Source organism: Oncorhynchus clarkii, chromosome 16, assembly GCF_045791955.1.
Source record: "Oncorhynchus clarkii lewisi isolate Uvic-CL-2024 chromosome 16, UVic_Ocla_1.0, whole genome shotgun sequence".
Classification (NCBI taxonomy): Eukaryota; Metazoa; Chordata; class Actinopteri; order Salmoniformes; family Salmonidae; genus Oncorhynchus; species Oncorhynchus clarkii.
Window position 1 is genome coordinate 58,492,254 of NC_092162.1, and position 144,179 is coordinate 58,636,432.

At 43.6% G+C, this 144,179-nt stretch overlaps 1 protein-coding gene across 1 annotated transcript; it reads right to left on the reverse strand.

Moving 5' to 3' along the window:
- Window positions 1-4,628: 4,628 nt before the first annotated feature.
- On the reverse strand, window positions 4,629-65,818 carry LOC139367727 (prickle-like protein 2). The gene is made up of 9 exons (XM_071106039.1): window positions 65,622-65,818; window positions 12,327-12,510; window positions 9,832-9,945; window positions 9,582-9,719; window positions 8,878-9,081; window positions 8,283-8,469; window positions 6,666-6,820; window positions 5,800-6,574; window positions 4,629-5,670 (listed from the first exon to the last, which is right to left on the reverse strand). Exons 2-9 carry the CDS (start codon window positions 12,456-12,458, stop codon window positions 4,661-4,663), a joined length of 2,715 nt encoding a protein of 904 aa, XP_070962140.1. The 5' UTR covers window positions 12,459-12,510; window positions 65,622-65,818; the 3' UTR covers window positions 4,629-4,660.
- Window positions 65,819-144,179: the final 78,361 nt, after the last annotated feature.

The window sequence follows — 144,179 nt, forward strand, 5'->3', positions numbered from 1 at the left end:
ATCTCCACAAAGAAATTCTGAGCTCTGTCAAAGTGACCACTGGGTTCTTGGTCACCTCCCTGACCAAGGCCCTTCTCCACTAATTGTTCAGTTTGGCCGGGCGGTCAGCTCTAGATTCTTCGTGGTTCAAACTTCTTCCACTTAAGAATGATGGAGGCCACTGTGTTCTTGGGAACCATCAATGCTGCAGAAATGTTTTGGCACCCTTCCCCATATCTGTGCCTCGACACAATCCTGTCTCGGAGCTCTACGGACAATTCCTTCAACCTCATGGCTTGGTTTTTGTTCTGACATGCACTGCCAACTGTTGGGACCTTATACAGATGTGTGCCTTTCCAAATCATGTCCAATCAATTGCATTTTACCACAGGTGGATCAAGATGTAGAAACATCTCAAGGATGATTCATGGACACAGGATGCACCTGACCTCAAATTCGAGTCTCACAGCAAAGGGTCTGAATACTTATGTAAATAAAGAATTTCTGTTTTTTGGTTTTTACATAAATTTGCTAAAATAAAAACTAGAAAAATTATCTTCTTCGTTATGGGCTATTGTGTGTAGATTGCTGCGAAATAAACAATATTTAATCAATTTTAGAATAAGGCTGTAACGCAACAAAATGTGGAAAAAGTCAAGGGGTCTGAATACTTTCTGAAGGCACTGTTTAAACATCAAATTGCCCTGGTCTACAAATATTCCCTTTTACTACCCAGTATAGATGGTCAATGTGTGCAGAAGTCAGCTCAGGCTGATAGAGTTGAAAATGTAGTTCAGGGATCCTCAACTTGCTTAAATTCTTCCAGAGATTTGAGAATGGGATGGAGATTCATTCACCTTCCAGCAGGACAATGACCCTAAGCATACTGCTAAAGAAACACTCAAGTGGTTTAAGGGGAAACATTTAAATGTCTTGGAATGGCCTAGTCAAAGCCCAGACCTCAATCCAATTGATAATCCGTGGTATGACTTAAAGGTTGCTGTACACCAGCAGAACCCATCCAACTTGAAGGAGCTGGAGCAGTTTTACCTTGAGGAATGAGCAAAAATTCCAGTGGCTAGATTTGCCAAGCTTATAGAGACATTCCCCAAGAGACTTGCAGCTGTAATTGCTGCAAAATGTGGGATGAACAGTTATGCACGCTCAAGTTTTAATTTTTTTGGTATTATTTCTTGTTTGTTTCATTCTAAAAAATATTTTGCATCTTCAAAGTTGTAGGCATGTTGTGTAAATCAAATGATACAACCCCCCCCCCAACAAAATAGGAAAAATGCCAAGGGGGTGAATACTTTCACAAGCCACTGTATCTGTAAGGTCTCTCAACTAAGTAATGAATTTCAAGCACAGATTGAACTGCAAAGACCAGGGAGGTTGCAAAGAAGGGCACCGATTGGTAGATGTGGGAAAATTGTAAAAAATAAATAATAATAAAAGCAGTCCCTGAATATCCCTTTGAGCATGGTGAACTTATTAGACTTTAGATGGTGTATCAGTACACCCAGTCACTACAAAGATACTTGCGTCCTTCCTAACAGTTGCCGGAGAGGAAGGAAACCACTTGGGGATTTCACCATGAAGCCAATTGTGATTTTAAAACAGTTACAGCTTGGTTGTGATATGATAAAACTGAGGATGGATCAACAACATTGTCGTTACATCTCTAATCTAAATGACAGACTGAAAAGAAGGAAGCCTGTACAGAATACAAATATTCCAAAACATGCATCTTGTTTGAAACAAGACAAAAAACGGAGGCAAATAAATTACATTTTTGTCCTCAATACGAAGCGTCGTGTTTAGTGCAAATCCAACACAACACATCACTGAGTACCACTCTTCATATTTAAAGCATGTTGGTGGCTGCATCATGTTATGGGTATGCTTATTATTGGCAAAGAATAGGGAGTTTCTTAGGATAAAAATAAACAGAATACAGCTATAAGCACAGGCAAAATCCTAGAGTTTAACCTGGTTCAGTGTGCTTTCCAACAGACATGGGGAGACTAATTCACTTTTCAGCAGGACAATAACCTAAAACACAAGGCCAAATCTACACTGGAGTTGCTTCCCCAGACAACATTGAATGGCCTACTGAGTGGCCTACTTACACTTTTGACAGAAATAGGTTTGAAAATCTATAGCAAGACTTGAAAATGGCTGTCTAGCAATGATCAACAATCAACTTGACAGGGCTTGAATTATTTATTTTTTATAATAATGGGCACATATTGTACAATCCAGGTGTGCAAAGCTCTTAGAGACTTATTCAAAAAGACTCACACCTTTAATTACCACCAAAGGTGCTTTTACAAATGATTGACTCGGGTGTGAATATTTATGAGATATTTCCTTATTTCATTTTAAATAAATTTGCTAAAATCTCTAAAAACATGTTTTCACTTAGTGGACCAAATAAATTAAATTTGGCCAGCGGCCTCCAGTTTGGGAACCCTGATGTTGATGGATGTTTGTTGGATCACTAAGTAGCCAACCAGTTAGTCAGTCAAAGCCTATTTTATACTTGTCGATAACATGCGTCCTTTGTCCTGATCTTCCCCACATTCTGATTGTGCCCATATTTTCAGAAATATGTCTATCCATGGTATTAAAATGTTTCTCATATCGGTCCACTGTGTCCGCATTGTGACCAAATTATTTGACAGCTATTCTTTCAAAATAATATTTTATTTTAAGACACATATTGATGCCATAAATCAATGGTGCTACCTGTCAATGCTTTTAAAAGGCAGAATGATAATGATCACATTGCAGATTTTAATCTATACCTGTTTGAAGATGTGGGCACAATCAGAATGTGGACAAGATCAGGACAAAGGATGCAAGTTAGAACCAGGTATAGACTTATTATGGGCTTATTAGCAGCAGACTGGTAATGAACAGATGGAATTTCTACACCAAAGGTTGGAGCGACGTCAGGAGGGACAGGGACTGTCAGTCAACCAAACCAACATGGGATTCCATAATATACGTAATAATATATGCCCTTTAGCAGACGCTTCTATCCAAAGCGACTTAGTCATGCATGCACCATGTGCCATGCACCATGTGCCATGCTCTACCAACTGAGCTACAGAGGACCACAACTAGAACCAACCACATAAATCTGGAGAAAGCTGCTTCACGGCATGTATATTATTATAAAAATGTATAAGCAATTATAATGACCTATTAAACAGGGTTTTTATTACAGTGTTACCAAAAGAAGACGTGATATTTTCACTGTTCATTAAAATCCACTTTAATTCCAATATGACACAACATCAACAAATAAACATGCAAGACTTTTCTATCCCTACATCATGTTATACAAATAATGATTCTGTAGTTACAAAATATATATAAATATGTAGGGTCATTATGTACAGAACATTTACATTACTACATCCATAACTTAAATAACATGTATTTTACTGTTATATACATTTAACAGGTATTATTGTTATTATTGTTATTATTATTCTATTTCATTATTATTAATCTAGTAGTGGTATTCTAACTCTGAAAAACAAAGCTTGTTGCGGGAGAACACGGGACTATATGAGACGCTGCTGTGCCTGAATGGTCAAGGAGCAGAGGCTAGAGCTGTCCTTGGTAAGCATGGATGGAGGGAGGGCAGGAGGCTATGTAAAACACACAGCACAGGGTTAGGTTCAACAGGCTACTTATACAGGGTGATAACATGGCTGGCTAGCCAACGATACTGTACATTCAGCAGCTCTTGGTTTCCACTGAGGTAAAAGACAACACTGTACAGAATCTAGCACACATTTCCCACAATCACGCAGCCAGTTGACTTGGTTTGGAGGGCTGCCGTGTGTGCCAGGCAGTTTTTGGTGGACTGATTATAAGTCATTGGTGGATCACTGGTATGAGAGGTCCACTCAGGTGGTTTTCCAAGGTCCAGTAAGGTACATAAAATACGTGAGCACTTCGGCCCGTAGAGCTCTTGTTGGTGTGTACCATTACTTCTTTTAACTGAGTCATTTGGGAGCATTCATTAAACTTTACAGACATGGTGAATTTATCCCCTGTCTGTTTCAAGATGGAAAACAATGCTAAATAGTTGCTAAATTCCATCATGAATTGCAACTATTTGCAGTATTATTTTATGCCTTGTTGACATACTGAATATTATGCATGCATGAATCCAATTTCTATAAATGTTTTAACTGGTTTGAAAAAACAGCTAGTAGTTTTACTATGGCAGTACATTTTATGAATAAGTCCAGTATTTCTTGGATGTATCTGTAGATGTATCTCTCTCACATGCGCACGCGCACGCACAGTTTATAATTTGCCATAACCTTTCTTGTTGTATATAATAAACAGTTAACAATACAAATGTGATGCTCGTGCCAATCGTTAGTCACCATTGTAAACATTGCAGTTGTGTAAGAAGCCGGTCCATTGCAGGCTTCCTGTTCTGATTAGATCATACTGTGTAGGTGTACACAAACACCCCCCCCCCCCCCCCCCCCCCCCCGCACAGAGCCAGTTGTATAACTTACACACATCAAATATATATGTCTCTCTCTCTCTCTGACACATACACATACACTCTTTCACATACTCTCTCTCTCACTTAATTTTTCTCTGTCTCCCTCCCACTCCCTTTCTCTCTCTTTTTCCCTTCCACTCTCTATGAGATGGTGCAGTTCTTGCTCTTCCTCCTCTGGCGCATTTGTAGCTGTCCGTGCAGCTGCCCGTGGTTTCCTCCATGTAGGGGTCCATGTATGGGTCCATGGTGGCCCCCCATCCCTCCCACTCCTGTAGGGCTGTATCTGTGGCGCAGCTCCTCATTGTTGAGGTAGCGTAGCTGGATAGGTCTGGGGATGGGCTCACCCAGGAAGTACCCCTCATCTTCTTCAGACTCAGAGGACGAGGAGCAGCTGGAGCACCAGGGGTCTGCCCCCTCCCCGTACCCCTCTCCACCACAGTATGGCCCCCCCAGGCCCAGCGGCTGAATCCCCCCACCCCCCACTGCATTGTGCAGGGTGAGATCTGAGGTGGTGCGAGGGCAGGGTCTATAAGGCTGTTGTCTGTAACCACCCATGCCCCCAACCCCAAACAGGTCCCGGGCGGTGCGGCCGGCGGGGAAACGGTCGTAGTCCTCCTGAATGCGACGGTGTGGTGGTTCCATCATGTGATTTGCCCGGTCGGCCGCCAGGTGGAGGGCGTTGTCAGAGCGTGAGCGTCGAGAGCGCCGGTGGTGGCGACCGCTGTTGCGGTGGTTGCCGTTTCCATCATTACCGTTGCCGCGGTGTTTCCGTCGCCGTGGTTGCGTTGGTAGTTGTTGTTGCCGTATGGGCTCTGGCTCATTGGGCCGACGACGAGGTGTCCTCTCAATCATGGGGGGCATGCGGAGGTTGCCACTACTCCCCATCAGGGCCACACGACCTTTACCCTCAAAGGCCAGAGGCTGGGGGGCGTCCCAGTACCCCAGGGGGTACCCCACCTGCACGGGCGCATTCAGGTTCCTGTACGGCCGAGAGGAGGTCAGGGACTCAGAGCTGCGGAACTGGACAGGGGAACCCAGTGTCCCCATGTTGCTCTTCTCAGACACATTCATCCCAGAATCCTTACTAAGGTCTGGCATGGAGAACCTGGACAGGTGCTCCTGACGCTTATTGACTCCATCCAGAGAGTTACCTGGGAAAGATTCACAGACAGGTTATTGATACTTTATTACCTGATTGGGAGCATAAATCATTAGCCATATTATCATATTCGATCATATCTACGCTCTATCTTCTAAACTCAGGTGAGAGGGCACAGCACCTGTAGCGTTGGACAGGGCCAGAGACTCCATGGATCCTCGGGGGGTTTGTTCCAGAGGGGTGAGGGGCTCTGTGAAGCTAATGCCGTTGCTCATGGCGTTCCTGGTCAGGGGGGGCCTGCTGTCTCTCTGGAAGCCATGCATGCTGAGGCTCCTCTTGTCTGAGAAGCCCTGGCCTTGGCTGGACACCTCGTTAAAACTCATCTGGGTCCTCAGCTTGGGTGGCCGGAACTCGTCCTGGCTGTGGTGGATCCAGTTGTCCTGGAAGGATTGGCCCCTCAATGCCGCCATGGGCGTCCGCTTGGTGTTGCCCTGCTCTGTAACCCAGGACTCAGGCCTCTTCCCTGGGTTGCCAGAGCTCTGGGTTGGGGGGTGGAGTTTGGGGCTGGGGCTGTAGCCCTGCCTGGGGTTACACGGGCCCAGGAGCAGGGGCGTGGGGGTTGAAGAGGGGTCCCGCGGGGAGCCCTCATAGGCTGCCTCGTATGCTGGGGGGTAAGGTTCGTCCCGGCTCATCCACACCTGGTTGAGACTAGGGGTGCGGCTTGGGGTGCGACTGGGGGTTCGGCTGGGTGTCTGGATAGAGCCAAGGCTCAGACGGTCCATATGGATAGACAGGGGGTCCACCTCGACAGACAGACGGTCAGGCATGGGCGCTGGCTGGCGACGCTCCTTCTCGGTATTTCGGTGATCCTGTTTTATGATCTTGGTGCTGTGGCGGGACTCACGGGAGCGGGCACTCTGGAAGGCTGAGTCCGAGGAGTCAGATTCATCTGGGTCCTGATTGATGGAATTGATTACATAATTGAAATACATAGAAAACACACATACAGGTGTCACCAGAACATTCAGTTAAATGCTGGTTGTTCACCTGTCCGGCGCTGCAGGAGCGTGAGCAGTAGATCTGTCCCTGTTTGGGCAGAAAGGGGCGCCCCAGGAGGGAGCGCTTACAGCGGGCACAGCAGAAACACTCCTCTGTGGCATGCCAGTGCTGCCCGTCATATGTCATTTGGCCCTGGTCAATGCCTGGAGAGAGGATCACATCCTGGCATTAGAATTAGAAATGATGCTTACTACTAATAAGGTGTCAGTTTGGGGATATCACAAACTGATTCTTAATGATCACAGACAATTGGAGGCTTGATCTTGTCTTTGGATGAAAGAACACTGGCATAGGCATATGGTATATCAGCAGCATTACTGTCAGTCTAACTGACTGGCTGAAACCCATCATCTATAGTGAGAGACTGTAACTTTCCTCAGTAATGAGCTGAGCCAAGCACACATGCTCAGAGCCTCAGCTAATCTGTAAAACATGAGCCTACAAAATATTTGTATGATATTTCCTGGAATGAAGAAATGAAATACAGCACAAACGCTGCGTTTTATTTCCCAGAAGGTTGATATTGTGATTTTATCCAAAACTGGGATTATGCGGTCTGTATAATAACTAAATAAATATACATTTATCTCAGATTTTATGACTATTGGCACTTAACGATCACAGATTCTTTGAATGGCTCCATTAGGTTGTCGTCACAGGTAAAACATGTCAATAATGAAATGAGTTGAGACATGGAGAAATGGAAGTAGAGACACAGAGAGCGACAAAGGGAGACTGATGGCGTGTGGGAACGACACAGTCATAGAGACTTGAAACAGGGGGCAAGATGCGTGTAAAAAGAGACACTAACCACGTTTCCATCCCAAATTTTAAAGTCATGCAGTTTATTAGGCTACCGATGAAATAAGTTATAATGAACTTCACAGAGTGGTGAAAGTGCACAGTGATCTTAATGCTCCTTTCAATACATTTCGATGGTGTTATTCTGGCGTGATGATGATTGATGCTTGACAGCTATCTGACAAATAAAAATAGAGTTGGTAGAGTTGAAAATGTGATGGAAACACATTGAACTTTAGATTTCTTTTTGGCACACGAAAAAGTTAATTTTGTGTGCACAATGTCAGCACACCGATTTTTATCCACACTGGAAACAACACTGGTGGGAAAATGTGCATATTTTCTTTGAGGATTTTACAATATTCGCATGAAAATCTGTCGCCAATTGGATGGAAACCACGCTACAGAGAGCGAGAAAGGGATACAAATAGGTCAAGGGAATAAGAAATGGTAAAAAGAAAAGCAGGGATGGATATAATGTCAACAAGAGAGATGGAGGAAGATGGACAGCAATGAAGAGAGAAGCAGTTACACAGAGGTGAAGATGGACGTACAAGTAGAGGATGCAGGCGCGGTTTGAAGAATATACAATCATTGCATGATTTATTAATTGAACATATGAACTGACAATAACAACGAAAGAGAGTTGTAAATACACTGATTGAAGTGACAGCAATACGTGATCATAGCTGTCACCTGGATTCATCTGGTCAGTCTATGTCTTGGAAAGAGCAGGTGTTCCTAATGTTTTGTACACTCAGTGTATGTATACATCATGTTCAGGAAACGTCTAGAACCGTGTACCTATGTGTTCACCGCAGGCGTCACAGTACTCTGCGTAGAGGGACTCAAAGCAGTTGCAACAGTGTGGGTGTCCATCCTTCATGATGTAGCGCTGGCCGCCCAGCGGAGCCTCACACTCATAGCAGCAGAAGTGTTTCATGTGCCAATGCCTGCCCTCCGCCTCCGTACACTCATCAGCAAAGATAATCTAAAGCAAAGCAAAGAGAGAAGAGAGAGAGAGAGAGAGAGAGAGAGACCATTCATCACATCCATCAGCAAACCTGATAGCATCTTCTAAAGAAAATAGATCCAAAATCATCAGCAAAAATAATTAAAGATAATATGCAGGTAAGACAGAGAACAGACTGTCAAACCATAGACCACTAGAGAGGGTGAGAGATACACACCAAGCGGAGACAGATTCTTACCAAGTGAATATCACACATATCTTAGAATTAGCTGAAATAAGACTTAGTCAAACCCAGCAAGACTTCCTCAGATAACTGAGATGTGGAAGGTGACACCCCTCAACACTCCATACCCCTTAAACCCCATCTCCCGCTGAGCTCCAGCCGTCCCCCCACCACCCCAGCCCTCTGAGCCCAGGCGTGCTTACCTCATCACAGGCACAGCAGCGGGGTTTGAGCCTCTCGGCATGGTGCCGGCCGCAGTAGATCTTCCCTTCTTGGTGGAAGTAGATGAGGTCCACCAGGAGCTCCTCACACATGCAGCACACGAAGCAGTGAGGGTGCCACACCAGGCCGTTGCCTGCCCGCGATGCAAACACCACAATGTCCCGTCCATTTATCTGGCCCCCACACTGAGAGAGAGAGAGAGAGAGAACGAGAGAGAGAGGGGGAAGGAAGAAGGAGGGGTAGAGAGAAGGAAGGGGAGAGAAGGAGGAGGAAGAGAGAAGGCGGGGGGAGAGAAAAAGAGTGGGAAGGAAGGGGGAGGGGGGAGAAGGAGGGGGAGAGAGAATGAGGGGAGATTGAAGGAGGAGGGAGAGAAGGGAGAAAAATGCCAGTTACGATATGAATAATCCAATGTTTCTAAATGTGAAGTGCATGATCTTATCACTGAAGGGCTTTTATGGCTAATCCTGCTGATTAGACATCAAACCAAAAACAATGGCAAAGAAAGCATCTCATTTAGACATGAACAGATCTGAGTAGAAAACTGAATTTATTTTCAAATATAAATTAGATTTGCTGTAGCACATATTTTATCCCATTTGCACCATCCCCTAGTGGTGCCCTCTATGTTTCTGCTCTTTGTGCTGTAGGTTTTCTGTCATGTTTGTTTTGTGTCAGCAGTGAGTACCTGTTCACAGATGGCCCCACTGATGGACAAGGGGAAGGGGCGGACATTGCCTCTTCCCAGGTTGTCCCTCTTTCTCTGGTTACTGAAGAGCTTGAGCTCCCTCTTCTCCTCGTCGTCCAGTGTGTTGCAGTATCGGACCTGACGACCAAACCAAAACACTCTTTCGTCACCCATATCAAAAACATTAGACATCCCTTCATAAATGTGCCGAAGGTCACTAGACACAGGTAATCAGGTAAACTAGTGTCACCTCGTTGTCGTGCGGGGGCAGCTGGTGAATCAGCTGTTTGATGCGGTGCTTCTCTCCTGGGCTGTTCACATACGGCACTCTGTCCTCAGGTAGAGAACCGTAGTACTGATGCACCTGACAGGGACACAAACCACAACACTCTGGCTTTAGTCTCACAAAACGCTAAGGGTCTTAGTTCAGCATGGTGACAATGATAGCATCTTCTAAAGCCTTGGTACATGTTTGTTTTTGCATTCAACAATTGTTGTTTTTTTGTAATGACAGGATTGATAGAGTGGCTAGTCTGATCCTTCCTGAAGTATGCCATGTGCCTACCTATCATTACAAACGTTACTATCTCTGTAAATTGAATGGTAAAATGTCTGTCGATTAAAAACAAAAGTTAAAAAACCCTCCCAGATGAACCTGAAAGCAGCAGTTTTTAATGAATAGATGATGGGCTTTATATTCTGCTGTGTTGGTTATTGTTCTGTCCTCCATCATCCTTGGCCTTGAGAACAACGGCTGGAACTAGAAGTGTCTGGGACAAAGGCTCTTGTGGCTCTGCAGCAGACACAGCCTTGGAGAGCAATGTTCTCTTTCATTGCAGACAGTGTTTTGTAGATTCCCGATTGTAGGCTCTTATTCTACTTAGCTTTATTAGTCCATATATGATGGAAATGTGTCTTCTGCTTTTTATCCAACAAATACGTTCCTTGCTCTAGGGAACATGGAAGGAAGGGAGGGAGCGTGGCAGCATTGCATCACAGGTCCCACTTGTGCAGCACTTTACCGTGGAGACAAGCAGGAATTATTACTTCAACCTGAGACATCAATGCCAGCAAACCTCCAGCTGCCAGCTCACTCCCACTAGATTTTTGCCCTGGTCTACAGTAGGATTTGAACCGCCAACCTTCCAGTTGCTGGCACACCCTCAAAGCTAGTGATGGGAAAATAGAAAAGTATCTATGATTTCTGAATGCCTGTAGGCTACAATCAAAGTAATTATAGGCATTCAGGAAAACTTGCTGAGCTGAAGTCACATGATAGAAAGGAGGGAAAATGCTTCAGGTAATTATTCTTCAAGAACACAACAATCTTATGGTACAATTAAAGTTTTGTCACACCTCAATGATTTGCAACATAATCCTTGACACATACAGAGCAGATTTAAACTAAAATCATTGTGTGGCTCACACCTAACATTGCACAAAATAAATTAGGGCCTTCCAATCCACTAGAAAACAGCCATCTAGTCAACAGCAGACGCTAAACTTAGTTGTAGGTCACAATCATCCAGCAGGCTTGATTGCCTTCATCTCCTGTAGGTTCAGAGAAAGGCCACAGCCTCCCTCAGAATCCTGTCAAGATGGCTAACTGGAGAAAATAACTATCATCAGCCCTGCCTGTCATCTATTAACAGAGCTCCTGAAGGGAGGGAGGAAGGGAGGGTGGGGAAAGGAAAGAAGGAAGGGAGGGCAGGTGGGCTGGAGGGAGGGCGGGTCGGCGGAAGGGGAAGGGAGGATGGAAGGATGGGAGAGAGGGAGGGAGCGATGGAGGAAGGGGTGGTGGGAGGAAGGGAGCATGGCAGCATCGCATCACAGGTCCCACTGTGCAGCACTTTACAGTGGAGACAAGCAGGAATTATTACTTCAGCCTGAAAACAAACAAAGGACTAACTTCTCCCTCATCTGGACAGCTCCCGTCAACGGAAAGAACTAATCATTTTTATGTCTGTGCTGTTTTCTCTCTGTGGTGAAAGTTTATGTTTCAATTTGTTCCAATTTGAGGGGTTAGGAATGACAATCCTGATAGAATAAAACATAGCAATCCAACAAACAGCAAAAAAGTATAGAATATATAATACACACCATCATTACACCACTGAAACCAAAAGAGGCACCATCATTTCATTACTTTCATGTCGTTCAGACGATGCAGTCCACAGATTATCCTTCAGGTCATCTTCATGGTTTGGTCACGGTTGTCATTAGGTTGGGCTCTGACCTCACTGCTCATGTCGTGTCACCTCAACAGTGACAGTTGAGTAATTTCTTCATATTTGCACTTCCATGAAATGTTTGACAGCTAATTTGTTATGCTTGGTAGGTTTGACTCTCTCTCTCTCTCTCTCTCTCTCTCTCTCTCTCTCTCTCTCTCTCTCTCTCTCTCTCTCTCTCTCTCTCTCTCTCTCTCTCTCTCTCTCTCTCTCTCTCTCTCTCTCTCTCTCTCTCTCTCTCTCTCTCTCTCTCTCTCTCTCTCTCTCTCTCTCTCTCTCTCTCTCTCTCTCTCTCTCTCTCTCTCTCTCTCTCTCTCTCTCTCTCTCTCTCTCTCTCTCTCTCTCTCTCTCTCTCTCTCTCTCAATTCAGGACACCATAGAGGGAGTTTTAAAGCAATTAACCATCAGTTCTGCTGCTTGTTTATCAATCAATGAATCCACCCCTCTCAGATAACTAGGAAAATTAAGAAGGGGAAAAGAAGAAGGGGAAAAGAGGGGTACAAAGTGGATGGTGTACCTGCTCAGGGCTGAGACCAGGGGGCGCCCAGGCGTATTCCTCCAGTGCGCAGCCTGAGTCGTCGTCAGAGGTAGAGTTCCCCTGGAAGTCATACATCAACTTAGTGACACTCTTCTCCATCTCCAGAGACATGGCCCTCACCACATGCTCCTCACTGGGACACTTAGAGTAGACACAGGTCTTACTTTAGCAGAGCAGAGAGAGGAGAAAGGGGGAGAGAAAGACAGAGCGTGAGGGAGGGAAGGGAGGGACAGAGCGTGAGGGAGGGAGGGGAGGGAGGGAGGGAGGGAGGGAGGGAGGGAGGGAGGGAGGGAGGGAGGGAGGGAGGGAGGGAGGGAGGGAGGGAGGGAGGGAGGGAGGGAGGGAAAACAAAGAGAGATATAGAGGGGAGAGAGAGAGAAAGATAGAGAAAGAGAAAGTAATTAGTATTCTACACTACAGGCTGCGGTTTCAGATTTCCCAGGGCCATACATCAGGGCTATGGCAGATATATGAAAGCATTTTCACCAATTTGTTATAACCAATTATGCATAAATATTGTACAGAGTCATACACACAAACACACACACTGGCTCAGACTTTAATAAAACTGTCAAATGCACAAAATGTTTGTGCCATTATAGTTTTCAAAACTAATATACAGTCCAAACACAGAAATCTAACACAACAAACCTAAGTTATGTGACCATTTATCAGATATGGCTGAGCTCCTAAGACAGTGTTTATCATAATTCAGAATATGAATTAGGATGAGCAGAGATCAATGCAGAGGCAATAGAGATAGAGATAGAGAGAGGGAGATAGTGAGAGTGAGAGGATGGAGGGTCTCTGGCTGGATAGTGGAACAGCTGGACACATTACTAATACATGACTGATTAGGAGGAGACGGTATCTGCTGCAGATCGCTACCTGCCGTCACCAGAAACATGGCACGAAAGCAATTCATTTAGGGAGAAAATGGGACATTTTATAGCATGAATGGATGGCGGGTGATAGGGGTAAAGGCCAGGGCAAGGTGCCCCTACAGTAAATTGGTCTATATGAGAAACAAGATGGGTTTACTGTAGCTAATCCACTTCCAATAAAATCAGTCCCACCACATGACACGTCACGGATCAGGCTCAAACAGGATCTGTCCACCATTAATCCAAAACAACATTCCCTCACCACAACACAGACACCCTGTGGAACGTCCATTACTTGGAATCTAACAGATAGCTACAACAACTTTTCAGAGCTTCTTACACAACACACAAAGCCACATGAGATAACTAAAGCCATGAAAGCACAAGGACATAACTAATCTCCCTCGCTGTGCTTTGAGGAGTGAGCCAGTGAGTCAGACTGCATGAGGTAGTGTGGTGTGTTGTTTATCTCGCTCTAAGATGGACGCTGCTGATTCCTCTAGGGTTCTAGGTAAAGCTGGTGCTGATGTAGCTGCTAGCTCTTGGCCTGGCCCGAGCAGGCAGACAGTGCATCAGTTACATCACAACTGTATGGAGTAGAGAGAGTGAGGGAGAGAAGGCCTCATGGGAGACCTGGAGAGTGTGTGTGTGAGTTCGATGTAACACACTCTCACTATGCCGAGTGGTTTGTCATCACGCACTCCTCTAATCTGCCCCGGCAACAAATTAAGGGGGTGGAGGAATTTGGAGGGAGGGAAGGAGGGAGGCAGGCAGGCAAATTTGATCTTTCACTTTTTTTCTCACTGGTTTGTGTTCAGTTCTGTGTTCTAGAGAGAGAAAAAAACAAAGGCTTGTCTATCAGTCACAGCCAATCAGAGATAACATGCATTATGTGCCATTAGTTCACTGATAATGAATATGAGCACGTAGCCAATATGAGTGACACATCATCTGCATCGCATGAATGACAGCTTTGGCCAGGAGCATCATTATTACCACTCTTGTTACATACTGTAAAGTTCAAGGAGGTTCAGTCAATAATCACCATGACATTTAGTTTTGCCATGGCTTAAAGAAAAAGTTTATCAGACAAATATCAAGAGAGGATGAATGCTGCCACATCTCATTGTCTGTAGAAGAAGGTAATCACTCAATTTAAATGAAAGGGTGGTAGTATGCTTTCTACTGCGTCCAAAACTCCAAACGACTTCATCTTCAGAGAGAGAGAGAATTAGAAATAGATATGCTGTAAATAGAGAGAGATTGATAGGTATAGATTTTGGCTCTTTAATCTATAGCAAAGAACAAGCAGCAAAAACATATACATGATCAAATACAAATCTTAGAATCAACTATTAAAGACTACCAGAACCCACTGGATTCTCCAATTACATTGAATGAACTACATGACAAAATACAGACCTTCCAACCCAAGAAGGTCTGTGGGGTTGACGGTAACCTTAATGAAATGATAAAATATACAGACCCCAAATTCCAATTGGCTATACTTAAACTCTTTACCATCATCCTCAGCTCTGGCATCTTCCCCAATATTTGGAACCAAGGACCGATCACCCCAAATCACAAAAGTGGAGACACATTTGACAGCAATAAATACCGTGGGATATGTTCAACAGTAACCCTGGGAAAATCCTCTGCATTATCATTAACATCGTACATTTCCTAAGCGAAAACAATGTACTTAGCAAATGTCAAATTGGCTTTTTACCAAATTACCATACAATAGACCAGGTATTCACCCTGCACACTCTAATTGACAAACAAACAAACCAAAACAAAAGCATATCATGCTATGTTGATTTCAAAAAAGCTTTCGACTCAGTTAGGCATGAGGGTCTGCTATACAAATTGATGGAAAGTGGTGTTGGGGGAAAAACATACGACATTATAAAATCCATGTACACAAACAACAAGTGTGCGGTTAAAATTGGCAAAAAACACACACATTTCTTTCTACTGGGCCGGGGGGTGAGACAGGGATGCAGCTTAAGCCCCACCCTCTTCAACATAAATATCAACGAATTGGCGAGGGCACCAGAACAGTCTGCAGCACCCGGCCTCACCCTACTAGAATCTGAAGTCAAATGTCTACTGTTTGCTGATGATCTGGTGCTTCTGTCACCAACCTAGGAGGGCCTACAGCAGCACCTTTATCTTCTGCACAGATTCTGTCAGACTTGGGCCCTGACAGTAAATCTCAGTAAGACAAAAATATTATTCCAAAAAAGGTCCAGTTACCAGGACCACAAATAAAAATTCCATCTAGACACCATTGCCCTAGAGCCCATAAAAAACTATACATACCTCGGCCTAAACATCAGCGCCACTGGTAACTTCCACAAAGCTGTGAACGATCTGAGAGATATGGCAAGAAGGGCCTTCTATGCCATCAAAAGGAACATACATTTTGACATACCAATTAGGATCTGGCAAAAAATGCTTGAATTAGTTATAGACTCCATTACCCTTTATGGTTGTGAGGTCTTGGATCCGCTCACCATCCAATAATTTACAAAACGGGACGAACACCAAATTGAGTCTGCATGCAGAATTCTAAAAAAATATCCTCTGTGTACAACATAAAACACCAAATAATGCATGCAGACATATTGGAAATAATACCTGACATATTGGAAAGAATTTGCAAAAAAACTGCAAACTAGAACGCTATTTGACCCTGAACAGAGAGTACACATGGGCAAAATACCTGACCACTGTGACTGACTCAGAATGAAGGAAATATTTGACTATGTATAGACTCAGCCTTGCTACTGAGAAAGGCAGACGAAGGCAAACCTAGCTCTCAAGAGGACACACTGCACACTGTCCACAAAATGAGGTGGAAACTGAGCCGCACTTACTAACCTCCTGCCAAATTTATGACACATATTTCCCTCAGATTACACAGACCTACGAAGCATTAAAAAAATGTAATTTTGATGAAATCCCATATCTATTGGGTGAAATACCACAGTGTGCAATCACAGCAGCAATATGTGTGACCTGTTGCCACAAGAAAATGGCAACCAGTGAAGAACAAACATCATTGTAAATACAACCTATATTTATATTTATTTATTTTCCCTTTTGTACTTATTTGCACATTATTATAACACTGTATATATACGTAATAAGACGTTTGAAATGTTTCTTTTGTGAGTGTAATATTTACTGTAAATTTGTTATTGTTTATCTATTTCACTTGCTTTAGCAATGTAAAGGTGTTTCCCATGCCAATAAAGCCCCTTAAATTGAAATTGAATTGATTTGAGATTGATAGAGAGAGAGAGAGAGAGTTATAGTGATCTGTCAAATCATTGCTGAAATAAATGTAATTTTTTGCATGTGTCATGCTTCACCTCCCTCCGTCCTCATGTGGATCTGACAGTCTCTGTGTGAGTGTGCATGAGAGAAAGAAGGAGAGCGTGAGGGAGGGAGGAAGGAAGGAAGGAAGGAAGGAAGGAAGGAAGGAAGGAAGGAAGGAAGGAAGGAAGGAAGGAAGGAAGGAAGGAAGGAAGGAAGGAAGGAAGGAAGGAAGGAAGGAAGGAAGGAAGGAAGGAAGGAGAGAGTAAGAGAGAAAGAGCCTCTTCTTTATGTAAAAACGAACATGAGAAGAAGTGCTCGTCTGAAGCACTGAACACCTAACCAAGGGTCCATTACTTCTTCACTGACAGTTCTCCACCAATCATATGCCGCTGTTGTGCTTTTCCCATGTCACACTGCCGTTATAATAAAACACATGACATGTTTCTCTTAAATATCACATTTACATACGTATTCAGATCCTTTACTTAGTACTTTGATGAAGCACCTTTGGCAGCGATTATCGCATCGAGTCTTGATGGGTAAGACGCTACAAGCTTGGCACATCTGTATTTGGGGAGTTTCTCCCATTCTTCTCTGCAGATCCTCTCAAGCTCAGTCATGTTGGATGGGAAGCGTTGCTGTACAGCTATTTTCAGGTTTCTCCAGAGATGTTCGATTGAGTTCAAGTCCAGGCTCTGGCTGGGCCACTCAAAACATTCAGAGACTTGTTCCCAAAGCCACTCCTGTGCCTTATTTGCTGGGTGCTTAGGGTCGTTGTCTTGTTGGAAGGTGAACCTTTGCCCCAGTCTGAGGTCCTGAGATGTTTGGCATTTAGGCCAAAAAGTTCAATCTTGGTTTCATCAGACCGGAGAATCTTGTTTCTCATGGCCTGAGAGTCTTTACGTGCATTTTGGCAAACACCAAGCGGGCTGTCATGTGCCTTTTACTGAGGAGTAGACTCCAATCAAGTTGTAGAAACATCTCAAGGATGATCAATGAAAACATGGTGCACCTGTCACGTTCACTGTCTTCAAACTCCCTGTCATAAATGAGCCAAGGTGCAGCGTGAATTCCACATCTTTAATAAAAGTGAAACTTTCACACAAAAAACAGGTAAACAGAAACCGAACGTGACGCAACCGTGTCGCACACAAACACTCACAGAAAATAAACAATTACACACAAACACTCACAGAAAATAAATAATTACACACAAACACTCACAGAAAATAAACAATTACACACAAACACTCACAGAAAATAAACAATTACACACAAACACTCACAGAAAATAAATAATTATAACATTAGGTGGTAAAAAGGCTGCCGACCGGACTGGGGACCGTCGCTGCAGGCTGCGGACCGTACTGGGGACCGTCGCTGGAGGCTCCGGTCCGGACTGGGGACCGTCGCTGCAGGCTGCCGACCGGACTGGGGACCGTCGCTGCAGGCTGCCGACCGGACTGGGGACCGTCGCTGGAGGCTCCGGTCCGGACTGGGGACCGTCGCTGCAGGCTGCCGACCGGACTGGGGACCTTCGCTGCAGGCTGCGGACCGGACTGGGGATCGTCGCTGCAGGCTGCGGACCGGACTGGGGACCGTCGCTGCAGGCTCGGGACCGGACTGGGGACCGTCGCTGGAGGCTCCGGTCCGGACTGGGGACCGTCGCTGCAGGCTGCGGACCGGACTGGGGACCGTCGCTGCAGGCTCCGGACCGGACTGGGGACCGTCGCTGGAGGCTCCGGTCCGGACTGGGGACCGTCGCTGGAGGCTCCGGACCGGACTGGGGACCGTCGCTGCAGGCTGCGGACCGGACTGGGGGCCGTCGTTGGAGGCTCCGTACTGGAGACCGTCGCTGGAGGCTCCGGACTGGGGTCCGTCACTAGAGGCTCCGTAACCTGGATTTTTACTGCAGGCTCCGGCCATGGATCATCACTGGAGGCTTCGTGCCATGGATTATTACTGGAGGCTCCGGGCCATGGATTATCACTGGAGGCTTCGTGCCATGGATTATCACTGGAGGCTCCGGGCCATGGATTATGACTGGAGGCTTCGTGCCATGGATCATCACTACAGGCTCCGGGCCATGGATTATGACTGGAGGCTTCGTGCCATGGATCATCACTACAAGCTCCGGGCCATGGATCATCACTGGAGGCTTCGTGCCATGGATCATCACTACAAGCTCCGGGCCATGGATCATCACTGGAGGCTACGTGCCATGGATTATTACTGGAGGCTCCGGGCCATGGATTATCACTGGAGGCTCCGGGCCATGGATTATGACTGGAGGCTTTGTGCCATGGATCAATACTACAGGCTCCAGGCCATGGATCATCACTGGAGGCTTCGTGCCCTGGATATATCACTGGAGGCTTCGTACGTGGATCCGGAACAGGTCTCACCGGTGAGGATACGTACTGGAAGCCTGGTGCGTGGAGCTGCCACAGAGCTTACCAGGCTGGGGAGACATACTGGAGGCCTGGTACGTGGAACCGGAACAGGTCTCACCGGACTGGGGAGATGCACTGGAAGCCTGGTGCGTGGAGCAGGCACCGGATACACTGGGCCGTGGAGGCGCACTGGAGGTCTCGAGCGTAGAGCTGGCACAACCCGTCCTGGCTGGATGTCCACTTCCGCCCGGGAAATGCGGGGCACTGGCACAGAGCGCACCGGCATGTGAATGCTCACTGGAGACGCGCATCACCGCATAACACGCTCCTCACGGTAAGCACGAGGAGTTGGCTCAGGTCTAAACCCTGACTACGCCAATCTCCCTGTGTGCCCCCCAAAACATTTTTTTTGGAGCTGCCTCTCGGGCTTCTGTTGTTGACCTAACTTCGCTGCCTCCGCCTGCTTCCATGACAGGGTCTTGTCCCCTGCCATAATCTCCTCCCCGGTCCAGCTCGTCCTCCAAGTTGGTGCACGCTGCTGGGTCTTTTTGTGGTGGGTGATTCTGTCACGTTCACTGTCTTCAAACTCCCTGTCATAGATGAGCCAAGGTGCAGCGTGAATGTAATTCCACATCTTTAATAAAAGTGAAACTTTCACAAAAAAACAGGTAAACAGAAACCGAACGTGACTCAACCGTGTCGCACACAAACACTCACAGAAAATAAATAATAATAACATTAGGTGGTAAAAAGGCTGCCTAAGCATTATTCCCAATCAGAGACAACGATAGACAGTTGCCTCTGATTGGGAACCCCACTCGGCAAAAAAAACGAAGAAATAGAAAACATAGAATGTCCACCCAAATCACACCCTGACCTAACTAAATAGAGAAATAGAACGGCTCTCTAAGGTCAAGGCATGACAGCACCTGAGCTCAATTTCGAGTCTCACAGCAATGGGTCTGTTTTTGCTTCATCATTATAGGGTATAAATGAATTTAATCCACTTTAGAATAAGGCTGTAGCATAAGAAAAAGTCTGAATACTTTCCTAATGCACTGTATCTATACTATACACATCCTTCATCTGTGAAGGTTATGAGCAAAAACTCTGCAATGATCATCTCTAAACACTGATCAGTATCTCTTTTCTCATCTCATGTTCAACAATGAGAAACAAAATGGTGATTGATTCTATTGCATAACTTGCCCACATAGTCCATTATGTCCTAGAATGGGAGAAATGATGTTGTTGTTTTTTCTTGTTATTTTTATATATAAAAGCAACTCAAAATATATAATAGCAAAAACTATCAAAGAGTATACAAACATTACAAACAGTCTGGGGGACATCAGCTATTCGCTGTCCCAACATCGGGAAACAAAGGGAAACTCAGCCGCGAGCTTCCAAGTGACGCGAGCCTACCAGACGAGCTAAATGTCTTTTATGCTTGCTTCGAGGCAAGCAACACAGAAGCATGCATGAGAGCACCAGCTGTTCTGGACGACTGTGTGATCACGCTGTCAGTAGCAGATGTGAGCAAGACCTTTAAACAGGTCAAAATCCACAAGCCACGGGCCAGACGGATTACTAGGACGTGTACTCAGATCATGCGCAAAGCAACTGGCAAGTGTCTTTACAGGCATTTTCAACCTCTCCCTGAGAGTAATACCTACAAGTTTCAAGCAGACCACCATAGTCCCTGTGCCCAAGAAAGCGAAGGTAACCTGCCTAAATGACTACCGCCCTGTAGCACTCACGTCATTAGCCATGAAGTGATTTGAAAGGCTGGTCATGGCTCACATCAACACCATCATCCCGGAAAGCCTAGACCCACTCCAATTCGCATACCGCCCCAACAGATCCACAGATGACGCAATCTCAATCACACTCTCCACTCTGCCCTTTCCCGCATGGACAAAAGGAACACCTATGTGAGAATGGTGTTCATTGACACAGCTCAACGTTCAACACCATAGTGCCCAAATAGCTCAAACCTAAGCAAGGACACTGGGACTAAACACCCCCCTCTGCAACTGGATTCTGGACTTCCTGACGGGCCTCCCCCAGGTGGTAAGGGTAGGCAACATCACATCTGTCACGCTGATACTCAACACGGGGGCACCTCCGGGGCTGGTGCTCGGTCCCCTCCTCTAATCCCTGTTCACCCACGACTGCACAGCCAAGCATGACTCCAATACCATCATTAAGTTTGCTGACGCCACAACAGTTGTAGGCTTGATCACCGACAACGATGAGTCAGCCTATGGGGTCCCAGGACAAAAAGCTCTCCCTCAACGTGAGCAAGACAAAGAAGCTGAACGTGGACTACAGGAAAAGGAGGGCCAAACATGCCCCCAATCACATCTACAGGGCTGTAGTGGAGCATGTCGAGAGTTTCAAGTTCCTTGGTGTCCACATCACCAACAAACTATCATGGTCCAAACACACCAAGACAATCGTGAAAAGGGCACGACAACACCTTTTCCACCTCAGGAGACTAAAAAGATTTGGCATGGGTACCCAGATCCTCAAAAAGTTCTACAGCTTTACCATCGAGAGCATCCTGATCAGTTGCATCACCGCCTGGTATGGCAACTGCTTGGCATCCAATTGTAAGGAGCTACTGAGGGTAGTGTGTACGTCCCAGTACATCACATCACCATGCTTCCTGCCGTCTATTATTCAGACCCCTCCATTTTTTACACATTTTGTTTTATGAAAAAAAAACGAATCTACACACAATACCCCAAATGATAAAGCGAAAACAGGTTTAGAAATTTGGGCAAATTTATAAAAAAAACAAAAAACAGAAATACCTTATTTACATAAGTATTCAGACCCTTTGCTTTCAGACTCAAAATTGAGCTCAGGTGCATCCTGTTTCCAATGATCATCCTTGAGATGTTTCCACAACTTGATTGGAAACTTGACCTGTTCTTGATTGGAGTCCACCTGGTAAATTACATTTATTGGGCATGATTTGGAAATGCACACACACCTGTTTATATAAGGTCCCACAGTTGACAGTACATGTCAGAGCAAAAACCAAAGGGTGCCAAAACATTTCTGCAGCATTGATGGTCCCCGAGAAACACAGTGGCCTCCATCATTCTTAAATGGAAGAAGTTTGGAACCACCAAGACTCTTCCTAGAGTTCGCTGCCCGGATAAACTGAGCAATCGGGAGAGAAGTGCCTTGATCAGGGAGGTGACCAAGAACCTGATAGATCTTCAGAGTTCCACTGTGGAGATTAGAGAACTTTCCAGAAGGACAACCATCTCTTCAGCACTCCACCAATCAGGCCTTTATGGTTGAGTGGCCAGACGGAAGCCACTTCTCAATAAAAGGCACATGACAGTCCGCTTGGAGTTTGGTCTGATCTTGTCTGATGAAACCAAGATTGAACTCTTTTGCCTGAATGCCAAGAATCACCTCTGGAGAAAACCTGGCACCATCTTCTGTATACCACCCCTACAATGTCACAACACAACTGATTGGCTCAAACACATTAAGAAGGAAAGAAATTCCACAAATTAACTTTTAACAAGGCACACCTGTTAATTGAAATGCATTCCAGGTGACTATTTCATGATGCTGGTTGAGAGAATGCCAAGAGTATGCTGTCATCAAGGCAAAAGGTGGCTACTTTGAAGAATCTAAAATATAAAATATATTCTGATTTGTTTAACACTTGTTTGGTTACTACATGATTCCATATGTGTTATTTGTTATTTAATAGTTTTGATGTATTCACTACTATTCTACAATGTAGGAAATAGTAATATAAAGAAAAACTCTTGAATGAGTAGGTGTGTCCAAACTTTTGACTGGTACTGTATATACTGTATTTAATTTCCCTGACACCTTCACAGTTCACATTTCATTTATGGCAGAGAGGCTTGTGAGCGAGCAGGGACAGAGCTGGATGCGGGATATAGCATCCTAAAGCCAGTGTCACATGAATACTGACTATAACAGACTGAGAATGCTGGACCTAGCAGCCTAACTGTTGAGGCCAGGATGGACTGGGCTCTTCAGGGAGCTGTGTGACCTGTACAGTACTGTCTGGCTGGATTAAACACACAGCCTCTAGGTATGTCTGGGTGACAGATATAAAGACACTTCTCTCTCCCCAGCTCTACTGATAGCACTTCATCACTCACAGCTATAGAGGAACTTCAATGGTTCTGCTCATCCAATGAAATATTGAAGAAAGAATATATGTGAAGCCACTAAGCTATAAACTTTACTAGATGAGAGGGTACATGTGCGTGTGCGTGTGTGTGTGTGTGTGTGTGTGTGTGTGTGTGCTTGAATTGGTTCCTCATGTACGAGTGATTTAAATCCCCTCTAGGACTGGTGTGTCCTTCCTTTGCAATACTGTAAAACATCAAACACTTTTATAATATGCCCTTGGGCCATTGGGAAAGTTGTGGCAGACAAATGTATAAATTATCAAAGTGCTTAAAGGTCAATTATTGAAACATTTAAAATCCGGATTCATTGAGTAAGTCTGCTAGTGTATAATAGAGGAATAATCAGAGTTGGGGGAAATACTGTAAATGTAGAATTTATGTTGAAAAGTGCTCTTCTCTAATGACATAACTCAGCAGTGTATGGATTAAACCTTCATAAATATTAATTTGGCTGATAAGGCCCACTTTCAATGGTAACTGAGAAGGCCATTTTCTATTGTGTGTAGAGTGGATTGGTTTATTGGTTCTATCCCATTTAGACACTTTATTTGTCTAAACTACCCAAAAGAATATGTCAATCTTCTGTGGGACAACAGACAGATGCTACCTAACACCATCCCACTCACTTACTTCCTGTATCACCGCCTGGTATGGCAACTGCACCGCCCTCTAACACAAGGGTCTACAGAGGGTGGTGCAGAGGGCCTAATACGTCACTGGGGGAATGCTCTTTGCCTTCCAGAACATTTACCAACCAGCTTTCAGTCTCACGTCAGAATTAGACATTCATCCATGTTTCAAAATGTCAAGTTTCGAAGTTGTTCCAAATGGGACATTTCGAAGGGTTAATGGTTAAGTTTAGGTATTAACTCTGAATTTTGAAGGTTAGGGTTAAGTTCAGGCATTAACTCCAAATTCTTAGAGTTAGGGTTAAGTTTAGGCATGTACTCTGAATGGTTAACCTTTTCACACTTATCAACAAACTGGTGTGATCATTCTACAGTGGTCCCTGCAGCATATGCTCAAACTGGTGTGATTAGAACGTTTATTTAGAACGTCCAGTTTCGATTGATGCAAGTCAGCATTTGAGCTAACATTTTGCGCAAACACAGTCCTTACAAAGTTATGTCCTGAATGTGGCCAGTTTACTTGGGATGCAATATTCAGACATTTACAGAAGACAGCATTCACAATCATCCAAACTGGAAAATGTAGGCTACATTAGTCCTAGTGCTAACTGAGGAAAGACTGACATAACACAAGAAGTCATATTTAGAAAACAGAAACCACAATATGAATAAGCTAATAGCAATTACTATTTATAATTCATCACATTACAGGTGAGCTCAACATTGATCGAAATAATTAAATAACACACTTTCTAGAAATCGAAAGTAATCATAGGATGGGTAGTTTGTGCGCGTCGGCATATTTGTTTTTTTTCGCGTCAACCAAAGATAATAAGAGGAGACAAGAGGAGTAAGGTCTGTTTGCAGTATGCATGTTGAAGGGGGTGTGTCATCTATGATTGTTCACTTCCCTTCATTCACTTCCGGAAGTTTACTCGGAAGATGAGTGAACCATTCCTTCACCTTATTTAATTTTTTAATTCCTTTATCTCATTATAATATATTTGGTCTGAGACGTTTACGTGACACCCAGAATGCATTGTATAATGTCAACAAACATGGCGCCACACATAGCTGGCAAATATCTTAGCATTAGCTCATTATAATCAGTACAACCTTCAAAAAAGTATTTTACACAAATCATAGGTGTCTATTACAATCTATGCAATAATCGGAATGCATTATTTTTGACCAGTACTTGAAAACGTGAATAAAACGGTAAATACATTATGCTCCATACATACATACTTACATACCGTATGCTACAGTAGAAACGACAACACGGCATACAGAAAATAAAGCACTCACTTTTTAGGCTCCTGAGTGGCGCAGCGGTCTAAGGCACTGCATCTCAGTGCTAGAGGCGTCACTAGACCCTTGTTCGATTCCAGGCTGTATCACAAATGGTCAGGTTAGGATTTTGCCTGGGCAGGCTGTCATTGTAAATAAGAATTTGTTCTTAACTGACTTGCCTCGTTAAGTAAAATAAAATACTTACATAGGAGTGCAAACATGTCCAAAGTTATTATTTGTAAGAATAATATCAATGCAAAAATGCGAGCACCGGCCAGAAAATGCGAGCACCGGCCAGAGCACCGGCCAGCAAATGTGTTTATATGTCTGCATACTTAGGGAAGGGCTCTCCTCGAAGAGGGAAGGTTGTCCGGCTCAGTAAAGCCTCAAACATAAAAACATTTTGCAACACTGAAATGGGCTACTTATTTGTGAATTAATGAGGAGGTGGAACACACCTGTTGTAAGAAAAAACAACTTGTTAGAATTTTTGGGAAAATTGATGAAGATGAAACATAGCCGATAGATAATTAGCAGGCAGCGCACGTTAACTGTCCTGTTGCTCAACAATCACATTTTAGAACAGTGAGTGTATTTTGACATCATGTGCATAAAACAACTCACGCTGGGGCAAGCGTTATTCGGAACTCACATGTGAAAGGTTAAGGTAAGGGTTAAGGTTTGGGATAGGCTTAAAACAAACATTTCAAAAACAACTTTCCATCGCTGGATTAGAACATGCAAAGTTTGACACCAGAGGCAGATGCCCCTAGTGGACGGTTTCCACTTCATCTCCCGACGTCCTCAGACATGGATGGATGTCGAATACTGACTTTTATCCCAGGTGACCTGGCTGCATTTACACCAAGCCGTGTCTGAGGAAGGCCAGGAAGATCTTCAAGTATGCCAGTCACCCAAACCATGGACTGCTCATTATGTTATCATCTGGCAAATGGTATTGGAGCATTGGGTCTCGGACCAACAGGCTCCAAGAAAGCTTCTACCACCAGGCCATTAGACTGTTGAACAACTAACCCAAGCTGTCTACCTGCTCAAACCTGCACCTTAGAGACTACTTGCACATCAAAAAAAAAACTGCTCCTAACATGCTGACCAGACCACTCGTGCGCTTGCGTCCGCATTCTATTTAGTTCTATTTTAGAGCCTGGATACACAGACGCTCGTTGACGCGTGTGAGCAGTGTGGGTGCAATGAATAACATGTATGTGTACATTTATTTTGCACTCGAAGCGGGCGGTGGGCTCAGCATGTTAGCAGCATTCCCCACACATCCAACCCTTACACACACGCACACACACACACAGCTAACACTGCTGTTCTATTATATACTATGTATTTAACTGCATGACCAAGACACTACCCACTTTATGTTTTTAAATACTGTCAAACTTGACATAGCACATTCATTATCTATACTGTATATTCTATTGTGTCCATATCAGTTTACCACCTTCTTCTAATTACTTCTTATTTTTGATTGACTTCTGATTATTATCATATTGAAATTAGCACTGCAATGGTAAGGGAGCTAGCACTGCTTGTGGAAAAAGTACCCAATTCTCATACTTGAGTACAAGTAAAGATACCTTAGTAGAAAATGACTAGAGTAAAAGTGAAAGACATCCAGTAAAATACTACTTGAGTAAAAGTCTGAAAGTATTTGGTTTCAAATATACAGTTGAAGTCGGAAGTTTACATACACTTAGGTTGGAGTCACTAAAACTCACTTTTTTCAACCACTCCACAAACTTATTGTTAACAAACTAAGTCGGTTAGGAAATGTATTTCCATGTATTTCAAGGCCTACCTTCAAACTCAGTGCCTCTTTGCATTACTGGGAATGTACTGAGGGAAATAAAAGCTGAAATAAGCAATTCTCTATTAGTATTCTGACATTTCACATTCTTAAAATAAAGTGGTGATCCTAACTGACCTAAGACAGGGAATTTTAACTAGGATTAAATGTCAGGAATTGAGAAAAACTGAGTTAAAATGTATTTGGCTAAGGTGCATGTGAACTTCCGACTTCAACTGTACTTACTGTCAGAATAATAGTAGAGAGAATTACTTATTTCAGCTTTTATTTCTTTCATCACATTCCCAGTGGGTCAGAAGTTTACATACACTCAATTAGTATTTGCTACCATTGCCTTTATATTGGTTAACTTGAGTCAAACATTTCAGGTAGACTTCCACAAGCTTCCCACAATAAGTTGGGTGAATTTTGGCCCCTTCCTTCTGACAGAGCTGGTGTAATTGAGTCAGGTTTGTAGGCCTCCTTGCTCGCACACGCTTTTTCAGTTCCGCCTGCAAATTGTCTATAGGATTGAGGTCAGGGCTTTGTGATGTCGACACCAATACCTTGACTTTGTTGTCCTTAAGCCATTTTGCCACAACTTTGGAAGTATGCTTGGGGTCATTTTCCATTTGGAAGACCCATTTGCGACCAAATCTTTACTTCCTGACTGATGTCTTGAGATGTTGCTTCAATATATCCACGTAAATTTCCACCTCATGATGCCATCTATTTTGTGATGTGCACCAGTCCCTCTTGCAGCAAAGCACCCCCACAACATGATGCTGCCACCCCCGTGCTTCACGGCTGGGATGGTGTTCTTCGGCTTGCAAGCCTCCCCCTTTTTCCTCCAAACATAACAATGGTCGTTATGGCCAAACAGTTCTATTTTTGTTTCATCTGACCAGAGCACATTTTTCCAAAAAGTACGATCTTTGTCCCCATGTGCATTTGCAAACCGTAGTCTGGCTTTTTATGGCGGTTTTGGAGCGGTGGCTTCTTCCTTGCTGAGCAGCCTTTCAGGTTATGTCAATATAGGACTCGTTTTTACTGTGGATATAGATACTTTGTACCTGTTTCCTCCAGCATCTTCACCAGGTCCTTTGCTGTTGTTCTGAGATTGATTTGCACTTTTTGCACCAAAGTACATTCATCTCTAGGAGACAGAATGCGTCACCTTCCTGAGCGGTAAGATGGCTGAGTGGCCCCATGGTGTTTATACTTGCGTACTATTGTTTGTACAGATGAATGTGGTACCTTCAGGCGTTTGGAAATGAATCCCAATGACGAACCAGACTTGTGGAGGTCTACCATTTTGTTCTGAGGACTTGGCTGATCTCTTTTGATTTTCCCTTGATGTCAAGCAAATAGGCACTGAGTTGGAAGGTAGGCCTTAAAATGCATCCACAGGTGCACCTCAAATTGACTCAAATGATGTCAATTAGCCTATCAGAAGCTTCTAAAGCCATGACATCATTTTCTGGAATTTCCCATGCCGTTTAAAGGCACAGTCAACTTAGTGTATGTAAACTCACTCACTGGAATTGTGAAACAGTGAATTATAAGTGAAATAATCTGTCTGTAAACAATCGTTGGAAAAATGTACTTGTGTCATGCACAAAGTAGATGTCCTAACCGACTTGCCAAAACTATAGTTTGTTAACAAGAAATTTGTGGAGTGGTTGAAAACGAGTTTTAGTGACTCCAACCTAAGTGTATGTACATTTCCGACTTCAACTGTAAGTATCAAAAGTAAATGTAATTTCTAAAATATACTTGAGTATCAAATGTGAAAGTATAAATCATTTCACATTCCTTTTGTTTTTTCCCCATTTATAGATAGCCAGGGGCACACTCCAAATATCAGACATAATTTATAAACAACGCATTTGTGTTTAATGACTCCGCCAGATCAGAGACAGTAGGGATACCCAGGGATGTTCTCTTGATAAGTGTTATTTTTAAGGTATTTTAACTTAAGTACTTTACTCCACTGCACGCAAGCATTTCACTGCACCTTTCACCTGCTGTTAGCTGTGTACGTAACAAATAAAAATAGATTTGAGGTAGAAGACATTCCAAACTACACAAGGATTGGTTGAAATCCCACTACAGAGAATTGAGAACTGTTATTTGGTCATGGTTTAACAGCAAGTACAGGGCAGCGTTCTCTTGTGACACCTGTTATTTAATATGAATCACTTTCCACGTTCTGAATAATATGAAATGGCAATAAAAAATGTAAGCCTGACAAACAGGTGCAAATGTGACCTTAAAGCAGGCACAGTGCCTACAACTCTCACAAAGGCAGCATAGACAATGCACAATGACTGATCATTAGATAACAAACTGTTGTATTCCTGTTGGGCCTTGCTAGAATGTCACCTCATCTCTGTGACACTGTGCTACAATAAGAAGTAGAACGCTTAGAACATGTTCACAGAGTCACGGTGACTCTGGAGAAACACACACCAAAGCAGTGGTGACAGTGTGGATCAGAGTGTTAACCCACTGATTCACACATGGTGTTGCTGTAAGTCCCCCTCCCTGTGGACTTACAGCAACAGCCCAAATGTCATCAGCTGGCCCCTTTCTCTCTGAAGCTGAACTCACAGCCATCCCCGATTAATAATAAAGTGATGGAGGGAGGCAAGAGCATACACAAATCCACCCTTCCTAACACCCCTAAGGAACTGATTATTTCACTCTGGGGAAAAAAGAGCATTCCAGAACACAGTGGTCTCCCCCTCTTCCCTCCTTCCACCTGAACACACTTTTCACTTAGCAAGAAACCAGTGTTCCAGAAGACAGTTATCTCACCCCACTTCCCTCCCCCCTCTCTATATGCCAATGGGGCTGGTTTCCATGGAGTAAGGTCAGGCGAATCACCACAGTAACCCCAGTCCAGCTCTCCCTGGCACACTGAGTGAGTGATGAGAGAGAAAATGCAATTACACGATGGCAAAGATGGAGGAACCACAAAGGATGTCTGTCATTCTGTTTGTCTGAGTGTGGGTACAAGGAGATACAACCGGAGATAAAGTAATGAGAGGGATAAACTTTACATACTGATATGATGAAATGCAATAGCTTATGTGGTGACAGAAGTTCACACACTGATGGAGGTTGAAACGTTGAATATCCTAAGTGCAATAATTTGTGTTGTGGTCATGTCGAGTCCAATTTGAATGAGTTTCAATCAACCCAGCAACCACTCTCTCTGTTTTCCAGCCCACCACCCACCTCTTTCCCATTTTCCATGTGTTAACATGCAGGATACATTGCAGCAGGTCATTGGTAATATCTGTCTGTCTGTCTGTCTGTCTGTCTGTCTGTCTGTCTGTCTGTCTGTCTGTCTGTCTGTCTGTCTGTGGCAAGGAGATCACAGTCAAGGACACAGAGGACATCTGCACTCACTGCACTGTCCTTGCTAACTTCAGCACCAATCTATCAACACTGAGTAGCCTATAAGTGCCATTATATCACATTACGCCTAACAAAACTGTCCCTTATTTCTCAAATCTGCACCTTATGACTTGTAAAATATATTTAAACCAAAGAATAACTACTGCACAATGCCTAGAATCAAAGACTATATCAATAATCACCAGAACAACGAAATTCTTAAAATACCTCCAGAAACAATGGATTTAAGTTGAACAACTACATAAGAAACTGTCTGGGACCCTTAAAACTTCTTAAGGTATAGGGGGCAGCATTTTCACTTTTGGATAAATAGCGTGCCCAATTTCAACTTCCTGCTACTCATGCCAGGAATATAAGATATGCATATTATTAGTAGATTTGGTTAGAAAACACTCTGAAGTTTCTAAAACTGTTTGAATTATGTCTGTGAGTATAACAGAACTTATGTAGCAGGCAAAACCCAGAGGACTAACCGTTCAGATTTTTTTTGTTGTCTCTGTCTGTTCACTGAGTTCTCAACGGCAAATTATATTTCTTAGGAACCTGTTTTCCACTAGATGTCACCAGTCTTTGGAATTTGTTTGAGGTTATTCATTTGTGCAATGAAGAAGTAGGCCATCTAGGAACTGGGTAACACTGTTGAGAGTTGCGCAAGACGTGAAAAGTAGCATGGTTTGTTGTCTTCCTGTATTGAACACAGATAGACCCGTCTACAATTTGATCGATTATTAACGTTTAAAAATACCTAAAGTAGTATTACAAAAGTAGTTTGAAATATTTTGTGAAAGTTTATAGGCAACTTTTGAAATATTTTGTAGTGACGCTGCGTTTTTTGGAAGCTGTTTTTTTCTGGATCAAATGCGTCAAATAAATGGACATTTGGATATATATGGACGGAATTAATCGAACAAAAGGACCAATTGTGATGTTTATGGGACATATTGGAGTGCCAACAAAAGAAGCTCGTCAATGGTAATGCATGTTTTATATTTTATTTCTGCGTTTTGTGTAGCGCCTGCAGGGTTGAAATCAAATCAAATTTTATTTGTCACATACACATGGTTAGCAGATGTTAATGCGAGTGTAGCGAAATGTTTGTGCTTCTAGTTCCGACAATGCAGTAATAACCAACAAGTAATCTAACTAACAATTCCAAAACTACTACCTTATAAGTGTAAGGGGATAAAGAATATGTGCATAAAGATGTATGAATGAGTGATGGTACAGAGCGGCATAGGCAAGATACAGTAGATGGTATTGGGTACAGTATATACATATGAGATGAGTATGTAAACAAAGTAGCATAGTTAAAGTGGCTAGTGATACATGTATTACATAAAGATGCAGTAGATGATATAGAGTACAGTATATACGTATACATATGAGATGAATAATGTAGGGTATGTAAACATTATATTAGGTAGCATTGTTTAAAGTGGCTAGTGATATATTTTACATAATTTCCCATAAATTCCCATTATTAAAGTGGCTGGAGTTGAGTCAGTGTGTTGGCAGCAGCCACTCAATGTTAGTGGTGGCTGTTTAACAGTCTGATGGCCTTGAGATAGAAGCTGTTTTTCAGTCTCTTGGTCCCAGCTTTGATGCACCTGTACTGACCTCGCCTTCTGGATGATAGCGGGGTGAACAGGCAGTGGCTCGGGTGGTTGTTGTCCTTGATGATCTTTATGGCCTTCCTGTGACATCGGGTGGTGTAGGTGTCCAGGAGGGAAGGTAGTTTGCCCCCGGTGATGCGTTGTGCAGACCTCACTACCCTCTGGAGAGCCTTACGGTTGTGGGCGGAGCAGTTGCCGTACCAGGCGGTGATACAGCCCGACAGGATGCTCTCGATTGTGCATCTGTAGAAGTTTGTGAGTGCTTTTGGTGACAAGCCGAATTTCTTCAGCCTCCTGAGGTTGAAGAGGCGCTGCTGTGCCTTCTTCACGATGCTGTCTGTGTGGGTGGACCTGTTCAGTTTGTCTGTGATGTGTACGCCGAGGAACTTAAAACTTACTACCCTCTCCACTACTGTTCCAACAATGTGGATAGGGGGGTGTTCCCTCTGCTGTTTCCTGAAGTCCACAATCATCTCCTTAGTTTTGTTGACGTTGAGTGTGAGGTTATTTTCCTGACACCACACTCCGAGGGCCCTCACCTCCTCCCTGTAGGCCGTCTCGTCGTTGTTGGTAATCAAGCCTACCACTGTTGTGTCGCCCGCAACCTTGATGATTGAGTTGGAGGCGTGCGTGGCCACACAGTTGTGGGTGAACAGGGAGTACAGGAGTGGGCTCAGAACGCACCCTTGTGGGGCCCCAGTGTTGAGGATCAGCAGGGTGGAGATGTTGTTGCCTACCCTCACCACCTGGGGGCGGCCCGTCAGGAAGTCCAGTACCCAGTTGCACAGGGCGGGGTCGAGACCCAGGGTCTCGAGCTTGATGACGAACTTGGAGGGCACTATGGTGTTAAATGCTGAGCTGTAGTCGATGAACAGCATTCTCACATAGGTATTCCTCTTGTCCAGATGGGTTAGGGCAGTGTGCAGTGTGGTTGAGATTGCATCGTCTGTAGACCTATTTGGGCGGTAAGCAAATTGGAGTGGGTCTAGGGTGTCAGGTAGGGTGGAGGTGATATGGTCCTTGACTAGTCTCTCAAAGCACTTCATGATGACGGAAGTAAGTGGTAGTGAGGTAGTCGTTTAGCTCAGTTACCTTAGTTGCCTTAGCTTTCTTGGGAACAGGAACAATGGTGGCCCTCTTGAAGCATATGGGAACAACAGACTGGGATAGGGATTGATTGAATATGTCCGTAAACACACCAGCCAGCTGGTCTGCGCATGCTCTGAGGGCGCGGCTGGGGATGCCGTCTGGGCTTGCAGCCTTGCGAGGGTTAACACGTTTAAAATGTTTTCCTCACGTCAGCTGCAGTGAAGGAATGCTATCCTCTTTGTTTACTATTGGGCTATCATCAGATAATAGCTTCTTATGCTTTCGCCGAAAAGCCTTTTTAAAATCTGACATAGTTTTTCTCAGTCGCTTTGGTGCTTTTCTTAGATCAAAAGTGCAATTCTTGATACTACTTGTACAAATTCCAAATAATCTAGTCACCTGTACACACAATTAAAGCAATTTCTTATTCCTTTGAACAAATTGCAATTGATAATGTACAAGTGTCAGCTTTTTTCCACATTATCAATTGCTCATGTCATGTTGATCAAAATATAGTAGATGGTTCTCTGTTGAATAGTCTTACCCCTCAAAACATCTAGGCATTAGTTCCTTGCATAAGCCATTACATGCACAATTATTGAACTATTTGTCATAAACTATCAAGCATAGTTTTACACATTTCTTTTAGACCTTTTGTACAAAAACGTGAATTGATGAATCGTGCAGGTGAAATTGACCCTCACTCATGAAGGAATGTAAAGTGTTAGTTCAACCAACAATCAACCAGTTGTCTAAATTGCTCAAAGGTGCATCTCATGAAGAATCAATTGGCAAGCATATATAGACAGACCACAACACAGAGTTGCAATTTTCCAATAATGGACGGACCAGGAAACGAACAGGGTCAACAGCCAAGAGGAGGAAGAAGAGGAGCAAGGATGCGTGGTGGAAGGCAAAACAGAGGAAGAGACAGAAGAGGACATAACCGCATATCTGATGACATAAGGGCCACTATTGTAGACCGTGTTGTCAATCATGGCCTTACAATGGCTGAGGCGGGTCAAAGGGTGCAACCGAATATTGGGAGATCAACCGTGTCCTCAATAGTTAAAACGTTTCGAAGAGAGAACAGGTATGTCCACCAATGTACAGTGCACTGTTACTGTATATAAGCAGTATACTGTATACTTCCTACAATGCTTCATATTACAGTAGTCCACTTGTATTTCACAGCATACAGAAATATACTCTATACAGATACATACTGCACCTTACATGCACCCACCTGTATGTTTTACAGTAAAATGTGTGTTCGCATAGTTTTTGTCTATGTGAAAGTGTGCGATGCATCACTGCATTTTTCCCCACATAAGACTGCAAGATTACCTCAAACCGGTGGCAGAGGACACCTTTTCACACCTCAACAGGAGGAGGCTATTTGCACCATGGTCCTAGCAAACAATGCCATGAGACTCAGGGAAATACAAAGGACCATTATAGAAGACAACGATGTCTTTGAAAACATCCATACGGTTAGCATCTCAACCATCGACAGGTTGCTGCATAGAAACCAGATGAGTATGAAACAGCTGTACCATGTACCATTCCAAAGGAATGAGGACAGAGTTAAGGAGCTATGGTACCAGTATGTACAGGTAAAACATATATCTATGTAACTACTTTACAGCAACATTTTATAGTGATACATGGTACAATAAGCATAAACTGCACTCATTTCCATTGCTGTGGAAGGAACATGCAATATATGTATATTTTATGTCACTCTTCCTTACCAAAACAAATTCAACTGTGTGTTCTGGGATATAGTGTATAATGGAGTTGGAATCAAGTGAACCCTCTCACAACTTTGTATACGTGGATGAGGCTGGCTTCAACCTGACCAAATGCAGAAGGCGGGGTCGGACTATCATCGGTCACAGAGCTACTGTGGATTTGCCAGGCCAACGGGGAGGAAATATCACCATGTGTGCTGCTATTTCGGAGCATGGTGTCCTAACCCATATCCCCCTTATAGGGCCATACAACACCCAGCATCTACTCAACTTTTTAGAGACTCTCTACAGGGCTCTCATCCCTGATGATGAGAGGGGTCTGTTTAGAGAGGATTTGCCAAAGTATGTGGTCATTTGTGATGATGTGAGTTTCCATCGATCAAACATCATAAGGCAATGGTTTGTGACCCACCTGAGGATGCTCATAGAATTCCTCCCACCTTATTCACCATTCCTTAACCCAATTGAGGAGTTCTTTTCAGCATGGAGGTGGAAGGTGTACGATCGTCAGCCACACACACAGATGACCCTGCTGGCTGCAATAAATGCAGCATGTGAGGACATCACAGTAGACGCCTGCAGAGGATGGATAAGGCATTCCAAAAGATTCTTTCCACGTTGCATTGGAAGGGAAAATATCCGGTGTGATGTGGATGAGAATATGTGGGCCGACAGACAGGAACGTCTGGATGTGTAGAGACAGCACAACAGTGCTGCGGGCAAAGTTGTGCCTTTGGGGTGGTTTCCTGTGTTTCTTTCTAATTTAGTTTTTTTTCCTTTGTGCCCCTTGGGTTGTCCAGTCTCTTTCAATCCATACCCCACATACAGTAATATGTAAATAGTACTGTTGAAATTGATATATGCCATAGAAGTGCAGCCTTGTGCATTTTCAATACAGTAACTGTGATCCAAACTGTAGCCTAAGTTTACATCAGGTAATACTGTCAAAGTACACAGTTACATTGACAACATGCCTAAACATTTTGACGACCTTGTTCGTGAACAATGACTCAATGACTTATCATTCTGATGACACTGACATGATCATTGGCATGAATATTTACTTTTGAGAGATGTACTAAGGATTTTTAGTGACTGACTAGCTTTAGAAACATATCTATTGTATATTGCAGTTTGTACAAATTGTTCTGAGAAATGCACTTATTATTTTGCACATGTTAGGGATGATGTGAAAAATGCACCAAAGCGACTGAGAAAAACTGTAATTGAGTATCTTTAATGTGTGATTTAATGAAAGTTAGATTTTTATATAATTTTTTTGAATTTGCAGCACTGCATTTTCCCTGTTTTTGCCCAAGTGGGATGCAACCGTCCCCTAAACCATAAGAAGTTAAAGGTAGACCAGACATGAAGAGTTTCTGCTATGCGGATGACACACAGCTGTACATTTCAGTGAAACATGGTGAAGCCCCAAAATTGCCCTCGCTAGAAGCCTGTGTTTCAGACATAAGGAAGTGTATGGCTGCAAACCTTCTACTTTTAAACTCGGACAAAACAGAGATACTTGTTCTAGGTCCCGAGAAACAATGAGATCTTCTGTTGAATCTGACAATTAATCCTAATGGTTGTACAGTCGTTTCAAATAAAACTGAAGGACCTTGGTGTTACTCTGGACCCTGATCTCTCTTTTGACGAACATATCAAGACTGTTTCAAGGACAGCTTTTTTCCATCTACGTAACAATGCAAAAATCAGAAACTTTCGGTCAAATAATGATGCAGAAAAATTCATCCATGCTTTTGTTACTTCTAGGTTAGACTACTGCAATGCTCTACTTTCCGGCTACCCTAATAAAGCACTAAATTAACTTCAGTTAGTGCTAAATACGGCTGCTAGAATCCTGACTAGAACCAAAAATGTTGATCATATTACTCCAGTGCTAGCCTCCCTACACTGGCTTCCTGTCAAGGCAAGGGCTGATTTCAAGGTTTTACTGCTAACCTACAAAGCATTACATTGGCTTGCTCCTACCTATCACTCTGATTTGGTCTTGCCGTACATACCTACACGTACGCTACGGTCACAAGACGCAGGCCTCCTAATTGTCCCTAGAATTTCTAAGCAAACAGCTGGAGGCAGCGCTTTCTCCTATAGAGCTCCATTTTTATGGAATGGTCTGTCTACCCATGTGAGAGAGATGCAAACTCGGTCTCAACCTTTAAGTCTTTACTGAAGACTCATCTCTTCAGTGGGTCATATGATTGAGTGTAGTCTGGCCCAGGAGTGTGAAGGTGAACGGAAAGGCTCTGGAGCAACGAACTGCCCTCGCTGTCTCTGCCTGGTCGGTTCCCCTCTTTCCACTGTGATTCTCTGCTTCTAACCCTATTACAGGGGCTGAGTCACTGGCTTACTGGTGCTCTTTCATGCCGTCCCTAGGAGGGGTGCGTCACTTGAGTGGGTTGAGTCACTGATGTGATCTTCCTTTCTGGGTTGCCCCCCCCCCATGCTGGTCATTTATAAACATTTGAACATCTTGGCCATGTTCTGTTATTATCTCCACCCGGCACAGCCAGAAGAGGATTGGACACCCCTCATTAACTGGTTCCTCTCTAGGTTTCTTCCTAGGTTTTGGCCTTTCTAGGGAGTTTTTCCTAGCCACTGTGCTTCTACACCTGCATTGCTTGCTGTTTGGGGTTTTAGGCTGGGTTTCTGTACAGCACTTTGAGATATCAGCTGATGTACGAAGGGCTATATAAATACATTTGATTTGATTTGATTCCAAAATGCTACATCAAATTTTTCAAATTTGTGTTTTTTCATTAAAAATTATTGCTCATGGGTAACTTCATGTGTATGTAAAATATTACTGTTCTCAGATTTTTTTATTCATAGATTTTAGATGCGTTTTAAAATGGGTTTTGTTGTAAAAGGGCAACATATCCATTGTTCAGCTGGAGTGGAATGTTCGTGTTCTGTATATTTGACTGTGATATGTTGTCTCACCTAACTATTTTAGCATGAATGCACTAACCGTAAGTCACTCTGGATAAAAGCATCTGCTAAATGACTAAAATGTCAAATGTAAATATTTTACATGCACATCTCATATTACTGTATTGATCAATTGAAATATGTCTCCCTCCATTTAGTATGATAGGGTACGTATTATGTATGTACTTATTAGGATATGTATTCATTTGTAGATGTCTATCATCCTTTTCGTACAGTTGGAGTTGGAAGTTTACATACACTTAGGTTGGAGTCATTAAAACTACTCATTTTTCAACCACTCCACAAACTTCTTGTTAACAAACTATAGTTTTGGCAAGTCGGTTAGGACATCTACTTTGTGCATGACACAAGTAATTTTTCCAACAATTGTTTACAGACGGAATTTTTCACTTATAACTCACTGTATCACAATTCCAGTGGGTCAGAAGCTTACATACATTAAGTTGACTGTGCCTTTAAACAGCTTGGAAAATTCCAGAAAATGATGTCATGACTTTAGAAGCTTCGGATAGGCTAATTGACATCATTTGAGTCAATGGGAGGTGCACCTGTGGATGTATTTCAAGGCCTACATCCAAACTCAGTGGCTCTTTGCTTGACATCATCGGAAGAAAAAAAAAATCAGCCAAGACCTCAGAAAACAAATTGTAGACCCCCACAAGTCTGGTTCATCCTTGGGAGCAATTTCCAAATGCCTGAAGGTACCACGTTCATCTTTTCAAACAATAGTACATCATGGGACCACGCAGCCGTCATACTGCTCAGGAAGGAGACGCATTCTGTCTCCTAGAGATGAAGTACTTTGGTGCGTAAAGTGCAAATCAATCCCAGAACAACAGCAAACTACCTTGTGAAGATGCTGGAGGAAACAGGTACAAAAGTATCTATATCCACAGTAAAACAAGTCCTATATCGACATAAAAAAGGCCGCTCAGGCCGCTGAAAGGCCGCTCAGCAAGGAAGAAGCCACTGCTTCAAAACTGCTATAAAAAAAGCCAGACTACGGTTTGCAACTGCACATGGGGACAAAGATCGTACCTTTTGGAGAAATGTCCTCTGATCTGATGAAACATAAATAGAATCGGTTGACCATAATGACCATCGTTATGTTTGGAGGAAAAAAGGGGACGTTTGCAAGCTGAAGAACACCATCCCAACCTTGAAGCACAGGGGTGGCAGCATCATGTTGTGGGGGTGCTTTGCTGCAGGAGGGACTGGTGTACTTCACTAAATGGATGGCATCGTGAGGGAGGAAAATTATGTGGATATATTGAAGCAACATCTCAAGACATCAGTCAGGAAGTTAAAGCTTGGTCACAAATGGGTCTTCCATATGGACAATGACCACAAGCATACTTCCAAAGTTGTTGCAAAATGGCTTAAGGACAACAAATTCAAGGTGTTGGAGTGACCATCACAAAGCCCTGACCTCAATCCTATAGAAAATTTGTGGGCACAACTGAAAAAGCGTGTGCGAGCAAAGAGGCCTACAAACCTGACTCAGTTTCACCAGCTCTGTCAGGAGGGATGGGCCAAAATTCACCCAACTTCTTGTGGGAAGCTTGTGGAAGTCTACCCGAAACATTTGACCCAAGTTAACCAATTTAAAGGCAATGCTACCAAATACTAATTGAGTGTATGTAAACTTCTGACTCACTGGGAATGTGATGACAGAATAAAAGCTGAAATAAATCATTCTCTCTGCTATTATTCTGACATTTCACATTGTTAAAATAAAGTGGTGATTCTAACTGACCTAAAACAGTGAATTTTTACTAGGATTAAATGGTGGTAATTGTGAAAAACTGAGTTTAAATGTATTTGGCTAAGGTGTAGTTAAACTTCCGACTTCAACTGTGACTTCAACTGTATGTGTAACGGTCCCGTAATGACAGACGCTGGGAGACAATAAGCAGGTACAGTGTGTGGATTTAATAAAAGACATGAACAAAACAAGAACATTGTCTGGAAAGGAGAAACATAACATCAATGCTGACTTGGGAATGAAACTGAGGAAGTGACAGATATAGGGGAGGTAAATGAGGTGATGGAGTCCAGGTGAGTCCCATAATTAAGCGCAAGTGCACGTAACGATGGTGGCAGGTGTGTGTAATGCTGAGCGAACTGGTGACCTTGAGTACCAAAGAGGGGGAGCAGGAGCAGACATGACAGTACCCCCCCTCTAGGGGCGCCACCTGGCGTCTTACCTGGGTGAGCCTGACGGGCCGGCCCAAGGTGTGGGAGCCTGATGAGCCGGCCGAGGCGTGGGAACCTGATGAGCAGGCCGACGTGTGGGCGTCCGCCAAGTCAACCAAGGCTTGCGAACCTCCCAAGCCAACTGAGGCATGTGAGCATGACGAGCCAGCTGAGGCATCCCCGATTGCTTTCGGAAGAAACACCCGGACCTGACGTCACCCCCCCCCCCCCCCCCCCTCCCCCCCAAAATGTAACTCCCTGATTCTTCCAATTGTGGAGTCAGCATTCTGTAACAACAGATGCTGGGAGACGAGAAGCAAGGACAGGGTGTGGATTTAATAACAGATAGACATGAAACCAAACAAGAACAACGTCTGGACAGGAGAAACATAACATCAATGCTGACTCGAGAATGAAACTGAGGAAGTGACAGATATAGGGGAGGTAAATGACATGATGGAGCCCTGGTGAGTCCCATACTTAAGCGCAGGTGCGCGTAACGATGATGCAGGTGTGAGTAATGATGAATGAACTGGTGACCTCGAGCACCGGAGAAGGGGAGCGGCAGCAGACATGACAGTATGATATGTTACGAATTACAATTCATACAACATAAAAATTGCTAAACGTATGTTACTTTCCAATTTCCAATTTGTGTAGCTAATGTCAGCTAGGTGGCTAGGTGGATAACGCTAAAGTTAGCTAGGTGGCTAACTTTAGATAAGCTAGGGGTTAGGGGTTAAGAGTTAGTTTAAAGGATTAAGGTTAGGCTTAGGGGATGGGTTAGCTAACATGCTAATTAGTCACAAAGTAGCTAAAAGGTAGTAAGTAGTTGCTAAAGTTGTTCTCATCAAATCTCACAGCAAAGGGCCTAAATACTTATGTAACTAAGGTATTTCAGTTTTTTATTTTGCAAACATTTCTAAAAATGTGTTTTCACTTTGTCTTTATGGGGTAATGTGTGTAGATTGATGTTTGTTTTTATCCATTTTAGAATAAGGCTGTAACGTAACAAAATGTGGAAAAAGGAAAGGGGTCTGAATACTTTCCGAATGCACTGTATGTAATGTTTTACAACAAAACATGATTATTTGTGTCTCTGAAATGAAACCATCAAGTGATAGATAAAAAAAATATACACGCATGTCATTGAACAACCCCAATTCATGATTAGATGCTTAAAAAACACACCAATCTCTTTTAGAAGTTCTTTAAGCAAAAAAAGTGAATTTACCAAAATGTTAACGTGTATGCAACTGTTCATCAGAATGATGCACAGCTTACTATCAAATCATAATCCAAACATGAGCAATAAATCCTTTATACAGTTTATCTGGATACAACCAAACAAGAAATGCATTGCAAGCACATGACCCTATAGGAGTAAACCAAACCTCCATGGTTAGACAGACTGATATCAGCATGGCAAAAAGGGATAGAGTGGGAGGAGAAAACAACAGAAAGATAAATGGATACAGTATGTTGCTTTTTCAATAAATCTGTTGAACAAATATAGCGCTCACAGACGGCAGCAGCTATTCACTTCGAACCAAATCTTATGTGGTCAAATTGACCAAAATTAAGACAATTCTGAGAATCCTTATGAAAATTGCAGTTGCAAACCTCTCACAAATACATGCGCACACGCATGCACGCACACATGCATGCAGACTCCACACACACACACAACACAAATACACAAAACACACACACAGTACATCTCCTTGATGTGCTAATTGCCAGAGGCCTGTTGGTTCCTGAAATCTAAAGTCTACAGAGGCAAATGATTTCTCAGGAAGTAGAAAGCTGTAATTAACGGTGACAAATGTGGGTTCCTCTCCCCCAGTGTGTGTGATGACCCAAAATAGAATCCCTAGGTTCCACCAACCAGGCAGGCAAATCACACTCACATAGCTACTACGCCACAGCACAGTCAGGAGTCAATGTTGGAATAATAGGACTTGGCAAGAAATGAAGAGAAATGTATACCCTACTCCCTCTGCTGCTGCACATCTTTCCTTCCCCATCCCCCCTGTAGGCTTTGTGCCAAATTCACATGTATTACAGGGAGAGAGACATGATAAGGTAATATGACAAGAGGGGAGAGGCACCGTGGGATGGGGAGTGGGATGGGGAGTGGGATGGAACAACAGGAGAGTGACGGTGAGCATAATGCCAGTGCAAAGCAGACCATCACTAGTTCCACTGTTAAGAACAGGAGAATGGATCCAACAGGGAGAGGCAAATCTTCTCCTTTGGATGTTGCTGGTGATTCACTACCCATGACGTTGAGCTCTGCTTCAAAATTATACTTACACCATTTCGCTTGAGGGTGGAATCTTTCATCTGGGCCCATTATTATTTGAGTGTGTGTGTGTGCGTATGTGTGTGTGAACGAGAGAAGGGGAGAGAAGGAGAGAGTCTGTTGCTATGCATTTTTCCACATCCCTGCCTACCACCAGCCTCTTCACACCAACCATCAGTGAGCTGAGCTGAGTGATCATACTGTGATGCTTCACCACTAAGGGCTCTGAGAATTCCAAGCCTACAGTGCCTTCAGAAAGTATTCACACCCCTTGACTTATTCCACATTTCGTTGTGTTACAGCCTGAAATCAAAATGGATTAAATGTTTTTCTCAACCATCTACATACAATATCCCATTTTCAAGTCTTGCCATAGATTGTCATACTGATTTAAGTCAAAACTATCTAGGCAACTCAGGAAAGTTCAATGTCGTCTTGGTAAGCAACTCCAGTGTATATTTTGCCTTGTGTTTTAGGTTGTTGTCCTGCTGAAAGGGGAATTTGTCTCCCCATGTCTGTTGGAAAGCAGATCTCTATTCCGTTTCTTTCTATCCTAAAAAAAACTCCCTTGCCCTTGCCAATGACAAGCATACCCATAACAAGATGAAGCCACCACCATGCTTGAAAATATGAAGTGGTCGTCAGTGATGTGTTGTGTTGGATTTGCCCCAAACATAATACTTTGTATTCAGGACGTAACGTTCTTTGCAGTTTTACTTTAGTGCCTTACTGCAAACAAGATGCATGTTTTTTAATATTTTTTTCATTCTGTAGTCTTCCTTCTTTTTCATTTAGGTTAGTATTGTGGAGTAACTACAATGTTGTTGCTCCATCCTCAGTTTTCTCCTATCACAGCCATTCAACTGTAACTGTTTTAAAGTCACCATTGGCCTCATGATGAAATCCCCGAGCAGTTTCCTTCCTCCAGCAACTGAGTTAGTAAGGACGCCTGTATATTTGTATAGTGACTGGGTGTATCGATACACCATCCAAGGTGCAATGAATAACTACACCATGCTCAAAGGGGTATTCCAAGTATGTTTTATTTGAACACATCTACCAATAGATGCTTTTCTTTGCGAGGCATTGGAAAATATCTCTGGTCTTTGTGGTCGAATCTGTGTTTGAAATTCACTGCTCGACTGAGAGACCTTTCAGATAATTGAATGTGTGGGGTACAGAGATAATAATCATGTAAATCACGAGGCAGCCTATTATGTGACTTATTAAGATAATTTGAGTCCTGAATGTATTTATGCTTGCCTTAACAAAGGAGTTGAATACATATTGACTCAAGACTTTCAGCTTTTCAATTTTGATTAATTTGTAAAAATGTCTAAAAACATAATTCCACTTTGACATTATGGGGTATTGTATGTAGGCCAGTGACACAACATTTAAATGTATCAATTTGAAATGTAGCCTGTAACACAACAAAATGTGGAAAAAGTCAAGGGTGTGTGTACTTTCTGAAGCCACTGCATATATATACAGCTCCAGTGGTCATGGAAATCCTCAAAGCACTATCTCTCTATATTGTATAGAGAAAAGGGCTTAAACCCGCTTTAGAATGATGAACCTGGACTCAGAGATAAACCTAACATAGTAACTGTAAATCTATATCCTTCCATTTATTATGATGTTATTTTTGTGATGTTATCTTCCATTTATTATGAAGTTCATTTTGTATGGTATGCATTAGTTTGTGGATGTCCATCATCCATTTCGTATATGTTACAAATTACAATTCTTACATTATATTACAAATGAGTATGAAATGTTATGAATTCCACTTTGTTGTGGCTAATATTAGCTAGGTTGTTAACGTTAGCTAAAAGGGTTAGGATTAAGGGTTAAGGTTAGGATTAAGGTTAGGTAGTTGCAAAGTAGCTAAAAAGTATTAAGTATTTACAAAGTTGCTGATTAGCTAAAATGCAAAAGTCCATGATGTGATATGAACACACAACTTTTTGTTGCTAGACATTCACGTTACACACCTACCCATCCTCAAGGACCAATCTACCTCCTTTCTTTTTTGGATTAAATAACATTCTGTCTTATGTAACCATACCAAACATAAAATACATTTACGTTTACTATGAGTGTCACACATTTACTGTTAATATGGAAATGAGAAGGGCGTGAGAATGGCACCGGAGGAGATGGCGGCCATTTTGCGGACTCCTAACCAATTGTGCTATTGTGTGTGTTATTTTGCGTTATGTGTAACAAATTTTGTACATAATGTTCCTGCCACCTTCTCTTATGACTGAAAGAGCTTATGGATGTCAGGACAGCCATTATTCACCTCGTACTGGCCGTAGATTATTTCTTTAATGAGTCGGATGCAAAGGATTTTCTCCAGACACCCGACAAGGCCCAAATCCCTGTCATTCACATGAGAAAGAGACGGAGATATCGGGGACGTAGGTCGGGGTGCCTTGTAAGGATCCGACAGCGAATGCGTAATCTGCCTCTACCATCAATCATATTAGCCTAAGTATAATCATTCGATAATTAAATAGAAGAACTACGATCACGAATATCCTACCAACGGGACAATAAAAACTGTAATATCTCATGTTTCACAGAGTTGTGGCAGAACTACGACACTGATAATCAGATGAGCTAAATTACTTCTATGCTCGCTTCGAGGTAAACAACACTGAAGCATACATGAGAGTGTCAGCTGTTCCGGACGACTGTGTGATCACGCCTTCCGTAGCCGATGTGAGTAAGACCTTTAAACAGGTCAACATTCACAAGGCCAGGACGTGTACTCAGAGCATACGCTGACCAACTGACATTTTCAACCTGTCCCTGACTGAGTCTGTAATACCAACATGTTTCAAGCAGACCACCATAATCCCTGTGCCCAAGAACACTAAGGTAGTCTGCCTAAATGGAGCCGGAGGAGATGGACGCTGTTTTATGGTCTCCTAACCAATTGTGCTATTATGTGTTTTTTTTTGCGATATTTGTAAATTATTTTGTATATAATGTTTCTGCAACCGTATCTTACGGCAGAAAAGAGCTTCTAGATATCAGGACAGCGTTCACTCACCTCGGATTAGACAAAGAGCTTCTGGATATCAGGACAGCAATCAATCACCTCGGATTAGACAAATATTTTTTCAACAACAACAACAACAACAACAACAGCAGCAAGCAGGACTCACACGATATTCTCCAAACACCCCACAGGGCAATTATTCGCAAAAGGAAGTGACGCAGAGGAAGAAGAGCCAGATGACTCATCCGGACCAGCAGAAGGCAACTAGGAAAGCTGCCGTTACCGTCAATATTCCTCGCCAACGTGCAATCATTGGACAATAAACTAGACGAGGTACGATCACGAATATCCTACCAACGGGACATCAAAAACTGTAATATCCTATGTTTCACGGAATCGTGGCTGAATGACGACATGGATATTCAGCTAGCGCGATACACGCTGCACCGGCAGGATAGAATAGCACACTCCGGTAAGACCAGGGGGGGGGGGGGGGGGGGGGTCTGTTCATATTTGAAAAACAACAGCTGGTGCACGAAATCTAAGGAAGTCTCTAGATTTTGCTCGCCTGAAGTAGAGTATATTATGATAAATTGCAGGCCACACTACTTGCCTAGAGAGTTCTCAGCTATACTTTTCGTGGGTGTTTATTTACCAACACAGACAGATGCCGGCATTAAGACCACACTCAGCCAGCTGTATAAGGAAATAAGCAAACAGGAAACCACTCACCCAGAAGCGGCGCTCCTAGTGGCCGGATACTTTAATGCAGGGAAACTTAAATCAGTTCAACCAAATCTCTATCAACATGTTAAATGTGTAACCAGAGGGAAAAAAAATTCTATATCACTTGTACGCCACACACAGAGATGCTTACAGAGCTAAACCTCCCTCGTCCTCCATTTAGTAAATCCGACCACAACTCTATCCCCCCCATCAGTGACTCGGTCTATTAAAAAATGGTCAGATGAAGCAGATGCTAAACTACAGGACTGTTTTGCTCTCACAGACTGGAACATGTTCCGGGATTCTTCCGATGACATTGAGAAATACACCACATCAGTCACTGGCTTTATCAATACGTGCATTGAGGACGTCGTCCCCACAGTGACTGTACATACATACCCCAACCAGAGGCCATGGATTACAGGCAACATTCGCACTGAGCTAAAGGGTAGAGCTTTCAAGGTGCGGGACTCTAACCCAGAAGCTTACAAGAAATCCCGCTATGCCCTGCGATGAACCATCAAACAGGCAAAGCATCAATACAGGGCTAAGATTGAATCATACTACACCGGCTCGGACGCTCGTCGGATGTGGCAGGGCTTGCAAACTATTACAGACTACAAAGGGAAGGACAGCCGCGAGCTGCCCAGTGACACAAGCCTACCAGACAAGCTAAATCACTTCTATGCTCGCTTCGAGGCAAGCAACACTGAGGCATGCATGAGAGCATCAGCTGTTCCGGACGACTGTGTGATCACGCTCTCTGTAGCCGACATGTTTAAATGTCTTACTAGACATTTAAACAGATGGATTACCAGATGGATTACCAGGACGTGTGCACCGGGCATATGCTGACCAACTGGCAGGTGTCTTCACTGACATTTTCAACATGTCCCTGATTGAGTCTGTAATGCCAACATGCTTCAAGCAAACCACCATAGTCCCTGTGCCCAAGAACACAAAGGCAACCTGCCTAAATGACTACAGATCCGTGGCACTCACGTCCGTAGCCATGAAGTGCTTTGAAAGGTTGGTAATTGCTCACATCAACACCATTATCCCAGAAACACTAGACCCACTCCAATTTGCATACCGCCCAAACAGATCCACAGATGATGCAATCTCTATTGCACTCCACACTGCCCTTTCCCACCTAGACAAAAAGAACACCTATGTGAGAATGCTATTCATTGACTACAGCTCAGCGTTCAACACCATAGTACCCTCAAAGCTCATCACTAAGCTAAGGAACCTGGGACTAAACACCTCCCTCTGCAACTGGATCCTGGACTTCCTGACGGGCCTCCCCCAGGTGGTGAGGGTAGGTAGCAACACATCTGCCACGCTGATCCTCAACACTGGAGCTCCCCAGGGGTGCGTGCTCAGTCCCCTCCTGTACTCCCTGTTCATCCACTACTGCATGGCCAGGCACGACTCCAAACCCATCATTATGTTTGCCGATCACACAACAGTTGTAGGCCTGATCACCGACAATGATGAGACAGCCTATAGGGAGGAGGTCAGAGACCTGGCCATGTGGTGCCAGGATAACAACCTCTCCCTCAACGTGATCAAGACAAAGGAGATGATTGTGGACTACAGGAAAAGGAGGACCGAACACGCCCCCATTTTCATCGACGGGGCTGTAGTGGAGCAGGTTGAGAGCTTCAAGTTCCTTGGTGTCTACATCACCAACAAACTATTGTGATCCAAACATACCAAGACAGTCGTGAAGAGGGCACGACAAAGCCTATTCCACCTCAGGAGACTGAAAATAATTTGGCATGAGTACTCAGATCCTCAAAAAGTTCTACAGCTGCACCATCGAGAGCATCCTGATCAGTTACATCACTGCCTGGTATGGTAACTGCTCGGACTCCGACCGCAAATGCACTACAGAGGGTAGTGTGTACGGCCCAGTACATCACTGGGGCCAAGCTTCCTGCCATCCAGGACCTCTATACCAGGCAGTGTCAGAGGAAGGCCCTAAAAATTGTCAAAGACTCCAGCCATCCTAGTCATAGAGTGTTCTCTCTGCTACCGCACTGCAAGCAGTACTGGAGCTCCAAGTCTAGGTCCAATAGGCTTCTTAACAGCTTCTACCCCAAGCCATAAGACTCCTGAATAGCTAATCAAATGGCTACCCAGACTATTTGCATTGCCCCCCCACCCCCTCTTTTACGCTTCTGCTACTCTCTGTTTATTATCAATGCGTAGTCACTTTAACTCTACCTACATGTAAATATTATCTCAATTACCTCGACTAACCTGTGCCCCCGCACATTGACTCTGTTACGGCACCCCCTGTATATAGCCTCTCTATTGTTATTTACTGCTGCTCTCTTATTTGTTATGTTATTTTTATTTGATTGTTTTCCTTATTTTTTTTTTGACTGAACACTTATTTTTCTTAAAACGTCATTGGGCTTGTATGCACGGTAAACATTTCACTGCAAGGTCTACACCGGTTGTATTCGGCGCATGTGACAAATAATATTTGATTTGATTTGAATTGAATATGTTACATGTAGTCTTTAGGCCCTGCTGGAATGTTAGTAGTGTTGCAATTTTCCAAAAGCTCCAAATGTTCTAGTGTTCTAAATCATCTGGAAAACCTTGACAGTTCTGCAAGACTATGAAGCTGCTATTCTGCTAGTACATTGTTGAGAAAGTGCCTGGTCCGTCAGTTTCACACCTAAAGGAACCTCCTCACTAAGTTGTAAAAATAACATCCCATCTTTACCTTCGACTTTCAACAATCAGATTTTTTCCTCATTGATTAATGTCTTTGACTGTTCTCAGAAGCAGCGATAACTCATACATTTTTCTGATTTGTTGTTTGATTGATGACACTTTGGATTGAACAGTTGCAAGCACTCTCAGCATTCTCCTTCCGGAAATAAATAACGTCATAAATCCAAATATATATATATATATTTTTTTTACCAGCACAGAGGGGCCGGCCAATCCGTGAACTCAACTATATGGGAAGCATTTACTTGCATGTGCAGTGTTATTCAATTGAGTCTTTGGTTGTGTTCAATCTGGAGATGAGTGTTATGTGGACTAAGCATGTATGGAGGTGTGTGTGTGTGTGTGTGTGTGTGTGTGTGTGTTCCGTTTGAATAATTTTTGTACCACATACATACTGTAACTGCATTTACAGTGTCACAACTATCTTTATCAAGATGATATATTTCCATTAGCTCATGTTTGACACGAGAATGAAAGTCTATGTAGAGTATAAAATGCCTTTCACCTGGGAATAATTGCTTTGAGAAAGATATATTTCAGATAAGCATGACCATGTAAAAGGCAGGAGGTTAAAATACGCCATTTGTCTGGGAAAGTCTTTTGTAGGGAAAGTCTTATGGATAGGGACTCCATTGGAGCAGTTTGAGCTTGGCTACCAATCCCAACAATAGAAGGAACACTCATTCAAGGCATGATTCATTTAACACCCTGTCCCATTGTTGCAGCTTTTATTGAAAACTAGCTCCATTGTGTAGCCATGTCATGAACAATGGCTGTGTAATGACTCACGCCCATTTCTTTATAGTACTCACAAAGAGTTCCAATTTGACATTGACAGTCAACCATTTAAAAAGAAGGCAGACAATGAAACAAGATCAAGAGATCAAGTCTCCATAGATCAAGTCTAACTCACAAAGCCCCTTGAAGTAGAACAAGAAGGTGTTTATGTAACATACCGTATCAAAATACCATTCCTGGTGTTGCCATAGTTTTTTGTTCACTGAACAGCCTACTATGTGGTGCTTGATGTTATACATTTTATTTGATTGTGAGAATACATATTTAGTCTACCAGGGATGCATGGCAGGACCATAGAATAGAAGCAGAGGGGGATTACATATAGACATTGTTAGCATTTAATATAGCTTTTTTTCACTGATCCCCTGTAGTAATCATACTACTGTGGGATTTTCATATCAAGACCATAGTGATGCTCTTTGAATACGACAATAGCGTAACTATGAATGTCCAACAGAACAACATAACAGTGTGAATATTTTCAGAGGTTATCTGTTAGCATTAGTGTAAATGTCAGTGGGCTGTTAGTTACAGTATACAGATTAAGACCTTTACACAACACACAATTAACTAATGAGGTGGATCTGGTAGCTATTAGCAACGTGTTTCTGTTTTTGTGGGGCCTGGGAGGCATACAGCCATGTGGGGAGTAAACTCAGCCTGGATGACATCACCACTATGGTAGGGGGGACCATCACGTTAACAACCAGCAGAGAGAAGGACATAAAGGAGAACCAGGAGAACATTTTAGTTTTAACTAGTATATTAGTATGCAATGACAGGTTAAGGTTCAAGACATGGCTACACTGAGCTACAACTGAATTACTGTAACACAATTTCTTCCACAATGTGGACCACAATGTGTTACTCCAAATGGGCCTTCGGACAAATTGTCTCTTGTAGGCATGTGGTCATTCTAAGGACAACTTATTTGCTACTGTAAATACTGTTACAATTAGCATTTCAACAAACTAATGGAAGAAATAACAAGTCTTAATTTGTTTCTTTATTAGTCCAAATGGACCTCCTGTTTCTAACATAGTAGGGCCGTTCCATGAATAGAGTGCCTTTTGCGTCCCCTGATATTTAAAGTAGAAATTGTGCCCCAATATTGAATTGTAAAGCTTGTTAAAGTCAATTAAGTGCCCTTTAATATAGACCACATGGAGAATTCAATAAATCAGATTTTTATATTAATAAAGACTTGCTAAAGTGCAAAAATGCAGCATTTTGACATGTCCCTCCATGCACCCTCTTTCAAAGAAACATTGAACATCTAATAGTTAAATCATAGTGTAAAAGCAGGTGAGCTGGTTCTACTCTTTTTGGCCATTTGCTGGTGTTTTTGTGGGCAGGTCGAGCGTAACACGTCAACCCTATTACGCATAGATAGACAGGCTATAAATGTAGAAGAAAAATAATTATTGTGAATTTTACAAAAGGATTTACTTACAATGATGGCCTACCCCGGCCAAACCCTAACGACGCTGGGCCAATTGTGCGCCGCCCTATGGGACTACCAATCATGGCAGGATGTGATTCAGCCTGGAATTGAACCAGGGTCTATAGTGATGCCTCTAGCACTGAGATGCAGTACCTTAGACCCCTGCGCCACTCGGGAGCCACAAAATTAAGCGTGCATTAATTTTCCACTCCCTGTTGCACACAACAAGCTTCCATTCCCCCTGTCACAAGGGGATTAATGGCTGATTTAAGATGAAATCATCAACCCTGTTACGGTCAATCCTGTTACTTTTTTTTAACTTAACTTTATTTGGTACTTAAAATAGGCACTTACTGTAGACATTATTTTTAATTTAACCTCAAGTTTTTTTCTCATGAAGTTGAACATAAACTCTTTATGACAGAATTAATAAAATAATAACATTTGGTGAAATCCATAAGAAAAAAATATGTTTACCTCTCAGAAAACCGAATTGATGGAACGACCCAGACTCCTTGTTTAGGGCCAAACGCTACGCCACGCCCACGGACGTTAGTTTCTTCTCCGCAATGAGTCTGGATCTGAATACCTCCCCAACCCTTCACCAAATGCGATCACATTAGAGGCCATCTGATTGGTCCAGAAACCAATGAGTTGGTCCAGAGCCAGAACACACATGAGTAAAACAGAGGTTTGAAAATGTGTCATTGGTTTTGATACTCTGATTGGTTAGAGACGATCCAATCTTTGATGACCTTGTTTTGTACAACGCTCCTCGTGCCCCTTGTCACCACAAATTACTTCAATGATGTCAGTCTCAGACTAAAGTGTTTACAGTGGCTTGCGAAAGTATTCACCCCCTTTGGCATTTTTCCAAGTTGGATGGGTTTCGCTGGTGTACAGCAATCTTTAAGTCATACTACAGATTCTCAATTGGATTGAGGTCTGGGATTTGACTAGGCCATTCCAAGACATTTAAATGTTTCCCCTTAAACCACTCAAGTGTTGCTTTAGCAGTATGCTTAGGGTCATTGTCCTGCTGGAAGGTGAACCTCTGTCCAAGTCTTAAATCTCTGGAAGACGGAAACAGGCTTCCCTCCAAAATGTCCCTGTATTTAGCGTCATCCATCATTCCTTCAATTCTGACCAGTTTCCCAGTCCCTGCCGATGAAAAAACATACCCAAAGCATGATGCTGCCACCACCATGCTTCACTGTGGGATGTTGTTCTCGGGATGATGGGCGGTGTTTGGTTTGCGCCAGACATAGCGTTTTCCTTGATGGCCAATTTTAGTCTCAACTGACCAGAGTACCTTCTTCCATATGTTTGGGGAGTCTCTCACATGCCTTTTGGCAAACACCAAATGTGAATGCTTATTTTTTTCTTTAAGCAATGTCTTTTTTTTTGGTCACTCTTCCGTAAAGCCCAGCTCTGTGGAGTGTACGGCTTAAAGTGATTTAACAGTGCTCCGTGGGATGTTCAAAGTGTATGACCCAACCCTGATCTGTACTTCTCCACAACTTTGTCCCTGACCTGTTTGGAGAGCTTCTTGGTCTTCATGGTGCTGCTTGCTTGGTGGTGCCCCTTGCTTAGAGGTTGCAGATTCTGGGGCCTTTCAGAACAGGTGAATATTTACTGAGATCATGTGACACTTAGTTTGAACACAGGTGGACTTTATTTAACTAATTATGTGACTTCTGAAGGTAAGTGGTTGCACCAGATCTTATTTAGGGGCTTCATAACAAAGGGGGTGAATACATATGCACGCACCACTTTCATTTTTATTGTATTTTTAATTTTTTTAAATCAATTTTTTTTTTTCATTTCACTTTACCAATTTGGACTATTTTGTGTATGTCCATTACATGAAATCCGATAAAAATCCATTTAAATTACAGGTTGTAATGCAACAAAATAGGAAAAACGCCAAAGGGGATGAATACTTGAACCTTCTATTCCCTTGCAAGATAACCTAGGACAAATGTGGTACTAGCAGGATCTGGTAAGTCTAAGGACAGACCATTGGTGATTGTACATGCTTAATCCTGTTTCCTTAGCAATTAAAGGCATGACCAAGTCAACCAACTGTTTGAGGACATTGTTTAAAAGTGTCCAATAGTGCTTCAGTCACACTCTTTCGGGGATTAAGGTTCAATAACCTCTGATTGGCTTCTTAATAAGGAGTCTCTGGTCTTTTAACAATGAATGTAGTTTTACAACAACTAGGAAAAGCCTATATACCATATAAGCTCAGTATATGTCATATTAAGGAGTTTCATTATAGCAGAGCTTGTAAAAAGTCTACGAGGTGCTTAGTATTTCTACAGTGATTTCTTCAGAGTCTGGGTGCTTTCTGACTATGCATGAGTTAACACTGTGTGAACACACACACACACACACACACACACACACACACACACACACACACACACACACACACACACACACACACACACACACACACACACACACACACACACACACACACACACACACACACACACTGCATTTACAGGGCTGGGGGGGGAAATCATTAGCCACAGCCTCAAATGAATTTACCTGACAGTCGCAGTGAGGACTACAGGGGTAAAATAACTCCCAGCACTCCTCACATTACAATTCCCTCTATGACCGGGTTGACCACACCTCATCAACTAATCAAAACAGCAGCCCTATGCCAGTGGATCAAAACAACCAGGAAGACTTAGGAAAGGGAGGTTTGGGATGCTAGTGGGGAGGGAGAGAAAAATAAAATATATACGAATCAAGAACTAGTAGGGAAGAGAGAGCGATTTGATGCCTCTTTCAGTAGTTCCCCCTGTTTGATTAACGGTTAGAGAGCCTCCCATGAGGTAAGCAGGAGACACAGTCACACAGAAAGTGCTTTTTCTAATCAGATCCAGACACCCAGCCGGGTTCTGCTCACCACGTTCTGACCTCCACTTCCTCTGCACTCACATAAGATAGAGAGGGAGAGAGATGCAATAGGGAGAAAGAAAAATCAAGAAACATGGCAAAATAGCAAGAGATAAACAAATGTATGTGTAAGCCAGGAGTGCTTTACTTTTCATTTGACTTCCCCAATGCGGGGAAAGAGGGGAAAACCCAATCCAGCCCATTCCTGCTGTGGGAACACTGTATGAATGCTGTATGAATGCAGTGTGAAGGCTGCAGGAAGCCTGTAAGAAGCCTGTAGGAACACTGTAGGAATGCTGTAGGAATGCTGTAGGAAAGCTGTGGTAAGACTGTAGGAATGCTGTGTAAGGCTGTAGGAATGCTGTAGGAAGGTTGTGGGCTGAGACAATTGGATTAGCAGTAATATTATTATGCTTGATGAGGGGGTTAATAAGAGGCAGGTGGTACAGCACCATAGCAGCTCTGTTGTTTTGGAGTGTGAGTGTCTGTGTCTGTGTCTGTGTGTGTGTGTGTGTCTGTGTCTGTGTCTGTGTCTGTGTGTGTGTGTGTGTCTGTGTCTGTGTCTGTGTCTGTGTCTGTGTCTGTGTCTGTGTCTGTGTGTGTGTGTGTGTGTGTGTGTGTGTGTGTGTGTGTGTGTGTGTGTGTGTGTGTGTGTGTGTGTGTGTGTGTGATTGTGTGTGTGTGTGTGTGTGTGTGTGTGTGCATGCTTGCGGTTTTTACAGAGAAGTTGTAATAGCTAGCAGCTTCGCTGCACTGCGCTCCCTCATCTCATCAAACCCATTTAGGTGATAAGAGAAATCATTAGCAGAAACCCACATCTTTCTGGTCGACTGGATCTAGCCTCTAAAGGAATTCCAAACAGAGAACTCAAGAAAACGAAGGATTTAAAATGCAGATCTGCCATCTGGAGAAGAAGAATTTAGATTTGGGATTTGGGGAGTGTGTAAGAATTTTCTATGTAAATCAGCCTCTTAACAGTGTAGTCAGTTTCATACAGCCGTGGTGATTTACATGGATGTCACAGTCAATCATTGTAGAGCAGAAAAATCCCCTTCCATTTTGACAATCAGTACACCATCCACTTGACTCCATTCAGTATTCACAGTTGTAAATATTAATGTTAGACTATGACACCGAGGCCAGCCTTATGAGTTTGGCTAGTGTGTGTGTGTGTGTGTGTGTGTGTGTGTGTGTGTGTGTGTGTGTGTGTGTGTGTGTGTGTGTGTGTGTGTGTGTGTGTGTGTGCGTGCGTGCATCACAGGAGGTTGGTGGCACCTTAATTGGGGAGGACTTGCTCATGGTAATGGCTGGAGTGGAATAGGTGGAATGGTATTAAATACATCAAACACAGTGTTTGATTCCATTCCAATCGCTCTGTTCCAGCCATTATTATGAGCCGTTTTCCCTCAGCAGCCTCCACTGCCATGCATACATGCTTGTCTGTTTTATTGTCCATGTGTGTGCCTCTGTCTGTTTGAATCTATGGGTGTTGAATAGGGTTATGGTATTTCAGAGAGACAATAGTAATGCAGTAGTCTCAGTTCTGTCCCTCAGTGGAGAGACCCCCAGGCCTCGGCCATGGTAGCCACACAGATAGTTCTCATACAGGCTGCTCTCCTCACACTCATCTGCATAGAGCAGTCAGGCTGGGTATCTGTGTAAGCACTTTGTGACAACTGCTGATGTAAAAAGGGCTTTATAAAATACATGTGATTGATTGATTGACAGGAGAGGCCAAACCAACATCACAACCATCACCATCGTCACCACCAGTACAGCACCAGCAGCAGAATCACGATCTGCATTTCCTCTCAGTACCCCTGGTTAGGTAGGCCTACACACACACACATCACCAATCACCTGTATCACCATCCTCTCTGGCATACACCGACATGATATCCACCTTAGCTTGGTTTACCCCTTCTTCTGTCTCCCTTTCCAAACTGAGTTTGGCGGTAGGCAACTTTTGATTTGAGGAATCAGGCTTATGGAAAAACCACATGAATTTCACATGTGAAGTGTTCCAAAAACACATGTTTTCATGTAATCACATGTGATCTTAATTGAAGTTAATGTGATAATATGTGACACCATGCAAAGCAACATGTGATAACATGAAACTACAGGTGAAGTGTTCCAAAAAAATGAAATGAAATGTTGTGGTTTGTATGCATTCTCTGGATAAGAGTGTCTGCTAAAGGACTAAAATGTAAATGTCAAATGGTAACATGAAGTCTGTATCGTTCTCTAAGTAATCTCCCTCCTAAGATGGTCAGCACTTTATACTGTGACAGATTGGAAAATCATATTGTGTGTAGTAGCATAAAGTGAAAGGGACTTCATCAATTGAAAAGCCATAACTATATCTACCCTGTAAAGCTCTATGTTGCCCTTCATTCATCCTTCATCACACCTCCCTCTAGCCAGGAATGTTACACCGGAGCCATTTTGAAACCAGAACTCACGAGGTGATTGGCCATTTAGAGCGAAAAGAGGACCAGATGGCAGGAAGAGCAGGTCCAGATGGGACTAATTGGCCAGAGCTATGAGGTTAGCACCGAGACACCCTGAAACTAAGCTCAATGGCACCTCAGAAGGACCAAAATGACTCAGAACCTCTGTGTGAAGATTACGAATCTGCTAGACAGATAGACGAGGAGGATGTTGGAGCAGGCGTGGTAAAACGATGGTACGATGGCTCTTGAGCATTCAATCAGTACTAATGAGTGTGTTAATAATGGGCTTGCTGAAGCCAATTTAAGCGTTTTAATATCGAGTGTGTGTGGAGAGGGAATTAGTCATCAGCAGACAGCAGGGAGCTGAAGGCAGAGGCAGCCATCTCAGACACTCCACCAAAGCCTGCGGGATTTTCATGACAACTCGTTGAAGACACAGCATTCAACATTTCGCCCCAGACAAAAGAAATTCGTCTTCCCCCCCAAACGTCACTCTGCTTCAAAATTACAGTGCATTCGGAAAGTATTCAGACCCCTTCCCTTTTCCCACAAAAAACAGAAATACCTTATTTAAATAAGAATTCAGACCCTTTGCTATGAGACTCAAAATTTAGCTCAGGCAAATCCTGTTTCCATTGATCATCCTTGAGATATTTCTACAACTTGATTGGAGTCCACCTGTGGTCAATTCAATTGATTGGACATTATTTGGAAAGGCACACACCTGTCTATATAAGGTCACAGTTGACAGTGCATGTCAGAGCAAAAACCAAGCCACGAGGTCAAATGAATTGTCCATAGAGCACCGAGACAGGATTGTGTCGAGGCACAGGAAGGTTACCAAAAAATGTCTGCAGCAATGAAGGTCCCCAAGAACACAGTGGCCTCCAACATTCTTAAATGGAAGAAGTTTGGAACCACCAAGACTCTTCCTAGAGCTGGCCACCAAGCCAAACTGAGAAGGGCCTTGGTCAGGGAGGTGACCAAGAACCCAAGGGTCACTCTGACAGAGCTACAGAGTTCCTCTGTTGAGATGGGAGCACCTGCAGCACTCCATCAATCAGGCCTTTATGGTATGGAGTGGCCAGATGGAAACCACTCCTCAGTAAAAGGCACATGACAGCCCGCTTGGAGTTTGCTAAAAGGCACCTAAAGGACTCTCAGACCATGAGAAACAAGATGCTCTAGTCTGATGAAACCAAGATTGAACTCTTTGTCCTGAATGCCAAGCGTCTCATCTGGAGGAAACCTGGCACCATTCTTACGGTCAAGCATGGTGATGGTAGTGTCATGCTGTTGGGATGTTTTTCCACTGGCAGGGACTGGGAGACCAGTCAGGATTGAGGGAAAGATTAACAGAGCAAAATACAGAGAGATCCTTGAAGAAAACCTGCTCCAGAGCGCTCAGGACCTCAGACTGGGGCAAAGGTTCACATACCAACAAGACAACGACCCTAAGCACACAGACAAGACAACGCAGGAGTGGCTTCGGGACAAGTCTCTGAATGTCCTTGAGTGGCCCAACCAGAGCCCGGACTTGAACCTGATCGAACACCTCTGGAGAGACCTGAAAATAGCTGTGCAACAACACTCCCCATCCAACCTGACATAGTTTGAGAGGATCTGCAAAGAAAAACGGGAGAAACACCACAAATACCGCTGTGCCTAGCTTGTGGCGTCATACCCAAGAAGACTTGAGGCTGTAATCGCTGCCAAAGTTGCTTCAACAAAGTACTGAGTAAACGGTCTGAAAACTTATGTAAATGGATATTTTTAAATTTTTTATTATACAAAATCAAACCTGTTTTTGCTTTGTCATTATAGGGTATTGTGCTTAGATTGATAAGGGGAAAAATAAACTATTTAATCAATTTTAGAATAAGGCTGTAACGTAACAGAAAGTGAAAAAAGTCAAGGGGTCTGAATACTTTCCGAATGCACTGTTAGAGTCGGGCTCACATGGCTGCAGATGGGTTTAAAATGAGCTCAGATGATGTCTCTGTCTGGATCAGGTCTCCACTAGTAATCCATATATACTATAATACAACATTTTTTTTATCTCCTCAAGGTGCAATTTATAGGGCATCATCTACAGCAGGGGTTTTCAAACTACGGTCTGCGTACTGCAATTTATCAATCAATTGTTTTGAATGATTTATTTTAAGGAATTTTACATTACTTTTCACAATGCAAATGTTTAAACATAATAATAGGCATTTAATATGTTACAAATTTGACCGGCAAGATATTTTATAAAAAAATGTATAATCTACTGGTGGTTCTCAAAAGCTTTTGACAGTGATTCGGTGGTCCCCAGACTGGAAAAGGTTGGGAACCACTGATCTAGAGTACAAGGGCCATCTATAAAGAACTACCCAGGTCCAAACCTTAACTGAACCACTAAAGGTAAAGTGACCCCAGTCCATTCGGTAAAGTTACGATTTGCAGCAGTAGTTCTTTCCACAGATCACACAGTTTAAACCCCACGACAACTCAGCCATATTAATATTCTTCAGACCAAATATTTTAAAACTGCACAATTTATCATTAGAACAATTCAATTAAAATGAAAGGTCCAAACTTATTGAGCAAATCAATCTACATGCCAGCTGGGGATAGTTGAGAATGCAAAGTCAATAACCGAAGCCCACTCCATAATCATTAATCTGATCAGCTAAGTGAGGGATGCATCCCTCTACATGAGTGTAGAGTGTCGCAGCTAATGTCCTCCCCCTCTTCGTTTCACTTCAATCAATTACCCAGTCAGGATGGATCAGTCTTCCACACTGCATTACCCTGTTTGAGGAACGCCTCTGCCAGGCCTGGGCTGTTTTGGCAGAGAGAGGGAGGAGAAAACTAAGGGAGAAAGTAAAGGGAGAGGGATGGAAGGATGGGGGGGGTGAGGAACGAGAATAACCTCTATCACACCCTCATTAATCACCAGTGGGGTACCTTGGAAACACAGACTCCCTCCCACTCGTTCTCTCTTTATCAATCTCTCCCTCTCTCTCTTTCTCTCTTGCTCTCATTTCCTCTTCATAAACACTCTCTCTTCGTACTTGTTCTCATCCCTGAAAATCTTCAATTTTGCCTGCTACAGTTTGGGTTGGTCAGACTTGCTTCCCCCCACAATGACAGTGTCACCCTAACTCTAACCCTAGCCAACTGGGCAGACAGAGAGAGATGAGGTCCTATCGGGTCTTACCTGAACATCAAGACTGTTGGGATTGTTCAGGAAGGTGCTACTGTGACATCCTCCTACTGTCTCCCATCTCTCTCTCTCTCTCTTCTCCTCTCTTGGGGGATGTTGTGTATCCATGGGTACAGGACGTGCTAGTGCACAACAGGGAGCTGCCACTACAGTCAGCTGCCTACTCGGCAGGAACGTGTACCAGAAGTCACATGACACACTGAATGAGCTGAAGGGCACATACACACACATGCTTGCACACACTCACTTTCTATAACTGAACAAATGAGCTCCAAAGGGTTGTACTTTAAGGAAAGAGCAGCTGATTTCCACCTGAGGCCCACAATTCCACACATATCCCCTCAGCTACACAGGAGGGGCAAGTGTCCTCAAACCATGACTGGGTGACTGATCAGGACATAGCTCTGCACTCTAAGGCTTCCAATGGGGGTAACAGCATAGTCGTAAGAGATATCTGCTTCCACTGCTGTTCTAATGACATGAATAGAGAGAGAATTTAGAAAGTGAGAAACCTAAAGTAATAGGAATGTGAGGAAAACATTACGCAGGAGCAATATCCTCTTATTCTATCCTCATCTTCATCATGGGATATTCTTCTTATCGTAACACCTTAAAGGGATTATGAAGCAGTGGCACCTGTGTTTTCCTCCTCCACCTGTGTTGAGCGATTCTCTCAGATGACTCTGCTCAGTGCTGTGACTGTAACTTTTGATGTGTCTGCAGTATGCTGTGAGTCTGGAGTCTGGGGCGGGTTCTGCGTCACACAGCTGACGGTAATGACTGCACCACTGCAGCCCACATCCTCTCTATTCTTCGATTCCTATTGTTATCGAAATCACAGAAATAGAATTGAATAGCCCCAACTAAACTTTGGGTAGGCATTACACCATAGCAACTGGAAATGCCCATGCAAGAGTGTCAGCCTATATGTAAGAACATACACATGCATTGTACTAGTTTTCTTTAGCCATTAGACATGTTCTTACCCAAGTAATGTAAAGTAGGACTCGAAGCTTTGATCCTTTCATACTGAAGTCTTATTGAATAGAAAGACTCCAGTCCCCATAGTGTATACTAATAATATTTCTGGACGAATATAAAAGGAAATTACACATTGGGGGATCAATGACGTAATACATCACACAGCAGGCAGAGATCCAAAAGATCATTTCCAGGGAGAAAAACAACCTAGATGAACCTGGATCTCCCACAGTACTTCCTGCCTAAGCATAATTCCCGTCCTAATTGAATCAGGCATTCACTAAGGGCGGTCTCATGGGGTCCTGTGTGGGACTAACTGTGTTGTGGTTCTATGACAGTGACAGCTTTCAGTGAGCAGAGGTTTCCATGGGGCCCCAAACTTGTTCCAGAGACCTTTTTCGTGACGTTAGTTTAAAAAGGGTTTATACTGACCTATAGCCATAGGGATGAGTCACTGTCAGCACTAGCAGCAGTGTGACATGGACCATAGGCCTGATAACTGAGTGGATTTTAATGCCCTGTGATTCATCTTCATAAAAAGATGAATACCCACTCTCACATAGATATTAGTTCTGTATGAGACAGTGTGCTGGCATCCTTGTTATTCCATGGACCCTGCACCTGGAGTTTGATGGATGTTCATTTTTAAATTGTGATTAATCAATATCACAATATATTTCAAACGCTCTTAGAAAAAATGGTTCCAAAAGGGTTCTTCGGCTTCCCAATAGGAGAACCAGATAGAACTATTTTGGGTTCCATGTAGAACCCTATGGGGAAAGGGTTCTACATGGAACCCAATAAGGTTGTACCTGGAACCAAAAATGGTTCTTCAATTGGTTCTCTTATGGGGACAGCCAAATAACAATTTTAGGTTCTAGATAGCACCTTTTTTCTGAGTGTACTCAAACTGGACAGTTGGATGCTTTGCGTGATGTATTGTTGTCTCTACCTTCTTGCTCTTTGTGTTGTTGTCTGTGCCCAATAATGTTTTGTGCTACTACCATGTTTTTGTCATGTTGTGTTGCTACCATGATGAGTTGTTGTCTTAGGTAAGAATTTGTTCTTAACTGACTTGTGAAATAAAATGATTAAAAAAAACATCTGAAGGACCTACAGTTGAATTCAGAAGTTTACATATACTTTAGCCAAGTACATTTAAACTCAGTTTTTCACAATTCATGACATTTAATCCTAGTAAAAATGCCCTGTCTTAGATCAGTTAGGATCACCACTTTATTTTAAGAAAGTGAAATGTCAGAATATTAGTATAGAGAATGACTTATACCAGCTTTTATTTCTTTCATCACATTCCCAGTGGGTCAAAAGTTTACATACACTTAATTAGTATTTGGTAGAAATGCCTTTAAATTGTTTAACTTGAGTCAAATGTTTCGGGTAGACTTCCACAAGCTTCCCACAATAAGTTGGGTGAATTTTGGCCCATTCCTCCTGGCAGAGCTGGTGTAAATGAATCAGGTTTGTAAGCCTCTTTGCTCGCACGCGCTTTTTCAGTTCTGCCCACAAATGTTCTATGAGATTGAGGTCAGGGCGTTGTGATGGCCACTCCAATATCTTGACTTTGTTGTCCTTAATAAGCCATTTTGCCACAACTTTGGAAGTGTGCTTGGGATCAATGTCTATATGGAAGACCCATTTGCGACCAAGCTTTAACTTTCTGACTGATGTCTTGAGATGTTGCTTGAATATATCCACATAATTTTCCTCCTCATGATGCCATCTATTCTGTGCACCAGTCCCTCCTGCACCAAAGCACCCCCACAACATGATGCTGCCACCCCCGTGCTTCACGGTTGGGATGGTGTTCTTCGGCTTGCAAGCTTCCCCCTTTTTTCTCCAAACATAACGATGGTCATTATGGCCAAACAGTTCTATTTTTGTTTCATCAGACCAGAGGACATTTCTCCAGAAAGTACGATCTTTGTTCCCATGTGCAGTTGCAAACCGTAGTCTGGCTTTTTTATGGCGGTTTTGGAGCAGTGGCTTCTTCCTTGCTGAGCGGCCTTTCAGGTTATGTTGATATAGGACTAGTTTTACTGTGGATATAGATACTTTGTACCTGTTTCCTCCAGCATCTTGACAAGGTCCTTTGCTGTTGTTCTGGGATTGATTTGCACTTTTCGCACCAAAGTACGTTCATCTCTAGGAGACAGAATGCGCCTCCTTCTTGAGCAGTATAATGGCTGCGTGGTCCCATGGTGTTTATACTTGCGTACTGTTGTTTGTACAGATGAACGTGGTACATTCAGGCGTTTGGAAATTGCTCCCAAGGATGAACCAGGCTTGTGGAAGTACACCATTTTTTTTCTGAGGTCTTGGCTGATTTCTTTGATTTCATGACATAATTTTCTGGAGTTTTCCATGCTGTTTAAAGGCACAGTCAACTTAGTGTATGTAAACTTCTGATCCACTGGAATTGTAATACAGTGAATTACAAGTGAAATAATCTGTCTGTAAACAATTGTTGGAAAAATGACTTGTGTCATGCACAAGTAGATGTCCTAACCAACTGTGGAGTGGTTGAAAAACGAGTTTTAATGACTCCAACCTAAGTGTATGTTAACTTCCGACTTCAACTGTATATGGCAAAAACACACAGTGAAGGTTGCATAGAATTAATCATATTTTTGTATATTGTACTGTAGGAATGGAACACTTGACAAGAAGAAAACAAACACAGAAAAATGTGTGTGTGTAGGAGGGGACAAACATACATTATTCTGTTTGATTGACATGCCTGTGCTGCAGGTCCTACCAGAGACCTGCCTCTTACAGTGTTCATTGGCATGGTTTTCATGTGTGGTCCTTTACAATCTGAGGGGGCAAGCATGTTCCATTACATCACATCATGAACACATTAGCATGGCATGGCTTCTCAACATCTGGTTTGTGGTCTCTCCTGTAACTCGATCCATATCTCTCCATCATTCACTAGGCATACTATCGACTGCAGGAGTGCAAGGTCGAGCCACAGCCATTAATAACTGTCTTGTCATGCTACATTACATTATTAATCACACACACAAAGTATCCTCTGTCAGGTGTGTAACCCTCCAGTCCAGCGTTACATTAGCCACAACATGGTCATTGAGCAGCCCCTTTCATTCAAAGCACAGAACAGTGAGCACACAGATTCAATAACCAACAGTGACCCAAGCAGGAATTGAACCCACAACTGTGGTGTTGCCAGCACCATTCACTAACCCATCCGAGCCACGGCCAATAGGCACTACAGATGCAGATAACTACAGTACAATGCTGCAGGAGGCAGAGCATTCAGGATCTCTGTGTCTTTTTCCACCCACCACCCTTCCAGAATCAGCCGTTTCTGTGGCGACAGAGCTGGGGGGAGAAGCGGAGGGGGTCGGAAGAGGGGGGGGGTCGATTCTGTGAAAGTGGAGAGACGACACTTCAATTACAGTGGGAGAGAGATGGAGGGGTGGAAGGAGGGGGGATAAAGGGATGTGAAAGGGTCAGTAGGGAGCTTACGCATCTCTCTGCATCTCTCAACATCTCGCAGATAGACAGACAGGAGTGGCAGAGGCTTGGCAGAGGCTGTGGCAGAGGCTGTGGCATTCCCAGCGTATTATCCAGAAGCTGCCTTTTCTCTGAAATCTGCAGTTGTCCTTGTTCTACATGAATGAAGCAAACAACATTCTCCACCATTTCCTCTCAGTCTATTCTTCTATGCTTCTACAGTAACTGACGTAAGAAACAGAAATGGCCTCAATCGATGTCTTCACACACTAAAATGGAGGAATTTCACACTGAATTGATGGTCTATTAAAAACAAACTTCAAAACAGTCAGAGCCTACCAATAGCAATAGACTGTACCTAACAGAAAAATCTGCAGCAGAAACCCCCCAGAAGCATCTACAAGTGGTTAGTACTAACACATTAGACATCACCACTGAACCCTTTCCCCATGCTGGCTTAGAAAGCCATTTATATGGCTTAGAAAGCGGAAATAGGAGGCAGTTATCAACTGTGTCACGGGCAAGATTACTGCAGTACAGCTCTCCATGCTCCACCCCTGCCCACACAGCTCAGTCCATAGGGATGGATCAGCCTTCATACAGTACAGAGGAGATGATCTAGACCCACAATCACCCTGAGAACCAGAGGGACAGCTATACAGATAGAGTTATACAGTTGACAGGCTGGCTGGACAGCTGTAAGGTACAGTAGCCTAGCTATGTGGATATTTGCATTCTGTCAGCTGGTCGGTGGTTTAAATCAGAGCAGCTGAAAAGACACTTGTGTCTTCATGTTTCATTACTCCTGAGCTAAGTCAGATAACAGTAATGTTGCTGCTGCTGTGTTCATCCACCCACTCTCTCTCTCCCTCTCGCTCTTTCTCACTGCCTCTTTCTTTCTCTCTCTCACTGGAACGCACAAACATAGGCACAGGCACGAGCACACACAAGGGCACGTGCACACACACACACACACACACACACACACACACACACACACACACACACACACACACACACACACACACACACACACACACACACACACGTAGGTTGTAAGAGGGATATAGCTCGATACATAACTTGCCATTCAAAAAGTAAACAGGATACACAAACAGACAGACACACACACAAACATAAACATAAACATAGAATCCACACACACACCCATTGTCTGTGGCAGTTCATAATGGATACACCCTAAAAATGGTATCAGACTCAGAAAACTTTCCACACTTTCCTTTGGTAATATCATCAACATTAAACCTGTTCAGTCTTATTAAAAACACTTCAGTGTTACATCTTTCTGAGTCATCTAACACACCAAGAAACTAAGACGTCACGTTCTCTCACCCAAGACGAATGAAAACAATACCAAAGATCAATTCATGAAGTTTTACGAGCACATTAAGCTGTGAACCAAAACACACCATACAATTATTTCCCTCTTTCTTTCGTTCTCTCCCTCAATTCAGTGGATACATGTTTTATTGCCAAAACAGTTCACTACTGCAAATTGAAATCTCTCTCGCCCTCTCTCTCTGACTACAGACTTACAGAAAAGCAGCAGACAGACTCACCTCTGTAATTATCTGTCTGTGGCTGCAGGGTTCCGCAGCTGTAGCTTTAGAGAGGTGGTGGACAGGAGGAACTCTCTCTTTTCACTCACAGTGTTGTCATGGCAGTGGTGTGGCAGAGGTACAGTACTGTTCACAGCTTACAGCTCACTGCTCTGTCTGTCTGTAGATCACTGAGAAAAACACCAGCTCAGCTCAGCTCCTGGCTCTGACTCTGACTGCAACGCAGCAGCAGCAGCAGACAGATGAGAGGCACGACTGGAGCCTGCAAGCTCTGTCACCAGCTCAAGTCTCCCTCCCTCACTCTGTTATTCTCTCTCTTTCTCTCTTTATTTCTCCTCCAGGCGTGGTGTCTCTCCTCAAGGCTGCTCAGAGGTAAAGGGAGAAAAATACTACAACAAATCAGCACATTCAGGTTGTGTTGGCTTCCTTCACATGCACGGCTTGTGTGTTATGAACTTTCTGTGAGCGCTAATGAGAGTTAGGCAAGCAGGCTCTCACTGAGAGATAGACTGATAGAAAGCTACTCCCACCTCTACCCCCCCCCCTCTTTTCATCATCTCTCCAGCCTGTTAGAGAGTGAATCATTGTCTCTGAGCCAATCACAACGCGGCGAACTGCCTATGATTAAAATCACAAGGGTACTAACCAGGGCCGAGGCTCCACCACTGCTATCATGAGGAGAAGGGGATGAAACAAGGAGGGAAGGAGAGGAGGATAAAACAAGCAGAGACAAGGAAGAGGAAAGTCTGAGAGAACTTTTACATACTTGTCGATTTTATGGGTGGGGATTCAGTGGACTCTGGTCATATGAGAAGTAGTCAGTGAATGACAGCTGCATTCCTCTTTGAAACTGTGTCCCAGTAGTCTGTCAGGGAAAGGGTTTCTCCTCTGATGCATAATTACATCAGGCACAGAAAGTGAAGGGGAATGCAGAGTCCCCTGGTGGATTTGACATCTTCTTGATAATAAGCTATTTTGTCCTGTTGGGTTGCGCCTGATTGAATAGGGGGGATAAATAAACCTGCTGGGCAGAATCAGGGAATTCTAGGGCTGATTCTCCTACTTATTCTGAAGTGCTGCTGATTGCAAACCCTTTACAACTGACCACTGCTGTTGGATTACGATGACATTCATTCAACCAACCTGCCACCATCGACACCAGGGGTCCCCAATTACATTCAGCCGTGGGCCGATTTTCCTTGAGCGGATGGTCAGGATGGTAGGAGCATAGTTATAAATCATTTGAACACTGCAAATTGACTGCAAGAATCCCAAACACATATAGTATTTGACAAAAACAGAATTATTTCAAACCTTGATTACATTTGGATATGATCACATATGCCTCTCTATTTATTATTGGGAATACTTTGGAACAGATTCACTAACTTAAAATCACTTTGAGCTAATTTCCTGGTGATATTATAGTCTCTCACGTCCATTATTGAAAATTATAACATACATACTCTACCGGTCAAAAGTTTTAGAACACCTACTCATTCAAGGGTTTTTCTTTATTTTACTATTTTCTACATTATAGAGTAATAGTGAAGACATCAAAACTATTAAATAATAATAAATAATAAATAATTCATATGGAATCATGTAGTAACCAAAAAAGTGTTAAACAAATATATTTGAGATTCTTCAAAGTAGCCACCCTTCACCTTGACAGCTTTGCACACTCTTAGCATTATTTCAACCAGCTTCACCTGTAATGTTTTTCCAATAGTCTTGAAGGACTTCCCACATATGCTAAGCACTTGTTGGCTGCTTTCCTTCACTCTGCGGTCCGACTCATTCTAAACCATCTCAATTAGGTTGAGGTCGGGAGATTGTGGAGGCCAGGTCATCTGATGCAGCACTCCATCACTCTCCTTCTTGGTAAAATAGCCCTTACACAGCCTGGAGGTGTGTTGGGTCATTGTGCTGTTGAAAAACAAATAATAGTCCAACTAAGCCCAAACCAGATGGAATGGCGTATTGCTGCAGAATGCTGTGGTAGCAATGCTGGTTAAGTGTGCCTTGAATTCTAAACAGACATTGTCACCAGCAAAGAACCCCCACACCATAACACCTCCTCCTCCATGCTGTATGGTGGGAAATACACATCCAGAGATCACCCACATCGCGTCTCACAAAGACACGCCGGTTGGAGCCAAAAATCTCAAATTTGGACTCCAGACCAAAGGACACATTTCCACTGGTCTAAGTACCCACAAAACACCAGTCTCAACGTCCACAGTGAAGAGTCAACTCCGGGATGCTGGCATTCTGTCCAGTGTCAGTGTTCTTTTGCCCATCTTAATATTTTATTTTCATTGGCCCGTCTGAGATATGGCTTTTTCTTTGCAACTCTGCCTACAATGCCAGCATCCTGGAGTTGCCTCTTCATTATTGACGTTGAGACTGGTGTTTTTAGGTACTATTTAATGAAGCTTCCAGTTGAGGACTTGTGAAGCGTCTGTTTCTCAAACTAGACACTAATATACTTGTCCTCTTGATCAGTTGTGCAAAAGGGCCTCCCACTCCTCTTTCTATTCTGGTTAGAGCCAGCTTGCCCTGTTCTATGAAGGGAGTAGTACACAGCATTGTACAAGATCTTCAGTTTCTTGGCAATTTCTCGCATGGAATAGCCTTCATTTATCAGAACAAGAATAGTCTGACGAGTTTCAGATGAAAGGTCTTTGCTTCTGGCCATTTTGAGCCTGTATTCGAACCCACAAGTGCTGATGCTCCAGATACTCAACTAGTCTAAAGAAGGCCAGCTTTATTACTTCTCTAATAGGAACAACAGTTTTTAGCTGTGCTAACATAATTGCAAAAGGGTTTTCTAATGATCAATTAGCCTTTTAAAATGCTAAACTTGGATTAGCTAACACAATGTGACATTGGAACACAGGAGTGATGTTTGCTGATAATTAACCAAAACCAATTAACCCATTAACCAAGGTGGCGTAGCAGTGAAGACGTGTTTGTTTGTCCTCTCATGTATTTTTTGTATATATTTCAATTTTATTTTCAATCTCTTTTCGATTTTTAATTTGATTATACCTTCCGGTAACCTGCCTCACCCGATGTGATACGGAATCGCTATTATTTTACATTTTAGAACACATTCAATAACTTCCAGAAGCTAATTAGCTACATGCTATTTAGTCATTGTTAGCCACTGCTAGTGGCTTTTACCTTCTGCACAGATACCAGCCCTGTTTTTAGCCTGGAGAATACTCGCCAGTCTACCAGTATCGGACTGTCTCTCCACAACAACGCCGGATTCCTGCCATAATCCCTGGACCACTACTTCTGATCTTCACAGCTAACTTGCACCTTGCTAGCTCACAGCTAGCTTGCACTCACCATGGCACCCAGTACCGAAGCTATCCCTGAGGCCCACCTCCCGGCCTGCTCAGCTGTTCACCCGAACCCCACTCATACACGGCTAGAGCCCAATACACCACCGGATCCTTGCTGTAAACTCTGGACCTTGGCACCGGATCACCGCTGCTACCGATTGGCTATAGTGGCTAACTCCACTACCAAGGAAGCTAGCACCAGTTAGCCGTGAGCCAGGCGCATCTCCCGGCTAGCAAACTAAATTCTACAATACCTCTTTCGCCATCTGGCTTGGATTCTCTGTCGACACGGCGCCCCGCTGCACCACCATGACTGGTCTGCTGACGAATACTCCATCCGCTGTAACTTCAACCGGCCTCCGTCGGAGCAGACGCTTCTAATAGCCCCGGGCTAATAACTTTAAACGACGTGTTGCCCGCGTGCTAGCGTAGTGGCGGCTTCCCTGTTCCATCTACTGCTGCCCCCTGGACACTATGATCACTTGGCTACATAGCTGATGCCTGCTGGACTGTCCATTAATCACGGTACTCCATTCTGTTTATTTATTTTTTATCTGTCGGCCCCAGCCGTGAACTCAGGCTCTGTGTGTAGTTAATCCGACCCTCTCTGTCTAGTTATCGCCATTTTACCTGCTGTTGTTGTGTTAGCTGATTAGCTGTTGTTGTCTCACCTGTTGTTTTAGCTAGCTCACCCAATCAACACCTGCAATTACTTTATGCCTCGCTGTATGTCTCTCTCAAATGTCAATATAACTTGTAGACTGTTGTTCAGGTTTGTTATCATTGTTTTAGTTTACAATGGAGCCCCTAGTTCCACTCTTCATACCTCTGATACCTCCTTTGTCCCACCTCCCACACATGCAGTGACCTCACCCATTACAACCAGCATGTCCAGAGATACAACCTCTCTTATCATCAGCCAGTGCCTGGGCTTACCTCCGCTGTACCCGCACCCCACCATACCCCTGTCTGCGCATTATGCCCTGAATATATTCTACCACGCCCAGAAATCTTATCCTTTTATTCTTTGTCCCCAACACTCTAGGCAACCAGTTTTGATGGCCTTTAGCCGCACCCTCATCCTACTCCTCCTCTGTTCCGCGGGTGATGTGGAGCTAAACCCAGGCCCTGCATGTCCCCAGGCACCCTCATTTGTTGACTTCTGTGATTGAAATAGCCTTGGTTTCATGCATGTCAACATCAGAAGCCTCCTCCCTAAGTTTGTTTTACTCACTGCTTTAGCACACTCTGCCAACCCTGATGTCCTTGCCGTGTCTGAATCCTGGCTTAGGAAGGCCACCAAAAATTCTGAGATTTCCATACCCAACTATAACATATTCCGTCAAGATAGAACTGCCAAAGGGGGAGGAGTTGCAGTCTACTGCAGAGATAGCCTGCAAAGTAATGTCATACTTTCCAGGTCCATACCCAAACAGTTCGAACTACTAATTTTAAAAATTACTCTCTCCAGAAATAAGTCTCTCACTGTTGCCGCCTGCTACCGACCCCCCTCAGCTCCCAGCTGTGCCCTGGTCACCATTTGTGAATTGATCGCCCCCCATATAGCTTCAGAGTTTGTTCTGTTAGGTGACCTAAACTGGGATATGCTTAACACCCCGGCAGTCCTACAATCTAAGCTAGATGCCCTCAATCTCACACAAATCATCAAGGAACCCACCAGGTACAACCCTAAATCTGTAAACATGGGCACCCTCATAGACATTATCTTGACCAACTGGCCCTCCAAATACACCTCCACTGTCTTCAATCAGGATCTCAGCGATCACTGACTCATTGCCTGTATCCGCTACGGGTCCGCGGTCAAACGACCACCCCTCATCACTGTCAAACGCTCCCTAAAACACTTCTGCGAGCAGGCCTTTCTAATTGACCTGGCCCGGGTATCCTGGAAGGATATTGACCTCATCCCATCAGTTGAGGATGCCTGGTCATTCTTTAAAAGTAACTTCCTCACCATCTTAGATAAGCATGCTCCGTTCAAAAAATGCAGAACTAAGAACAGATATAGCCCTTGGTTCACTCCAGACCTGACTGCCCTCGACCAGCACAAAAACATCCTCTGGCGGACTGCAATAGCATTGAATAGTCCCCGCGATATGCAACTGTTCAGGGAAGTCAGGAACCAATATACTCAGTCAGTCAGGAAAGCAAAGGCCAGCTTTTTCAAGCAGAAATTTGCATCCTGTAGCTCTAACTCCAAAAAGTTCTGGGACACTGTAAAGTCCATGGAGAACAAGAGCACCTCCTCCCAGCTGCCCACTGCACTGAGGCTAGGTAACACGGTCACCACCGATAAATCCATGATAATCAAAAACCTCAACAAGCATTTCTCAACGGCTGGCCATGCCTTCCTCCTGGCTGCTCCAACCTCGGCCAGCAGCCCCCGCCCCCCCGCAGCTACTCGTCCAAGCCTCCCCAGCTTCTCCTTTACCCAAATCCAGATGGCAGATGTTCTGAAAGAGCTGCAAAACCTGGACCCATACAAATCAGCTGGGCTTGAGAATCTGGACCCTCTATTTCTGAAACTATCCGCCGCCATTGTCGCGGCCCCTATTGCCAACCTGTTCAACCTCTCTTTCGTATCGTCTGAGATCCCCAAGGATTGGAAAGCTGCCGCGGTCATACCCCTCTTCAAAGGGGGAGACACCCTGGACCCAAACTGTTATAGACCTAAATCCATCCTGCCCTGCCTATCTAAGGTCTTCGAAAGCCAAGTCAACAAACAGATCACTGACCATCTCGATTCCCACCGTACCTTCTCCGCTGTGCAATCTGGTTTCCGAGCCGGTCACGGGTGCACCTCAGCCACACTCAAGGTACTAAATGATATCATAACCGCCATCGATAAAAGACAGTACTGTGCAGCCATTTTCATCGACATGGCCAAAGCTTTCATATTCTTATCGGCAGACTCAGTAGCCTCGGTTTTTCTAATGACTGCCTTGCTTGGTTCACCAACTACTTTTCAGACAGAGTTCAGTGTGTCAAATCGGAGGACATGTTGTCCGGTCCTCTGGCAGTCTCTATGGGGGTGCCACAGGGTTCAATTCTCGGGCCGACTCTTTTCTCTGTATATATCAATGATGTTGCTCTTGCTGCGATTCCCTGATCCACCTCTACGCAGACGACACCATTCTGTATACCTCTGGCCCTCCCTTGGACACTGTGCTATATAACCTCCAAACGAGCTTCAATGCCATACAACACTCCTTCCGTGGCCTCCAACTGCTGTTAAACGCTAGTAAAACCAAATGCATGCTTTTCAACCGTTTGCTGCCTGCACCCGCACGCCCGACTAGCATCACCACCCTGGATGGTTCCGACCTAGAATATGTGGACATCTATAAGTACGTAGGTTTCTGGCTAGACTGTAAACTCTCCTTCCAGACTCATATCAAACATCTCCAATCTAAAATCAAATCTAGAGTCAGATTTCTATTTCGCAACAAAGCCTCCTTCACTCACGCCGCCAAACTTATAGTCAGTAAAACTGACTATCCTACCGATCCTCGACTTCGGCGATGTCATCTACAAAATAGCTTCCAAAACTCTACTCAGCAAACTGGATGCAGTTTGTCACAGTGCCATCCATTTTGTTACTAAAGCACCTTATACCACCCACCACTGCGACCTGTATGCTCTAGTCGGCTGGTCCTCGCTACATATTAGGCGCCAGACCCACTGGCTCCAGGTCATCTACAAGTCCATGCTAGGTAAAGCTCCGCCTTATCTCAGTTCACTGTTCACGATGACAACACCCACCCGTAGCAAGCGCTCCAGCAGGTGTATCTCACTGATCATCCCTAAAGCCAACACCTCATTTGGCCGCCTTTCCTTCCAGTTCTCTGCTGCCTGTGACTGGAACGAATTGCAAAAATCTCTGAAGTTGGAGACTTTTATCTCCCTTACCAACTTTAATCATCTGCTATCTGAGCAGCTAACCGATCGCTGCAGCTGTACATAGTGCATCGGTAAATAGCCCACCCAATTTACCTACCTCATCCCCATACTGTTTTTATTTATTTACTTTTCTGCTCTTTTGCACACCAGTATCTCTACCTGCACATGACCATCTGATCATTTATCACTCCAGTGTTAATCTGCTAAATTGTAATTATTTGCCTACCTCCTCATGCCTTTTGCACACAATGTACATAGACTCTTTCTTTTTTTGCTACTGTGTTATTGACTTTTTTTTATTGTTTACTCCATGTGTAACTCTGTGTTGTTGTCTGTTCACACTGCTATGCTTTATCTTGGCCAGGTCGCAGTTGTAAATGAGAACTTGTTCTCAACTAGCCTACCTGGTTAAATAAAGGTGAAATAAATACAAAATAATGGGCCTCTACGCCTATGTAGATATTCCATAGAAAAATCTGCCTTTTCACAACATTAACAGTGTCTACACTGTATTTCTGATCAGTTTTATGTTATTTTAATGGACAAATTTTTTTTGCTTTTCTTTCAAAAACAAGGAAATTTATAAGTGACCTCAAACTTTTGAACGGTATCACACATATATATATGGGCAAATAAAATCTCCTGGCCACATATTGTGGAATCCTGATCTACACTATATCTTCCTCCTTCAGACCCTCTACCACATTTTCTTGCCTCCATAAATCATGAATTGCCTGGGAGGAGAGGGAAACATTGATGCACTTCCACCTACGACTTAACCCACACCAGTTTGTCGCCCACCAGTGTTTAAGGTTAATATAAGCTCTAGTGTAATTGTGTTTCCATCAGGAGTGTGCCACTAAAGTCTTTGGGCAAGCAGAACCTTTACAACCCTTTAATGTGGTTGTATTCGGACAAGCAAGCAAAAGCCAACAGCTGGAGGGAGATATCACGAAATTTGAACACCGATACTGATGTCAAAGAAACATGGTCACCAACATCCAACCCACCGGCCAGGCACATCCGTGCTCTCTGCCCTGCCCTGCAATTCCATTAACCTCAACCCCATCTCCCCTACCCAGCTCCAGTGGTCGGACGAGGAATACAGCTAAGGATCCTTTGGACACTGGCATTATGCAGCAGGTGGTTGACTTAAAAGAAACGTCAGCGGGAGTTACAGAAACAGCAGCAAAGGCCATCTACAATGTCATGGTACTATGGAAGGTGTCTATTCCTTCTGATCAACGTTTGTCTCACCAAAAAAACTGTTGTGCTTTTTTTGTTGCTTTCATTTGTCAGGGTGGTGGGTAATTTACTGGGGGTCTTTTTGTGGATGTTTTCTATACTTATTTCCTCGTTCATCACACTTTTCACCTGGGTATTACATTGTGTTACGTTACACTATTTTCCTGTTGTGATAGTACATAAATCTAAAAGGTCTGCAAATGTATTTGTCTGGTTATTTGTACTTGTTTATTTTATCTTTATTTAACTAGGCAAGACAGTTACGAACAAATTCTTATTTTCGATGACGGCCTAGGAACAGTGGGTTAACTGCCTTGTTCAGGGGCAGAACTACAGATTTTTACCTTGTCAGCTCAGGGATTCGATCTTGCAACCTTCCAGTTACAAGTCCAACGCTCTACTCACTAGGCTACCTGCTGCCACTTGTGGCAGAAAATATTACTGTTTTTATTCAGACACTCAGTAAACTCTCAGAGCTATGTAGATAAGGTTAATGTCTTCGGGGATATGTCCTTATTGTCTACAGCTGGACACTCACCCATGTATCAAAGCAGGAAGGTCTCCATTGAAAGGCCACTACACATGTCCATGTACAACCTTGTGTTATGTAGATGAGGTTAATGTCCCGCGGGTCAAGCCTTGTCCTCTACAGGTGGACAGCCATTCTCACCCATTTGTTATAGTAGGAAAGTAATCATTGAAAAGGCCACTACACAACACAAGGTTAGGCAAATGTGTTGAGGGTCTAGAAAATATGAAAAACTAAAACAAGAAAGAAGTGACTGTCATTATAGTGTGATTATTAAGAAAAACAGGAAAATCAAGTGTGTAGCTCACAACATGACACAATCAGTCAACAACCAGAAGAAGAGGACATATGAGTGCATGTTTTCTAAACCACACTCCAACATTTACTGAATGTTGCCACACGTTATAGCAGCATCCCGGAAAGACACTTGACCTGCTTGTGTGAGGAAGTAGTCCTTGAGGTTGTTGCACACAACCAATTTTGGTTGCTCTTTCTGCTGACATAGTTCTTGCATCCAGGAAGCTTGTGTCCCCTTGTACCACCTGTCTCCACTCTCCTGGAAGCAGGTCCCCAGTGGGTGTGGAGTGGTCAGCAAACATGGGGTGGATGTACCGTGTTGAGGAATCTGTGTTGTCAGTGTCTGTGTTAGTGTCTGTGTGGCAAAGGTAGTTTTGGAGGGCAACGTAGTCCTTCACAATGGTCTCAGCTTTCTCCGGGGCAACATCAAAGATTCATCCCAGGATCCTCCATCTTGCAGCAAGGGTCCATGAGCAGTTCTCTGAAATTCTTCTGGCTCTTGAGTGGCGGTAGTCATAGATCTTCTTGGCATCATCAAGGCCAGAATTATCCTTGAATAAAATAAGTGTTTCCATAGTATTGAACAGGAACATGAACGCTATCAAATGTGTACTGTAACAACTGTTTAGCCTATGCTTTGGACATAGGCCCCCATTCTATTAATGGGATGCCAGTTCACTTTTATGTGAGGCATGTCATTAGACCATCTATATTGGTATAATTTTCACATACTGTATGTATATAGTCGCATGTTTTTAGCGTATCTTCCCTGAATATGGTCGGTACCTTGCATCAGTACCATTGACAAAAATACCTTGTAGTTGTAATCACTGCCGAGTTTACCGAATCGCCGAGCTGACAAGGTACAAATCTGTCGTGGATGTCGATTAAGGCAGCCCCCCGCACCTCTGATTCAGAGTGATTGGGTTAAATGTGGAAGACACATTTCAGTTGAAGGAATTCAGTTGTACAACTGACTAGGTATCCCTTTTCTGTGGACAGTTCCTGCATTACAACGGATAATTCCGAAAGTCCCCAAAATCTACGACGATTTCTGCCCATTGTGCCACGGAGGGATAAGCAAAAAAATCCTCCTTTAGGACATGCCAGATAGATAGCCTGGCACACTTCCGTGACAATGGCACAAACTGTCGAGATTCCTAGCTTAAGTTATAACTCACAGTGTTACTTTGCTGTGTGCTGCCACTCGCCAACAACCGAAAGGTCACAGACAGACTTTCTGCAGCACTTATGGGTAAGCTGTGAGTTCTCTTCTGCAAGATGTGAGGGGCAAGCGGCTGAAGCAAGTGGTCAAATCTGGCAACTGACATCCTAAAGTATTGAACATGTCTTTCCTCGTCAATGCTTGGCATAGGTTGAATAAGAGACATGTATTCTCCATCGTCCCCTCTTGTAGTCTTCCATTTTTCTTCTTCTCCTCCTAAGTAATAATAGCAGTAATAAGCTCTTGCTGTTAAGCTCTAGCAATTACAATTTAAAAAGAGACATGTTTTCTTCTGTAGCTAAAAACTAGTGTCGTAAAGCATAGAACACCAGACTATCTTGACATGTAGCTAGCATTTGTAAACAGGCATATAACACCGGATCTGGAAGTTCAAACGTCATCGCTACATAGAGTCAAAAAGAGTTCCTTGGCCCCTCTTGCTTGGTTAGCTACTCTGGTTCCCCAGGACCCTAGTGGATTTACACTACTGTCATGACGTGGCCCTTTCTGGGTATAGATCGTGGCGCCTCTCTCTCTCTCTCTCTCTCTCTCTCTCTCTCTCTCTCTCTCTCTCTCTCTCTCTCTCTCTCTCTCTCTCTCTCTCTCTCTCTCTCTCTCTCTCTCTCTCTCTCTCTCTCTCTCTCTCTCTCTCTCTCTCTGCGTAAATTCCTGGAGGAGACTCTCTCCTCCTGGCCATGCAGTATAGAGAGAGAGTTTCATAGTAGAACAAAGGATCTTCTTCTACATCACAGAACTTGAGAATGGAACAATATCCATGTTTTGGAGAATGTGTAAACGGTCGGTGGAGAAACCAGCTACGACCCGGTCAGTTTTGTTTCATGTTTGTGACCTCATGAAAGACAATACAGCAACATTACCATAACTCTGTTTATACAGGTGCCTCCATTATGAGGTTTGCGTCTAATTATTGTATAAAATGAATGAGTAAAGATGAAACTATTTGTTAAATTATGTGATGCTTTGTTAAGCCGTTAATGTGAGAGAATTGTATTCCCTTTAAAGTTGAACTAAGTCATTGGCCCGCCCCCATGAGCACAGACATGATCTGGCTCATGGGACAGCCCTTTTCTACGGTTACGAATAAAACCCTCTCCTGAAGAAATCCTCTTCAGACCACTCGTACCTCGATGGACACCGAGGGGGCAAAGGTTTGAGTAGAGACCACAAAAACCTCAGTTTAAGATAAGGTTGTAATGGTTGTTGAATTCCTAACCATAACACGTGGAGCATTGGCTACGCGGCGGGAAATGGTTCAACTCTGAGACTATCGATCCCGACAGAATAAGAGCAAATATTAGATGCTAATTACTAGTCTGCAGCTAGAAATTATGTCAATCTGGGATGCGAAGACTGACAACCACTGAAACATCTATTCTATGAGAACATTTCTGAATGGTACTCTGAAGTATCCATTCTAAGCACAAAAGACGCTCGGATGAACTCTCCAACAGAAAGATGGACGATTCCAGCAGAGATCATGACGACACACTGAGCGTAAATATTATTGATTACAATTATTCCCAAATGAGTGAGCGTTCATGTGCAAAGGATTAACATTTCAATCGATATAATTATAAACTGTGTAGTGACTCCGTTTTGTCATTCCCGCCCTTCTCAGTCCACACCCACTTCCCTTTGTCCACCAAGCCATCATATCGGCTTAGCCCACTAGGGAACCTCCCCTATGGTTACAAGGAAATTATATCTACTGTTTGTTTGTTTACGCATTTCTGTGATTATTTAGTTAGTTAGTAAATACATGATTAAGACAATTGGTGTATGGATGATTCATAGTAAAGGCTGGGTTCGTGCACAATTTACGATGTTTGGAATGAGAGTAACGTGAGGTAAATAATAATTCATTAATTAGATTCCAAGAACACAGGATGAGATGTTACTATCCTTTGTGCAAGCACTTCCAAGAGTTAATGAACAGTGAGCCTGGTGAAATTTGGGGAGCGCATCATCAGTAGTGTACCTTTGGTTCCTAGGGTGTTTCGGCCTTTCACACTATACACCCTCCCCAAAGGCGGCCAACTGTCACACCCTGACCATAGTTTACTTTGTATATTTCTATGTTGTGGTTGGTCAGGGTGTGATCTGAGTATGTTACATGTCTAGTTTGTCTAGTTCTATGTTCGGCCTGATATGGTTCTCAATCAGAGGCAGGTGTTCGTCATTGTCTCTGATTGGGAACCATATTTAGGTAGCCTGGGTTTCACTGTGTGTTTGTGGGTGATTGTTCCTGTCTATGTGTTTTCACCAGATAGGCTGTTTAGGTTTTCGTTACGTTCATTACGTTCTTTATTTTGTAGTGTTTGTATTGATTCGTGTTTTACGTTTGTTTATTAAAACATGGATCGCAATCGACACGCTGCATTTTGGTCCGACTCTCCTTCTCATATAGAAAATCGTTACACCAGCGACAGGGTGATCAATCCTACGCTTGCGTCCCATTCCCAATTAGTCATAGGAGTTGCCTTGTTGATGATAGCCAACATCCCATGGGACTATGCATGCCTCCTCCCTGAGTCAAGCATTGTTGACTGCATACCTCCTGGCCCTCTCACTTCGGGGCCCAGCTGGGGTCTTTCCTCTTCATCCAGAGCCACTGACTGCTGCCTTCTGCCGCCTCCGATACAGCTTTGATTGCCGAACGCTGGCTCTGGCCCTTAATTCCAAGGTCTCTAAGCAGTCTGGTTGTAGATGTTGCCACAAAACCTCTGCAGCCCACCTCCACTGGTCGGACTTCTGTGTTCCAGCCATGATGCCGTGCTTCGGCAGCTAGATCGGCATAGTGCAGATGCTTTCGCTCATAAGCCTCATCTACTGAGTCCTCCCAGGGGACTGTGAGCTCAATGATGAAGACCTTCTTGAGTGAACGGGACCAGAGCACCATGTCAGGTCTTAGGGTGGTGGTTGCGATCTCCGGAGGAAACACAAGTTGCCGGCCAATGTCAGCTAGCATTTTCCAGTCGCGGGCCAAGCGCAGCTGGTCTCGCTCTAATGGTGTCGAGCCGCGCTTCGGTGGTTTAGCCCCTTCGCGGACAAAGTTTGTCCGTAAGGGGTGTGATGCTGCTGGGGGTGGTAGGGAGTTGGTGGCAGCTCGCTTGTCCTCCAGGGCGGACGCAAGGTTTTTAAGGACTTGGTTGTGACGCCAAGTGTAGCGTCCTTGAGTGAGGCTTGTTTTACACCCTGTGAGAATGTGCCTGAGGTTGGCTGGCATGGAACAGAGGGCACAGTCCGGATCTTCACCATACCATTGGTGAAGATTCACTGGAGTTGGAAGGACGTCATATGTTGCTCTGATGGAGAAGCTCAACCGCCTCGCTTCCATGGCCCACAGATCCTTCCAGCTGATCTTCCTCTTCTCCACACTGTCCCATCGAGTCCACTGTCCCTGTTTGGAAAGAGAGACTGCCTTGGCCCACCTTGCAGCCTCCTCCTGATGGCGTACTTCCTGCACTACCATCTTCCGCCGCTCTGGTGCAGTGGCCTTACTCCAAGCAGCACGGCTAGTTAGCCCAAGGCCTCCTCTCCCTTGCTGAACATGACCCACAATGTCAGCATGTCTGAGGGCTGCTGTTGCCTCCTGGACTGCTTTTCCTGGCCTCCATTTGCGCCCAGTTGCCAAGGTCGGCGCGTTGTTGCTCACCACTGGGTCTCGAGATTCATTCAGTGTCATCTGGAGCCTGGTTTTTGAACACTTGAATTCCTCTGTTAGACTGGTGAGGGGCAGCTTGAGGACACCATCTCCATAGAGGCCTATGGTGGTAAGGCATCGTGGAACTCCGAGCCACTTCTTTAAGTAGCCTGTGACTCCTCTTTCCATCTTCTCCACTGTTGAGATTGGAACCTCATACACTGCTAAGGGCCACAACACCCGGGGTAGGAGACCAAACTGCAGACACCAGGCCTTTAACTTTCCAGGTAGCTGGGTGTTGTCGATGGACTGTAGGCTACTACTGATGTCTTTGCGCAGCTGTTGCACCTGGTCTTTGTCCTTCAGGCTTGCATCATACCACCTTCCAAGGCTTTTTACCGGCTGCTCAGACACTGTTGGGATTTGGTCATCTCCGATGAAGAATTTCAGGTCAGAGAGTACTCCCTTCACAATCGAGATGCTGCGTGACTTGGATGGTTTAATCTTCATACGGGCCCAGCTGATGTTCTCCTCGAGTTTTCTGAGCAGTCTCCTGGTGCATGGGACAGTGGTGGTCAATGTTGTAATGTCGTCCATGTAGGCTCTGAGTGGAGGGAGGCGGAAACCAGAGTCGACTCGCTGTCCACCAGCAACCCATTTTGAGGATCTGATGATAACCTCCATTGCCATTATGAATGCCAACGGAGAAATGGTACATCCCGCCATTATACCTACATTCAGGCACTGCCATGAGGTGGTGAACTCTGAGGTGGTGAAGCAGAACTGCAGATCCTGGAAGTACGTCTTCACCAGGGTTGTGATGGTGTCCGGTATGTGGAAAAATCTGAAGGCAGACCACAGGAGTTCATGGGGCACAGAGCCAAATGCATTGGCGAGGTCGAGAAAGACTACATGGAGGGTTCTTTTTTCCACCTTGGCCATTCGGATCTGGTGCCAGATCATGCTGGAATGTTCCAAGCAGCCAGAGAACCCTGATATTCCTGCCTTCTGTACAGATGTATCGACGTACGCATTCCTTTGCAGGTACTCGGCCATCCTCTGGGCAATGACCCTAAAGAAGATTTTACCTTCGACATTCAGTAAGGAGATTGGGCGGAATTGGCTGATGTTCACTGCATCCTTCTCCTTAGGGATCAGGACCCCGCCTGCCCTACGCCACACTTTGGGTATTATCTTATTTTTCCAAGCTGTTCTCATAAGCCTCCAGAGGAACCTCAGGACGTCTGGTGCGTTCTTATACACTTTGTACGGGACTCCATTTGGCCCCGGGGCTGATGCTGTTCTTGCCCGTCGAACTGTGTTTTCCACCTCTTTCCATGTCGGAGGGCTGGTCTCAATATGATGTTCCGGGAGTTCAATGGGTGGGATATCTGATGGGATGGCCAGATGTTCATGTCGCTTTGAGTCAAAGTTTGTTGTTCTCAGGTGCTCCTCTAGGTCTTTCTTTGTTGTTTTTAGAGCTCCACTTGTTTCCTTCTTGAAGAGACTTTTAAGGAACTTGAAGGGATCTTTATAGAATCGAGTTCTAGTTTGTTCTTTCTTCCTTCTGCGTTTCCGTAGGTTCTCTGCTCTGCGGAGGGATGCCAACCGGGTTTTGATATCAGCCTGAAGTGCCTCTATGCCCTCCTTTTCCACTTCCGAGGCCTTCTTCCACTGTTTCTTAAGCTGTCGCCTTTCTTGAACGAGGCGCTTGATTTCTTGTTGCCTCCTGGAAACTGGTGGGGTTGGAACTTTTCTCCCGCCTTTTGCCTCTTCCACTCCAAATCTTTCTGTCCCGTACTCATAGATAATGTCCCCCATCCTCTCCAACTTCTTCTCCACTGTGCCTCGAAGTTTCTCGAGGGTCAAGGTAAGGTCAGTATTCACTGTTTCCCACAACTTCTTGTCACTGGCGCCAGGCCACTTCACATACGGCCTGTGCCCTGGTAGTCTCCTCTCGACTGCAGGTCTGGGAGGCTCGGTGAGTTCCACTCCTGTTGTTGGTTCCACCTCAGTTGTTACTTCGGTGCTTGAGTTTACGTCCTCCATGACAGTGGTACTGATGCACTGCAAACTATGGTTTGCGTCCAGTTGCTGTGCTTCATTCGACTGATTTGATCGCTTTCGCAGAAAGTAATCAATGCGAGGCCTCTGTCTCTCTTTACCCAAACACCCCTTCTTCCCCTGGTGGATCCTCAACCCATGGTGTGATATAACTTTCCTCCAACCACAGACACATACCTGCATCTCTTTGTGGCCCGCTGTTGCAGCAGAACTTGTGACAGTTGCTGTGGTGTTCTCTTGTGCTGTGCTCTCATTACTCGTAGTCGTTTCCGGTCCAGTCATTACCATGTTGTCAGCCGATGAGTCTAGAAGACTAATTAGTCAAGAAGACTAATTGATCAGATATTAAAATATCTGAAGAACTATTTTAGGAAAATTATAACTTTTTAATCTGAAGATTTTCATTGGTGCCCCAACTTCCTAGTTAATTATATTTACATGATTAGTTTCATCATGTAATAATAATTACAAAGAATCGATTTGATAAAATAACAGTCATCAATTTAATGATGCCAAAGACACGACACTACACAACAATGCAAGTAGATCTACTCACGTAAACCGTGTAGATCCCTTAGATGGAAACAGAAAAGTCTGAGCCTTTTGGGTAAAACAATAAGGTAAATCTGAGCAGGTTGACATTTACAGCCATGAATCTTACCCTGGAGGCAGCTCTGCAATGGTCATAACATCTGATTTTAAATCTGTTTTTAAACCTAAACCTAACCTTAACCACATTTCTAACCCTAATGCCTAACCCTAAGACCAAATAGCAAAACAGAAATATGAATTTTGACTTTACAGCTGGTCCATCTAGTGGAAATCGATCAGTTCTGCCTTCAGGGCAAGATTTATGACAATAAACACCAACCTGCTAAAACTTATGGAAACTTGCAGAGAGAAAAGGAGAGGCCCAATCTTCATACACTCAGTCATTCCATCATTCCCTCTCTTTCTGGTCATATAAATACTAAACCTTTTTCCCACTCAATTTTTATCTTTCAAAATGTACCTACAATGTTAGACCCGCGCTCCATATCTTAGTTGAATGTGGTATGGCCACAGCACCACAAAATATTTTATTTTTCACTTTCACAAGTTAAAGAACCAGACATGAAATGGGTTTAGAATATTTAATGAGGAAATGGAATGGAAGTGGGGAAATGAGAATAAACTGGATGAAGCCAAGTGCTGCAGATGAAGGATCCAGAGGGGTTGACTCATTATGGTTTGGCTTAGAGTCTCAGACAGATATCACTGGAGTGGGGAGGAGGATGGATGCAACACAAAACAGAGAGAATGAATTATTGTTTGGTCAGGTTTAAGTAGGGTGGTAATGGTGATTAAGGAGAGTGACAACAGGTGTTGAGGCTGATTAGCAGTTAGTGGCAGCTTGAGCTTGTTTGATGAGTTAGGTTCAAACCATCTAGTTAAGTGTTGCAAACAGTAGTTGAGGCTGATTGGCAATGGATAGCAGCTGGTGCTTGTTGAGTTGCTAGGAAGCTGCTTTCAAGGCAAGTGTTACATTCAAATCTGGTCCTTTCCCCGGAATTTTTGTTAAGCCTTAACACAATAATCTGAGTACACACATGCTAATAAAACCAATGTGTTATTGCAAAGGGGTATGACAAATCAAGCATTTACAGTATCTGTGACTGAACCAGAGTTTAATTTGATTCTAGATTTATGAAAAATCTGACAACGTCAGTAGAACGTGCATTACACAATGCAGTAACAGTAACTCAACAACAGACACACAATACTGTAACAGTAACTCAACAACAGACACACAATACTGTAACAGTAACTCAACAACAGACGCCACTGTTAAGATGGGAACTGTGATTTAGCCATGGAGTCAATACTGAAGTGGTCTGTTGCCAAGCGCTCCGATCCAAATCAATTTCCTCCTCCTGTTTCTTAGAGTTCTGCGATAGAATCAGAGAGAGTCAGAGGAAAAGTCCAGATATTAAGTGATGAGAAATATGAACAGAGGAATAGAGAGAATGAAAAGGCTTCAAAAGAAAGCAAGAGAAAGGAAAAAGGGGTAAGCAAGAAAGAAAGGAGAGATGGATAGAGGGAGGGAGACAGAGCAATCCACATGACTGAAAATGAATGCTGTGGTGTAGCTGTTAAAGCCATTTCCCCTCTACACATTTCTGTTTCAGCCTGAAAATAGGCATTGACATCTGATGGACATAATAGAATAACCTGATGATTATAAAGCCAGACAGCCATCTTTCTTAACAGTCTCCCTTTTTGTTCAAACATTTCCATTAACTCAAAAGCAATTACTCTGACAGAAGGGAAACTGGATCCATCTTGGCCATTTATTCAGAAAGAAGGATGTATAGCAGTGGTGGTCGGTGGCTTTTAAAATGAGGGAGGACGTAAAAAAAATTAATGAGCATGGCCTTATTTCTATAATAGCATATTGGATGACTGTCATTCATATTCCATTCACCCAGTTCAATGTAACGTTGATAGATTTTGGCTACTACATGATGCTCAAATTTCCCTATACCCATCATGAGGTTGCTACAACCTAGCCTATGAATGAACGTTTACAACGTAGGTGCACCAGTCAAGATACTTTTTTGTAATCAAGGTGACAGACAGTGACACATTCAATACCGCCGTGCACACTCTTGCCTGTATCTAGTTGATCTTGGGTGTAATCATTAGTCCAACAGTTGCAAACGAGAGTTCCTATTGGACAAATTCGGGCATGTTTATCCCCGTTTCGATCCGTTTGCTTCCGTTTAAGAAACATTTTTCAACAGAATTGGCCGAATGAATGATCACAAGCAAACACAGTTCATTTTCATAGCAGCTACATACCAACAGCATGATATCTTCGCTCTTGTAATTCTTTCTCGCGTCTATGCGTTCTCTTCTTCTCTCACATTTTCCCTTCGCTTGTGGACTTTAGTGCACAACACGTCAGCTGTCTGTGACCAACCTTTCCAAGCCAAACCTTCATATCATAACCGCTATCCGGCTACATTGTTGTCAACATATTATCTAACGTCATAGTCAGCATAGCTAATTAAACTAACGCATTTGCTGGTAAACCTGCTACAATAATGCAATACAGTGTACAGTTAGCAAGCACTTTAGCACCGGCAGGACCCGGTTGCAATAAATTAATAAAACCAAAAGCTTACCTTGACTTGGAAGAGTTCCAGTGTTGGATAGAAATAGCCAGCTAGCTAACATAGCATCCCTCTCTGTTTGAGTCAGTTTTTGTGTAGGCTAAACTAGCTAGCTGGCAAAGAAATTGAAAGTTTAAAAAATATTATGAAATATAGCTAGCTCTCTCTCGCTCCCACTTTCTCCTGCTTCACCTTCATTTTTGAAGAAATGTATTTGATCAAAACTGTTCAAATATTGTCTTTCTCTCTCTTTGAGTCATCTACTCACCCTTTTATGCACTATAGTTATAGCTAGCTGTAGCTTATGCTTTCAGTACTTGATTCATTCTCTAGTCCTTTGATTGGGTGGAAAACATTTCACTTCATGCTGCAAGAGCTCTGATAGGTTAGAAGACGTCCTCCAGGAATTGTCATAATTATTGTGTAAGTCGATGGAAGGGGGTGAGAACCATGAGCCTCCTAGGTTTTGTATTGAAATCAATGTACCCAGAGGAGGACAGAAACTAGCTGTCCTCCGGCTACAACAAGGTGCTACCCTACAGAGTGCTGTTGAAGCTGCTGTAGACCTTCGTTGCAAAACAATGTGTTTTAATCAATTATTTGATGATGTGAATATATTTGTATAATTTTATCTAAAATGATAGCTTTTTTTAATGTTTCACTATTTCTTTTTGAAGAAATTCACTGAGGAGCCTCCACTGGTGGACGGGGAGGAGGAGGGGAACTGAAAGCGACAAGAAGAGATACATATCTATCATCTTATCAGTTGCTAGGATGATATTCATAGAATGAAATGCCTGACAGAATGGACTTTGCCTAGAAGGCCAACAGAGATATTGAGTTAACATCCTCATCACAGGACCAGATTAGCACTTCCCTGAGCGAGAGATGAGGGTAGGAAAAAAACGGATTCTGGGTCTGTGTGTGTCAGGGCAGAATAGCCTTGACCTTCCGTGTAACTGACTGGGTGTCTGTTTGTCCGATTGGTGTTGACTCCATAACCCAATCTGAAAAACCCAGACAATAAACACTAGCACGTCCAATAAAATGTCTGTTTTCAATTATAGGTGATCAAGACAAGATTGTCCTTTTGTACAAACTTCTGCAAGGACTACGTTTAAAAAGTGAACTGCTCTACCCAATGTGCAGCTAAACATAATGTATGTCTGACTTGCCACCCTTAACCTATAGACTCATAAATGGTGTCTTACCTGTGTAACTATTTCAAGGTGGCACAATGTTAGAGCACTCCAAAAAGCAGACCATAAACACTCCAGCCTTGTTCCAGATGGAAATGCACATAGATAGACATAGATCCAGCATTGATTCTTTGCATCCTCAGTGTGTGGTGGTCTGATTGCTACATCTCCTGTGAGGTTATTAGCCCTGGTTAGCATCTCCAGGGCCGGGAGGTCCAACTTGCTGAGAACACAGACAGGGTGGAGGGTGAGCGCCATGTAAAGCTGTTGAAGCATGTCCAATGTGTCCTCTTTTGCCTTTAAATATAAACAGCAATACTGTAAGTACACCTATAGCCAGTCTTCTGAATCTGTTGTAGATTTTGTGTATTTGACAGCTGTTTCAGATCTGCTTTTCTCTTCATTTCAGAAATGGAAATGAGACATATGTGAGTTTCTGTACCAATACGGTGGAAAATGTTACGCTTCACGCTCTGAGGAGAAGCAGAGAGGAGAATGCTGCTCATTCCCCATGCAAGGCTGGACTTCATAAAAATAGCTAGAGACAACTGACCTTGACGTATGGCACGACAACGACACAAGGCTGTTTTTAAAGGACTTACCAGTACGTGGGAACAAGAGTAGTATATGTATTTAGAGTGCCTTGCTCAATAGATTACTGATTATTAATGGACGTGACTCGTGAGCAAATCATACAATACATTGCAGCGATAATGTCCGTATGAATGCTAATCTGAACAAAAGAGTTTCAGAAGGGGTGTTAAATACTGACACCTAGATGTTGATCATCTGAGTTCCTCAACACACTTTCCAAATGTAGGCCTTCTACCCACGAGCAGGGCTCTAAAGTGAAACCAATTTTATTTTGGGAGGAATGTGCGCCCAGGATAAAAAAATTCCCAGATGATAATTGTTGTAATAAAAAGGCTTTGCTGTACCGTTGTTGCCGAGTGCCTTAGAGAAAAAGTGAGAGCAGATTTGTTAGTGTCATGTTTGCACCATTACTAGAGTGAAAATGTCTAGCGTCTAGCCCAATCAAGCAGGATTCTAAATTAAAATGTTTCATTGGTACTGTAAAAAAAAAAATTATAGATTGAATACAACCTATATTGGGCCTATATGAATTCTAGCTATTTTTGAAGCACATGTTGTGCCCTAGAAAATCATTTGTAACACTGTAAAGACCTTGGTTTATTATATAATCTGTAAAAGTAATTAGTGTAATTTTAGGTTTCTACATTATGTAAAAGCATTATTTTTCTATTGAGATGCATTACTTTGACAATTGTTCACTGTCTCTTTAAAAACATCAGGTTTGTGATGACAAAGTGCAAGAGATCTGTCAGAGAGTGAGTAAGGAGTTTGCAGGAGGAGACACTGGGACACAGATCGGGCATGGTGCAGGCTGCAAGCTACTAGCAATGATGGCTAGTATATGTAGTTAGATAGCTAGGTTAGATACGTTAGTTAACTAGCTGGCTATGATTAGACGTAAGTCAACACATTATAAGAAATGAGTAGATGGACATAATCTACTAAAATCATTCTGGTCTAACAAATAACATTTAAACTGCTAGTTGTCATATATATGATGACACCATTAGGGTATCCCCACAAGAGATAGGAATCACACCTGCCTCCTCTGCCCCTGTACTGGGACACTTATTTTCTTGTGCAGTAAAACTGTTCCTTGACTCAATAATATTAAAGCTGCAAGCCAAAGTATGTAAGAGGGTAGCCACAACGGCTCATAGAAGCTACTGTTTCTGTAGTGTGAGGCCATTTGAGGTACAAGTACACCACCTGGACAGGACGCTAGTCTATCGCAGGGCCTTACCCCCAATCTATCTTGAGCAGAGACGCATCTGGTCCCAATTTCACAGTCTTTGGTATGACTCATCCAGGGATCGAACTGTCCAACCTCCAAATCTCAGGGAAGAAACTAACAACAAATACACTGAGTTGGTTGTGCAAGCCATACGCATAACTATACTGAACAAAATGATAAACACAACATACAACAATTTCATTGATTTTACTGACTAACAGATCATATGAATTTCACATAAGTGGGAATACAGATATGCATCTGTTATCTGTGACCAACAGGGCTTCACAATGGGTCTCACAGTGGGTCTCAGGATCTCGTAACGGTATTTTTGTGCATTCAAATTTCCATCAATAAAATGCAATTTAATTTATCTGTTCACAACATTGACATCAGCAAACCGCTCACCCACACAACACCATACATGTGGTCTGCGGTTGTGAGGGCGGTTGGACGTACTGTGTAATTCTCTAAAACAACGTTGGAGGCGGCTTATGGTAGAGAAATGAACATTCAATTAACTGGCAATAGATCTGGTGGACAGTCCTGCAGTCAGCATGCCAATTGCACACTCCCTCAAAATGTGAGACATTTGTGGCATTGTGTTATGCTACAAAACTGCAAATTTTAGAGTGGCCTTTTATTTGTGTAAGCACTTGTGTAATAATCATGCTTTTAATCAGCTTCTTGATATGCCACACCTGTTGACGTGACTGCCAAACTGCAGTCACATCAAGAATCTGGTGAGGACAACGAGCACGCAGATTCACTTCTCTGAGGCGGTGTCTGACAGTTTGTGCAGAAATTCTTTGTTTGTGCAAACCCACAGTTTCATCAGCTGTCTGGTTGACGGCACTCTGAAAATCCGGCAGCTGAAGGATCCGGATGTGGAGGTCCTGGGCTGGTGTGGTTACACGTGGTCTGCGGTTGTGAGGCCGGTTGGACGTCCTACCAAATTCTGAAAAATTACGTTGGAGGCGGCTTATGGTCGAGAAATTAATAAGTGCACAAGGTGCACCCGTGTAATTATCATGTTTAATCAGCTTCTTGATATGCCACACCTGTCAAGTGGATGGATTATTTTGGCAAATGAGAAATGTTCACTAACAGCGATGTAAACAAATTTGTGTACACAATTTGAGAGAACGGAACATTTGCACGTATGGAACATGTCTGGGATCTTTTATTTCAGCACACTTTACATGTTGCATTTATATTTTTGTTCAGTGTATACTGCAGATTAAGTTATTCCATGTTGACTGAAAAATGAGAGGCATGCACAATTAACCATCACAAATAATTTTATTAAGGATATACCTTACTGTACCCTTGGTGACCTGTGGTAGAGACATTGTCCTACAGGTATCAGTTATTCTTGTTCTTAGAATCACGGGTATTCAACAAACAGGTTACTATCGACACAAAGTGTTCAACTACTGTAGGATTCCATGATAATGGTTTCCAACATATGATTGGAATAACCACATTGAAGAGCAAAAACATTTCTGTATTGTTACTATTTTTGCAGAACATGTTATTGAACATGTGACCAATGGTAACAATGTGGCACTGTACATTTGACTGAACACTTCAAGCATTTCAGCAACAATGGATAATTCTGCCCTCCTCTTCCTCATCAGTACAGCTATTTATTTTCTAAAAGTATTAGTAGTATCATCGGGGACGATATTTCTTCCCGGTTTCTATCAGCTTATTGACCATATCATAGTTCATGTGGGATTCAACGACATTAGGAAAAGCAGCTCAGAACAGCTGAAGAAGGATTTTAAAGAACTGATTGGGTCACTATTTGACACCAACAAAAGCTCCAATATATCTGGCCCTCTGCCCTCTGTAAATCGTGGCATTGAACGGTTCATTGAACGGTTCAGCTGATTTTCAGCCCCCCATTTCAGCCAACCAGACTATTGCAGCTCTGTGGGTTACTGTGAGTAACATTACTCTGTGAGTAACATTTATTGACAATTTTGATACCTTCTGGAAACAAAGTTCATATTATAAGGAGGATGGGATCCACCCAACTCATTTGGGTTCCAGGATCCTTTCACAGTATTATAAGGCTGTGTTGAGACAATGACCTTTCTATGACCCAAGCCCAGTTATTTTAAACCCTACCATTGTGTCGCTGAGTTTTCATAATGCTTCAGCAAATGTACATTATCCCAAGGGTGCTAGAAGAGGCAATGTAACTAACCTAATGTATGTCCTTCTTTCTGACCTTACTAAGTCTAAGTCGCTTGGGGTATGCCTCTATCAGTTTTGCACATCGAGAGACTGACATTTTTTCCCATTCCTCCTTGCAAAACAGCTCGAGCTCAGTGAGGTTGGATGGAGAGCATTTGTGAACAGCAGTTTTCAGTTCTTTCCACAGATTCTCGATTGGATTCAGGTCTGGACTTTGACTTGGCCATTCTAACACCTGGATATGTTTATTTTTGAACCATTCCATTGTAGATTTTGCTTTATGTTTTGGATCATTGTCTTGTTGGAAGACAAATCTCCGCCCAGTCTCAGGTCTTTTGCAGACTCCATCAGGTTTTCTTCCAGAATGGTCCTGTATTTGGCTCCATCCATCTTCCCATCAATTTTCCCTGTCCCTGCTGAAGAAAAGCAGGCCCAAACCATGATGCTGCCACCACCATGTTTGACAGTGGGGATGGTGTGTTCAGCTGTGTTGCTTTTACGCCAAACATAACATTTTGCATTGTTGCCAAAAAGTTCAATTTTGGTTTCATCTGACCAGAGCACCTTCTTCCACATGTTTGGTGTGTCTCCCAGGTGGCTTGTGGCAAACTTTAAACGACACTTTTTATGGATATCTTTAAGAAATGGCTTTCTTCTTGCCACTCTTCCATAAAGGCCAGATTTGTGCAATATACGACTGATTGTTGTCCTATGGACAGAGTCTCCCACCTCAGCTGTAGATCTCTGCAGTTCATCCAGAGTGATCATGGGCCTCTTGGCTGCATCTCTGATCAGTCTTCTCCTTGTATGAGCTGAAAGTTTAGAGGGACGGCCAGGTCTTGGTAGATTTGCAGTGGTCTGATACTCCTTCCATTTCAATATTATCGCTTGCACAGTGCTCCTTGGGATGTTTAAAGCTTGGGAAATCTTTTTGTATCCAAATCCGGCTTTAAACTTCTTCACAACAGTATCTCGGACCTGCCTGGTGTGTTCCTTGTTCTTCATGATGCTCTCTGCGCTTTTGACGGACCTCTGAGACTATCACAGTGCAGGTGCATTTATACGGAGACTTGATTACACACAGGTGGATTGTATTTATCATCATTAGTCATTTAGGTCAACATTGGATCATTCAGAGATCCTCACTGAACTTCTGGAGAGAGTTTGCTGCACTGAAAGTAAAGGGGCTGAATAATTTTGCACACCCAATTTTTCAGTTTTTGATTTGTTAAAAAAGTTTGAAATATCCAATAAATATCGTTCCACTTCATGATTGTGTCCCACTTGTTGTTGATTCTTCACAAAAAAATACAGTTTTATATCTTTATGTTTGAAGCCTGAAATGTGGCAAAAGGTCGCAAAGTTCAAGGGGGCCGAATACTTTCGCAAGGCACTGTAAATAACATGAGAATGTCTACCTCTGCTAAATTTCTCAGTAAAGCAATAATAACAATCAAGCATCACAGAATTTTTTTTAAAATAGCCCACGTTAACATATGCAGCTTAAGAAACAAAGTTAATGAAATCAATAATTTGCTAGTAACAGATGACATTCATATTCTGACCATGTCATCCTGACCTTAGTTCCTTTGTTTTGTCTTTGTTTAGTATGGTCAGGGCATGAGTTGGGGTGGGCAGTCTATGTTGGTTTCTGTGTTCGGTCTAGTATGGTTCTCAATCAGAGGCAGGTGTCATTAGTTGTCTCTGATGGAGAATCATACTTAGGTAGCCTTTTTTCCACCTGTGTTTCGTGGGTGTTTGTCTTCCGTGTCAGTGTTTGCCGCCACACGGGACTGTTTCGTTGATGCACGTTATTTTGTTTTGTTCCAGTGTTCTGTTGTTTTTATTATGGACACTTACCACGCTGCGTTTTGGTCCTCCGATCCTTCTCGCTACTCCTCCTCAGAAGAGGAGGACGAGATCTGTTACAGAAACACCCACCACAAAAGGACCAAGCAGCGTGGTAACGGGCAGCAGCAGCAGCGGCCGGAATCGCAAGACTCCTGGACATGGGTTGAGATTCTTGACGGCAAGGGACCCTGGGTACAGGCCGGAGAATATCGCCGCCCCAAGGCTGAGCTGGAGGCAGCGAAAGCCGAGAGGCGGTGGTATGAGGAGGCAGCACGGCAGCGCGGCTGGAAGCTCGGGAGACAGCCCCAAAAATGTATTAGGGGGGGCACACGGGGAGTGTGGTGAAGGCAGGTAGGAGACCTGCGCCAACTTCCCGGGCTTAACGGAGAGAGAGAGGGCAGGCACCGTGTTATGCCGTGAGGCGCACGGTGTCCCCAGTGCGTGTGCATAGCCCGGTGCGGTACATCCCAGCTCCTCGTATCGGCCGGGCTTGAGTGGGCATCGAGCCAGGTGCCATGAAGCCGGCTCAGCGCATCTGGTCTCCAGTGCGTCTCCTCGGGCTGGTGTACATGGCACCAACCTTACACATGGTGTCCCCGGGTCACCAGCACAGCCCAGTGCGGGCGTTTCCACCTCGCCACACTGGCCTGGCTATTCAACTAGGTAAGGTTGGGCAGGCTCAGTGCTTGAGACCTCCCGTGTGCCTTCACGGTCCGGTCTATCCGGTGCCACCTCCACATACCAGGCTGTTTCTCCGTCTTCTCCCTACAGGTGCTCCCGCCTGTCCAGTGCTGTCAGAGCCTTCCTCCTCTCCAGCGCTGCCAGAGTCTCCCGTCTGTCCTGAGCCGCCAGAGCCGCCAGAGCCGCCAGTCTGTCCTGAACCGCCAGAGCCGCCAGTCTGTCCTGAGCCGTCAGTCAGCCAGGAGCTGTCAGAGCCGTCAGTCAGCCAGGAGCTGTCAGAGCCGTCAGTCAGCCAGGAGCTGCCAGAGTCGTCAGTCAGCCAGGAGCTGCCAGAGCCGTCAGTCAGCCAGGAGCTGCCAGAGCCGTCAGCCAGCCAGGAGCTGCCAGAGCCGTCAGCCATCCAGGAGCTGCCAGAGCCGTCAGCCAGCCAGGAGCTGCCAGAGCCGTCAGCCAGCCAGGAGCTGCCAGAGCCGTCAGCCAGCCAGGAGCTGCCAGAGCTGCCTGTCACGCCGGCGATGCCAGAATCGCCCTTCACTCCGGAGTCTCCCGTCTGTCCAGCGTTGCCGGAATCTCCCGTCCATTTGGGACCCATTGCTAGGGACCCCTGTCTGAGGTCGGCGGCGAGGGTCGCCGCTCGTAAAAGGCCACGGAGGCGGTTGAGGAGGCGGACAAAAACTAGGGTGAAGTGGGGTCCACGTCCCGCGCCAGAGCTGCCACCGCGGACAGACGCCCACCCAGACCCTCCTCTATAGGTTTAGGTTTTGCGGCCAGAGTCCGCACCTTTGGGGGGGGAGTACTGTCACGTTACAGACCATCTCTGAAACTCACTTAGATAATACCTTTGATGATACAGTGATAGCAGTACATGGTTATATGATCTACAGAAGATAAAGAAATGCCAAAAGTGGAGGTTTGTATTCAGAACCCCATTCCTGTAAAGCTTAGACAGGATCTCATGTTAAATACTGTTTAAGTAATATGGTTACAGGTTCATCTGCCTCACCTAAAGCCCATTCTGGTGGGAAGCTGTTATAGACCACCAAGCGCTAACAGTCAGTATCTGGATAACATGTGTATGTGTACAATGTATGTGATATCAACAGAGAGGTGTATTTTCTGGGTGATTTTAATATTGACTGGCTTTCATCAGGCAGCCCACTCAAGAAAAAACATCAAACTGTAAATAGTGCCTGCAACCTGGTTCAGGTTATCAGTCAACCTACCAGGGTAGTTACAAACAGTACAATAATGAAATCATCAACATGTATTGATCTGATCTTTACTAATGCTGCAGAAATTAGCTTGAAAGCAGTATCCAAATCCATTGGATGTAATGATCACAATATAGTAGCCATATCTAGGAAAACCAAAGTTACAAAGGCTGGACCTACTATAGTGTATATGAGGTCATACAATAAGTTTGTAGTGATTCCTATGTTGTTAATATGAATAATATTTGTTGGTCCGTGGTTTGTAATGAGGAACCAGATACTGCACTTGACACATTTATGAAATTGCTTATCCCAGTTACTAATAAGCATGCACCCATTAAGAAAATGACTGTAAAAACTGTTAAATCCCCATGGATTGATGAGGAATTGAAAACTTGTATAATTGAGAGGGATTAGGCAAAATAAGTGGCAAATAAGTCGATTGGCAAACATACTGCAAATTGAGAAGTCATGTGACTAAACTGAATAAAATTAAGAAAAAACTACACTACGAAACAAAGAACAATTACATAAAGAATGTTAGTAAAAAGCTTTGGACCACCTTAAATTACATTTTGGGCTAACAATGCTCTATCATTCATTGGATCAGATGGCTCATTCATCACAAAACCGACTGATATTGCCAACTAAAAATGTTGTCAAGATTAGCAAACTTAGTCATGACATGCCAGCAATAAACGCTGACACTATACATCCAAGTAGATCTGACCAAATTCTGAAAGAAAAGTATTCTGTAAAGTGAGTGTGGAAGAGGTGAAAATATTATTGTTGTCTATCAACAATGACAAGCCACTGGTGTCTGACAACTTGGATAGAAAATAACTGAGGATAATAGCAGACCATATTACTCTTCCTATTTGCCATATTTTCAATTTAAGCCTACTAGAAAGTGTGTGCCCCCAGGCTTGGAGGGAAGCAAAAGTCATTCCACTATCTAAGAAGAGTAAAGCCCCCTTTACTGGCTCAAATAGCTGACCAATCAACCCTTAGTAAACCTTTGGAAAAAATTGTGTTTGACAAGATACAATGCTATTTTAGAGTAAACAAACTGACAACAAACTTTCAGCATGCTTATATGAAAGGACATTCAACAAGCGAGCACTTACACAAATGATTGATGATTGGCTGAGAGAAATTGATGATAAAACTATTGTGGGGGCTGTTTTGTTAGACTTTAGTGTAGCTTTTGACATTATCAATCATAGTCTGCTGCTGAAAAAACATGTGTTATTGCTTTACACCCCCTGCTATATCGTGGAAAAAGAGAGAGTGTTCTTTAATAGAAGCCTATCTAATATAATCCAGGTAGAATCAGGAATTCCCCAGGGCAGCTGACTAGGCCCCTTACTTTTTTCAATCTTTACAAACAACATGTTATAACTGGCTTTGTTTAAAGCATGTATGCAGATGACTCAACACTATACACATCAGCTACTACTGCGACTAAAATAACAACAACACTTAATAACGAGCTGAAGTTAGTTACAGAATGGGTGGAAAGAAATGTTAGTCCTAAATATTTCAAAAACTAAAAGCATTGTATTTTTGACAAATCATTTAAAAAAAACTAAACCCTAAACTTGAACTAAATCTTGTAATCAATAATGTGGAAATTGAGCAAGTTGAGGTGACTAAACTGCTTGAAGTAACCCCGGATTGTAAACTGTCATGGTCAAAACATATTGATACAACAGTAGCTAAGATGGGGAGAAGTCTGTCCATAATAGAGCGCTGCTCTGCCTTCTTAACAGCACTATCAACAAGGCAGGAGTTTAATCGAATCCCCTCATTGTAATATCGCTATAGCCCTCAGTTACAGGAATAGTCATATGGGTCTTTGAGAGAGCACATTAGGGCTACATCCCAATTCTCCACCCTTCTCTTCTGGTGTGCACTTGCAAACTCCTCATCATGGAAGTATGCAATTGCACACTTTCGGGGGAAGGGAGTAGAATCATTACAGCAACTCTGCAACAAGTCCAACTCATTTGGGTACTGCCTATGAGGAGAACGGGTGGTCCATACAGTCTGTTCACAGTGTGTGACACAATGTGTCTTTGGGTTGCACAATCACAGCCACGCAATGACTTGTAAACATACAGTACAGTATGTTCCTCTACTGTATGCTTGCAACATCTGCCTCCTATCTATCTAAGTATTAGTAGCGAATATGGGATACTTACTTCTACATGTCACACATGTGCCCAGTGTAGATGCCCTCCAGTGTTGTCCACCACTACTCTCCTGCAGCCATTTCTGGGGGGAGGAGACTAAATGTTATTTTGTGTATGTGACATTCCACTATCTAGTCTGGTGGCATGCATTCACAAAATTCTCTTGTTTTTGAGTGGCCACATATCATTAGTGATCCCCTCTAGAGTAACTATTTGTGGTAATAAATAAAAAACCATGCTAGTAATCCAGCAAATTGTTTCAATGCGCCTTCCAAATGTGAAATTACAAGACAAATAATCCCCTTACCGTACTTAAAGGTGTTCCACAATGTCTTATTGTGAAAGTAGCTAGATAGCTAGGCTATCTAGTGGGCTAGGTACCTAAAGTTAGACAGTAGTTTCTCTTCATAGCCAGCTACCTGGGGTGGCAGGTAGCCTAATGGTTAGAGCGTTGGGCCAGTAAGGTTGCAAGATCGAATCCCCGAACTGACAAGGTAAAAATCTGTAGTTCTGCCCCTGACCAAGTGTCACGATCGTCGTAGTGAGGAGACCAAAGCGTAGCGTGATGTAAATACTTATTTTTAATTAAAGACAAAAAACACGAAATACACTAAACAAACAAATAAAACAACAAGACGAACGTGACCGCTATCAAAACTGAGTGCTACCGTGCAACATAACATAGACAATAACCCACGAAATACCCAAAGAAGATGGCTGCCTAAATATGGTTCCCAATCAGAGACAATGATAAACAGCTGCCTATAATTGAGAACCAATCTAGGCAACCATAGACATACATAAACACCTAGATGGTAAACAACCCCATAAACCTACAAAAAACCCTAGACAGTACAAAAACACATACATCACCCATGTCACACCCTGACCTAACCAAAATATATAAAGAAAACAAAGAATACTCAGGTCAGGGCGTGACAGTACCCCCCACAAAGGTGCGGACTCCGGCCGTAAAAACCTAATCAAAAGGGGAGGGCTTTTTTCCCGGCGGCGACTCGGGTGCGGGACGTGGACCCCGCTATACCTCAGTCTTGGCCCACTTAGGTGGCGCCTCTGGAGCGGGGACCCTCGCAGCGGGCCTCGGACTGAAGATCATCTGGCTGCCTGACGGCTCTGGGGGGTCCTGGCTGGCTGACGGCTCTGGCGGGTCCTGGCTGGCTGACGGCTCTGGTGGGTCCTGGCTGGCTGACGGCTCTGGCGGCTCCTGGCTGGCTGACGGCTCTGGCGGCTCCTGGCTGGCTGGCGGGTCCTGGCTGGCTGACGGCTCTGGCGGGTCCTGGCTGGCTGCCGGCTCTGGCGGGTCCTGGCTGACTGGCGGCTCTGGCGGCTCCTGACTGACAGGCGGCTCTGGCGGCTCCTGGCTGACAGGCGGCTCTGGTGGCTCCTGGATGACTGGTGGCTCTGGAGGGTCAGGACAGACGGGAGACTCTGGCGGCTCAGGACAGACGGGAGACTCTGGCAGCGCTGGGAAGGAGGAGGGCTCTGGCAGCGCTGGACAGGCGGGAGCACCTGGCTGGATCCTCACCCTAGCCCGGCAGATGCGGGGAGCTTGGATGTAGCGCACCGGGCTAAGCACACGTACTGGGTACACCTTGCGCTCCACCGCATAACACGGTGCCTGACCAGTACAACTCCCGCCACGGTAAGCACGGCTCGGATAACTGTAACACCGAGCTGGCACAGGATGTGCAGGACGTGGAGGCGCACAGGAGGCCTGGTGCATGGGGCTGGCACAGTCTTCACCAGACGGCTAGCACGCACCTCAGGACGAGTATGGAGAGCTGACCGAGGTGACATCAAATCCCCGACACGCTCCGTCGGGCGGATGTCATGCCTCAGGCAACAACACAGCACCTCCCTCATAACTCTCCTCCAATCTCCTCATTAAATCCTTCACTGTCTCTGCTTCGCTCACCTCTAATACCGCCCTGACCGGCTCTGGTTCCATCCTTGGCTCCTTACGGTAAGCAGGGGGAGTTGGCTCAAGTCTGACTCCTGACTCTGCCACACTCTCCCTGTGCCACCCCCAAGACATTTTTTGGGCTGCCTCTCGGGCTTCCAGCCGCGCTGCCTCCTCATACCGGCGCCTCTCTGCTTTCGCTGCCTCCAGCTCTGCTTTGGGGCGGCGATATTCCCCTTGCTGTGCCCAGGGTCCTTTGCCATCTAGAATCTCCTCCCAAGTCCATGAGTCCTGCGTTCTTTGCCGCTGCAGCTGCTGGCCGTTACCACGCTGCTTGGTCCATTGTTGGTGGGTTATTCTGTCACGATCATCGTAGTGAGGAGACCAAAGTGCAGCGCTATGTGAATACTTATTTTTAATGAAAGATGAAAAAACATGAAGTACACTAAACAAAGAAACAAAACAACAAGACGAATGTGACCGCTATCAAAACTGAGATCTATCGTGCAACATAACATAGACAATAAACCACGAAATACCCAAAGAAGATGGCTGCCTAAATATGGTTCCCAATCAGAGACAACGATAAACAGCTGCCTCTAATTGAGAACCAATCTAGGCAACCATAGACATACATAAACACCTAGATGGTAAATCATCCCATAAACCTACAAAAAACCCTAGACAGTACAAAAACATATTCAGGTCAGGGCGTGACACCAAGGCAGTTAACCCACTGTTGCTACTGTATGCTGTCATTGTAAATAGAATTTGTTCTTAAATGACTTGCCTAGTTAAATAAAGGAAAAATAAAAAATACCTACTAGCTAGCTATCGAACCTACTGGTAGCTAACTACATATAATAGCAATTAGCCATATTAGCTGGTAGCTCCCCTTGTGTCTTCAACTGAGCGTTCCGCAAACTCCTTGCACACACTGGCTGTTCTTCTTTTTCTTTCTTAATTTAACCTTTATTTAACCAGGCCAGTCAATAATGAACACATTCTTATTCTTACACTGACAGCCTGGCAAGAGGCAAAAGTGCTCCTGTTGGGACGGGGGATAAAAAAACAACAAACACACAATGTAAGACAAAAATGGACAACACAGACAGAAGACACTGGCAAATACAACAGCAAACAAACAGTGGATGTGTGTGTGTGAAAGGCACGTGTGCAGTGTGTGTGAAGTAAAACAACATACTTCCTTACGTAAGGCAACGCAAACTATGGACATCGGGTGACAACTAGAAACAACTACGTTTCAACAACCTGTTAATCTATGTGTCCTCTGAACTTCCCCAGGGATATCAGATCCTACAGTTTTAGGTTGGCTTGGAGAGAATTCCATGAGCAGGGGGCTGAGTAGTTTTCCCAAGCTCGGTTCAAATTGTTGGGACTTTTAGCATAGAACAAGATTGATTGAACTTGTATGTGTTTTCATTTCGAGCTAGAAGAGAGGATAGATAAAACGTCAGTTTCCTGAAATGGCCTTATAAATAAGAATGTTGCTAGTGATGTTCACCCGACAGTTCTGTAGAGATCACAATTGTGAGTTAGACGTTTCCGATTGGTGATAAATCCTTGAAAGACACCAGCGCACTCTACTGTGCGGTTTCACATTGCCTCTTGTTGCCGGAACAGTGTAAAACACGCCACATTTTATTATTCTTCTTTAAATTTGTATTGGCGGATCGCAACCAAGAGGTGCATATACTACCACGTACTGTATTGGAGTGTGAGGCAGGTGATGGCCTCTCTATTAATCAATGTATCTTATCTAGCCCTGTGTTACGCCTACTGTTCTGGAGAGGGAATTCATAACACTTTGTGACACAAAAAAAGGGAAAAAGTATGGGGAAAAGGGAAGAAAAATTATCCTACCAACTAGCCCTACACCCATTCAAACCTCACCACTATTCCACTACATGGCCCTGTCTGATACTACACCAGGCCAACAGCCTGGGAGGATGGGAAACTGTAGTTCAACACACCTTGTAACTCTACTGCAGTAAAATATTGTACACCCAAGTACTTCTCTGTAGCTACCACCACATTCAGTACCAGTAAAAAATGTGGACTATTTTCTACATTGTAGAATAATAGTGAAGCCATCAAACTATGAAATAACACATATGGAATCATGTAGTAACCAAAAAAAGGTTAAACAAATAAATACCTTGTCACAACACAACTGACTGGCTCAAACTCATTAAGAAGGAAAGAAATGCCACAAATGAACTTTTAACAAGGCACACCTGTTAATTGAAATGCATTCCAGGTGACTACCTCATGAAGCGGCAGGGTAGCCTAGTGGTTAGAGCGTTGGACTAGTAACCGGAAGGTTGCAAGTTCAAACCCCCGAGCTGACAAGGTACAAATCTGTCGTTCTGCCCCTGAACAGGCAGTTAACCCACTGTTCCTAGGCCGTCATTGAAAATAAGAATTTGTTCTTAATTGACTTGCCTAGTAAAATAAAGGTAATAAATAAATAAGCTGGTTGAGAGAATGCCAAGAGTGTGCAAAGCTGTCATCAAGGCAAAGGGTGGATACTTTGGAGAATCTCAAATATAACATATATTTTGATTTGTTTAACACTTTTTGGTTACTATATAATTCCATATGTGCTATTTTATAGTTTTTATGCCTTCCTTATTATTCTACAATATATAAAATAGTAAAAATAAAGAAAAGCCCTTGAGTGAGTAGGTGTGTACAAACTTTTGACTGGTACTGTATATTTTCTGTGATTTATGTTCCATTTCTGTGTTACAGTTGATAACCATGCGTATGAACGCTAAGAAATCAACCTTACCAAAGCACATTTTATCTATCGTTCTCTATTGGCCTCTTTCTACTCAAAGAAGGGGCCTCTTAGGATCCCTCACACTGGACCCATCTTCCTCTACTAATCTCCTCACTGCTTCAGCATACAACACCTTCTGTACTACTCTGATCCTGGCAACCTCAACCTTGCCTTTCTCTCCCAGGACACTTCTGATTTCCAGTACCATGGGTAATGCTACAGTTAATACACACAACCTTTTCCATGAATACCACACATTCCTTTGTCTCATGCACTCCTTCACACTTCTGACATCTAGGAATCTCCCTTCTACACACTGCTGCAACATGACCATATCCTTGGCACCTAAAACACCTTAATGGGTTCGGGACAAATGGATACAGGATATGTGTCAGTACACATCCTAACTTGACTTTGTTGGGTAAAGACTTTACATCAAAACTCAGCAGGACAGACTCTTTTCTGTTTCACCACGCTCTCTGCCGGTCTGCGTCGCAACAAATGGCAGTCGTCTCAGACACTGGGAATCTTCCATTTCAGTTGATCCTATTTAACAGTTAATGCCACCACAGTTTTCACTCCTTTCAACAGTGCACTGCTCTGAGAGGAAAACAAGTCCGTTTTTGTCCTTAGGCACGTGGTGCTGAGTGTCTGCTCCCACTGGACCAAAAAAACACAACAAATCATCACGAGTCCACTTCCAGTTACTTTCACCGACTCAACCTGACACCACATATGGATCAGCCAGAAGGCAGGGATCCATTCTCCCCTAAAATCTCACTCCCACAGGGCCAGAATCATCTTTGTCATCCTTTTCTTTCTTCCCACTCTTCACAGACACATCAACCTCCACACTTTGCAGCTCCGAATCCGCTCCTCCATTTTTTTAAACGTCTTCCTCTCTTTCTTCAACTCATGTCACTCTCTTCAGTTTCACGTTCTGAGCTATTAAAGTACTGTTTTCTAGTTTTGTACTTGACACCCAACATCTTCTCTTTCCCCAGGGTTTTTCCTTGTTCACTTGACCCTGCCACCATCTTCCCTCTTGTCATTTTCACTTTCTGAACTGCTGTAGCATGATTTCCCATTTTTGTACTTCTCTCAACATCTTCTCTTGTCCAAGGGTTTTTTCCTTTTGTTTCTTCAACTTTTCTGCTTTCTTCCTCATGTTCTCCTCCGAGCAACTGAAATACTTTTTTCAATTTTTGCACTTGATGCCTATCAACCTCCCGTCTTCATCGTCCATATTCGAAATCCCTGGGACTCAAACTTCTGTCTACCCACGCCACATTGATACAGTTATGACCGAAAATGACTGTTGCCAGCAAGCACAGGCAACCTCTTCCGCCTCGCGTTACCAAATCCCACCTACAGTGTTTGAATGACAATCGAAAATGACAAATGAAGAAACTAAATAGAAAAATTAAGCATTGCGATTGATTGATCATTAGAATTTTGACGGTCTTAAACCACAGGGTATGGAAACTAATTGATCATTATTTATCTTTTCATCACAATTCATGCAATCACTACAAGGAAATTAAATGGCAAACGTGAGAAATTATTTGTCATTTAAGCATTTACATTAGATTTTTAAATGTGTCAGTGTTGTATTTGATAGTACCATGGAAATAAAACACCAAACACACTTTGTTATTTATTGAATGAAAATGCTAATGAAATATCTAGCTATAGTTGCTAAAATTGGTATAGGCCCAATATAGGTTGTATCTCAATCAATAAAACAATTCTGGTGCTCCTAAATTTCATGTGGTTGCTCCTAACTTTTTCAAGTTGGGAGCACCAGTTCCACAAAATATTTGTATTTATTTATAGCCCTGCTTCACAAGGGACATCTGTTCTTAACTGAAGCATATGTTATTCCTATCACTCTCATTTGGCCTCTCCCTACTCACAGGGAGCCTCTTAGGATCCCTCGCACTGGACCCATCTTCCTCTACTAATCTCTTCACTGCTTCAGCATACGACACCTTCTGTACTACTCTGATCCTGGCAAACTCAACCTTGCCTTTCTCTCCCAGGACACTTCTGATCTCCAGCACCATGGGTACCACTACAGTTAACACACACAACTTTTTCCATTGATGTGGTGCTCCTTAATTTTTTAAGTAACATAGTGTGTGTGACCTTTTGCATCCTCAACAACCACTGTGATTATTATTATTTGCTATAGTGATCCTGCTGACCCTGCTGGTCATCTATGAACATTTGAACATCTTGGCCATGTTCTGTTATAATCTCCACCCGGCACAGCCAGAAGAGGACTGGCCACCCCTCATAGCCTGGTTCCTCTAGGTTTCTTCCTAGCTTCTGGCCTTTCTAGGGAGTTTTGCCTAGCCACCGTGTTTCTACACCTGCATTGCTTGGTGTTTGACGTTTTAGGCTGGGTTTCTGTACAGCACTTTGTGACATCAGCTGATGTAAGAAGGGCTTAATGAATACATTTGATTGATTGTGTGTTTGTGTATGTGACCATAGCACTCTAAGACTACACACATAGCCTTGGGAAAAATACTTTTTAGGTCCACAGCAGAATGTGAATTACAGAAGCCATTTCCCTAACTATGAGCCAACCACTCAAGCCGGAAATAAACACTGTTAAACACTGATGGGCCAATGGAAGCCAAGACAGCATTTTGTTATTGAACCAATCTGGCGGCTGGAGAGGCGATAAAGTTTCTGCTGGTGATGTGTTGAGTTTATTCAAGTCAGTGACAGCTTGTCTGACCATTGCTTTAATCACACAACTTTACAGAGAGATAACCAGCCCTCCCATCCCTCACTGTCACGGGAAACACATCTGTGTGGCAGGTAGAATATCTCAAGTCACTTCCCTATTGCAAATCATGATAACAGACAAAACAACAGAACTCCTTAATTTCAATGCTACTCTAATAGTAAGTAATTGATTAACAACAATAGAAACTGTAAATCCCACATGATCTAGATCTTCTCACAGACAGAGGCAAATTTCCACTTTATGTGGACAATATATATTTTTTTCTATTCTATTCTACTCTGTCCAGTCCTGCACAGAAAACCAAGGTTGTTAGTAGCAATATTTTGGTTACTTGTTTTGTACAATATTAAGTCCAAATGTGTCAAAATTGGCATAATTGAAGATACAGACTAAATCCTTAAGCCATTAAAGAAAGGGGACCCTGAAGCAGCTTCTGTTCCTTGGAGACAAGAAACAATTCACACTTTTGTACTCAAGTCTAAAAATACAATCTTTACAGAACAACATAACAAAAAAACAACAACGTGAAACATGAAAAACATGTTTTGGTTTCAGTGGTGTAGACTGAGTTGCAAGCTGAAAAAATGGTCCTTTACAGCAGCAGAGGCCCTCTTTTAATAACTAACTCCTATGCTCCATGGAAAACACCATCATCGCATGAAACACTGTTTTACTCCTCCTAACAGTGACTGTTTACAACATGCCACCGTTATTGAATACAGTACTATGCCTCTCGCTGCTCTGAAATGGTACACTGAACGAAAAAATATACACGCAACAATTTAAAAGATTTTACTGAGTAACAGTTCATATAAGGAAATCAGTCAATTGAAATGAATTACAGTGCCTTGCAAAAGTATTCGGCCCCCTTGAACTTTGCGACCTTTTGCCACATTTCAGGCTTCAAACATAAAGATATAAAACTGTATTTTTTTGTGAAGAATCAACAACAAGTGGGACACAATCATGAAGTGGAACGACATTCATTGGATATTTCAAACTTTTTTAACAAATCAAAAACTGAAAAATTGGTCGTGCAAAATTATTCAGCCCCTTTACTTTCAGTGCAGCAAACTCTCTCCAGAAGTTCAGTGAGGATCTCTGAATGATCCAATGTTGACCTAAATGACTAATGATGATAAATACAATCCACCTGTGTGTAATCAAGTCTCCGTATAAATGCACCTGCACTGTGATAATCTCGGAGGTCCGTTAAAAGCGCAGAGAGCATCATGAAGAACAAGGAACACACCAGGCAGGTCCGAGATACTGTTGTGAAGAAGTTTAAATCCGGATTTGGATACAAAAAGATTTCCCAAGCTTTAAACATCCCAAGGAGCACTGTGCAAGCGATAATATTGAAATGGAAGGAGTATCAGACCACTGCAAATCTACCAAGACCTGGCCGTCCCTCTAAACTTTCAGCTCATACAAGGAGAAGACTGATCAGAGATGCAGCCAAGAGGCCCATGATCACTCTGGATGAACTGCAGAGATCTACAGCTGAGGTGGGAGACTCTGTCCATAGGACAACAATCAGTCGTATATTGCACAAATCTGGCCTTTATGGAAGAGTGGCAAGAAGAAAGCCATTTCTTAAAGATATCCATAAAAAGTGTCGTTTAAAGTTTGCCACAAGCCACCTGGGAGACACACCAAACATGTGGAAGAAGGTGCTCTGGTCAGATGAAACCAAAATTGAACTTTTTGGCAACAATGCAAAACGTTATGTTTGGCGTAAAAGCAACACAGCTCATCACCCTGAACACACCATACCCACTGTCAAACATGGTGGTGGCAGCATCATGGTTTGGGCCTGCTTTTCTTCAGCAGGGACAGGGAAGATGGTTAAAATTGATGGGAAGATGGATGGAGCCAAATACAGGACCATTCTGGAAGAAAACCTGATGGAGTCTGCAAAAGACCTGAGACTGGGCGGAGATTTGTCTTCCAACAAGACAATGATCCAAAACATAAAGCAAAATCTACAATGGAATGGTTCAAAAATAAACATATCCAGGTGTTAGAATGGCCAAGTCAAAGTCCAGACCTGAATCCAATCGAGAATCTGTGGAAAGAACTGAAAACTGCTGTTCACAAATGCTCTCCATCCAACCTCACTGAGCTCGAGCTGTTTTGCAAGGAGGAATGGGAAAAAATTTCAGTCTCTCGATGTGCAAAACTGATAGAGACATACCCCAAGCGACTTACAGCTGTAATCGCAGCAAAAGGTGGCGCTACAAAGTATTAACTTAAGGGGGCTGAATCATTTTGCACGCCCAATTTTTCAGTTTTTGATTTGTTAAAAAAGTTTGAAATATCCAATAAATGTCGTTCCACTTCATGATTGTGTCCCACTTGTTGATTCTTCACAAAAAAATACAGTTTTATATCTTTATGTTTGAAGCCTGAAATGTGGCAAAAGGTCGCAAAGTTCAAGGGGGCCGAATACTTTCGCAAGGCACTGTAATTAGGCCCTAATCTATTTATTTCACATGACTGGGAATACAGATATGCATCTGTTGGTCACAGATACCTTAAAAGAACACCAGTCTGTATCTGGTGTGACCAACATTTGCCTCATGCAAGCGTGACACATCTCCTTCACGTAGAGTTGATCCGGTTGTTGATTGTGGCCTGTGGAATGTTGTCCCATTCCTCTTCAATGGCTGTGTGAAGTTGCTGGATTTTGGCGGGGTCTGGAACATGCTATCGTACACATCGATCCAGAGCATTTCAAACATGCTCAATGAGTAACATGTCTGATGAGTATGGGAACTGGGACATTTTCAGTTTCCAGGAATTGTGTACAAATCCTTGTGACATGGGGCTGTACATTATCATGCTGAAACATGAGGTGATGGAGGTGGATGAATGGCATGACAATGAGCCTCAGGATCTCGTCACGGTATCTTTGTGCATTCAAACTGCCATCGATAATATGCAATTGTGTTCGTTGTCTGTAGCTTATGCCTGCCCATACCATAATCCCACTGTCACCATGGGGCAGTCTGTTCACAACGTTGACATCAGCAAACCCCTCACCCACACAACACCTGGTACAGTTGAAACCTGGTTTCATCCATGAAGAGCACACTTCTCCAGCATGCCAGAGGCCATCGAAGGTGAGCATTTTCCCACTGAAGTCGGTTACGACGCCGAACTGCAGTCAGGTCAAGACCCTGGTGAGGACAACGACCACAGTTTTATCAAAATTGCACATTTTAGACTGGCCTTTTATTGTCCCCAGAACATGCCACATCTGTCAGGTGGATGGATTATATTGGCAAATGAGAAATGTTCACTAACAGCGATGTAAACAAATGTGTGCACAAAATTTGAGAGAACGGAACATTTGCACGTATGGAACATTTCTGGGATCTTTTATTTCAGCACACTTTACATATTGCATTTATATGTTTGTTCAGTATACATTGTACATGTAATTGGCTTATTGGTTGTTTCTGCTATCATTGTTCATTGCATTTGTATAGAATACTTTGTCTGTGTGCATGCCATGTAATAGTCAATGTAGGCTATTCCAAACTATTTGAAATGTTATGGTTGATTTACGATCTCCACTATTCTGGACATGTAGTCTTAAGCAGAATGTATTTCTGCCAGTCATGTGGGTTTGTTGGGTTTGTTGGAGTGGAAGGTGCTGTATAATACTATGGACCTAGAAGAGAGATGGAGTTGATGGTTATTGGGTTAACCCGGGTCATAGCGACTCACACTCTCACCATTCCGAGCTTTCAGGAGATAAAGTATTTTATTAGGATCCCCATTAGCTGTTGCCAAGGCAGCATCTACTCTGCTTGTGGTCCAAACAGAGATAAAACATTATGTTAAACAAAACATTGTGCATTATACAAAATTAGATTGCTCCATTATTACCTTATTACATTAGTAAGAATAGTGTGTGTGTGTATGTGTATGTGTATGTGTATGCGTATGTGTATGTGATGTGATGTGATGTGATGTGATGTGATGTGATTTGATGTGGTGTGGTGTGGTGTGGTGTGGTGTGGTGTGGTGTGTGTGTGTGTGTGTGTTTCTTCAGAGATGAGGCCGTTGATTCCCTAGTGGCTGAGCAAGCGCACAAGCAAGCAGCGAGACTCTAGCTAAGAGAGGGAGAGAAATCACTCAGAAAAGATAATCCACTTTCATGGCCCAGAAAAAGCACTTGGATCATACAAATAAAGAATGAGGTTTGGATAAAATGTGATTCCCTTTCCCATGATTAAAAAACTTAAATATTTATAGATTTTTTAAAACATGACTTTAAGACATGCCGTACACAGCAAGAGAAGGGAAACGCTAAAAACAGATTGAAAAAATAAGAAGATTGAAAACATACTGTACATGAAGTTCTGAACCTCCAATCTTCCATCTGTATCCTGATCACTCTGCCCCTTTCAACCTCTTAAAGGTTCCCTTCCCTCCTCTCTCTCTCTCTCTCTCTCTCTCTCTCTCTCTCTCTCTCTCTCTCTCTCTCTCTCTCTCTCTCTCTCTCTCTCTCTCTCTCTCTCTCTCTCTCTCTCTCTCTCTCTCTCTCTCTCTCTCTCTCTCTCTCTCTCTCTCTCTCTCTCTCTCTCTCTCTCTCTCTCTCTCTCTCTCTCTCTCTCTCTCTCTCTCTCTCTCTCTCTCTCTCTCTCTCTCTCTCTCTCTCTCTCTTGCATCCTGTCCATTTCAGCTCCTCACAGCACCTGTCTTGTAAATACACCTGGTCTGTGGACTCCATGCTCCTCTGTAGAGGATGACAGAAACGTCAACAGGCAGACATATGTATATCTTATCACTCTTTATCACAACTCCCTGGGAAACCAGCTGTCAGAGGCTTTACAAAAGGAGGCCAAAGCCAAAACATACATTATGCACACACACACACACACACACACACACACACACACACACACACACACACGCACACACACACACACACACACGCACACACACACACACACACACACACACACACACACACACACACACACACACACACACACACACACACACACACACACACACACACACACACACACACACACACACACACACACACACACACGTCTTCTGTCACGGTTTTCTTATCTAATGCTGGAGATGCTGGGAACTTTTACGTTGTCAGTGTCTGGCTTTTTTCTGCAGTGAAATACAGTTCTCTCTTTCAGCAAGATGAAATGAAAATAAGCAGCAGAGGAATGATAGACATTGTCTGGAGTGTGAGGCTGTTTTTCATCTGAACATACTCTCTCTCTTTCTCTTTTGCTACACTTTCTTAGATGGATGCTGATACATGAGTTCTAAACCTTTCCAAAAGCACAATCTCAAGAGAGGCACTTTGATGTTTTTCACATCTTAAAAAGTTTCTGTCTCCATTGGTATAAAAAAATGTGCACAAAAACATCTTCTACAGACAGAAATTCAGTGGAAAACCCATTTTTACTCATAATTCATAAGTTTGACATTCACTTGCCTCTAACTGATTTTAACACACACTTGTTGTATCACATGGATAACGGCATCTAATCAACTATCATGAATAATCCAAATTGGTTTTCAAGTAGACCGAGTCTATCACTATAAAATGTAAGTGTTATTATTCTATAAGAAGTTAATCTCAAATGTCAAGCTACAGCTTCCTGAACAGAACAGTCTTCCCCATCATATGCCAATGGACGCCTCAGTGCAGAATGACATTTCAAAAATATATTTTAGGCAGTTAGTGGAGGATTTATGATTATCTCCCTACTGTAGTGGAGGTTTTACCCATGTACAGCTCAGAGTCAGCAGGTGCACCCAGTCTTCCGGGCCCAGTCCAGCAGCACGTGACGATGCTCCAACATCTTGGCACAGCCATGGATCGCGTGCTGCTCACCATGGAGCAATGGGAAAGAGTTTTTTTTCCCACAACCCCATCAATTTCACTCCAACCAACAGCACAACCCACACCGCTGTCCACCCCTCCGTCACCTGGACCCAGTGGGATTCGGCTCTCGCTCCCGAGCGCATATGATGGGACGGCTGCCAGGTGCCAGGGGTTCCTGCTCCAGTTGACGCTCTACCTGGCGACCGTCCACCCGGCTCCCTCGGGATACGAGAGCGTGTCCGCCCTCATCTCCTGTCTGTCTGTCTGTCTGTCTGTCAGGAAGGGCGCTTGAGTGGGCCAACGCTGAATGGGGAAGTATAGATGCAGCGTCAGTCCGCTATGAAGATTATACCCGCCGCTTCAGGGCGGTCTTCGATCATCCACCTGAGGGGAGAGCGCCGGGGGAACGCATGTTCCATATCAGACAGGGGATGAGGAGCGCACAGGAATTCGCCCTGGACTTCAGCACCCTGGCTGCCAGCGCGGGATGGAATGAGAGGGCCCTGATCGACCATTACCGATGTAGTCTACATGAGGACGTTCGTCGGGAGCTGGCCTGCAGGGATACCACCCTTACCCTCGACCAGCTGGTGGATTTATCCATCCGGCTGGATAACCTGTTGGTCACCCGCGGACGTCCGGATCGGGGTCTGTCCATTCCATCCCCTAGCACCTTCGATCCTACACCTATGGAGCTCGGCGGTGCTGCTCTAAGGGTGACCGGAGTGGGGGCTGTTTCCTGCACTACCTGTGGTCGCAGAGGACATACTGCTGGTCAGTGCTGGAGAGGTTCCCCAGGAAGTTGAGACGGCAGGCAAGGCACTGGTGGATCATCCCAGGTGAGTATGCACCCAACTCACACAGAGCTTCCTGTTGAGCACATGTATATATCTATATATCTAGAGTTTTCCCTGCTTTCCCAGCATAAGGTGCTAGTAGATTCAGGCGCAGCTGGGAACTTTATTGACCGTTCATTTGCTCGTAGATTAGGGATCCCTATTGTTCCTGTTGATGTGCCCTTCCCTGTACATGCCTTAGATAGTCGTCCTTTAGGGTCGGGTCTAATTAGGGAGGTCACAGCTCCACTATGTATGATAACGCAGGAGGGTCATGAGGAGAGAATTACTCTCTTCCTGATCGATTCTCCTGCGTTTCCTGTGGTGTTAGGGTTTCCCTGGTTGGCCAATCATGACCCCATTATTTTGAGGCAACAGAGGGCTCTCAAGGGATGGTCACGTCAGTGTTCAGAGAGGTGTATAGGTGTTTCCATAGGTGCAACTACGGTGGAGAGTCCAAACCAGGTCTCCACCATACACATCCCCCCTGAATATGTCGATTTGGCTCTCGGCGTCTGTAAAAAGAAGGCGACTCAACTACCACCCCATCGACGGGGGGATTGTGCGATAAATCTCCTGGTAGATGCAGCACTTACCAGGAGTCATGTGTATCCTCTGTCACAGGAGGAGACGGCGGCTATGGAAACATATGTCACCGAATCTCTGGGACAGGGATACATTCGGCTTTCCACTTCACCTGCCTCCTCAAAGTTTATTTTTTGTGAAGAAGAAGGTTAGAGGTTTACGCCCGTGCATTGACTATAGAGGTTTAAATCAGATCCCGGTGAAGTACAGTTACCCTCTGCCTCTCATAGCCAGTGTGACCAAGTCATTGCATGGGGCGCACTTCTTCACCAAATTGGATCTCAGGAGTGCTTACAACCTGGTGCTTATCCGTGAGGGGGATGTGTGGAAGATGGCATTTAGTACCACCTCTGGGCACTATGAGTACCTTGTCATGCCGTACGGGTTGATGAATGCTCCATCTGTCTTGCAATCCTTTGTAGACAAGATTTTCAGGGACCTGCACGGGTAGGTTGTAGTGGTGTATATCGATGACATTCTAATATACTCCGCTACACCTGCCGAGCATGTGTCTCTGGTGCGCAAGGTGCTTGGTCGACTGTTGGAGCATGACCTGTACGTTAAGGCTGAGAAATGCCTGTTCTTCCAACAGTCCGTCTCCTTCCTAGGGTACTGCCTGTCTGAGTCAGGGGTGGAGATGGAGAATAACTGCATTTCAGCCGTGCGTAATTGGCCGACTCCAACCACGGTAAAGGAGGTGCAGCGGTTCTTAGGGTTTGCCAACTACTACAGGAGGTTTATCCGGGGCTTTGGTCAGGTAGCGGCTCCCATTACTTCTTTGCTGAAGGGGGGACCGTTGCGACTGCAGTGGTCAGCTGGGGCGGACAGGACTTTTGGTCACCTGAAGGCTCTGTTTTTCTCGGCTCCTGTGTTGGCTCATCCTGATCCCTCCTTAGCGTTCATAGTAGAGGTGGACGCTTCCGAGGCTGGGATAGGAGCTGTGCTGTCTCAGCGCTCGGGTACGCCACCAAAACTCCGCCCCCGTGCGTTCTTTGCAAAGAAGCTCAGCCCGGCGGAGTGAAACTATGATGTGGGGGACCGGGGAACTGAAAGCGTGGAGGCATTGGCTTAAGGGGGCTAACCACCCTTTTCTCATTTGGACTGACCACCGCAATCTGGAGTACATCCGGGCGGCGAGGAGAATGAATCCTCGCCAGGCAAGGTGGGCCATGTTTTTCACCCGATTTTGTGTTTACTCTATCGTACAGACCAGGTCCCCAGAACGCTAAGGCAGACGCACTGTCTCGGATGTATGACACAGAGGAGCGGTCCACGGATCCCACTCCCATACTTTCGGCTTCTTGCCTGGTGGAACCGGTGGTATGGGAGGTTGACACGGACATTGAGTGGGCGTTACGTGCGGTGCCCACTCCCACCCAGTGTCCAGTTGGATGTCTGATGTTAGTGATCGATTGATCTGTTGGGCTCATACGTCACCTTCCTCTGGTCATCCTGGCATCGGTCGGACAGTGTGCTGTCTTAGTGGGAAGTACTGGTGGCCCACTTTAGCTAAGGATGTGATTGTGTATGTTTCCTCCTGCTCGGTGTGTTCCCAGTGCAAGGCACCTAGACACCTGCCCAGAGGGAAATTACAATCCCCTACCCGTTCCACAACAGCCGTGGTCACACCTATCAGGGGATTTCGTGATGGATCTCCCTCCATCACAAGGGAACTCCACGATTCTGGTTGTTGTGGATCGGTACTGCCGTCTCATTCCTTTGCCCGGTCTCCCTACGGCCCTACAGACTGCGGAGGCCCTGTTTACACACGTCTTCCGGCACTACGGGGTGCCTGAGGATATAGTGTCTGATCAGGGTCCCAGTTCACATCAAGGGTCTGTTCATGGAACGTCTGGGGGTCTCGGTCAGCCTGACCTCAGGGTTTCACCCCGAAAGTAATGGGCAGGTGGAGAGAGTTAACCAGGAAGTGGGTAGGTTTCTGCGGTCTTTTTGCCAGGACTGGCCAGGGGAGTGGTTGGCTTTCATCCCCTGGGCAGAGATGGCCCAAAACTCCCTCCGCCACTCCTCCACTAACCTGTCTCCGTTTCAGTGTGTACTAAGTTATCAGCCGTTTCTGGCACCATGGCATCAGAGCCAGATCGGTGGATGAATGGTTTCGGCGCTCGGAGGAAATCTGGGACGCTGCCCACTTACGCCTGAAACGGGCCATCAGGCGACAGAAGGCGAGCGCCGACCGCCACCGCAGTGAGGCTCCAGTGTATGCACCGGGAGACTGGGACCCGAAACCTGCCCCTTCGCCTGCCCTGCCGGAAGCTGGGTCCGCGGTTTGTGGGGCCATTTAAAGTCCTGGGGAGACTGAACGAGGTATGTTATAAGTTACAGCTTCCCCCTGATTATTGTATTAACCCCTCATTCCATGTGTCTCTCCTCAGGCTGGTGGTGGCTGGTCCGCTCCAGCAGTCTGAGGTGTGGGAGGTTCCTCCGCCAACTCTGGACATCGAGGGGGTCCCGGCGTATACTGTGCGAGCCATCATGGACTCAAGGCGTCGGGCGAGGGGTCTTCAGTACCTCTTGGAGTGGGAGGGATACGGTCCGGAGGAGAGATGCTGGGTGCCGGTGGAGGACATACTGGACCCTTTCTTACTGCAGGAATTTCACCGTCTCCACCCAGATCGCCCTGCGCCTCATCCCCGAGGCTGGTGTCGGTGCGCTGCTGGAGCCGCGTCCCGGGGGGGTTCCCATTACATTATTATTATTTCCCTATTTAACCCTCTGGTTCTCATTATGTTTTGTGCATAATTGTTCCTGGTCTTGTGTTAGTATTTTGTGTTAGGGTTTGTTATTCCCTGTGTGGATTTATTTTGGCTGATTTATTTTTCTGAGTAAAGTACGTTGTTTTGTTCAGTGTCTTGCGCCTGACTCCATCCTCACCTCTGCACAACTGACACTTGACAACATGTCACATCTGTAGGGCTGTGTGTGCTGTCTACCTCTAATCCTGTCAGTCTATTGCCCTTTCACCAAATCACACCATCAGAGAAAACACACATGGGGAGAAGTTTAACAGCTGTCTGTCAACCTCCTTCTCACATTGCTCTTTCTCGCCCAGACCGAACCAATAGAATCAATCAAAGCAAAAAAGCTACAAAACCACAACCTTCAAGAGTCTATGAATTAGTCACACAAACTGAAATCATGCTAGCATAACAGTAAACCTTCAAACTGCCACCCACAGCCATATATTGGGTAAATCCTTCAAAGAGAGCTGTAAAAGAGAAAGTCACGAAAGGGAATCAGATTTCACTGGGTTTTACATAGCCGCTTTGTCCTGGTCCTGGGAGCCACATGGGACTGTAAATCCGCCATTACTTATAACTCTGAATTGGCTTATATTCAAAGACTGTAACAGTATATGAATCCCTCAAGAATGATAATGGACTAGAGTATGAACTCTCTAAGTCACTCTGAGACCATACACCTCATGATGCCATAGTGGAATGAAATCCTTCATCGTTAACCCTTACTATTAGGATTAAGCTAATTACTAAAATGTCCACTTAAAAGCTTTAACTTATTGTCAACTTCAGCTTTTAGATCGCTTGAGGTTGCCTCTTTCAACATAGCATCTTTAGTACATGAATACAGTAATTATCATCCCTTGTTTCACTAATGAAGCAAGATGTACCTTTAAAAAAGTATTTCTGTGTTTCAAACACTAAAAAGGAGCCCAGTTGGAGTCTCTGCAGAGAAACAGAATCATCTTTATATAAATAAGGTGTTATGAAACCCTTTCATTTGCATTTCTGTTTCTGTTTCCGTCAAGCAGTTCTCAGGTGGGTCGTGAGTTAGAGGCAACAAGAAGACTTTACCTCATCAACCTTGTGAGAAGGTCACAATAATAACAGAACGTTCCAAGAAGGCACCAGAAGAGGATTTATTCAATTCCATTCCTTCTCACATAATCATTGGAAGACCTCTATTTCAGTATTTGAAAACATTTTCATATTTTGGAATGGGTAAAGGGAGGGAGCGGGTAAGCTGTCATTGATACACATACAGCCCTGGATCTGAAGTCATCAACATCAATTTCTATTTCAGCAAGGGCCCAACAGACACGCTCCCTGCTCTGTCTTTCGTTCTCTCCCTCACTTCTCCCTCTCTCTCATACATATGTATCATATCACCATTTACTTCAAGGAATGCAAAAAAAATATTATTATATAACTGAAGAAATGTTTGACTTGATTATGGTGGGAAACTTAAAAGGACAGCATAGTAGAGCTAAACCCCAAAGGACCGGGGTAGTCTAATTATGTAATAAGGCCTGAGGGGGTGTGGTATATGGCCAATATACCACGGCTAAGGGCTGTTCTTAAGCACGACGCAATGCAGAGTGCCTGGAAACAGCCCTTGGCCGTGGTATATTGGCAATATACCACAAGCACCCAAGATGCCTTATTGCTATTATAAACTGGTTACCAACATAATTAGAGAAGTACAAATAAATTATTTATCATAAGCGTGGTATACAGTCTATTATAAACTGGTTGGTTCGAGCCCTGAATGCTGATTGGCTGACAGCCGTGGTATATCAGACCGTATACCACAGGTATGACAAAACATGTATTTTTACTGCTGTAATTACATTGGTAACCAGTTTATAATAGCAATAAGGCACATCGGGGGTTTGTGGTATATGGACAATATGCCACAGCTAAAGACTGTTTCCAGGCACTCAGCATTGCGTCGTGCAAAAGAACAGTCCTTAGTCGTGGTATATTGGCCATATACCACACACCCTTTTTCCGGTCACAACTTGCAGACTTGTTTACGTGTTGCTGTGTGTTTTGTTGCCAACCTCACTTTGTTACCTGACAACTTTACGGTTTTTACTTTTTTTACTTTTTAATTACCGTTTATATTTTTGGTTTTTCCCTCACAACTTTTTTTCATTCCGGACGCTTTATCTGGACGTGGTTCGTCAGGACCTCCAACAGCCGAAGCTAAGTTGTAACATTAACATGATGCCTTCTAATTGCAGTCGCTGTACTCATAATACACAGGAGAACGATCGCCTTAGGGCGAAGATAGCTGAGTTGCAAGCCCAGCTTCAGACGCAATCGTTAGGCAAGGGTAATTTCAGTGTAGGAAAGGATGAAACAGCATCTGTGCCACCAGTAAGTACAGATAGTAACGTTAGTATAAATCCTCTCGCACGGTCCCCGCAGCCGGACAATTTTCTCATGGTTTATCATTCAGCCGACAAACTTTCAACCGGTTTTCCCCATTAAGCAGCGAGTCGGAGTCTGAGGCTGAGCCTTCTCTTGTCTCTACTCCTCCCGTTACGGGGTCTGAGATGCCGAAGCTTCCCACCATTAGCTCTGACAAATTGAAAACCCTAGTCATTGGCGACTCAATTACCTGCAGTATTAGACTTAAAATGAATCATCCAGCGATCATACACTGTTTACCAGGGGGCAGGGCTACCGACGTTAAGGCTAATCTGAAGATGGTGCTGGCTAAAGCTAAAACTGGTGAGTGTAGAGAGTATAGAGATATTGTTATCCACATCGGCACCAATGATGTTAGGATGAAACAGTCAGAGTTCACCAAGTGCAACATAGCTTCAGCATGTAAATCAGCTAGAAAGATGTGTCGGCATCGAGTAATTGTCTCTGGCCCTCTCCCAGTTAGGGGGAGTGATGAGCTCTACAGCAGTCTCACAACTCAATCGCTGGTTGAAAACTGTTTTCTGACCCTCCCAAAAGATAGAATTCGTAGATAATTGGCCCTCTTTCTGGGACTCACCCACAAACAGGACCAAGCCTGGCCTGCTGAGGAGTGACGGACTCCATCCTAGCTGGAGGGGTGCTGTGAAATAGGGTGCAGGCCAGGCAGCAGGCTGTTAGCCAGCCTGCCAGCTTAGTGGAGTCTGCCACTAGCACAGTCAGTGTAGTCAGCTCAGCTATCCCCATTGAGACCATGTCTGTGCCTCGACCTGGGTTGGGCAAAACTAAACATGGCGGTGTTCGCCTTAGCAATCTCACTAGGATAAAGACCTCCTCCATTCCTGTCATTATTGAAAGAGATCCTGGTACCTCACATGTCAAAATAGGGCTACTTAATGTTAGATCCCTTACTTCAAAGGCAGTTAGGGTCAATGAACTAATCACTGATCATAATCTTGATGTGATTGGCCTGACTGAAACATGGCTTAAGCCTGATGAATTTACTGTGTTAAATGAGGCCTCATCTCCTGGTTACACTAGTGACCATATCCCCCGTGCATCCCGCAAAGGCGGAGGTGTTGCTAAAATTTACGATAGCAAATTTCAATTTACAAAAAAAAAAAATACATTGACGACTTTTGAGCTTCTAGTCATGAAATCTATGCAGCCTAACCAATCACGTTTTATAGCTTCTGTTTACAGGCCTCCTGGGCCATATACAGTGTTCCTATGTAAAAATAAATCCACCTCTACCTAAAATGCACACACGTAGCATAAAGACAATCCCGCACAAAACAAGGGCGGGTCTACCTTCTAAATATAGGGAAGCCCATTAAACCAAACAACAGAAACACAGGTGAAACTAATAAGACAAAACAAACAGACAAACGAAAAAGGGATTGGTGGCGGCTAGTAGGACGGTGACGACGATCGCCGAGCACCGCCCGAACAGGCAGGGGAGCCAACTTCGGCGGACAGATATAGTACTGACAGATATATTAGTCTTTTATTTTGACAAATGTTAGAATTTCTTTCCACTTTGACATTACAGAGTAGTTTCTGCAGATCGTTGATAAAAAATGATGATTAAATACGTATGAATGAAATTAAATATGTATGAATCTAACTGTTAAGAAACTAACTGTGAGAACTGTTAGAACCCCATGGATTTGATGATGAATTTTAAAATTCTATGGTTTTAAGAAAAGATGCAAAATAGGTGGCAAACAAGTCAAGCTGCTCAGCTAATTGGTTGACATACTGTACATTGAAAAATGTTGTGACTGAACTTAACAGAAAGAAGAAGCGATCACTCTGAACAAAAATATAAATGCAATTTATAAAGTTTTAATCCCATGTTTCATGAGCTGAAGATTCGAGAAATGTTCCATAAGCACAAAAATATTATTTCTCTAAAGTTGTGCACAAATTTGTTTACATCCCTGTTAGTGAGCATTTCTCCTTTGCCAAGATAATCCATACACCTATCAGGTGTGGCATATCAGGAAACTGCGTGATCACGTCATGATCATTGATCACATGATCAAGTTCACCTTGTGCAGGGGATGATAAAAGGCCACTGAAATGTGCAGTTTTGTCACACAACACAATTTCACAGTTGTCTCAAGTTTTGAGGGAGCGTGCAATTGGCATGCTGACTGCAGGAATGTCCACCAGAGCTGTTGCCAGATAATTTAATGTTAACTTCCCTACCATAAGCTGCCTCCAACGTTGTCTTAGAGAATTTGGCAGTACGCCTCATAACCGCAGACCACGTGTAACCCCGCCAGCCCAGGACCTCCAAATCACAGGACCACCCGGACAGCTGATGAAACTGTGGGTTTGCACAACCAAATAATTTCTGCACAAACTGTCAGAAGAAGCTCCTCTGTATGCTCTTCGTCCTCACCAGAATCTTGAACTGACTGCAGTTCGGCGTCATAACCGACTTCAGTGGGCAAATGCTTACCTTCGATGGCCACTGGCTCGCTGGAGAAGTGTGCTCTTCATTGATGAATCCCGGTTTCAACTGTACCGGGAAGATGGCAGACAGTATGTATGGCACTGTGTGGGCGAGCGGTTTACTGATGTCAACATTGTGAACAGCGTACCCCATGTGGTGGTGCGGTTATGGTACTGGCAGGCATAAGTTACGGACAATGAACACAATTACATTTTACCTATGGAAATTTGATTGCACAGAGATACCGTGACGAGATCCTTAGATAATGCACGGCCCCATGTCACAAGAATCTGCACACAATTCCTAGAAGCTGGCCTGCATACTCTGACCTGACTACTCACCAGACATGTCACCCATTTAGCAGGCTTGGGATGCTCTGGATCGATGTGTACGACAGCATGTTCCAGTTCCAGGCAATATCCAGCAACTTTGCACAGCCACAATCAACAGCATGATCAACTCTATGCGAAGGAGATCTGTTGCGCTGCATGAGGCAAAGAGTGGTCACCCCACTGACTGGTCTTCTGATACATGCCCCTAGCTTTTTTTAAGGTGTCTGTGACCAACAGATGCACATCAGTTCCCAGTCATGTGAAATCCAGAGATTAGGGCCTAAATACTTTTTTCAATACACTGATTTCAATTGTCTGATTACTGTAACTCAGTAAAGTCTTTGAAATTGTTATGTTGCATTTCTATTTTTGTTCAGTGTATATTACCAAACAAAGATAAATGACATATAACACAATGGAAAAAAACTTTGGTGTGCCTTATAATGGGCAGAAAACCCAATTAATCTCCATCGTTTATAGAGTTGATGGATCATTTATTACACAATCTTTCGACATTGCCAATCATTTCAATGACTATTTAACTAGTAAAGTGGAAAAATTCAGAAGTAAAATGATAATATTGAACAGTGAACCATCATAGTTTTGTGTCAAATGTCTAATAATGAAAGAGAAGGATTGCTGTTTTGAAGTTTGGTCAAGTTAGTGTCGGAGAGGGGTAAAAACTATTGTTAGAAATCAGTAATGATAAGCCACCGGGTATAGACAACCTTGATGGGACACTATTGAGAATCATAGCAGGCTGTATTGCCACCCCTATTTGCTATATCTTAAACCAAAGCCTAAAAAACGTGGACGGAAGCTAAAGTCATTCCACTGCCTAAAAATAGTAAAGCACCCTTTGCTGCTTCTAGCAGCCACCCAATCAGTTTGCTGTCTTTTCTTAGTAAACTGATGGAGAGGATTGTGTTTGACCAAATACAGTGATATTTTTCAAAGAACAAGTTAACTACTGACTTTCAGCATGTATATAGAGAAGGACACTCAACATGTACTGCACTGACTCAGCTGACTGATGATTGGTTAAAATAAATTGTTAGATATCAGGGCTGTCTTTGTTGTTATTGATAATACATTATTATTGGAATGGATGATTAATAATAAACTGGTCTTAAATACATCTAAAACTAATAGCATTGTATTTGGTTCAAAACATTTTCTAAGACCTAAACCTCTACTTGAGTTGTACATAAAGTGTGTGATCATTGAGCAAGTTGAGGAAGCTAAACTCCTAGGTATAACATTGGATGGTCAATCATCATGGACAAGTCATATTGATCAAATAGGTGAGGCTGAGGAATGGTATGTCTGTTATAAAAATATGTTCTCTGTTTTTGACACAAAAATACATTGTTATAGTTGTTCAGGCACTGGTCGTATCCCATATTGATTACTGTCCAGTAATATGTTCAAGTGCAGCGAAGAAAGACCTGGCAAAGCTACAGCTGGCTCAAAACAGAGTTGCACATCTTGCCCTTAACTGGACATACAGAACTAACATCAACAACATGCATACCAGTCTTTCCTGGTTGAGGGTGATTAACTGAGAGATTAACTGTTTCTCTTCTAGTTTTTCAGAGAAATATTACTGTGATGAAAATTTCAGATTGTCTACATAATCAAATAACATACAGCTCAGACACCCATACATACCCCACAAGACATGTCACCAGGGGTCTCTTCACAGTCCCCAAGTCCAAAACAAATTCAGGCACAGATTTATACAGCGCATGGAACTCCCGTCAATCTCCAATTATTCAAGCAAACAGCAAAATTACCTTTAAAAACTGATTAAAAACAACTAATGGAATGGCAGGGTACACACACACAAACACATGCACACAGACACACCAACACACACAAACACATGCACACAGACACACCAACACACACAAACACATGCACACAGACACACCAACACACACAAACACATGCACACAGACACACCAACACACACAAACACATGCACACAGACACACCAACACACACAAACACATGCACACAGACACACCAACACACACAAACACATGCACACAGACACACCAACACACACAAACACATGCACACAGACACACCAACACACACAAAAACGTTTTGTTGCATTGTTTGTATGATTTCTTTAGTTGCATTGTTTGTATATCATTGTATTTAAATGTTTTGTGACCTTCCTTGTCTATCAGTATATTAGTGTTTTGTTACTTGTCATGTTTTGTGTTTTTTTGTGGATCCAAGGAAGAGTAGCTGCTGTTTCTGCAAAAGCTATTGGGGATCCAAATAAATAAATAAATACACTAAGTACTGCATTACCATGTTAACATGTACAGTAGATTATTAACTAAGTACTGCATTACCATGTTAACATGTAAATTATTAACTAAGTACTGCATTACAATGTTAACATGTAAATTATTAACCTCTTGAGTGTAGGGGGCAGTATTTTGATGTTTGGATGAAAAACGTACCCAAATGAAACTGCCTATTTCTCAGGCCCAGAATCTAGAATATGCAGATTAGGATAGAAAACACTCTAAAGTTTCCAAAACTGTCAACATATTGTCTGTGAGTGTAACAGAACTGATATTGCAGGCGAAAACCTGAGGAAAATCCAACCAGGAAGTGCTGCTTTTCCTGAAACCTCTCTGTTCCATTGCATGCCTTCCCTCCATTTAAAGGGATATCAACCAGATTCCTTTCTCTATGGCTTCCACGTGGTGTGAACAGTCTTTAGACATAGTTTCAGGCTTTTATTCTGAAAAATTAGCGAGAAAGATCACATTGCGTCATTGGATGGCTGGTGCCAGCAGAGTTTTGCATGCGTGAGCAGCTTGGAGCAGACATGTTCTCTCTCACTCCTATTGAAAAAGCTACGGTCCGGTTGAAATATTATCGATTATTTATTGTAAAAACAACCTGAGGATTTATTATAAAAAACGTTTGACATGTTTCTACGAACTTTAAGGATACTATTTGGAATTTTCGTCTGCCCCGTCGTGACCGCTCGAGCCTGTGGATTTCTGAACATAACGTGCCAACTAAATGGAGTTTTTTGGATTTAAAAATAATCTTTATGGAACAAAAGGAACATTTATCGTGTAACTGGGAGTCTCGTGAGTGCAAACATCCGAAGATCATCAAAGGTAAGCTATTCATTTTATTGCTTTTCTGACTTTCGTGACCAATCTACTTTGCTGCTAGCTGTTTGTAATGTTTTGTCTGCTGAGAGAGATGTCCTAACATAAACGCTTGGATAGCTTTCGCCGAAAAGCTTTTTTGAAATCTGACACACCAGGTGGATTAACAACAAGCTAAGCTGTGTTTTGCTATATTGAACTTGTGATTTGATGAAAATTAAATATTTTTAGTAATTTAATTTGAATTTGGCGCTCTGCAATTCAGCGGATGTTGACGAAAATGATCCCGCTAACGGGATGGGTGCGCCAAGAAGTTTAACTAAGTACTGCATTACCATGATAACATGTACATTATTAACTAAGTACTGCATTACCATGTTAACATGTAGATTATTAGTTAACTAAGTACTGCATTACCATGATAACATTTAGGTTATTATTATTCTATTTTAAGTTTGAGGGGATTAGTGATGTCATATTTTTGGAAGCATATGTAATACGAGTGATGAGCGAGATTTGTGCCGATAAGTGAGCGAGTGGGCTGAGAGAGCACTGAGTGTGTGTGTGTGTGTCTCTGAAAACAGCAGGTTAAATCCACTTCACCAGTGGTTGTGGAGGACTCATTAGGAACATTACAAGACTCAGCTCCTCTTATAAGACCAGTGAAGCAGCCCATCATTCCTAATGCACACACACACACACGCACACATTGAATTGACTAAATATTGTGGACTAAACGTTAAAATCCTGTTGCTGCATGATTATTTTGCTGTGAAAATGTTTGTCAAATTAAGATCCTACATCAGTACACCTAAACATATATGTTCACAGCCATGTCCTATGCCCTAAGTGTGTTTCCAAACCATTCTAACCTTTGTAGTACACCTGCCATTGTAGAGCCGTTCTGTTGCATTTCTCATGAACATCTGTCAGGAAATGTAGCCTGGCGTAGAGACTATTATAGTGGCTGTCATAGTGGCTACCATAGTGGATGTCATAGAGGTTATTATAGTGGCCATCATAGAGGCTATCAGAGAGGCTACCAGAGAGACAATCAGAGAGGCTATCAGAGAGACAATCAGAGAGGCTACCAGAGAGGCTATCAGAGAGGCTATCAGAGAAGCTACCAGAGAGGCTATCAGAGAGGCTACCAGAGAGGCTATCAGAGAGGCTATCAGAGAGACAATCAAAGAGGCTATCAGAGAGGCTATCAGAGAGGCTATTAGAGAGGCTACCAGAGAGGCTATCAGAGAGGCTATCAGAGAGGCTATTAGAGAGGCTATTAGAGAGGCTACCAGAGAGGCTATCAGAGAGGCTATCAGAGAGGCTATCAGAGAGGCTACCAGAGAGGCTATCAGAGAGGCTACCAGAGAGGCTACGAGAGAGGCTATCAGAGAGGCTACCAGAGAGGCTATCAGAGAGGCTATCAGAGAGGCTACCAGATAGGCTATCAGAGAGGCTACCAGAGAGGCTACCACAGTGGCTACCACAGTGGCTATAATTTTGACATTATAGAATCTCTCCTAGTGGATATCATAGAGGGTATGATAATGGCTATCATTGCAACTATGATAATGGCTATCATAGTGGCAATCAAAGTGGCTCTAAAACCAGTACAACAAAACTCTAAATGGTATGACACTGCTACACTTTTCAACAAGCATTTGTTGAATACAATTCTTCATAAAAATAAGGTTGAAAGAAAGTCTATTTTTGTTTCATTATCTGAACATTTCCTCCAGTTTGTCCCTCCTGTCTCAGCCTCCAGTATTTATGCTGCAGTAGTTTATGTGTCGGGGGCTAGGGTCAGTTTGTTATATCTGGAGTACTTCTCCTGTCCTATTCGGTGTCCTGTGTGAATTTAAGTGTGCTCTCTCTAATTCTCTCTTTCTCTCTTTCTTTCTCTCTCTCGGAGGACCTGAGCCCTAGGACCATGCCTCAGGACTACCTGACATGATGACTCCTTGCTGTCCCCAGTCCACCTGGCCGTGCTGCTGCTCCAGTTTCAACTGTTCTGCCTTATTATTATTGGACCATGCTGGTCATTTATGAACATTTGAACATCTTGGCCATGTTCTGTTATAATCTCCACCCGGCACAGCCAGAAGAGGACTGGCCACCCCACATAGCCTGGTTCCTCTCTAGGTTTTCCTAGCCACCGTGCTTCTACACTTGCATTGCTTGCCGTTTGGGGTTTTAGGCTGGGTTTCTGTACAGCACTTTGAGCTATCAGCTGATGTACGAAGGGCTATATAAATACATTTGATTTGATTTGATATGTTCACAGGAGGCACTATTCTGTAGAGCTTCTCTTCCTGACTGTCTGTGTCAGACTGGTTACATGTCTCCAATAATTAATCACTGCCAATCACACTCTGGCCCCTGGCAAGGCTGTTCATCACGGCTCTGGAACCCACCCTGGACCCCCTCTGTCCCAGACACGTTGCTGTGCCCCTGCCAGTGACTCCCTCCCCTCCCGCCAGGCAGGTTGATGGGCTGGTTGTTTTGTGCCCCTGTGGTTAACCCAATGACAGGCCCCGCTGAGCCCTGCACCTGCACCCGCCAGAAAACCATGCTCAGAGACAGAAAGCTCAAATCACCCAGAAAATCCTGCTCAGAGACAGAGAGCTCAATCAACACCCAGGCAGACACAACATTATTTTTGTTTTTTCTCTCCACCTTCCATTTGTTAAGTTACAGTATTGTCAGTCTAGTCCCAGTCTTCCAGAAACATACCAAGCCAGGGGCCTGCCACAGATGGGGCTAAACACACCCCTACCTCTAGCAACCCCCTACCCCCCAAGAACCCCATCCATCATCTACTAAACTCACAATGCCATGGACACCATGCCTTCACACTCATTAGGGAAATTAGAATTTTAATTGTAAATCATGTAAACGTCCGTTCTGGCTGATGATGCATGTATCACAAAGATATAGTCTAGACCAAACTAATTCTCAGTCTCCATGTAAATCACACTTCTGTAAGAACAGTTAGTATTCAACGCTTTCCTGAATTAATGAATAATAATTATGTTTTTAACCAAAGCTCATTTTCCATTTGACTTCACTAGATATACTGTTCTATTCATGTAGACATCCCATCTAGACACACACTTGCACTTGCACATGCACGCACACACACACACACAAACACACCTCCAACTCAATCATCAGGTTTGCAGATGACACTACAGTGGTAGGCTTGATTACCAACAACGACGAGACGGCCTACAGGGAGGAGGTGAGGGCCCAGCTTCAGCTTGTCGCCAAAACCACTCACTCTGCATAATCGAGAGCATCCTGTCGGGCTGTATCACCGCCTGGTATGGCAACTGCTCCGCCCACAACTGTAAGGCTATCCAGAGGGTAGTGAGGTCTGCACAACACATCACCGGGGGCAAAATACCTGTCCTCCAGGACACCTAGACCACCCCATATCACAGGAAGGCCAAAAAGATCAAGGACAACAACCACTCGAGCCACTGCCTGTTCACCCCGCTGTCATCCAGAAGGCGATGTCAGGTGCATCAAAGCTGGGACCGAGACACTATCAGACTGTTAAACAGGCCATCAGACTGTTAAACAGCCATCACTAACATTGAGTGGCTGCTGCCAACATACTGACTCATCTCTAGCCACTTTAATAATTAAAAAAGTGATGTAATAAATGTATACTAGCCACTTTAAACAATGCCACTTTATATAATGTTTGCATACCCTACATTACTCATCTCATGTGTACAGTGGGGAGAACAAGTATTTGATAACCTGCAAAATCGGCAGTGTTTCTTACTTACAAAGCATGTAGAGGTCTGTAATGTTTATCATAGGTACACTTCAACTGTGAGAGACGGAATCTAAAACAAAAATCCAGAAAATCACATTGTATGATTTTTAAGTAATTAATTTGCATTTTATTGCATGACATAAGTATTTGATACATCAGAAAAGCAGAACTTAATATTTGGTACAGAAACTTTGTTTGCAATTACAGAGATCACATGTTTCCTGTAGTTCTTGACCAGCTTTGCACACACTGCAGCAGGGATTTTGGCCACATCCTCCATACAGACCTTCTCCAGATCCTTCAGGTATCGGGGCTGTCGCTGGGCAATACGGACTTTCAGCTCCCTCCAAAGATTTTCTATTGGGTTCAGGTCTGGAGACTGGCTAGGCCACTCCAGGACCTTGAGATGCTTCTTACGGAGTCACTCCTTAGTTGCCCTGGCTGTGTGTTTCGGGTCGTTGTCATGCTGGAAGACCCAGCCACGACCCATCTTCAATGCTCTTACTGAGGGAAGGAGGTTGTTGGCCAAGATCTTGTGATACATGGCCCCATCCATCCTCCCCTCAATACGGTGCAGTCGTCCTGTCCCCTTTGCAGAAAAGCATCCCCAAAGAATGATGTTTCCACCTCCATGCTTCACGGTTGGGATGGTGTTCTTGGGGTTGTACTCATCCTTCTTCTTCCTCCAAACACGGCGAGTGGAGTTTAGACCAAAAATCTCTATTTTTGTCTCATCAGACCACATGACCTTCTCCCATTCCTCCTCTGGATCATCCAGATGGTCATTGGCAAACTTCAGATGGGCCTGGACATGCGCTGGCTTGAGCAGGGGGACCTTGCGTGCGCTGCAGGATTTTAATCCATGACGGCGTTGTGTGTTACTAATGGTTTTCTTTGAGACTGTGGTCCCAGCTCTCTTCAGGTCATTGACCAGGTCCTGCCGTGTAGTTCTGGGCTGATCACTCACCTTCCTCATGATCATTGATGCCCCACGAGGTGAGATCTTGCATAGAGCCCCAGACAGAGGGTGATTGACCGTCATCTTGAACTTCTTCCATTTTCTAATAATTGAGCCAACAGTTGTTACCCTCTCACCAAGCTACTTGCCTATTGTCCTGGAGCCCATTCCAGCCTTGTGCAGGTCTACAATTTTATCCTTGATGTCCTTACACAGCTCTCTGGTCTTGGCCATTGTGGAGAGGTTGGAGTCTGTTTGTTTGAGTGTGTGGACAGGTGTCTTTTATACAGGTAACGAGTTCAAACAGGTGCAGTTAATACAGGCAATGAGTGGAGAACAGGAGGGCTTCTTAAAGAAAAACTAACAGGTCTGTGAGAGCCAGAATTCTTACTGGTTGGTAGGTGATCAAATACTTATGTCACACAATAAAATGCAAATTATTTACTTAAAAATCATACAATGTGATTTTCTGGATTTTTGTTTTTAGATTAGGTTAACCTTTACATCACCAGAGGAACAGAGGAGGAGTAGGAGAAGGGTACGGCTAAAGGCTATAAGAACTGGTCGTCTAGTGCGTTCGGAACAGAGAGTAAAAGGAGAAGATTTCTGGGCGCGGAAGAATAGATTCAATGCATAATGTACAGACAAGAGTATGGTAGGCTATGAGTACAGTGGAGGTAAACCTAGGCATTCGGTGACGATGAGAGAGGTTTTGTCTTTAGAGGCACCAGTTAAGTCAGGTGAGGACACTGCATGTGTGGGGGGTGGAACAAAAGGGCTATCTAAGGCATATTGGGCAGGGCTGGGAACTTTACAGTGAAACATGGCAACAATCACTAACCAAAACAGCAATAGACAAGGCATGTTTACATTAGGGAGAGGCATGTGTAGCCGAGTGTATAACGTCATGCATCTGGGCCCTAACTGACTGGGCGGGGACAAAGGTCCATTCCTGGAACTTCGAGGCCCGGGTCATCAACATGTAACCATACCGGGCCAGATTTTCTGCCTTAAAACCACTTGCAATCTTTACCTTGGTCATCTGATAGGTCATAGTAGGCCCGTTGTGCTTCTCCGGCCAGGAAGGGTCCAAGCAGCCCAGCCCAGGTCCTCTCAGGCCAACCCTCCCATGTTGCGGTTCTCGCAAAGCTTAAGAGGTAGGCCTCCATGTCATCCGCCTCTGTCATTTTCAACAGGAACCTTCCCGGGTTGGGTCCACTAGCTGGGGTCACCTGTGGTGCACCAGCGGGGAGGGTCTGTAGGTGGGCCAGCAACCTAGCATTTTGATTCCTTTGCTCTGTAATGAACTCCCTATGCACGTGCTGGGCCTGGCTGTCATGAGCCAGCTGCTTGATGAGCTTCTCCATGATCTGGTATTCCTTCACAGTCTCGTCATTTAGCCCTCAAAGCCCGGAGGGAACATGCCCGCATCCTCCACCAGTGTAGCGGGCAGGGGGGCCAGGCTGGCCCACAAGCGACGACAGAGTGTGGAGTAACACAAGTTTAGTCCAAGATGGACATTTCTCCAGGGAAGTGACCCAGGACGTTTGTTAAGGGAAAGAAACAACAGAATGCACCACAGTGCTGGGTAACAATAAAACCAAACCAAAAATCTAGCTTCTCTTTCAGCCTTTCTTCACAGTTCTTCCGAAACCTTACTGCTAGCAGACAGTAACCGTAAAGTCTTGATTTCATGCATGCTAACATTAGAAGCCTCCTCCCTAAGTTTGTTTTATTCACTGCTTTAGCACACTCCACCAACCCTGATGTCCCAACTGTGTCTAAATCATGGCTTAGGAAGGCCACCAAAAATCCTGAAATTTCCATCCCTAACTATAACATTTTCCGATAGATAGAACTGCCAAAGGGGACGGAGTTGCAATCTGTCATAACGTTGGCCTGGGGGGTAGGTTTATGACAGTCATAAATACCTCTTCCCCCCTTTGTCCTCTCTCTACCCTACTGAGGTTACATTTGCAAAATCCTTGGTTAACATAGATTCTGGGAACATCAGAAGGTGGGGGGAAATTAACTATATTCGGGCAATCGGATCAACTGAACATATGCGGTGGTACTTAATGAATATGATGTCAGTTCGGTTGTCATCTGAGACATTCTCATCAATGATAAGATGACATAAACTCTACAGTGGAAAGTCTACACATGAGAGTTATCGGATTCACATGGAATTGTTGTTTAACCTGTGCGACGAGCAAACCCGTATCCGGGAGCGTAATCATAGCCTCAAATGCATTAGCATAACGCAACGGACATAAATACCCCTAGAAACTTTTCCTATTCATGAAAATCGCAAATGAAATGAAATAAATATATTCAAACACAAGCTTAGCCTTTTGTTAACAACACTGTCATCTCAGATTTTCAAAATATGAGTTACAGCCAACGCTAGACAAGCATTTGTGTAAGTTTATCATGGCATAATGCTATGCTAGGCTCTGCTGGCAGCAGGCAACATTTTCACGAAAATAAGAAAAGCAACCAAATTAAATAATTTACCTTTGAAGAACTTCAGATGCTTTCACTCAGGAGACTCCCAGTTAGATAGCAAATGTTCCTTTTTTCCAAAAATATTATTTTTGTAGGTGAACTAGCTCCCGTTTGTTCATCTTGCTTGGCTGAGAAATCGACCGGAAAATGCTACCATTACAACGCCAAACGTTTTTCAAAATTAACTCCATAATATCGACAGAAACACGGCAAACGTTGTTTAGGATCCATCCTCAAGGTGTTTTTAACATATATATTCGATAATATATCCGTCGAGGCAATTGGTTTCTCATAAGAAGCGATTGGAAAAATGGCTACCTCAGTATTTTACGCAAGGTTTTCTGCGGGAGACACCATGTGACCACATGCTATATATGGTCCCTTACAGCCATTCTTCAATGGAAATGCCTAAAAAGACGTCACAATGCTGTAGACACCTTGGGGAATACGTGGAAAACGTAAGCTCATTCCTAGCTCCTTCACAGCCATATAAGGAGTCATTGGCATGAGGCGGTTTCAAAAAATGCGGCACTTCCTGGTTGGATTTTTATCTGGGTTTCGCCTGTAACATCAGTTATGTGGCACTCACAGACAATATCTGTGCAGTTTTGGAAACGTCAGAGTGTCTTCTTTCCAAAGCTGTCAATTATATGCATAGTCGAGCATCTTTTCGTGACAAAAAATCTTGTTTAAAACGGGAACGTTTTTCATCCAAAAATGAAAATAGCGCCCCCTAAATCCAAGGGGTTAATTTAAATGTTTGAATATGAAATTATTCGTGAGGGGATGAAATGTGATTTTAGCTTCTAAAATGTGAGATTTGGGTTTTCATAAGACAGGGCTCTGCTCAATCAGTGGCCCGCCACTGTGAAGGGACATGGGCTATAAAACTTTTCAAACACGCCCTCCTCTCCCTTCCTATATAAGCCCTTGACGACAATATAACCTCCTGTTCCGAGAACGTGAGGACGACGGTCCTACGTCAGAATGGTTCAGATAACTACAGAACGAAGCCAACATCAGCATGAGCTTTGGTTGCGAATGGTATGAACTTTGAACTCTTATTCACTACAGAAGTGATACCTCCTAGCTGTTGAGTTAGCAACAGCAGATGCAAACGCAGGTTAGGAAGGAACAGACAGAGTATCCCGTCTACCACACAATGACGTTACTACAACGTATCCAATTGACAACCAGAGACATTCTTCAAAGGACTCGGTTGGGCAACACGGTCTTCCATCTACCACCAACCTACCGAAGCGCAGCTCAGAGTAAATATTTATTGCATTTTCCTTTTCCAAATGGGCAGTAATTTAGAATGCATAAGATACTGTATTTACGATATCACAGCTTTGGCCTTTGTTCCTCAGTCTTCCCGCTCTTTCACTCAAACCCAGCCCCTTATTTTGTGTAACAAGCTGTCATATCTGTTCCGCCCGCTAGGGATGTTTTCCTTTATGTCGTAATTTGTAATCAAGTTATGATTTAATTATGTGTATGTGTAATTCTGTGTGATTAGTTAGGTATTTAGTAAATCAATTATTAAACCCAATTTTGTATTGCTTGTTCAACTTGTTAGCCAGGTTTCATGCTGATAACCGAGAATTTACAACTTTCAGATGAGCATGAATTAAGATTTCGATTAATATTGACTGCTATTGATGTAAAATATTACTAGGTCTTTAAGAGTTTATTCGGAAGATAACAGCTCTATAAATATTATTTTGTGGTGCCCGACTCTCTAGTTAATTACATTTACATGATTAGGTCAATCAGGTAATATTAATTACGGAGAAATTATTTTATAGAATAGCATGTCATATCACTTAATCCGGCATAGCCAAAGACACGACAAATCTAATGCAGAGAGAGCCTGCAAAGTTTTGTCATACTATCCAGGTCTATGCCCAAACAATTTGAGCTTCTACTTTTAAAAATCCACCTTTTCAGAAACAAGTCTCTCACCGTTGCCACTTGTTATAGACCCCCTTCAGCCCCCAGCTGTGCCTTGAACAACATATGTGAATTGATTGCTCCCCTTCAGAGTTCGAACTATTAGGTGACCTAAACTGGGCAATGCTTAACACCCCGGCCGTCCTACAATCTAAGCTAGATGCCCTCAATCTCACACAAATTATCAAGGAACCTACCAGGTACAACCCTAAATCCGTAACCATGATTACCCTCTTAGATGTCATCCTGACCAACTCACTGTCAAATGCTCCCTAAAACACTTCAGAGAGCAGGCCTTCCTAATGGACCTGGCCCAGGTATCCTGGAAGGATATTGACCTCATCCCGTCAGTAAAGGATGCTTGGTTGCTCTTAAAAAGTGCTTTGCTCGAAAATATTAAATAAGCATGCATCAATCAAAAAAATTAGAACTAAGAACAGATATAGCCCTTGGTTCACCCTAGACTTCACTGCCCTTGACCAGCACAAAAACAACCTGTGGCGTTCTGCATTAGCATCAAATAGCCCCCGCGATATGCAACTTTTCAGGGAAGTCAGGAACCAATATACTCAGTCAGTTAGGAAAGCTAAGGCTAGCTTTTTGAAACAGAATCGTGCATCCTGTAGCACTAATTCAAAAAAGGTTTGGCTAACCCTACCCCGGCCAACAGCTCAGCACCCCCTGCAGCAGCTTCTCCTTCACCCAAATACAGACAGTTGATGTTCTGAAAGAGCTGCAAAATCTGGACCCCTACAAAACAGCTGGGCTAGACAATTTGACCGTCTCTTTCTAAAATGATCAGCTGAAATTGTTGCAACCCCTATTACTAGCCTGTTCTCTTTTGTATCGTCTGAGATCCCTAAAGATTGGAAAGCTGCCGCAGTCATCCCCCTCCTCAAAAGGGGAGACACTCTAGACCCAAACTGTTATAGACCTATATCCATCCGGCCTTTCTAAAATCTTCAAAAGCCAAGTTAACAAATAGATCACCGACCATTTTGAATCCCACCATACCATCTCCACTATGCAATCTGGTTTCTGAGCTGGTAATGGGTGCACCTCAGCCACACTCAAGGTCCTAAACAATATCATAACCGCCAATCGATAAAAGACAGTAGTGTACAGCCATCTTCATTGACCTGGCCAAGGCTTTCGACTCTGTCAATCACCGCATTCTTATCGGCAGACTCAACAGCCTTGGTTTCTCAAAGTACTGCCTCGCCTGGTTCACCAACTACTCAGAAGGAGTTCAGTGTGTCAAGTCTGAGGGCCTGTTGTCTGGACCTCTGGCAGTCTCTGTGGGGGTGCCACAGTGTTCAATTCTTGCGCCGACTCTTTTCTCTCTATATATCAATGGTGTCGCTCTTGCTGCTGGGGATTCTCTGATCCACCTCTACGCAGACGACACCATTCTGTATACATCTGGCCCTTCTTTGGAAACTGTGTTAAAAAACCTCCAAACGAGCTTCAATGCCATACAACACTTCTTCCGTGGCCTCCAACTGCTGTTAAATGCTAGTAAAACTAAATGCATGCTCTTCAACCGATTGCTGCTCGCAACTGCCCGCCCGACCAGCATCGCTACCCTGGATGGTTCTGACTTAGAATATGTGGACAAATACCTAGGTGTCGTGTCTGGTTAGACTGTAAACTCCCCTTCCAGACTCACATTAAGCATCTCCAATCCAAAATTAAATCTAGAATTGGCTTCCTATTTCGCAACAAAGCCTCCTTCACTCATGCTGCCAAACATACCCTCGTAAAACTGACTATCCTACCGATCCTTGACTTCAGCGATGTCATTTACAAAATAGCCTCCAACACTCTACTCAGCAAACTGGATGTAGTCTATCACAGTGCCATCCGTTTTGTCACCAAAGCCCCATACACTACCCACCACTGCGACCTGTATTCTCTCGTTGGCTGGCCCTCACTACATATTCGTCACCAAACCCACTGGCTCCAGGTCATCTATAAGTCTTTGCTAGGTAAAGCACTGCCTTATCTCAGCTCACTGGTCACCATAGCAACACCGACCTGTAGCACGCACTCCAGCAGGTATATCTCACTGGTCATCCCCAAAGCCAACACTTCCTTTGGCCGCATTTCCTTCCAGTTCTCTGCTGCCAATGACTGGAATGAATTGCAAAAATCACTGAAGCTGGAGTCTTATATCTCCCTCTCTAACTTTAAGCATCAGCTGTCAGAGCAGCTTACCGATCACTGTACATGTACACGGCCAATCCGTAAATAGCACACCCAACTACCTCATCCCCATATTGTTATTTATCCTCTTGCTCTTTTGCACCCCAGTATCTCTCCTTGCACATAATCTGCACATCTGTCATTCCAGTGTTAATGCTAAATTGTAATTATTTTGCCTCCATGGCTTATTTATTGCCTTACCTCCCTACTCTTCTACATTTGCACACTCTGTACATAGATTTTTCTATTGTGTTATTGACTCTACATTTGCACACACCGTACATAGATTTTTTTCCATGTGGAACTCTGTTGTTGTTTTTGTCGCACTGCTTTGCTTTATCTTGGCCAGGTTGCAGTTGTAAATGAGAGCTTGTTCTCAACTGGCCTACCTGGTTAAATAAAATTGAGTAAAGCTGAGTCTTTCTGGGTAAGTGTCTAAGAACTTACCACACCTAGATTGTGCAACATTTGCATATTATTTTCAAAATTCTTCTAGCTCTGTCAAATTGGTTGTTGGTCATTGCTAGACAACCATTTTATGGTCTTGTCAGATTTAAGTTAAAACTGTAACTCGGCCACTCAGGAATGATTACTGTCTTCTTGCTAAGCAACTTGTGTAGATTTGGCCTTGTATTTTAGGTTATTGTCCATTTCACAGTGTCTGATGGAAAGCAGACTGAACCAGGTTTTCCTTTAGGATTTTACCTGTGCTTAGCTCCATTCCATTTATTTATTTTTTATCCTGAAAACCTCCCCAGTCTTTAACAATTACATACCAATAACATTATGCAGCCACCACTGAGTGGTACTCAGTAATGTGTTGATTTTTCCCAAATATAACACTTTGTATTATGGGGGAAAAAAAGTGAATTGCATTGTCACATTTTTTACAAGTATCACTTTAGTGCCTTGTTGCTAAAAGTATGCATGTGTAATTAATAACTCCACCGTGTTCAAAGGGATATTCAATGTCTTTTTTTTACACATCTACTGTACCAATAGGTGCCCTTCTTCGCAAGGCATTGGAAAACCTCCCTGGTCTTTGTGGTTCAATCTGTGTTTGAAATTCACTGCTCAACTGAGGGACCTTACAGATAATTGTATGTGCAGGGTTCATCGATGAGGAAGTAATTCAAAAATTATGTTAAACACTATTAATGCACACAGAGAGTCCATGCAACTTATTATGTGACTTAAGCAAAAGACTACTCCTGAATTATTTTAGGCTTGCCATAACAAAGGGTTTAATACTTATTGACTCAAGACATTTCAGCTTCTCATTTTTAATTTGTAAACATCTCTAAAAACATAATTACACTTTCTCGTTATAGGGTATTGTGTGTAGGCCAGTGACACAAAATGTAAATTTAATACATTTAAAATTTAGGCTGAAACAGAACATGTGGAAAAAGTCATGGGGTGAGAATAATTTCTGAAGGCACTGTACATTTTCATTATGTAGTTCTCATCTGTAGTAGACAAACCAGTTGACATGTCAAATCTATAGGTTTACCAAACATTTAAGTGGTCATCAATTAACAGCAATTGGATTAAGTAATAGTAAAATGTATTTTAACAAAAGGGAAGATAATCATATCAAAAGTAATGTGAGCATTGTATTGTGAAAGGCAATTACTTTATATGAACATGTATTGCAATGTGAAGCATGCATTTCTAAATGAAACACTGATTAAGTTTGGTGAAAAAGTGACCGTATGAATTAATGTACAGTATTGTACTTAGTCAATTGAAAAAGTGGCTAGAGTTTTGAAACGGACTTTTTGATGATCTGGTTTGTACTTGTGAGAATTGCACCTAAGCCTTTTAAAAAACTAACTAGGCACTACATCATTTTGGTTCTGTAGTTATCAGTTTCAAGCAGTTTTATTAAGTGATAGTTCATTGTATTGTTAAACAAATTACAAGAAAATCATATTAAAAGCAAAGTGAATGTTGCATTTTGAAAAGCAGATAGATTGAATATGTATCCAAATGGAAAGAGTGATTCAGTGCAGTGAGCAAGTGACTTTGTGAATCTGTTTTGTTGCACTTAGTCAATTGAAAATGTGCTTAGTTTTGAAAATGTTGATGATCTGTTTTAATTTATGTGCTTAGAGTTGTGAAAATGTACCACATAAACTGTAAAACAGGGGAGCCAGCCAGCGTGTTGGGTGTGGTGTTTCTCTAGCCCTCGCCACAGACATTGCATGAATTAACACAGAGACACACAGGCTTCAAAGTGTCACACAAAGAGAGGAGAGACAAGTACCCCCCATCTGCTCACATTATGCACACATCAAGGTCTCAACACAAAGAGATGCAGTCAGGAGAGTGATCTATAGATCAGCTATAAATAGTATATTAATGGCTTATCATTTTAAGTTATTATAACGTTTTGCTGCAATGATTATGGTTGGCATTTGGAGTTCATGTCAATCCCTAGACAGTGGAGGATTTGAGTGGTCTCTAGCTCTATGTCAAAGTCATGTAAGGGCCTCACACTAGAGGAATTCAAGGGACTGGGTGAAATCAACTGTCAGGATGTACAGTTTAAGCCAGAGACCTAAGAGAACAAATCTATTGTTAATTTTCAAAATAATGTCAAGATATCTGAGTGTTCCTGTTTCCTCTCTGTGTGACTTTTTCATATCCAGGAACAGAGAAAGGTTACCGCACCAGGAGCAGACACCCAGGTAGAGGAGAGAGAGACAGCCAAGCCAGCTCACAGTACAAAGAACACTTACAGCGGCAGAGGATAGGGAAGGACTGGGGATGGTGGCTAAATGGCTGATGACTGTCTGATATACGTCAGCAAAACACGAATCTGTCCGTCTGCTTATTATATAAATAATGTGATACAATAGAAGCAGATTAGAGCTAGTTGATGTATGTGTTGCTATGATGCTGTCATTACAGTATGTGAGAGCGTGCAGATAAGAGTGTGGGAGGGCGGTATGCGGTGTGTGTGTGTGTGTGTGTGTGTGTGTGTGTGTTTGTCTGTGTGTGACAGGGGTGACATTTTGGTTCACAGTACGGGGTCTAACCAGCCCAGCATCTGGGTATGCGGCATCGCTCCAAAACCCCAACATCACCTCTGAAGACGTAAGCACTAAGTACAGCCCACGGCTGAATTTGACTCATTCAACAGTTACTGAGCAGAAGAGGAGTGCTGGTGGGGTGCCAGGATGCAGAACATTCACTTATGACAACCTTTGATAGTTTCAATATTATTTGGTGAGAATAATGTGTGTGTGTCCGACTAACCGTGGACATTCTATATAGTCACCAGGGACAAAACTTGTTGAACATGACTCCATGGGAACCAATTAATTGGTAACAGAAATAAAGTCCAGACAAGGTGATTGACTACTCCAAAATCAAACATGGAGGACCTATTAGGTAGAGAGGCAATCACAAAGAAGCAATTGATTCTTATTTTAACACTGATTGAAAAAAATCTATGTTTTACCTCTGTAAACCAACTTGAAGGATATATATCAGTGTCATAAGTGGTGTGCAATGTTTTTAATGACCTTGAACAACCCACCAACACTACCAATCCAGGGAGGTAGCCTACAGTAGAAACACAGAGAAGAGAGAGAATGAGAGCGCGAGGGGAGGGGATGTACCATCCCAAACTGACTTCCATTTTGACAGGAGTGAGGTGAGAGGAAATAAAAGCGAAGAGTACAAGAAAACAAGTGAGAGAGAAAGAGAGAGAGATCAGGGTCAGTGAATTCCTCTGGTCAGAGGAAATTGGCTCCAGTCTAGCTTCATAACAGTTAATTTCCTGTGCCTGTTTCTCACTTTTTAATTGGGTCTGGTCTGCTCAGTGGAAAGGTGCTGCGATTCCACCCTCATTTTCAGGAGGACGGCCTTATAGACTGAATGCCAAATTATACACAAACACACGTTTGCATACGCACATACAGACACAGCCTCACACATGTACGCGAGCACGCACACACCCTGCACATAAACCAACACATATAGAAAAACACCCCCAAATGGAACTCTTATTTCATCAGTGTGATTCATATCCTCTACTGCATTACCAATGCTGAAAAGAGAGACGCTGGTGCTGTAGGATCTCTGATGGCCTATCAAAGAGAGACGCTGGTGCTGTAGGATCTCTGATGGCCTATCAAAGAGAGACGCTGGTGCTGTAGGATCTCTGATGGCCTATCAAAGAGAGACGCTGGTGCTGTAGGAATCTTTGAATGAACTCAGTAAATGGAACGATAACCACACCTATGACGTCATCCCTTTCTAGACCTGCAATTACATGAATAGGTGTGTTGTTATTGCTGATACACGATGTCTCGTGAGGATGCCAGACAAGGGTCACAAAGAGTCACCACCCTCATCAGGTGACTCACACCTGGCTAAGACCTGATGCTTTCAAAATATATTTTCCCCCTTTTTCACTGTGACCATTGACCTAAAACTACTGAACAGGTATCGCAAATACCTTATGAAAGCAAATACACTCAGAATTTCAGCCTTAGCTCTAAACAGGCCTTTCAGCCTTTTCTCTCAACAACAGAACATTGTTCAACAAGTATCCAGCTCTTGGCAGTTGCACAGAGAGAAGTGACTTATTTCATAACTATCCGTCACAAATCCTCTATCAGCATATACTGTTACCATATACTGTTACCATATACTGTTACCATATACTGTAACCATATACTGTAACCATATACTGTTACCATATACTGTTACCATATACTGTTACCATATACTGTAACCATATACTGTAACCATATACTGTTACCATATACTGTTACCATATACTGTTACCATATACTGTTACCATATACTGTAACCATATACTGTAACCATATACTGTTACCATATACTGTTACCATATACTGTAACCATATACTGTTACCATATACTGTTACCATATACTGTTACCATATACTGTTACCATATACTGTAACCATATACTGTAACCATATACTGTTACCATATACTGTTACCATATACTGTAACTATATACTGTTACCATATACGGTTACCATATACTGTTACCATATACTGTTACCATATACTGTAACCATATACTGTTACCATTTACTGTTACCATATACTGTTACCATATACTGTCACATCACCAGACCCGGGCCTTCGTGGCTTCATCCCTGAGTCTTTTGCCCTGCTTGGCTGGCGTAAAACAGCTATTTTGCATTACACACTGCAATGAATGCCCTGAACAAGAGCCCTGGCCTGACCTGCCTTTTTAGTGCTGGCTAAAACCAGCATTCTGTGAACGGTGGCACTTTAGGAGTGATTTTCCAAAGTTATTTTTGACTTACATTTCAACATGTTGACTCAAAAGCTGCACTGACAGATAGCGTTAAGCTAACTAACTAACGTGAGGGACTTCCCAGTCTAGCTAGTAGTGCTGCTTCATTAGCAACATAGCACATTTTAAGAGCAGGGTTTTGACAGTACAGTTATTGATTAGCTATCTGGACACTGGATCTAATTGCTGGAGCTCTGTTCACCACCCGACAACTCACTAATTAACCAATTACTGTCTAATCAAATACTGTCCAAATATGCAAAACTTTACTAATAAAGATAGGTAGCTGACATGGCTAACATGATGTTAGCTACTTTTGGTAATGTCAGCTGTTGAATGAGTTAAATGTTCTCATTCTATAGAAGATGGACATACGGAATTGAAGATGCAGCTCAGCAAACACAGAGATGGTTGTAGTATTTGCAGAAGTAAGTGCATAAATTGTGTGTGTGTTTACAATTCAATTATTGTGCATCTAACGTTAGCTGCATAACGGTAGATGGATTGGCTGACAACGTCACGAAAACTATGTGCACCCTTCCATTGGGCATCAGTCATCCTGTTGTGATTCTGGATGGCCAGATTGCTAGCAATAATGACACTGCCGTGTGGGGAATCATAAGTGGCTTATTTCAGCATGATTAATCTTGTTATTGATACCATGTCTTGTTTTGAGATGTTTGACTGATTTCATGTCAATGCAAAATTATGGCTAAAATTCTCTAGCTAGCTAACCAACAACTATAACTATGTATTTGAAACAATTGGTCATTGTGCAAATGTATACGTTTTCAATAAACATTTGAGATTAAATATAGTTTACATATTAACAATTTAAGCCAACATCTATTTTGCCCCACGGTAGCACGCATTTCAATGTTGTTGCTAAAGTGACAGAGAGAGAACATAGGTATTGTGGTTAGTGAAGGGTAAGATAGTTGAATGTTAATCAGCTTTAAGATTGAGTGAACTGCAAATATCATTAAGGAACAGAAATCCCCGATTTTACCTTTAGCTCAATTCAGGTAAACATTATTTGCCTGTTGTTCATGTTGTGTGTGTGCATACTGTATATTGCTTCTGTGTGTGTTTTGTTTTTTCAGAATACTCCTTATTGCTACGGCACTGATGCTATGCCGTCTCTGTAAAAATATAGGAGATCCAGGAAATCAGAACTTCAGAAAACAAGGAAGAGAGGGGAGCAGACAGGATAGAACAAGAACACAGGAGAACATAGAGAGAGGGGAGCAGACAGGATAGAACAAGAACACAGGAGAACATAGAGAGAGGGGAGCAGACAGGATAGAACAAGAACACAGGAGAACATAGAGAGAGGGGAGCAGACAGGATAGAACAAGAACACAGGAGAACATAGAGAGAGGGGAGCAGACAGGACAGACCGAGAACACAGGAGAACATAGAGAGAGGGGAGCAGACAGGACAGAACAAGAACACAGGAGAACATAGAGAGAGGGGAGCAGACAGGACAGAACAAGAACACAGGAGAACATAGAGAGAGCGGAGCAGACAGGACAGACCGAGAACACAGGAGAACATAGAGAGAGGGGAGCAGACAGGACAGAGTGAGAACATAGAAAGGGGAGCAGACAGGACAGAGTGAGAACACAGGAGAAGATAGAGAGAGGGGAGCAGACAGGACAGAGCGAGAACACAGGAGAACATAGAGAGAGGGGAGCAGACAGGACAGAGTGAGAACACAGGAGAACATAGAGAGAGGGGAGCAGACAGGACAGAACGAGAACACAGGAGAACATAGAGAGAGGGGAGCAGACAGGACAGACCGAGAACACAGGAGAACATAGAGAGAGGGGAGCAGACAGGACAGAGTGAGAACATAGAGAGGGGAGCAGACAGGACAGAACAAGAACACAGGAGAACATAGAGAGAGGGGAGCAGACAGGACAGAACAAGAACACAGGAGAACATAGATAGAGGGGAGCAGACAGGACAGAACAAGAACACAGGAGAACATAGAGAGAGCGGAGCAGACAGGACAGACCGAGAACACAGGAGAACATAGAGAGAGGGGAGCAGACAGGACAGAGTGAGAACATAGAAAGGGGAGCAGACAGGACAGAGTGAGAACACAGGAGAAGATAGAGAGAGGGGAGCAGACAGGACAGAGCGAGAACACAGGAGAACATAGAGAGAGGGGAGCAGACAGGACAGAGTGAGAACACAGGAGAAGATAGAGAGAGGGGAGCAGACAGGACAGAACGAGAACACAGGAGCAGACAGGGGAGCAGACAGGACAGACCGAGAACACACAGGCAGACAGGACAGAGTGAGAACATAGAGAGGGGAGCAGACAGGACAGAGTGAGAACACAGGAGAAGATAGAGAGAGGGGAGCAGACAGGACAGAGCGATAACACAGGAGAACATAGAGAAGGGGAGCAGACAGGACAGAGTGAGAACAGAGCAGACAGGACAGAGTAACACAGGAGAACATAGAGAGATGGGGAGCAGACAGGACAGACACGAGAACATAGGGAGGGGAGCAGACAGGACAGAGTGAGAACACAGGAGAACATAGAGAGAGGGGAGCAGACAGGACAGAGCGAGAACACAGGAGAACATAGAGAAAGGGGAGCAGACAGGACAGAGTGAGAACATAGAGAGGGGAGCAGACAGGACAGACCGAGAACACAGGAGAACATAGAGAGAGGGGAGCAGACAGGACAGACCGAGAACACAGGAGAACATAGAGAGGGGAGCAGACAGGACAGACCGAGAACACAGGAGAACATAGAGAAAGGGGAGAAGACAGAACAGAGTGAGAACATAGAGAGGGGAGCAGACAGGACAGAGTGAGAACATAGAGAGGGGAGCAGACAGGACAGAGAACATAGAGAGGGGAGCAGACAGGACAGAGTGAGAACATAGAGAGGGGAGCAGACAGGACAGAGAACATAGAGAGAGGGGAGGCACACACAAGACAAACATGGCATATTCATCTCAAACCAGAGGAAGTAGTCCTTGCCAAACATTACGTCTCAAAAAAAGAAAGATGCCACTTCTGACATGTCCTGTGTTTATACATTTTTAGACCCTGATACGTTCCCATCACTGAAGGCAATCATGCAGGCCGCGCCAACCATCCCAGTTAGCAGCTGTGAGAGATCTTTCAGTGCATTAAGACGTCTACTGTACATACCTGGCTTAATTAAGAGCCCACTGATCCAAGATAGAATGCATCATGACAACTAACAAAGATAGACATACTAACACACTTGGGGAATAGTGAAGTCATAGACAGGTTTGCACCTACAGTTCCATTTTGTTTAATTTCTAATCTTTATGGATGGACTAACATCCTAGTACTGTGAAATATATATAAATACATATACAATATATTGCTTAGTGTTGTGTTGTGGCTTTGCTGGCATGCTGCCCCCCAATTTTTTGTTTGTTTACCCCACCCACATTTAAATGCTAAAATCACCACTGGTGTAGTATATTGGGACAATGTTCCATGCAAAGCATCCCTGCCAATGCAACATTTAGAGAACAAGGGCATCTTCATTTTGAAGCTGACCTTGGGTTGAATTCAAAAACTTTGAGCAAACATTTAATAATTTAAATAACCAAATGTTGCGTGTGTGTGCATTTGTGTGGGTATGCCTGTTTGAGGGGCAGGACTAAACTACATTTATATTGCATGGCAACAGCACTCTCTGCTGGCAGCGATTTTCTAGTGTTCTCAGTTAAGAAATATGCGAGTTGGATCTACAGACTACAAAATGTATGCAACTTTTACCCTATTTTGTATTTGGTTTAGTCAAATTCTAACTTAAATACGTGATTTTCAATCAGGCTGTAAACCTATGTCCTGACTTGTAATTCTTCCTTCGGACACCTCTCCTTCCAGTTCTCTGCTGCCAATGACTGGAACGAACTGCAAAAATCTCTGAAGCTGGAGACTCTTACCTCCCTCACTAGCTTTAAGCACCAGCTGTCAGAGCAGCTCACAGATCACTGCACCTGTACATAGCTCATCTGTAAATAGCCCATCCAATCTACCTCATCCCCATACTGTATTTATTTATTTATCTTCGTCCTTTGCACCCCAGTATCTCAACTTGCACATTCATCTTCTGCACACCCTATCATTCCAGTGTTTAATTGCTATATTGTAATTACTTCGCCACCATGGCCTATTTATTGCCTTACATCTCTTATCCTACCTCATTTGCACATGCTGTTTATATATTTTATAATATAATATATATTTATATATTCTTTAGATATTTTTCTACTGTATTATTGATTGTATGTTTGTTTATTCCATGTGTAACTCTGTGCTGTATGAGTCGAACTGCTTTGCTTCATCTTGGCCAGTTCACAGTTGCAAATGAGAACTTGTTCTCAACTCACCTACCTGGTTAAATAAAGGTGAAATAATAAATAAATACAATCAAAAATAGTTGAATCTACAGTTTGAATATCACAGAAATGATACCAGTGTTCATGTAGCGCAATTTAGACATACAGTATATGTCCGACAGTGTGACATACAGAGCTGTGGCAGCCTATGTTGCCATATGTACCATGTCCTTGTCACAGTGTTCCTTCCTTGTTAGTGTCCACTCAGTGAAAGAGAGAGTTCCTGTGGGCAGGCTGAGAGAGCATCACACCCTGCCCACTGATCTGTCCTCTGGCACGCAGTCATCCCAATATGCAAATGAGATTAACTTTCTTTCAGGCATGGTATGAAGGGAAAAAATGTATCACGTGTATCTGTAGAAGCCGTCAGCCCTTTGGCCTAGTGCTTCTCCAAGCCTGCACTTAGTAGCCTATAGCCCATCTAACCAAGGCCAGTCACTGTTCGCTGTCTGCTGCACTGTTCAGTGCAAAAATATATGTTGATCTCTGTGTTGATCCATTGCAAAGTATCCTCTGTCCTATCACCGTTTTCTTTCCTCACTCTCTTACTTATCGTCCTCCTGGTTGTGACCACAAACTAAGGTGGATTGACCCCAATGTCCAATGATCTCCACCCTCAGCAGGCCCACTGTTCTTTCCATTCACTGCACAGCTAAACTGTCACACTGAGCCAGTCAGAGAACTCAAGCCCTGAGTGACTCCAGTGAATCACCATTCAGGGAGAGGACATTGTGTCTCTCATGCCTTAGAGGACTGATGACCCACTGGAGCAGAGGTCCTGGGTTTATTCTAAGGCCCTTTCAAGACTATATTCAAGGAGCTCTCAATAGGGTAATCTATGCTGTGATTTCAATCAGACAACGTCCCAAAATAAGAAACATCTCAA

Excerpts from the sequence above, each read along its gene's own strand:
- LOC139367727 (XM_071106039.1), bottom strand. The coding sequence starts at position 12,458 with ATGTCTCTGGAGATGGAGAAGAGTGTCACTAAGTTGATGTATGACTTC. Across the intron at positions 9,946-12,326 it reads CTGGTCTCAGCCCTGAGCAG|GTGCATCAGTACTACGGTTC; the intron begins GTACACCATCCA and ends TGTCCCTGTCAG. Across the intron at positions 9,720-9,831 it reads TGCCCCCGCACGACAACGAG|GTCCGATACTGCAACACACT; the intron begins GTGACACTAGTT and ends TTTGGTCGTCAG.